This window comes from Psittacula echo (assembly GCF_963264785.1).
Source record: "Psittacula echo genome assembly, chromosome: 8".
Classification (NCBI taxonomy): Eukaryota; Metazoa; Chordata; class Aves; order Psittaciformes; family Psittacidae; genus Psittacula; species Psittacula echo.
This window is the reverse complement of record NC_137744.1, coordinates 8,749,277-8,871,172: the sequence shown is the minus strand read 5'-3', so window position 1 is coordinate 8,871,172 and position 121,896 is coordinate 8,749,277. Positions and strand designations below refer to the sequence as shown.

The 121,896-nt window shown below is 45.7% G+C and overlaps 1 protein-coding gene across 1 annotated transcript; it reads left to right on the top strand.

Annotated features, from left to right (window-relative positions):
- Nucleotides 1-1,608: 1,608 nt before the first annotated feature.
- On the top strand, nucleotides 1,609-119,714 carry LOC308224536 (vascular endothelial growth factor receptor kdr-like; the record flags this gene model as incomplete). Its single annotated transcript, XM_080624572.1, has 30 exons — nucleotides 1,609-1,672; nucleotides 34,334-34,430; nucleotides 38,218-38,429; nucleotides 48,970-49,097; nucleotides 52,863-53,022; nucleotides 54,411-54,547; nucleotides 55,922-56,081; nucleotides 56,848-56,965; nucleotides 58,673-58,848; nucleotides 69,779-69,929; nucleotides 73,389-73,494; nucleotides 81,794-81,902; nucleotides 88,817-89,110; nucleotides 91,060-91,206; nucleotides 92,794-92,919; nucleotides 93,030-93,136; nucleotides 94,312-94,447; nucleotides 95,772-95,876; nucleotides 98,186-98,302; nucleotides 100,493-100,581; nucleotides 101,203-101,368; nucleotides 101,911-102,008; nucleotides 102,909-103,031; nucleotides 103,140-103,251; nucleotides 106,903-107,002; nucleotides 107,585-107,690; nucleotides 109,340-109,464; nucleotides 109,708-109,786; nucleotides 112,756-112,850; nucleotides 119,510-119,714. 30 exons carry the CDS (start codon nucleotides 1,609-1,611, stop codon nucleotides 119,712-119,714), a joined length of 3,948 nt encoding a protein of 1,315 aa, XP_080480698.1.
- Between the last annotated feature and the right edge of the window lie 2,182 nt (nucleotides 119,715-121,896).

Genomic DNA, 121,896 nt, shown 5'->3' with positions numbered 1-121,896 from the left:
ATCAGGACAACTCCCAGGGCACCTGGCACCAATCAAGCCCCGTTTATGACCCTCACAGCTGGGGCTGCTCTGGCCCAAGAGGCACTTATGGCTGGAGCAGCTCTGAACCAGGAAAAGACTGAGTTCTCCCAGGGTACAGGAGAAAGGGGGAGCATGTGTGTCCCCCTGCCAAAACCACACAGTCCCCACCAACACGGGAGTGCTCCCTTCTGCTGAAATCATGCAAAGGCATGGACAGGCTGGAAGCCTGCACACATGGGTGGATCTGTCGACACCCAAATGCATGGAGATAATGCTCAGGTGACACAGAAGCAGCTGCTGTGAGAGATGAGGGAGGCAGCTGTGCTATGTAACACCATCAGGGCTGCCTGAAATAGCCCGTTCAAACAAGAAACTTTCTTTGTGCTCCAAGAAAAAGAGATGCCCAATAGTGGCTGCCACAAAAAGTACAGGGAGGACAGAGGTGGCATTCCAGCAGGATACACTGAGTGGCATAAAGGGAATCACAAAGTGCTAACCAACCAGGGGAGGGGGCATAAAGACAGCGCTCCTGCAAGAGAGCCTGATTCTCAGGTGGTGTCCCTCTGCACTCCCCTTCCCCTGGAGCCCTGAGAGCCCCAGAGAGATGCCACCACCCTGGCTACCTTTGGGACAAGCAGGGGCAGGACGGGGGGAAGGTGTTGCCACCTGATGCTCACTCAGCTCCAGCTGTGCAGGGACAGGCAATGCAGGCAAGCAGCGGGGAACAACTCGGCTCGTTTCTTTGCCCCATCCCAGGCAGCAGCAACAGGAAATCCAGGAGCTCTGTGAAATGACAGGGAGGGAGGGTGAAGTCCCCTTGCCTCGGCTCGTGACGTCTCTCCTTCCTCCCTTTTTTTCTTTCCTGTCCCTATAAAGTACCTCGGAATCGCATCAAACTTCCCAGCAAAAGCAAACCGAGCCCAGCGGGGCGGGGGGAGGCAGAGGAGAACACCTTAGGTGGGCATTGGCCATGCCCAAGCCCCGCTGGCTGCCGCCTGCCAGCCCCGGGCGCTGCGGGGTGGCCCCCGGCAGGTAGCCAGGAAGGGGGACGTGGGGCTGCCTCTCGTCCTGAAGTGGAGAGCTCTGCTCTTACTGTGATCCCGGCGGCACCTGCACCTCGCTGGAGGCACACAGCGAAGGGAAGGCTCTGCGAAACTCCCAAACTCCAGGCAAAGGACAGCTCGGAGCAGCGGCTCGCTGGCTGCGGAAGGAAAGTTTGTGCCAAACTTTTGTGGTGCTTTTGCTCTGCTTTTTAACCCCTCGGGTTACTCAGGCTGTGCACCACTGCCGCTGGCACCCCGGACATAGAGAAGGAGGAATAAAGTTATTGTGAAAGGGGACAGAAAAGGGTAAAACCTGCACCTCGGGAAGAAAGGAAACGAAATCCGCAGCCCAAGGATGAAGCGGTGAATGGAAAGAACGATTTAACTGGAATCAACAAGTGGGAACTCTTGCACGCCTCGTCCTTCCCCTCCCTTCCCGCTCCAGCGCGCAGCCCTCCACTAACTTGTTGCTGGAAAAGAAAACTCGTCCCGGGTTGCGGAGCTTTCCTCCCGCGCCTTCAAGGGAATACCGCAGCCACCGGCGATGCTGCCCGGCCCGAGCGCCGCCCTGGCCGTCTGCGCCCTTCAGGGGCTGCTCCTGGTGCACGGTAAGACCCGTTCACACGGTGCTTTCGCGGTTACCTCGGCGGTGACGGGGCGCTCCCCGCCCGCCGCCGGCACCGGCGCGGCCGCCCCGCTCCGTACCTCAGGGCGAGTGGCGCGCGGTGGACGCTAGGAGGCGCTCAGGAGCGGCGGGCAGGCGCGGGACCGCGCCCGGCGGGAGCGCTGATGGGGATGGACCGGCTCCGGGAGCGATGGGGATGAGGTGATGGGGCTGTGCGGCTGCAGCCCTCGCAGGAAGCGCCCACCTTTGATAGCGCAGTGCCTAACTCACTCCTCATGCAGCTCTGTCCCCTCCTCGGCCCAGGCGCTGGGTCAGGTTCCCGGTTCTCCAGCGCTCCTTCACCCCACTCCAAGTGCGCTGTGTCCCCCCGGAGTTACTCCCGGGTTTATATCTGAAAAAGCCAAGAGGCAGGTTAATGAGATTTAGAAGAGCTTTTCCATCTGCCGTATGAGTTTTGATTATCTCATTAAGCGTACGGATTTTGCTGGATTACCACGCTATTCATTCAGGACACTGCACATGGTGTAAGAGAGATGGTCTGTTATTTACTGGGGAATTCCTTATGACAGTAATGGTTATTTCTTTTACATATATATATATATATAGCGAATGTATTTCACAGCACCAGACTCTGGCTTCTTTAGCATATTATAATCTTCTTGTGGTTTAATATCAAGAGGATAGCTTCTGGAAACACTGTGAAGCATCACTGTTCTTGAGTTTCTTGCATTCATTCAGGGATTTAACGTACTCCTTCTGCAGAAAGGAATTGATTTGCAAGCACTCGCCCTTCTGAATTCCACATATCCCCTACAGTACCTTCCTCACGGTTACCTACAGAATAAAGAGCTAAGCCTGAGGTTGTGCTCCAAAGGGCTCTCATCCAGATTAAAAACTGAAGTAGTAAACAGTATGGGTAGAAAGGAGCTGCTCTACCAAAACCCTGGTAGAGGCGCCTGAGCTAACCCAGAGGAGACATACCACAGACTCTCATACCACACTGTGCAGACACCGGTACCCACACCTTGAGCTGCACCTGGAGCAGTGCGGGAAGCCCGTGCAGCCCTCGGAGAATTCCCATGGCATGCTCCATCTGCTGACACGTGCACGAGCAGCCAGCTGCACGCTGCATTCGGTTCAATGTCAGAGTAGCCTGGAAAAGCTTTCCACAGAAAGCATATTACCAGAAAGCCAGTGTAAATTCCACAAAGGTGTAAATCACTGCATGGTCACTTTCATGGATCACAGAGAGATAATGACAAGGAAGCGGGAGAGAGGAGGAAAAGTGTCTTGCCACAAGTGTTCCTGAGGCTCTGGGATGAAGCAGAGCACAGTGCAGTTAGAGGAGCTGGGTGAAAAGCCTGGCTGGAGATGCTGCCCACATTCCAGGGCTGAGTTGGATCCTCACTTCCCAGGTTACTTTCCTAATAATTTTAGTCCTAATAATTTTGGAATTTGGTCCAGATTAATTTTCCTATCAGTGCCAGGCACAGAGAAGGCAATGTCTGCATCCTGTGACAAGGAAAGGAAGGCAAGCACATCGCTAGCTGTCCCTGTAGGCAAAGGCTGATGATGGATTTGGAAGCAGTATTATGGATGTCAGACCTTTGTCCATCATTAGGAAAAGATAATATGTTAGCATAGTCTCAGTGTGCCCTAATTAGGCTGGAAGCCAAAGTGAAACAGGGTCAGGAAGTCAGAGGATTCTGGATAGCTCTGATATTATTGAGGTATTAACTCCTCAGCCACCCTTCCCTCAAAGTTCATCTCCAGCAATGAATTCGGCTATACTCCGTTTGACCTCCCAAGGCACAGATCTGTTCTGCAGGCTGTAGGTTAATCCTGCTCCGAGATCTTTGTGGCCAAAATTAGGCACAGTTGCACTGAAGAGCCTGACTGATTCGAAGCCAAACAATTTCTTCTGCAATGCAGATAGAAGATTTTACAAGTGAAGGACACTCAGTACCTGAGATGCTGTGGGAGGGCAGTGAGATGCAGGGGATCCATCCCCTCTTAGGACCTTGCAGGTCCCCAAAACTCTCTCAGCTCAAACCAAACCTCAGCACAGGAGTCTGAGTGTCCTTTCCTTCTGTAGTAGCAGCTGATTGCAACCTCTGCGTCCTTATGTTCTGCATGCTGCTCAGCGGCTGGCCAAGGCTGCCTAGGTGCACCAGGGATGCCAGAGGACAGAAGTTAACCATAGCCTTCAAATTCACCCAGATCAAAGGATGGTCTCCTTTAGAGAACTCCTGACTCTGTGCTTTCAGTCCTTGTAGGTATTTATCAGGGTGAAGAGACCTGCAAATATTATCCCAATAATTTCCTGCCTTGATATAAAACACAGCTTCAAAATCTTTTATGTGCCTTTAAATTTACCAAGACAGTTCCGCAATTATCATTACATTTCCACTTTCTTTTTGCTTATGACACAGCTTATGTTACTCCTTAGAGTAACAGTTAGGATCTTTCTTCTCAGAACTTATGATGTAGTAATTACTGTGCAGCCAGCACATATTTTGGGTATGGAGTGAGTTGGTTAAAAAGCAGCCCTTTAAACAATGATCTGCAAAGACTTTTATGCTAGCAACACCTTGTATCTTGCATCAAAAATTTAGTATCTTTTACCCCCTGATATTATCATTAAGAAGATTTTAATATATGAGCAATCCAAATAACTTTTCAGGTGTTGGGGTAAACTCAGTAATTTCAGTGATTTAATACTGGAAAATGAACAAGATTAAAGAATAGAACTTAGGTCCTGCCTGATCCCTTTGAAATTAAAGCATGTTTTAAATTGACTTCTTCTTTCAGTTTCCAATCTCTTCTACAAATAGAGTAGAAAGGGCAGTTTGCCTTGCTATCATACACATTTCACTTATACCATGTATCAGTAACTGAGTCAAAAGCTTCAGGAGCTCCAGCTTTCCCAGTTTGCCAGCCGGGATGCTCTCTGTGCTATCGCAGGGCTGGAGGCTCAATCGGTGCTGGGAGGCTGAGGACTGGCGAGCTGACAATCCTGGCTGTCCATCGGTTCTAGCAAACCAGAAATGTGTCTCCTAATTGGTGTTATTCCTAAACATTTGCTTTACTGTGGGAAAACGGTATAAAAGCAGAGAAGCCTTTTTTTCAGGCTGTGATATATGAGCCTCCTGCCTGAAGCTGCCACATTGGAAACCGACTGGAAATCTCTGCACTAATTCATCCATTTAAGGCAAGGAAAAAAATGTCAAGTATTTCTGAATACTCCCTGACTTCTGAAAAACAGCATTGTACCCAAAAGAATACTGCGAATACAAACCAGGCTGTCTGGGGAAGGTTGCTGTTATAACAACTTACAGTATATTCTTTAAACAATATTTATCTGCTCACATTTCCCCATAGGTCTGCTAATACATATCTAAGTGAGAGCAACAGGGTGCATTTTGAGTTCTCTCTGTCCTTTCATACATTCTTTGAACTGTTCACTTGATGATGAATTATTTGCACAAAGCAATAGCTCAATCAACTCCAGTTTGAAGTCATGGATCGAGTTGGGCTGAATATATAATACTTCTGTAGGTTTATGCACAAGGGCAAAAGGTTTCAAGTCACAAGAGATTTCTCAGGTGCAGTCAGTGATAGATGGTCTGTTTTTCCTATGTTTGCCTTCCCAACTGACAATGTGGTTTGAAGGAGGCTGAAGATGCCCTATGCCAGGTATGTTCAGAGATGAAACACGTCTTTTGCTCCCAAAGATGTGCAAAGTGTATGCAGGAAGAGTCACTTGACCAGCAGCACAGGAGGGGATGAAGAGAAGCTGCTTTCAGTTTACACTGCAGAACAGCAACAGCAAGCTGCAGTTTTTAACACTACACAGGAGATTGCCAGAAGGCAGTGTCTGACTTTCAGGGTGAGCATGAGAAGGACACTGAAGCTCAGCCCTGCCTGCTTCGTTTGATATTTCCTCTGCTCAGCCTTGCTCCACCTTCCTTTTCTTCTCCTAACCGGCCTGATGCCACTGGAATGGGAATTACAAGTGGAAGTAATTAAAAGATGTTTGGAGTGTCTAACCAACTGCTAGGAACAAAATAGATGTGTCCCTAGTGTTTTCCTTCAGACACCAGCTCAGATGACTGACAGGATATGAAGGCTTCTGAGTGCTAATCAAGACATTCCTGTGCATCCAATCCTCACCTTCAGGCACAGCATCTAAGTGTAGTCAGTCACATCGACCAAAAAAGCTGGCTACCTAAATAAGCTGGCATGAAATGTGTGCAATAGAGAGCTGATCTCCTCACCAAGTTAGACACTTCTTTCATTTTCTTTTTAAGGCCACAGAGAAAATAGTAGAAGCTGCCCAAATCCCCCAGCCAAGGTTATTATCTGGAAATGGCATTTAATATTAGCACATGCTTGAAGTTTGCTCCAGGGAGCACAACTTCAGCAGCAGAGAGCTTGCAATCAGCAGCAGCAAGGCAAGATTAGAACAACTCATGTGAAGCAAGGTTTTCTGTATGGCAGGTGTGACCTTAGAGCCTCGTCCATGAGCTGCTCCCTCAAGTGGGGAAGGAGGAAGGCTCAGAGAAGATAGGGAGTGTGATCTCATGGGGCTGTGATGAGCAAAACTGATGGCTGCCCACCTTGTTCAGACGTGGGGAGCCCCAGCTCACCTGCAACCAGATACTGACATACATTCAGCACTGAACTAGGCACATCTTGTGGCTGCTTTTACCAGCTGATCCTATCTCCTGCATTTGCCAATAACTGGAATACAAAAAGGAGAGAATCTCTTGGATCAGTCTGGTCCCCACCTCACAGAGGTCAGTCTGGTGTGAGGGTGTGTTCCTTTGCCATAGCCAAGACAGGACTTGAAGCAGTGCAGCCATCACTGGCATTGCACCTCATGTACTCCAGGGGCTGTCTCAGCTCCCTGCTTTCAAAGGCTCTGGAAATGTAAGCAGTGAATTCACAGTCTAAGGGAGCTGAGCCCTGTGCAAATGTTGTTAACTTCTGCATTAGGCTGTTACTAACACTGTAATACAAGTATGCACTCTGATGAATAGTAAGTCTGCAGACTGCTTTAGGAGGCAGTCCAACACTCTCATCTCCAAGTCCTTGGATTACTCTGTCTGTGCAGCACATACTTTTTGTCCCCACTACAATCCTACATCCCTCTCCTGCTCTCCTCCCCTTTCCTGGATGTCTCCTAAACTCCCCTCAGGCCTTGGGATTCCTTGAATTTTTACATTAGAAGAAGCCAAGAGGAATTCCTTAGCCCCTGCACAAGAGAGGTCTGCTCAGTCTCTTTTCCCTGTACCCAAATGATTTTGTCCTTTACAATTGTGCCTGATATGGCAAACCAAAGTGGGACTGCCTGAGATCTGCAGCTGAATCTCTTGTTTGCTGCCAGCAGATGCACCAAGTGTTCCTGCTGTACTGGATTTCACAAGAAGCAGTTCTGCAAGCCCTCCTCCCCAGTGTCTAGAAATGCAGAAGGAGCCACAGCTCATGTATGGGGGGTGTGTGACCAGTGGTCAGGGCTCTTGCTGTGGCTCTAAGCAGTAAAGCTTTTAGCACTGAGCAAGGGAAGAACCTCATCTAACCCTCTGAATGATGAAAGGCTGAACAAGGCAGTTTTCCTTTGTGCCCTGTCGGGAATGGTAAAAGCATATGGCCCTCAAGATTTCAGCATTCAGCCAAAAACTACACTCAGGCCCAGAATGTAAAGGAAATATATGGACCAGCCTTCTATTTTCAGATCACTTGCCTTTGTCTTCTGCATTTCCACATAGGTTTCCTTAGATCTTCCTGTGTTTTTCTGAACTGTGGGAACATGATTGCCAAGGAAGTAGAGAGGGGAGTTTGCAGCCCTGCTGGGATTGTTCTTGATTTGAGGGTCAAGGAAGCTTGACCTCCTCATTACCTGTTCCATTTTTTACAACATCACCACGAATCTAAACCACCTCAGCCAAAATGTTTGCTTCCTTAGAGCCCACAGCTCACAGGCTGCACACCTTGGATTCTTCCTACAGATACACTGGGGTCAGCTTGCAGGAAAAGCACCAACCACCATGGGGCTACTTTGCCTGCTCCTCTACAGCTGTGAGTAAACCAGGACTGCTCATAGGGACACACCACACAAATACACGTTGTAAAGCATTCATCCTGTTTGCTGTTAACTTGTATCTCATTAACTAAAATCAGTGCTGAATACAATGATTCAGGAGTTAAAGCAATTTCCTCCCCATCCTCAGAAGCCTGCAGTGAGTGATGTGAGTGGGGGGCCTCCCAGAACCCCAGTTCCCATCCTCAGTTCCCTCACTTTGGCCTTTGTAGCCATAACCATCATCACTCAAACTGATACCGAGCCTGGACTTCCCAGCCTTTTGGGTTGGGTTGTGCAGGGGTCAGTGTTTCAGACCTTCAGTGTGCAGATACCTACTACAGGGTGTGCTCCACGCAGGAGTTACAAAAGCTGTTTTTCCCCTCTGCTGCTTCACTTGCTCTTCCAGCTGCCTGAAGCCAGCTCCCTGCAGAGCCATCCCACATGTCCACACAGGAGCGTTTGGAAGCCCTTCGTGTGGGCAATCCTAATTACAATACGCCTCCATACAGGAAATGGCTGTTGAAAGAGATTGCCCAGAGCCCCTAACAGGAAAACTGTGTTTGAAAGGAGGGAAGTAAAGCACTGTGGATTATCAGTTGCAAACCTCAATCTCTGTCTTTCCTTGCAGACACAAATAAATCCCCCAGGTGCCTTCTTGTCCAGCATTGGGGCACTGAGTACATCCCCATCTCCCCTCAGGGAAGGGTACCCCCTCCATTCACTGCTCCTCCACTCTGAATTGATACCATAGTTGCTAAAGAGCTTCATGAGCATTCACTCCTTAAAAGCACAGGTACCGCTTTGCTCCTTAATCCATCAGGAACATCAGAAGAAATAATAATGTAGAGCCTAGGTATGGAGGGAAATGCTTTTCCCAGATCTCCTTCTGGATGCATATGAGGCAAGGAAGTGGCATCAGCTCTCGCTGCATGACACAGTGGGATGGAGCTGCACAACAAATCTGGCGAGTTTAAAGGGTTTTGTGTTACATTCACTGGAATCATTCTTTAATTGTAAACAATGATGTCACCCTGAGAACCTTTTAAACACAGTTTAAGCTCTGACATGGTGTGAAGCAGCATCAGCTAACCTTTTGGCCGGCCTCCTTCTTTTCTCTATGCATGGATGATGTCTGGATTACTTTCATTTCATGCTCCTGCACTTGGGACAAGCTTTCCTCTCAGTTACACAGGTTTAAAGCTGTCGCTTGGCTGAAGACAACAGCCTTTGAATTTCCCTTTGTGTGACAGAACATTTAGTTTATTATGGTTCTTGACACGTTTTGTGGTAGAATGAGAGTGAGAAAAGCAGTGCCTGAAAGCTGCTCTGTCGCTGCATGCTTTAGGAAGGTAGAGATTTTCGTCATCTTGCTGGAAAATCCGCATTTGTTTTAGAAGTGACAACTCACTGTGAGAACACAAAGTAACCTGCTTACGTTCCTGTGCTGAAGGAAAGCCAGTGTAGGCAAGAGAACAGGGCTTGGTCCAATAGGAATTACCTGAGAGAGTGATTAATCCCCAGAACCCTATGTCAGCAAGAGAGGAGCATGGGATGGGGAGGAGTTCCCCGGGGCAGAGCCTCCCCTGGCAATGATCTCGGTGCAGTCAGACCATCTCACCTTGCCAGAGTTGGGTGTTTCTCACAGCTCAGTGATGACTTCTCCAAGTATAATGATACCACAGGCTCTGGGAAAGTAAGACCCAGTTGTTACAGTGAAGCTACTAATAATCCTGTTAACAGTTTTATTACTTAATCGACTTAAACATCAGGTTCTGACTTAGTCCAGGCAGGAGATAAGCCAAGTCTTCATTGTGATGTATTGATAGGTTTGGAGCTGCTGTGGGGTTTCTAGGCTGTGCTCCCATTTGGACTGTTCTCTCAAGTTGCTTCATCCTCTGGGTCAATTTGGGCAATATAACCCTGCCCTGATGAGAGAGAAGTGTGGCTCAAACTAAAGACCCAGTAGGACATGACTGTTGAGATGAAGGAACAAGGTGAATTCAGGAAGGCGTCAGGCTGCTGAGCAGCAGATGTCAAAGGTTCCCCCCAGATTGCTCCAGACAGTGTTGCATCCTGCAGGAAACCTTGTCATTAAATTTGAGGGAGGATATACATAGGGCTGATTTCTTCTTAGGATTATGGAGCCAGGGGATTGTTCTGATCTATAGACTTCTCAATCAGAAGGACCGGTAGAGGTGGCCGTTTATATGCCCTGGCTTATTTCAGAAGAGTATTGTTAGACTGGGAAGAGGAGTTACAAAGACCCCCAAGAGAAAGTTGGGGTTTCACAGGATATTAATTGGACTGTGATCTTTATATAAAGGATAAAAGATTTGGTACAAATTACCCCTGTACTTTACCTGCTTTTACTGCTGTTTGCTTTGCATTTGAAATGTTATGTTCAAACCTACATGGTGAAATGCCATGATTAATTTAATAAATCATGAAGTAGATTGCCTTCTTCTGGTTGCTGAAGTTGATATCTATTTAATTTGTACATAACTGTGGTTCTTATATTGTTATTAAAAATAAATGACTAACCTCCTTTCCTAATGCACTTTCCTGCATGTCAGAGCTGGTACAATGTCATCTAGGGCAGGCATCCACAAACAGGCACCATGACATCCTGCAAGTCTGTGAGCGTAGACTAATGCTTCCAAGAGAAAGGCTCTACTTTTCCCCACCCAGCCATATGTGCACAATTTGGTTTAACCTTCTTCATGACAGTACCTTCAGCTTTCTGGAGAGTTTCTTACAGAAGGACAAAAGGAGAGGAAAGGAGATGGTTTAGTCTGAGTATAAATTTCCTGTGTCCTGCACTTGGGAGAAAATCAGGACAGGAAAGCTGAAAAGTCTGTGCTCCGAGTGGGATCAGTGGGAAAGCTAAAATGGAGCTAGTTTTGATTTCCATGGAGTGGACTTTGCAGAGCTGCATTCAAGCTCTTCCACTGTACACTATCACAGCGTCACTCTAATTTAAAATATTAATCTAGACTGTTAAATACTACATGGATGTGTGGCCTGGCACTAAGCAGTGCAACTGTGACGTTCTGCCTTTGTGACCAGGTAGGATCAGTTTGGCCAGAAGTATGAGACACAAAGCTGAAAGCATAAATCTCTTACCAGCATAAATCAGATCCATTTGCAAACACAGCTGGATCTGAAGGACCAGGGTCTGAAGGCCTCGCATCGCCTGTGCAGTACTGCAGTATGTCCTTTAGGGGCTGGTTTGCTGCATTAAAACAGCCACTACAGATGTGCAGAGAGGGCATAAAGGGATGTGCGTTCAAATACCAGCAGGGCTGTCACTACTTCTCCTCCAGTGGTTGCCTCTTTCCTGGTCACACCTAGTGCGACCACACCTTGTAAGTGATAAGGTACAAATCACGTTGTGAACGACCTTTTCCGGAACAAAAGACCAGGTGTACTCTTGAATCAGCCCAGTGCTGGACAATCTGCAGGAGGGAAATACTGAAGGCTTTATTCTGCATCTCTGGGATTGCTATTACAGGTTCCGGACATCTCTGACACAGGAGTTAAACTCTTCCTCTGTATTTTCTTCGCATCCTTGGAGCAACAGTGGTAGTTAATATTGATCATTAAAGCCATCACCATTATGGCTCAGGATAAACACCCTGATGAATCAGGTAGTTAATGCTGTGCACAGCCATTGTTTTGGGCTGCTGATTCTTTAATTCCCAGACCGACCAATACATCTGGTCTTGTTTGGTGTCACCACGCACAGTCTCCTCAAATTTAGAGCTAGGTTAACCAGACTTGAAATGGGATAGTAAAAGGCATTAAAGAGCATCATTAGGAGAGCCCAGAACAGCCTAAGTCCCATAGTTAACTTTCCTTCTTATCGGGAAAGACATTTCTGGTTATCTTGGTTGTGGGCTTGACATCTGCTGTAGTGAAAGCAAAGCAGTGACACTTGGGCATGGTGGGATCCCTTACCCTGATCTTGCAGTGTATATGATAAAGGAATTGAGAGGAATTCCCAGCACACATAGGGCAAAGGTCTCTCGTGCTCCTTCATTTAATGGTCGAAGCTTTGCTTTTAGTGTATTGTATTGCCAGCCTTTGAAAGGCTGTAGTTTTGTTTTGATTCTATATTGTTCTAAGTTAAATAGTAGGAAAAGAGAAATCTCTGCCACCATAACATTCTTATAGGTCTATTCATTATAGATCCCAAGAGGAAACTGAGAGTTCCCCTGGACAATGGCCTGATATACAAACGAGCATACATTAACTTTCTGTGGTTGTATAGTTCATTTGGGCTGCATTTCCTTTCCATTCTTAGGAACATGAATTCAGGCATCATTTGGTTTGATGTCTTCCTCTGCCTTGAACTGCTCTCTCGTTAGACATGCTGCACGTCGAGCAGCCTCTCTTTGAGCCCTGAAGTGAAGGTGCTTCAGCAGAGGTGATGATGCACTTAGGGATGTGTTTGGAGTTAGTGGTAGGGGCAGGACCCAAGGAGCCGAGGCCAGGTCTGTGGGGTGTCCTCTCAGCTGGATGGGGGTTGCTGGGGCAGCTGCTGTCCAGATGCTGTGCTCCAAAGCAGCAAGGACATCAGGTGGGTTGGACATAAGCCATGATGTTTAAGTAACTCAACTTCAGTCCCTTTTCCTTTGACAAACAACTTAGGGAGCTGGCTTGGGGCACATCTGCAATGGCTTTGGCAGCAGCAACTCCAGAAGAGGGGCTGCAGCAGGGTATGATACAGGAACACCCCTAATCTCTGTATAGGGAATGGCTGATGCAATTACAGCTGTGTTCACTCCACTGATTAACATGGACACTTTGCTCAGGACAACAGCTCAGCTGCTGCATGACCTGCACTCTTCAGTTTGTAGGTACCCATTCAGGTCTCCAGGCTTTGGGCACTTTGGCATTGCATTCCTCTCTGCAGTGCAGGTGTTTTCTGCTTTTGTGCCTCTCTGCTCCTCCTCTGTAAATCAGAGAGACTACCACTTCCTTCCTCCCTGGAGGGATGGGGTGATAGATGGTTTGAAAAGAAGCAGGAGCTCAGGAACTGCAGCAGATTTGCTTCATCCTTCACTTCCACCACCAGGGAAAAAGCCACTTGAAGTTATATGGAGGCATTTAAGGTTGCAAGCATCAGGACTGGGATACCGTGATAGGCATGGCCTGAACTGTCAAAAATGAATCTCTCCTGCTCCCCAGACAGACTGCTATAGAATCTGGGTTTGGCTGTTGCTCTTTTGCCCTGACATGTCACACTCTCACTCACTTTGCATGGGAACAGAGCCAAGCAGATGAAAAAGATTAAAGACTAAATCAGTCATTGTTACCCAGCCTTCTGTAAACAGCCCTGCACAGTCTGCACAGTGACGCCTGCTCCCCACACACTGCCTCTCCCATCCAAAAGGTGTGTCCTGTCCTACAGACTGCTGCCTGCTCTGGCTGGCTCCCAGGGCCTGCTCACATGGCTGGTACCACCAGTGAGGCTCAGGGCTTGCAAGGCTGCAGTTTTGCTTTCATTTCGTTTAATGCAGCAGATCCCTCAGTCTCTAAGCCCACACAGATGCAGCAGGTTGCTACTTCCCTCTGAGGAATAAAGCAGCATGCATACACACACATGCATAGGTGCAAGTGGATGCACCATCACTCCAACTGCAGCTGTATTTCAAAAAGCCTCTTGGTTTACATTCTGACTCTGTCTCCTGGCACAGACAAATTTGCAAAGCTAATTTTCAGCTCCTGTTTAATGGATTCCCCTGCTGAGTGTCTGTTACAGTTAAAGGATTCCAGATTGAGAGTTTGTTCTCATCTCCCCTGTGCACATCTATGTCGGAGGTACTTCTTGGAGAGCTGGTTAATGAGCCTGGAGTGCGACTGAGTGTTTGTGCTGAGGTTCAGGAGGAGTTTCCCCTCCTCCTTGGCTGAAGGCAGCCCTCACACCCTTATAGCTCATTTGTTTTTTCACTGCTTTCACCCCAGTAGAGATAAGGTGATTACAGATATCAGACTGCACAAGGGAATATTGCATTTAGCAAAGTTGAGAAGCAAAAGGAGAAACCCCCCTCACGAGGAGCTCACTTTTGGGGAGGAGGAAAGAGCTGCAGTTGAGCAGCAAGGTTCAAAATACACTGCTGTACTCTATTGCTTCCTTGCCCCCTGTGCCTGCCCCTCTGGCCATCCTCAGAGGAGAGGGCACCACTGTCCACACCAGACAGTCACTAGTGCCAGCTCCCTCCCGCTCCTGCAGAACCAAAGAGCCTTTCCCTGGATGACCCTGCAGCTCAGCACAGAACTCGGAGCCAATTTACTTGAGCTCTAATTCCTGCTGTGCTGCAGGCTTCCTGTATGACCTTAGGTAAGATACTTATCTTATCTGTCTTCACTTTCCAGCAGCAGTATATAATAGCAATTACTTACCAACCTGACAAACATGTTGCAAGGTTAAATCCCTTTGTAAGCCATCTTGCAACTAATCTTAGAAATGCAGACTGTTACGATTATTACCATCATTATTGTTATTGCTGTTTTGGTACTGTCCTTTCTCAGCCATGGATGTTTTGGTATGACATCTGCACCTCCCCAAACCTACAGCTAAGGTTTAAGTATCAGTTTCCACAAAAGATCTTCACCCCCAAAGGCCCTTAGAGGGTAGGCACAGCCATGCAGAAAACAGAGTATGAGTGAGACACACACATACAAACAAGATAACCCATTTCACGCATCTCTTCTCATACCTGGACACCAAACCTTGAGGTTTAAATAAATTAAAATAATACTTATTTTAATATTTGTTAAAGGACAAAAAGAGACACTGTTCCTCTTTGGAAAGCATTCTGGTCTTCCCAAGCAGCTGACCAGACAGATCTTTAAGTATTTAAGTAGACATCTCTGTCTCCAGCAGGCACAAAGACACCTGTGCTGGGGCATATTGGCAGGACAAAAGGAGTCTGGGGCATCAGGGTTGGACCTGGGCATGGTGCAGGGTTAAGCATATGGTTAGGATAGGGGTTAGGATTAGGAGAGAGAAACTCTCAAGGATTAGGATCAATGTGTGCTGGCCATGCCTAGCTGCTGAGGGAGAAGTCTGCCCCACAGAATGACTATCAGACACCTCTCAGTGCCAAAGACCAGGGATCAGATAGGTTTGTTTACCATCATCATGAATTCTGAATGCTACTTACCCTGTAGCAAAGTACATTGTGAAGCCAGCCTGGAAAGGCTTCTGAACATGTAGCACTCATTCAGCCACTGCTTTGGATATACACGACCAATAATCTGTCTCTTTTCAGGTGTAGTTAAGCCATCTAAAAAGGATCAAATGATGGAAGAGTTAGGAAGCTGATCCTGACATCAGGGCTAAGCCAGAATTACAATTGCTTCATCTCTTACGGAGTGGTTTCTCTCACTTAAAAGAGATCAACATAAATGAGTTTTCACTGGAATATGCTTTCCTGGCATTTAAATTAAGATGAAAATATATAGGTAAACCAAAATACCTGGGCACTATCAATTTTCATGGCTATTACTCTATTTGTCAGCTGGGGCAATCCATGTGCTGTGTGAACTGCAGTGCTAAGGGTACGGTATCTTTGTGCTTGAGAGGAACATATTCCCAAGCATGTTGTCTTTGGCATGGCCAATATTTGATCTGCCAGAGCCAACATTAATGAAAAATTCCTGAAAAATTCCACATTTCAACACAGCCCCACTCTGATGGGAATAACAATCTCTCCTGACCTCGTTCAAAAGCAGATAGCAAGCAGGATACAAAGGAGGGAGGGATTCCTGAACCCTGCTAACCAGGACTTTGGGTGCTTTGTGCTATGTTTGTGATGCCTGCCTGCCTTTGTAAGGGCTATCAGCAGTCGGGTTGTGTACTCTCCATAGTACTTGCATCCAAAATCAGCATTCCTTGGAATACACATGCATGCAGTCAGAAACACTGAGCTGGCGAAAGGAAGAACTGCCTCTAGTTTTGTTGCACAACAGTCTCATCTCTTTGAAACAGTGATGCAGTAACTGTATAATGGCAATGTATCTGTATGGAACTGAGTTTCCCTACTGGGACAATAACTGATTTAAGTCATGAGTCTTTTTGACACGGGGAGGGGTAAGAATATTTGTGATCATTACAGTCAACATTAGCCTGGATGATTTATAATATTTGGGCTTCTCTCCTCATTGCATTGGACAGTCTGGAAAACTAAACCAGTGGAGATGAGAAATAAAAGCCCAGTCACGAATAAGGTGGCCTTAAATCACTGTCACTGACTGCAAAGTGACAGAGCAGGGACATTTAAGGGACTAAGTTCACTCTGATTTGCGTGAATCGCATTCACACAGCTTGGCATTTCCCTTAGGAGTTCAGAGCATCCTGTACTTGTGTTGGAAGCAGGATAGCAGTAGAGGCTGACTGGCCTGTGGGCTGTGCCACAATGAAATCACTGACTTTGTGTTATATGCAGACATTGTGAACCAGAACACATAAGGCAATGGAAAATCAAGACTTACAACTAACAGGCATCCAAAGTCAGCTTATTACACACAGCCCCACACCTGACAAAGGGCAGGGCGAGCACTTGAATTTATTCCCCCCTGTTGTCAGTCTATGACAGCATCTACTATCAACAACTGTCTGTCATGCCCCAGAGACAGAGCATGCCTGACAGTGCTCAGATAAGAGCAGGTGCTGATTTGATGCTGTGATCCAGCACACAGACACAATGCTGTGGAAATGCTCCGCTTTCAGCCCCTGGAAGAACTTCTTTTGCCAAATTCTCCCCTCCTTTGGAGACTTTCTAAACGGCAGATGCAAGAGCACACGATGTTCCTCCTGCATAGATGGGATCTCTGATGTGCTCATGCTCTGAGCTGCTACCTTTATTTCAGTGTTAAGGGGATGCAAAGGAAGGGACAGGTTTGTGCCAATCACAGACTTGCCTAAATATTTATCTCTGCTAAAAACAGTTTAGTTTCTGGATTTAGCCCAGGGTTGATTCTGATGAGAGACATCACACACAATACACATGAATCAGGAACAGCACATCTGGCATTGCCTGTATGCTGGAGGAATATAAATAAAGGAGCCAGTAAACTCCAGCTGGCGAGTTATTTGTACCGCAACAAGGCTGTCAGCTTTCTAATCCCACCACCCAGAGAAAAGAGGGTGCCATGAATCACTTGGAGCTGCTCTGTGGTCCCCCCTCCTTGGCATGTGGCGTTCTTTTTGCATGAGAGGACTCAATAGTGAAGGGCCATAACCCCTTTCTGGAGCCTGGTTTGCCAGAGCAGCGAGCCAGGCCAGCAGTGCTGCCAACATTTAGAACGTTTCTGCACCACGATGATATCTTATTTTTGGAAGTATCTGACACAAATGTTCTTTTCCTGGAAAGATTCCTCCTCCTGCCCGCCTCCCCCGCCTCCCACACACTGCTGGGGCCAATATTTCTGTTGCAACTTTCTTGCTCCCAGTCGTTTCCTACAATAGATTCCCTCCCTTCTCTCCTGGAGCTGATGGTCCAGGTAGCACCCTGCACTGTTCTGCTGGCTTCAAGGAGGTAAAATCAGCGCTTGATGTAGCTGCCCATGGAGAGGCACCTTGGGATGCTGGTGGGCAACCCTGGAGGATTCTGGCTCATGCTATGGAAGGGCACAAGCATCATGGAGATGCTCTGTATGTGCCAGCCCTGGGAGGGTGTCTCAGAGAGACACAGGAGCCCCTAATCTTCTCCATAGTGTGAACAGAACACATTACAGTGCTGCAAGGCCTGGTGGGTGCAGGGAACATCGGAGCTCCAGATCCATGTGCATGGGGACACTTAAGTACATGCTGCCTCTCCCTCCTTTCCAACCCCTCATCCAAGGGGAGCACTGTCCTCAGAATTGATAGTGTCCATTACTGTCTTTAACTCCATTGCTCTGCAAACTGATGACAACCTTTAGTTGGGCAGAATTTGGCACGGAGACACGAACGGAAGCCTTGGACCTGGGGGTTACACACACTGCAGTGCCCAAAGAGCCACTTTAAACATCATCATGCAGAGCAGCCGTGGAGGGACATTTATCACATTACTTCCCTGATTAGCCAGGAACACCAATTTTAGGTACTGTAAAAACAGTGAAGGTCAAATTTACTATGGAGGGCAAAGCCCAGTGATTCATTTTTCCTTATTCCTTATAGTCCCTTTTCACCTTGAAGAACAAAAGGGCCTAAAGTCAGAGAACGTTTGTTCTTGAGTCTTGCCAAAGCCTCTTTGGCTTTTTTTAATAAACCATCATTAAAATCTGGGCCCACTGCCTTGACAAAAGAAAAGAATAGATTTGTGTACACTTAAGAAACGGGAAAGGGCCTGTGCGCCAGGCCTAGTCACAGATAAAGGAATTCCGGACATTATTCCTTGTGCTCCTAGGGGTTGTGACATGGGATTTCCTTTCAAAGCGGTAAATAGCCCCACAGTTGTTGTAGGACAGGGTGGGGTGATGGCTGCGTTCTTTAAAAGCAGGAGAGATGAAAGCACATCATGAGAAGGAAGCCAGGCTGGGTACAATGAACCCCTGTGAGCAGGGTGAGGGGGCACCTTCACCCCACCCACAGCACCAGCTCAAAGCTTTGCCCTCATGAGCTTCCCATGGTTTCCAGGTGCCACCAGCTGATCTCTGCCTTGGGAGCAGCAGCTCACGTCATGGGGAAAGAGATTTAATGCCTAAGAGGGAGCCAAGATCTAGGGGCTTGTCAGCACCTTACGTGTTCCTCCTGGATCTGCAGGAGAGTGATGGAACTGGTGGGGAAACAGGATTATCTGAGGGTAACTCCTGATGTTTCCTGCCAGCTCTCAAAGCCAGGCAGCTGCTCACTGTGCACTGTGGGACATGGACTGCTCGTCCTGGCCATGGGGTGGGAACAGAGAGGGTGACAGGGTGGGAGCTGTGAGCTTCAGGAGGAGCCTCACTGTGTTTTGAATTAGAGTTGAGGTCTTTTGTAATGCAAAGCACCTTTCTCCTTTGCTGAATTCTGCACAGGACTGGGGTGAGCAGTCTTTTCTTTTAAAAAGTGCTAAAGCTGCAGATTTTATCCTTTTCCATTTTAAATAGAAAATCATCCAATTTTGCACTTGGATTACTTCTGCTGGACTCTGCACTGAGGACTCACCAAAGCGCACTGAGTTTGCAGTGTTGGGTGAAGTTGGAGGGGAAGGAACGTGACTCGCTGGGTGAGGGAGAAAAGAACATCAAGCTGACTTTATATTTGGATCCAAATACAAAACCATTTCCTTTCATCCCTCTTCCTGTGGCTGTCCTGGGGGTCAGCAGAGACTGCAGATCCTAAACCTTACTGTTAAAGCAGGGCTTGATGAGAAGGGGAAAGAAGATTTGCATGATACTATTCTCCAAATCCTCAGGATTCAGGTCTCCAATAATAAATGTTCACTTAAGGAATCATCAGTGGAACAGATAAATTAGCATATTGCAGAAGTTTGCAGGTGGAAGAGTCCTACGTGAGCCTTCTTCCTGCCTCCTGTTTTATTGCTAGATATCTGAGTTACAGCTCCATAATCCTTCTACCATGTAACAACACACCCACAGATGTGTTTTCCCTTTAAACTACAATGAGAGGATAGGGAAGTACATGATAAAATTGTAAAATCCAGCTTGGAAACTTCATACAAAGTGGGAACGTCCAAGAAGTTGAACTGCTGCTTCCAGTGGAAGAGTCAGTTTGGATCTGCTGGGAAGGTTCTTATTCCACTAGTGAATAAGACACATGGGAAGGGTGAGAGATCGAAGTCACAGTTGCATTCAGTCCCTACTGCAACTCACTGGCTTAACAGATCGTGTCAGGAGGGTCCAAGTCCATGCAGGACACACAGAGGATTCTAACCAAGTTCAGAACTGGAGACTTCAAAGGAAAAATGACAACTTTTCCTTCTTTCTCTTTGCCTCCTTCCTAACATCCCCCATTTTTCTGAGAACCAGGGAAAAGAGAAAGTTCCTTGTTCACTGCAGCAATACAATAACTCTCCGGAATAACTGTGCGGCTGGTCTGAGCTCAGTGAATCATACAGAGAACTACTCAATCAGTAAAGAGGCCACGCTGAGCACTGCTCACTTACCACCATTCCAGGCTGCACAGGCGATGCTGCTGCCCTGTGTATCTGAGGAGATCAGGAGAAAAGCTGCCGGTGAACAGCAGTAAAACTGATCTAAATCAGGCCCTGGGATTGCACCTGTGCCATGGGGGCATGGGGCTGTGTGGCAGTCACACATCAGGAGAGTATCACTGCACTTGCATGACTTGGATCATGTTTTCCAAGCCCCATCACAGACTGTTGCATCATGCTTTTTTGATATCCTGGTACAATCACATCAAACCCCTTAAGATTAAGATTGCTCCGTCTCCCACAGTGTTCAAGGCCAGGTTGGATGGGGCTTGGAGCAACCTGGTCTAGTGGAAGGTGTCCCTGCCAGGACAGGGGGTTGGAACTGGATGAGCTTTAAGGTCCCTCCAACCCAAACCATTCTGTGACTCTAAGATAAACTCTATTTTCATGGCCAAAGGCAAAACAAACAAAACTCTCTGAAAAGTGAACACAGAGAACCCTTTAGAAGGGTTTTTAAAAAGCCAAACACATCTAATACTTGGTTTAGGGGCTTGTAATTCCAAAATAGCTCTAATACATGCTGAATACCAAAACTGATTCTCTGTCCTTCTTCCCAGCAGGGATGTGAGCTCATGAGAGTTTGTTCCCTCACAGTGGAAACTGCTCCTGAATTACGGTGCCATTTCCCAGTGTGATGATATCTATCTAGCACTGCAAGGTGCAGTCAGCCCGGGCTCAGAGGACTATTCCCACTGGAGAAATGTCCCTATCAACTCACCAGCTCTTGTGAAGAAGCAGTGCAGGATTAGTGCTCGACATGCAGCTCTTGTTACTCTCAAACAACGTTCTTTTTTCCTCCCAAAGCTGCTTCTATCCTATGACCTCGCACTGCAGCCCAAACGAAATGCCTCACAATTTTCCTAAATACTATCTTTATTCTTATGGCTCCTGTATGAACCACTGCTATGCAGTTAATGCTTTGCAGTTCTTTCTACCCTAAGACCTTTCAGCCAAGGGTTTACAATTTGGCATCTGAGGTCTCAGCCTGAAAATTCATCTTTGTTTTTGTACTCTCCCCAAGAGTCTGTTTTAAATTGATACAAACATTTCGATAGCTTAAGAGTGCAACAGAATGGTCAGATTCCCTTTCCAGCTGGAAAACAAGCGTGTTTCTCCAAGTCAAAGTCTGCCATGTGGCTGGCTGGACTAGTGGCTGGTCTCGGCTTGGCCATGCAGATCCAGGCATCTGTGTAGCCTTATGGCACATCCAGAGGAAAATAAACCCCACCTTTAGTTGTCTGTGCAATACTTGCCTTTTCAATGCATCTGTTTCTCTGCAGTGGTGCTTCTTCCCCCTCTTCCCCTGATATTCGCCATGCACAAATACCACCATACTCAGCAAGAGGCCCTAGGAACCTGCCGCTTTTCTTCAGCATGTGATGAAATCCCTCAGTGACACAGTTCACATCTGCCAGACCAAAATGCTGTACTAAAAACTACACTGACTGATCATGACAAGAGGGAGCAGAGCCCTGGAAGAAGCAAGCAGGAGGCCAGCAAATGCTTGCTCTACCTTGATAAGCTGTTGGCTCATTCTGCAGTGCCTCAGATCTGGATTTCATTACTGGGATTAGTTCTCTGAAATCTTAGGGCAGCAGATCCAGGCTGTGTGTGTGGAGTCAGGATGGGAAGGGACCTCATTAATTGCCTGTATGATTTGCATTATTCTTTCATCTCCTGCCTTAGTACTTTCCTCCTCCTGAATTCAAACAGGGTCATTTTTCTTTCTTAGTGACATAAAGTTTTCACTTGCTTTCATTCAGCACTCACTTAACTTTCACGATTCTCTTTTCTCTTAGTCATGTTCATACAGTTCTGTATTTCTTACTAGGGCTTCTGTTACAAGAGGGAGTCAAGAGAATGCTCCAAACCCAGGAGCTGCTTTCCTTGTGTAATTACTCTTCGAGTCATATTTAGTGATTTGTTAACTATCCAGCACAATAATCTTACTGTTCAAAGGGCAACTGCATGTTTTGCTGTCTATAGGAACTGCAATAAACTCTTGGGCTGAAGAGGTGAGCTATTTAGGGAAAGAAAACAGCAGTGAGCTTTTCAAACAGGGCTCTGCTCTGCTTGAAATCAACCGTGAAACCAGAACGGTCTCATTCTCCCTACCAGATGACACTGTGGCACAACTCTGCATAGAAAGTAGCCAGGTTAGATGCAGTTTTCTGGGAAAGGTTATCCAGCCAGGATGGTATTTCTGGTCATAACCCTACAATGCCATGATCTTGTCACTGAGCTGCATGCGTAGGATGCTGGAGACACCACGTTCCTTGGTGGAATCAAGCCTGTAAATCTGTGTCTCCCACTAATGGGGGCTGCCCTAAATATCTGGCTATTTTTAGATGAGTCTTTTTCTGGTGCTGCTTTTCATAATAAGGAAAACCTTTGAAGGATTTGTGCTTTATCCCTATGCACAACAGGAATTAAAATAAATAAATAGGTCTTAAATATTTAGACATGAAGAGAGAAGAATTTCCTGCCCAGCTTTTGCTGAGTGGCGTAGGTGGCTTTAATGAAAACCGGGTCCGCTCCTGGGTGCCCATCAGTGTTTTCTTTGCTTGGAAGTGACTGCAGTAAAGCACCTTTAAAAGCAGGACACTGCAAAGGAAATCTGCTGTTTCCAATGTCACTGTGCAGTCATCTCCCCCATGCAATAGTTTTTCCAGATGATGAACTGATCTGCTGCAACAGAAGATCTAGTAAAAGGCAGGGACACCTTCCACTAGAGCAGGTTGCTCCAAGCCCCTGTGTCCAACCTGGCCTTGAACACTGCCAGGGATGGGGCAGCCACAGCTTCTCTGGGCACCCTGGGCCAGCGCCTCAGCACCCTCACAGGGAAGAGCTTCTGCCTAAGAGCTCATCTCAGTCTCCCCTCTGGCAGGTTAAAGCCATTCCCCTTGTCCTGTCTGTACAGGCCCTTGTCCAAAGCCCCTCTCCACGTTTCTTGTTGGCCCCTTTAAGCACTGGAGCTGCTCTAAGGTCTCCCCTTAAGCCCTTTAGGTGTTTGACCCCCACAGAGCCCCTCAAAGTAACCCCTGAAGGATCTGGCTCTGAAAAAGCCAGCTCAGCCCTGGGCATCACACTTACAGTATCACCCACGGGCTGCCCCTTCCCTGGGCTTGTGGGAGACTGTGCCCAGACACCAGCAACTGCTTTTCCTCCATCCTCGGAAGGTTAAGTGAGCTGATGTGGGAACCTGCGGGGGACAGAGGAAGGGACTTGTGTCAACAGGCAGCCATGCTATGTAGACTTGATAAATATGTGCAGTGCTAATTCGAAGCAGATTCCTGCTTTGCCACAAGCAGAATTCCTCCAAACCCTGCCATCAAAAACATTATGTCACAGCTGCCTAACAAACAGGGGAGAAGTTGGGGTCGTCTCAGGGTAACAGTGCGGTGGAGGCTGTAAGGAAGTGATTGAAGCCCTGTTCCATGGCCTGATGGAGTTTGTCATTAAGAAGGATTTCACAAGTGATTTGCAGCCAATTCCCTGGGTCCGATTGGTACTTTCCAGCTTAATGCAAACCAGTGAGGAAACCAGCTTCCAGACCTAGTTCGGCCAAACTACCCAGGGAGGTTGCAGGCAAGAGATAACATAACATCGCCTGGGGCTGCGGAAATGTAACTGAAACTGGGACTGGGTTTGAAGGGGATAGTTAGGTTTTCGCTCCCCATCCCCAGCAAACAGCTTTTATCTTGTCTCCCAAAATAGCAACCTTCAAAATAAACAAAAAAGAGGAAACCCTCCTGAGACAGGCACACAGACAGAAGTGGAACACAGCTGATCGAAACCAGATTCCAGCATCCAGTCCAAAGTCAGTTTCAGCCCATTTCTTCTTAATGGGTAAAGTTAAGAAACTGAGAAAACAAAGTAATTACCCACCACGCAGATTTCACTGACACTAAGCTTACGCATTTCTGACACATTTTGATGATCAAATCCATCTCTGGTTAGTGTGGAGCATCCACTGCGTTGATCTCGGGAGGCTTTGGCTTATTTGCTTCTGGATTTGTAGCTCAAGAAAAATGATAAACCAAGGCTAACAGGGGTGGGCTTTTGTTCTGCTTCACTCTGATCATTCACCTTCCCCATTCTCCATCCCTCTCGTGGCCTTCCCTTGGCCGGCTCCTTCTGCAGGTCAGTGATTCATCACACAGGAGGACACAGATGTTCTTTACAAAGAAGTATTTCCAGGCAGGCTCATATTTTAACTAGAAAAGAAGGCTGGGGATGAGGAATGAGGAGGAAGTCACCACTGTGCAAAGGGATGGGGAATTGCCCAGTTTCCACCGGAGTTGGTATGATGCTGCCTATAGGACACAGCAGCACCCACAGGAGCAGGGCTGACTGCTGGATTCATACCGGCAAGGCTCCAAGCAGGAAACCTTGGAGCATGTGGCTGGAGACAAGAGGCCGTCTCTCTGAGCAGCTAATCCATAAGTATCTGGTGGGCAGTGGGCAGTCATGTTTGATGGCTACACTAGGATTTAGCTGTGGAGCATGTCCAGAGGTTGTTTTGCAAACCACCCTCTTATCATTCAGTAGAACCTCATCCAAATTCCTCTGTCAGCTCTTGTGTTTCCTAGAAAACAGTTGTCCTCTTCTGAGGTCTGGCTTGTGGACACTCCTGAGTCCAAAGCTGAGAACACCCACTGTGCTTTGAATCCCAGCAGTGCTGGGAAAGGGAAGAGACTTGTACCCCAGGTCAGGCCCAGGTAGGCTGTCTCAGCAAAACATCGTGGCCCCAGTACTGCCTAAATGTGGCAGCTGGAGCTCTAAGAGATTACTTCATATAGGTCACCAGCAAATGTTTTCTGAAGGACATCTCCTAACACATTATCAAATCTAATTTTAAATATTCCTAAAGATAGGGCTGGCATCATTGCTTCCTTTGGGAGATGAATGACACAGGCTGATCTAACTCAACCTTGGGAAGATTTTGGTTTCTTTCCCTAGACTCTTTACCAGTTGCAACAGAAAAAGCAGATAAACAGCTGCCCTTGGTATCAGCTCTCCCATTATTCCAGTATCAGATCTCCCATGATTCCAACCTCTCCAGTTAAACACTCCAATTTACAAAATCACTGTAGCATCTAAAGACCCATTACAGTGTGTGCTGTGCAAGAGAGGAGCATCACATCTATTGAAAGGGCTCTTGGTCTTCAGGTAAAATAGTGTGTCAAATAACCAGATCAGCAGCAAAAGGGATGGGGTTTAAACCAGGCTGACATTTTGCTTGAGATGCAGAAAACTGTCAGAACATGATGATATTGAGTCAAAATTGTCTATATAAGCATCTTTGATACCTGAGGTGTCAGAGTTAAGCTAAACACTCACAGAAGGGGGATAGAGATGAGCTCTTAGGCAGTTCTTCCTGTGAGGATGCTGAGGTGCTGGCACAGGGTGCCCAGAGAAGCTGTGGCTGCCCCATCCCTGGCAGTGTTCAAGGCCAGGTTGGACACAGGGGCTTGGAGCAACCTGCTCTAGTGGAAGGTGTCCCTGCCCCTGGCAGGGGGTTGGAACTGGATGAGCTTTAAGGTCCCTTCCAACACAAACCAGTCTGGGATTCTATGAAAACTGTGATCTGGTTGCATGTATTTAGTATCTTAACTGTTCCCTTCCTTAGGTTTGGGCTACTGATCATTGACTGAATATCATAGAACACAGAGAAAATGATACTCTAAAATAGTAACTTGCAACCCACAGCTTCTGCTAAAGCAGTCATTCCGTAACTTCTCACCCTTCTCTGGTCATTTTAACGTCTCTCTAGCGTATCCACCTCATACTCTTCCAAAGTCTTTTCCTTAGGATGCATTATCATCATATTTCATTGTCGAAGGAGTAAGCTGACACACAGCACAATAATTTAACTGACTCAGTGCTTTGAAATACTGTGCTGCTTGTTAAAATCACCTCATGTCACACACAGAGTGTCTGTGTTAATGCATGTTCTGGCTAGGAACTGAAATAGCCAGGCAAGGTGAACCGCAGTTATCACCCCCAACAGCTACGTAAATACACATCTACATGGAAAGTGGGATTGTACTTGGGGTTAATGCTGCGAGGGCTTCCATTTGTGTGGTATGGCCAGGTGAAATGGAATTTCCCAACTTCTCCTTTCCATTTCTTTGCTTTTCATTTACGTGAGTGCTACTTGCCAAACTCCGTGGTACCAAAGCTGCCATTCAGGAGCAGGTCAGACTGATCTGAATTATTACTATTGAAAGTTGTTTCATGATTACCCTACATGGATGATGGGGTAGATCAGCTCTATGGCTCTAACAGTCTGCTCCAGGTGCCTGCACAACCCAATACCACAACAGGCTTTCAACACGTGCGAAACCAGCATTATTTTAATGAATACTGGCAAAAACTCCATTTCACCATGGATGGCCGCTCCTGACAGCAACTTTTATGGAAACCTAAGGGAAATCCCTCCTCTGTATTGTTTTCTGCCAGCTTAAAGTCTGACCTCTACCGGCAGTCGGGATGAATTCTAAGTGGATGCATGGATGGGTATTGCCTGAACACTGAACCAAAGGCTACTTCTTGCCTATGGAAAAACCAACCTCACCACATCCTCCTTGCCTCCTGCCTTGCGAGTGGACCGACCTGTGTGCAGCTTTAATAGTCCCTCGGTGCCCTCCATGGGAAGTGCCACCATGGGACAGAACCACCAGATGTATTTACAGTCTGCCACAGAGTGCTCAGTAATGTTGTGATCAACAAGTAAAAAGATAAAATAGAATAAATTACCATTATTATATACACACAGAAAAGAAAATTGTGATGGCTACTGACATTTCAACAGGAAAAGATGAGACAGGCATAAAACTGTACAGAGGAGAAGACCTATTGAAAACCTTTCTACTATTGCTCTAACTTAAAAGAAGTCCATTATCTTTAACAAAACATCCAGCTGAAGAGCTTTACTCTTTATGTGCAGGCAGCCCCTTTATTCCAGGTTAAAAGTCCAAAGTCCAGTATAAATGTTAAAACTGGGTAGGAGCAAGAGAGACATCCCTTGTGCATCCACAGAGATTATTACTTGTGGTCCTGGCTCCTATCAAGTGAGACTTCAATAGTGACAGATCCATTCTGTGCACAAGAGCAGGCTGGGAATGGCTCTTGGAATAGAGTCAGCACAACAATTGCTTTCATTATTTGCAGCTGTACAAAACAAATCAGTTTGAGAGAAAGAGAGGTGCCAAATGTGATCCCATTGATGTGTGAGTGAACACAGAGATTGGTGCTGCGCCACGACACACATGAAGCCTGTGAATTACTGCTGTTGACTTTGCAGCCTTACATGTCACCCATGATAAATGAGCTACTTTGGTGATAGCTACTCAAAATAATGCAGTCATTTGGTTAAAAGAGTTTTAAAGCACTCTTTCCTTAGCATCCCAAACTTTGGGAGTTACTACTCACCGTGTCCAAACCATCTTGCACCGAGCAATTTTGATTAGATTAAAGGGAGCTGAATGCAGGGCTGGACAGGCTGCAATTATAACTTGATCCATGGGTCTACTGTCTGTAGCTATGAGCAACTGATATCCAGCTATCTATCCGTCAGTACACAGACAGGCTCCCAGGAGCTCACCTGTGGGGACAGTTCTGAGTTGACAGAGGAACACAGGGATGCATGGCAAGAACCTACTGAAGGCAGATGTACACAGCCTTTTACTACCTCATTTTCCTACCCAGTGCTCTGGAGAAAGGGGAGGAACCTTGTCTAGGTTCACTTCCAGATAAATGCTATATTATATCTGAAGACTGAGTAGCAGTTAGTCCTTATTTGTTGAGTCACAGAATCATAAGCTAAACAGAATTCCAGACTGGTTTGGGTTGGAAGGGACCTCAAAGCTCACCCAGTTCCAACCCCCTGTCACGGGCAGGGACACCTTCCACTAGAGCAGGTTGCTCCAAGCCCCTGTGTCCAACCTGGCCTTGAACACTGCCAGGGATGGGGCAGCCACAGCTTCTCTGGGCACCCTGGGCCAGCGCCTCAGCACCCTCACAGGGAAGAGCTTCTGCCTAAGAGCTCATCTCAGTCTCCCCTCTGGCAGGTTAAAGCCATTCCCCTTGTCCTGTCCCTACAGGCCCTTGTCCAAAGCCCCTCTCCAGGTTTCCTGTAGCCCCTTCAGGCACTGGAGCTGCTCTAAGGTCTCCCCTTCAGGAGCCTTCTCTTCTCCAGGCTGAACCAGCCCAGCTCTCTCAGCCTGGCTCCAGGGCAGAGCTGTTCCAGCCCTTAGAGCCCTCTGGGAGGCAGTGAAGGGCAGGATGAACGTGCTGTGCTGGGTGAGCCATGGGGCCAAGGCCACCAGCAGAGAGGTGCATCAGGCTTGCAGAGGGGCTGCTCCCCATGATGCCTCATCCTCAGACTCACGTGTGCCCCTGTTCCTGCTCTCACTTGGTGCCTTGACTGAGGAATGTGCCCTCTCCTCAGGATAGTCAAGTCAAGAAGAATGAAAGCTATGTCTGGAGCGCCTATGAAGTAATCCTGTCTGGGAATCATTGGAAATGCATCTGCAACCCTGAAGCATCCCTCAGGAGACCACGCTGGGGAGAGGCAAAGACAGTTTCATACCTCACATGTTTTGGTTTTTCCCCTGAAGTCCTTAGCACAGAGCGTGGTCTCTTTGTGTGTGTGTCTCATTCCCACTGGGTCTGCATGTTTGCTAAGCATGGAGATGTGCCAGGTCTTTTCTTTCCCAGAGGAATTGCCATAATCTGGATCAAGAAATAACAACATTCCCAGCCTTTTTTTTTCCATCGTCATGAGATTATTGCATTTCCTAAATACTTGAAACCCTGCTTGAGTGCATGGCAGATGATTGCAGATGTTGCCACCTCCTTTCCCAGATTTCATGTTTATTTTATGGCTGTAGATCGAAGTTCTCAACTTGTCATCCAGTTACAAAGCAAGGACGTGTCCCCTCACTCCATAACTCAGCATAAGCACAGGGTGGTGATATCTCTGTCATTCCTTAGGCCTCTACACTCTGCAGTGTCAGAGGGAAAACAATGGCTCTGATTAATGAGCTGCTGCTGCCAAAGACCAAACAGCTTTGACCTCGAGTTGCTTTCTGTGACCTCTTTCCATAAATCTGCAACTGATCCAGTGATCCGTATCATGGACAGCTGGGAAAGCACAGGGCAGGGGAGGTGCAGGGAGTTGCCTTTGGGCAGGTGTAGTGGAGCTCCAAGGGTTGGGGTTTGATCATAGAAACACCTGAGAACAACTCCTGTTGGTTGACCCAAGGGGTTGTAAGCACTGAGGTGGCCTTGCTGAAGGGTTTCTGCTGATTCCAGGAGGAAACCAGAGTGAGCCGGTGCCACTTCATCAGGAAGTGCTGATGCATCTATGGGTGAGGAAAAGCTTTGTGGGAACAAATCCCAAGAGCAGGGCCAACGCCTTATCTTATCTTTAAACACTTGCTCTACTGAGCAGTTGTTTTTGCTGTGCTGTGTTGATGTCTACTCCCCTGGAGACTAATGGTTTAATTTTTTGTTGTCACTGGTATCATTTACACCCATACTACTGTCTCTGGCTGAGCTACACAAGCTCCTATTTGTGACAGGCAGAGGAGAAGAAGGGCTGTGAACTGCTCCCCTTTCCCATGAGTCAGCTAAACAAATGCTGGTTTCTCTGGTTTGGAAAACAAGGGAAAACATGAAGCCTGCTGCTCTGCCAGCAGATACTCTTGGGTTAACACAAGCATTCGAATAGTCTGAAAGAATCTTAGCTGTCTCTCTGGATGAGATTGTGATTGCTCATTGAATGTTGGATGAACTCCTGCAGCTTCTGTAGAGATGGAAGCTCTGCCTCTGGCCTACATGTTGCTCGTTCTGTGCCCACACAGACCGTTTCCATTGCAGGACCACTCTGGGGATTCCTGCTTGTTTCTAGGTGGCTCACGAAGTGTCCTCAATGTACTGCCAGCAATGCACAAACCAGTTTTCAAATGTTGTGGTATGTGCCTCTTCCCCTCTCCTGCTAAAATCAGCTCTCAAACTCTGCCTTCCAGTCCTTTCTAATGGGACCTGATGTGTCCTACCATCCAGATCTATGCAGAAGAGTGACTTTACACACATGTATAGTCCCTGGAGTTCAACCATGTGCAAACAGCTATTTATGAGCCCAAGTCCCTGTGGAGTCAGTCTAACCTGCTTCATTCAGCTGTCAACACAGTCATCTTTGGTTTGCCTTGCAATTATTTCCTTGTCATCTGATGCAGAGGTCAGGTGCTCTTTGATACTGTTCCTTCAGCTTTCCCCTCCTCCATGCACTGCACTGCCCCAAAAGGGTATGTGGATCTCCTACTCAGATATCATACTGACGTTTGCACCTTCAATCTCACAAGCATTTGTAAGTGCTCCCTTGGGGATAGCCACTGGGTAGTTACAGTACCTGGAGGATGCTTGAAGGAAGACTGCTACAATAAGAAACAGAGATTAAAACCGGTTTTTATCTGTGTGCACTGATGGTCCCAGCATGAACAAACAACAATTCACTTAGTGTGGGAGGGATCTCCATCAGCCAAGTGAGATAGAGTTAGAAATCATCTGACAGAGAGGTGAGGGAGGTCACACATTACCCTCTGCCTGGGGACCCTCCCATGTTTAATGTTGGCTGTGCTGCTACATCAGATTATCCCAGGAAAAGCAGTTTTCAGTATACTTTTCTTCCCTGGACAATGTATCAGCCTTTCACATCTCGCTCCCAAGGATTTGTGTGGTTGTGCTGTGTTTGGGGTTTTCACTGCCAACAGCAGAATGTTAAAGTCCAAACTGAAGGTAAAAACAAACTCTCAGCAAAAGAAATAGTGCAGAGAGGCTCTGGACAGAAGGTCTGTCCTGACTTGGGGCTCTTTCTAGGGGCTGTCTTTAGCCTAGTGATGCTCTTAAGTCTTACTGTAGTCAACTTGTGTTAGCAACAAGTGAGGTCAGGAACCTCACATCAGGTGCTCTATGTCACTTCCCAGAGGGGCCTGGCTTTCTCCCTTGGTTTACAGAGGGGATGCTGTGTTAAGACCTGTTTGAAGCTCTGCACGAGGCAACTTAGACTGAACCATTCAAGAAGTTGCCCAGAGAAGCTGTGGCTGCCCCATCCCTGGCAGTGTTCAAGGCCAGGCTGGATGAGGCTTGGAGCAACCTGCTCTAGTGGAAGGTGTCTGGGCCCATGGCAGGGGGTTGGAACCGGATGAGCTTTAAAGTCCCTCTAACACAAAGCAGTTTGTGATCTAAGGACGGATACTGGTTCCTCACCCCAACCAGGCAGCAGTGTTAGCTTCACAGAAAAATGGCAGGGACAGCCATGGGACCAGAGCTGATTCCTAGGCCTTCACAATGGAAGCTGTCTGTTCCCCTGTAGGGCTTTGCAATGGTAATGACAAGGCTGGCATGAGTATTTGGGTTTAATGTTATGACCCCTGTAGCTGTAAAGCAGGCCCAGAATTATTTAGCAGAGAAAAGGAGAATGTTAGTTTAGGCCTGGACATTGTAATTGGAGATGTGCAATCAAAGCACATTATCTTCAGCAAGGGTGTGCACCACCAGGCATGGTACAGCATGCCTGCTCTCCTTACAGGAAGCTGTGTGCAGCATCCTAACGCCTTCCAAAAGCCATGAGCTCCTTAAATATATAAACCAAATATGAAAGTGGAGTAGATCCATTTCCTCACATCCAACATGCCCGAGGACAAAGACATCCTGTGCTTTGCCCCCCAAAAATGAAGTCTAGCTCTAAAGGGACCAGGGAAGGTTAAAAACATGAGGCATTGTCCTGCCAGTCCTGGCACTGAGGTGTCCTGATGCAGCCTCAGCCCAACCTTTTCCCTCACTCCTCTCCCAGTTTTGCCCTCAAACCTGATTTTTCCAGCCCTGCTATTCCAGAAAGGGCACAGGCTGTGTTTATATAAACCCTCTGTCACCTGGCAGCAGCCACCAAATGTGTGTGTGGCAGAGGCATTTCTCCTCCTGTCCTCCATGGGCTAGGAAAGCACTGAAATTACACTTTGCTTATTCTTTTCTTCAGCTCCCAAAGCCAAAATAAACTCTGGGAAAGAAGCAGCTCAGAAGAATAAACAGAATAATTGAAAAATACCTTTTCTTTCAGCAAAAAACAGTCTCAAATATTACAAACCCCAAGGACTGCATTTGCTCTCTGGTCCCAACAGCAGCTTAGGTCTGGTGCCAGCTCCCTAACCCTGCACTCCAGATCCCACCGACAGCATCACGCTTGCACAGGAGAGGTGACATTCAGGCCTGTGCAAAGGCCAGCTCGAGACACCAGCTAAGCCCCCCTGAGCCCTAAGAACAACTGCAGGCACAAGAGGAAAGAAAGAACGGATTATTTCAAACCCCAGGATTTTCCAAGTCAAAGAAATACCTGGCTGAAGCCACAGCGTGACCATCCCAGAGCAGAGCATGGTGGTGGCTATGTCTTGGGAGAGCCACCCAGGACCCAAACATGGCTCAGCCAGCAAATGACACTTGACAAACACAGACAAAGCCAGGTTTTGGATAGTTTTCGCAAGGCACAGGAGCTTAACAGGCTGAAATCCCTCAGCTCCATGAAATGACCTGAGCCAGAGCTCAGCCTATGCACAGTGAGAACGGTTGTTTCTAGAAACAGGAGGGGGCTTGGAGTACCTGCCTTATACTGTCTCCTCCTGTGGAATTTGGGGCTTTTCCTGTTGATTCTTTGCTAAATGTGATGCTGCAGCCTGCACGTCACCCTGAATGTGTTTAGGAATAATGGTACATCTTAGAAGAAAGGGGGACTGCAGGGCTGGAAGCCACTGTAATATTACATGTAATAGAAGTTCTAGGTAGGGCCATGCTAAACGATGTCACACTCATCCCCTGGAGGGGTTTGTGTTGTCCAGAGTCCAACTTCTTACTCTGCAAAGGACTTTACAGATACAGTCATGCAAAACTGGAGTGGGTGTCTCTGGTACTGAGGCAATGGCCAGGACTAGGTTAAAGTCTCAGCTAGAGGTCTACAGGAAGGGTCAGGATGCCTTCCAGGGGAGCCCATCACCGTGCTGTCTGCGCAGGAGCCCCTGAGGGAAGGATTCTGTGGTGCTGTGAGATTAGCTGGCCTCCCCTGAGTTACTGATGGGAATTTGAATGGCACACGGGAGAAGCCAGGCTCTCCAAGTGGGAGTGATTCACTCTCCATGCTGAGGGAATATGCCAGGCTAAGCGCATTTTACTTGAATTCAGCAAAAAAGAGATGAGAGCTGGGAGGTGGGAGGCAAGAAAATCACTGTTTCATCCAGTTGAAAAGTTAAACCCTAATGTTTCTCTTTTTGGTAGATATGTTACCTTCACTTTTCTGCTGAGAATAATGCCTCTGTTGTTATAAGCCCAGCTAAAGATTTCTGGCTTATCAAGTTCAAGGCAAAGGAGAAGATGGAGATTTGAGAAGCAGGAGGGGAAAGAAAACATATGGCTTTAATGCCAGAGCTTTGGAAATTGAGATACTTATCTAAGTCTGTTTTCTCCTTCCCTTGATTATGTTACTTTGAATTTGGACAAGGAATCAAGCCTGGCCAACTTCATCTCTGTTTCTTCTCAATTTCACTTTCTGACAATTCTATCATCGTGATGTACACTCAGATATGTGTGAGGACAGCTTCACATTCAAAGACATTTCTTGGGCCTGGAGATAATGATGAGAGAGACCTTTATCACTACTGTCATTAAAGACTGTTGTCATCAGAGACCTGACAAACCTTGTCACGCCAGCAGTGATGATGCGGTCCCAGACCCAGACGTGCAGATGTCCCTTGTACACCCGTGTTTGAGGGCCACACTGCCCTCAAAGCCAGCAGCTCCCTGTTTAGTTCACATGCAGCGTTTGTGGATGGTGCTCTGGAAAAGAGCAGGAGCTTGATTCACTTTTCATACAGCAGATGCTGCACAGTTGTGAGTCAGAGCCGCTCCCCAGAATTATTTTCTCTTCTCTACTCTTACTGATTAAAACATAATGTATGAGTTCTCCCATCAAATGATTTCCCAAAGACCTGGCTCCTTATGTCTTTCTATGGGGGTAAATCGTTTTGAAAGCAATCTGTTCTCCTCTGTCTGCAATAACTCAATTATAACCGATAGTAATAACTCCTCTATCCGCAATAACTCAGAAAGCCAGGTCTAAATAAAGAGAGAGAAAGACTATTGGCAAAAACGCAGGTGCTCAGTGTTAGAAAACAGATAAATAAAGGAAATTACAAACCAACCAAGGGGATCTCATGCTAACTCCACACTCAACTGAATTACATCAGCATAAACAATCACTGAGCTCCCAAATTAGGAACCATTTCCAAAACAGAAAGCTGCCTGTGCTGTATTGTGCCTGTTCTCATGTTCTGTCTCACGTCCTCTTTATTTGGGGCAGGTCTGGCTGAGGAAGAAGCTTTTGAGAAACCAACGCTAAGCATTGCCAAAGACCACATTGTCATCCTACCAGGAGACACCCTAAAGATAAAATGCAGGTAAGGATTGCTCCAGTGATGCTGGATTTCCTTTGTTGTACTGATTACCTCGGCACAGGACAGCTTCTGGGTAGGATGGATGCTGCATAGCCAGCTAGGGACCGGTGCTGTTCATGCATTTCTCCATGAGGAAGATTTGATGGGCTGTAATAGAGGAGGCAGGAAAGTCCCAGGTCAGCATTTGGCTTGGCCTGATTCTTCATGTTCTAAAAGGGGCCCAAGCAACATCCTAAGTCAGCACATGGGAAAGCTTATGGAAGGGGGATGTACCATGGTTAAGGACATGGCTGGGAAATCCTCGTCTGAGAATAGGTTCAGATTCAGCAACTCTGCAGCTCAAATCTTTCCTTCACTCCCTGTCCATAAGTAAATGACAAACAAGGTCACCAGGGCATGTCACTACCTCTTTACATATATAAATGAGCTTAAACTTCCTAACTTCAAATACCATCTAGCTTATGACAGTTAAATAAACAACAGTTAGTATGTGTGCATTCAAAGCCCTGACCTGTTTAAACATATCATTCCTGAAATCAAAGATAACCAAGACTAGTAAAAACCAGACTGCTGATATTGTAAATGATGGCAACTCCTCAGTTCTTGGCACAATGTGCAAAACCAACAAAGCAACAAGTAAAACTGTGGTAATGACGGGTGTTTACAGGGAGATGATCCTCTGGAAATGGGGGATATGGGGTTTGGACACAGCTAACTGGCAAATACAGAGTCAGAGCACTTTCTGCTGTGTCAGAACATATATTAACTTGCTTGGTCACAGAGAGGTCTCTGACTGGGGTGTGTGTAGGTGTCACTTGTTCTGAGTGTGACGGATCTGCTAAACCACTGTGAAAGGTGGGGCTTTAACTTCTTCCAAGCATGTAAGAGGGAAGGCTTAAGGCAATACAAACTGCCACAGCTGCTGTCACGCACACACATTATTTTACACCTTCTTGCAAAGTCCCCTTGACCGTAGCCACTACATGGATGGGTTCTTGCACTAGAAGTTACTGGAAACAGTAAGAAAAAGCAGAGGGAAGGTAAATCTAGGCTGTGGCTTATGCTAACACCTATGTCCCTTCTGATTTTTTGTCCTGTCTATTTAATTCATTGTTATAATGCAAGGTAAATCGACTCACACTGTATAAACCTGTGATGTCTTCTGGAGCATAAGGCAAGTTTCCTCCAATACCCCCAGCTAGCTGCATGGCTTGTGAGGTCAGAACAACCTGACAGTGGTAATTTTAGCTTGGCAAGCAGTAAGCATGATGGCAATAAAGCTTAAACAGTCCTTTAAAATCTAGATGCAGCACTTCATAAAACACATTACGTGGGCATGAGCTCGGTGTAGTGCTCCAGGCCAATTCCATCAATACTTTTTTCTCCATCCACTACCTTTTTAATCTATAGGAACATCCTGTTTTTCTCATACCACCAGATGAATAAATAGGTGAAGAAATTATTAGCATTCAATCCCAAACTGCTTTATGGATGCAAAGCCATAAATCCATATGACGAGTCTGAGAAGCAGAAAAGCATGCTGGCAGAGGCCTGGAGCACTTCACTGCCTTGACTCAGGTCATGCAAGAGCTGGGAATAGAAGAGAGAAGTATGATTTCTGCACTTGGGGTGCAAGATTCTCTGTACCAGGTCTTCTGTGGGTGTCTGTCATCCTGCCTCCTCTGGCATACTCACAGGTGAACTCTGGACTGGCCTGAAGGTTGCTCCAGAGCCCTTCATACTTCAGGGAGCATTAGGGCTGTGTGGAGGACAGCAGGAGACAGGAGGCCAAGCAGGTGACCCTATGGTTACTCTGTGTGAACATCCCTTCTCCCTTAAACTCCATTCATTTGAGGTTCTTGGCCAGGATTTCCTGATTTTTGGCAGCCTGGCCAAAGCTACTGCTGCAACTTCCTTTTGCCAGACTTGTGAAAATCCCGAAGCAATAGCCAAAGCCTTCATCTTCTACCAGGATAAAACAGGGGAGGAAAAAGTAGGCACATGTAAGGAAGCACAAGTGTGTGAAATCCCTGACCTGCTCCTCTGAGCCACTGGTGCAGGTTTCCAGCCCTGATGGACACCAGACTGGATGATGGCAAAGGGACAGGGACACGATGACAAGCTGGGAGTTGACTGCCTGAATTGTTCCATAGTCCGGGCCTGGAGTCCCATTTCTTGACCGAGGTGGTCATTACATCACTAATGACGCCAGTAAGGTAGGGAAAAGAACAGTGGGGAGGAACCTCTGCATCTAGGAATCATTCAGTGCTCTGAAGGACAGGAAGCTGCTGTGACGGATGAGGTGGGGTTGTCCAAGTCAACAGTGTATCCAAAAAGGAGGGTGAGGCTCTTCACCAGAGAGGATATTCACACTTTTCCCAGTGCTCTTGTTCAGTTCTGTGCTGGGAATAGCCGCAAGAGTTCAGGCCTATGTCCACATCATCTTCAGGAAGGCGACAAAAGGATGGGCAGAAATAGGAGCCAAGAGGATGTTTGTTTAAGTGTCACTGAATTTGCTGGCAAACGCGCTCCCTTATTGCACCTACTGCACCACGACAAAGCCACTGGCACAGGAAGAGCAGTTAGTTCTCAGCTAACTGGAAACTTCACACAGTCTGCTTGTTAGATGCGTTTGGTCCATGTGTCTACACCGGATTTCTCCCCGGCCACACTCAGCTGGGGAAATGCAGAGGTTCTTACTCCTTCCTCAGCTCAGCAAACGCGATAGGGTCAAAGGGAATTCACTGAGTGAGAAGGGGTGAGTCAAGTCCCTGCCCGCCTCCGCTATCACAGACAGAACTGCCTCCTAATGCTAACTTCTTTCCCAGAAAGATCCATGGACAATTACCCCCACACCACACCAGCTTCCACGCTGACCACCAACACCCAGTCTGCCACCAAAACCATCACCTTCACCTCACACACATGTACTAGTACATCACCAGAGCCCTCAAATGCAGCCCAAGCAGAAGAGAGCTCTGAGAGCTCCTACTGCCATGGTGTGAGTGGCCTCATGTTTCTAGTGCAACCAGGGCCTGTTACCAAGCCAACTTTGACCAGTTGAAAGCTCGCCCAAAGTCCTGCAATGGGTTATAAAAAGACCTTGCTTTTTGTTGGTGAACTATGCACAATTGCATTTGACATTTGCTGTGGTCACAGATAAGACAAGGAGGGTGGGTGAGGTGGTGCCTCAGCTGCCCTGCTTGATGTTCTGACTGCTGTGACAAGGTAAACTGGGGAAAAAAACGTGTCTTGAGCAGATATTCCAAGATCTGTAATGTGATTAGTTCCAGCCCCTTCACAGAAATCAACATTGAGACACTGCTGATTAAGCAGGAAAGGTGATGGGAAGTTACATAAATGTCCTCCTCTCTCCAGGCAGCCTTAGAATAAGAAAATATAAGTTAATTTAGCTCTTAAAATATGCAAAGCCCTCAGCTTGGAAGAAACATATAATTTTTTCTGGAGCTTTCTAATGTTTGAAGTGGCTAAAATATAGTGTTGTAAAAACAAACTCGTGCTCAGGAAGCATGAAAATGAAGTTTTCCTCCAGGACCGAGCTTGCTACAGTTCCCACAGACTACTTCAGGAATCTCCCTTGCTCTGGGGAAGAAGGGGGGGTGATCCACCTTCATTTCTGATGGGTAGAAGTGCAAACACCCAGCAGCCTCCATCATTCATCAGCAAATGGCGAGAGTAGGAACACTGGGAACCAGTAAGGGCCAGAAGGATGCCTAAGTTCTGTCTGAAGTCATGACTCCACCTTTAATCCTGGTGTGTTGTGTTACAGGGGAGCACCTTCCGTAAGCTGGCTGTTGAGGGGGGACCAGAAGGAAGACCCCCGGGTGCACGTCAGCAGCTGCCGCAACAGCACGAGGCAAAGCTGCAGCATGCTTGTGATGAGGAGAGTCACAGCCAACGACACCGGGTACTTCACCTGCGTCCACGATGACTCCCCCACGGATGAGGATCTCATGGCCAGGATTTATGTGTTTGTGAAAGGTAAGAATTTCACTCCGGGTTTTGCTACAGCTCTTCGCCAATACAAGCTGCGCTCAGGGTGGGATCTGTGCTAGGCAGAACAGCAACCCAGTCCAGGTGCTTCCACAAATCCCACCTCCCACTGACCCAGCACTGGCTTTGACATGTTGAAGAGGCTGGATATATTTGGATTTTCATGCCAGCTGGATTCACAGGGACACAGATGTGAGAACCAGAAATTACCTATCTCGTTCAATTCCAGGACTTGAAAACTAGACTGTCCCATCTAGTTTTGTGTTCCAAATAACTGATAACACTGATTTCTTTAAACCTCTTGTCCTTTTCTTTTACCTTTATGACTAAATTATTTTATTCTAAAGGGTTTTGTTATCTCAGTGCTTTTCCTAAGTTTCATCCTGAATACCCAAGTCCTCTCTCTTTCCATTCCTCCCCAGGCATGAAACTCCCCAACAACATTCTTTGTAATTCCTCTCTCCTACACATTTGTATGCAGCTTTGTCCCTCTGTGAGACACACTTAGCAAAGCTGGATGACTGCATTAGACATATTTTATTGTACAAAATGGCCCATTGCTCATTTTTGTTCTCTTTGAGCTGCCTCTGCCCCATGTGTCAGAATCACTGAGTTCAGATCAAATACCAAATGGAAGCAAAAACATCAGAGGAGCGTGGTCCTCTGTGGTTAGGTGAATAGATCATGTTGAACAGCCATTTCAGTAATAGTCTTGTTAGAAGAATGTTGCCCCAAAATGCTGGTAGTTTTTTTCAGTTCTACTTGACAAATGCATTACTAAACCACTGAATCATCTTGGATCTTCCAAGATGAAATTGTTGAGTAGTCAGATAAAGGAGCTGACTCCTAGTGTCGTGAATAGGGGATGACACTGGTGCTGAGTAGGCTCAGTAGTCAGTTCCCCACAAATACTCCTGAAAAGGAATGACTTCATTTTTCTAGTAAATGTGATTCTTTGATTCCTCTTCCTAAAACAAATGCTAGAGAGGCAGTGAGTTTGATACGATTGCAATAGTTCAGCAGACTTACACTTCCAGAAAACATGTACCTGCTGGGCAGCTCTGATAGCGCCATGATACTGGTAACGATGGTGACACCCTCTCAAGGTGTGACTTCCATCCCCAGGGGCCTGTGACCTGCCCACACAGCTAAACCAGGTGAGCAGCTGTTTGGTTCATGGGGGTGATATTTTCCTGTCTCTTTTTGCCTGCTGAAAACTGCCCCTTTCCACCCTCATCCTGCTTTCCCAGTGAGTCTTCCTCTTATCGGAAAGTACCTTTTTGGTGCTACTTGGTAGTTCCTGCAGTCATTTCTTTTTTAAATCCCTTTTTATTTCCTTTTTCTGGTTTTGTCCTGTTACTCTAAGCCCTGGTTGCTTCATCCACCCCAGTTCTTGTGCTGAGCTGTTTCCTTTTCTCATTACGCACTGCTCAGATGCCCCACATCTCATATTGTTAACTCAGCCCAGTGCCTATGCTGCAGGAAACAGTGCACTGAAAACTCCATTCTCTCTCCTGATTCATGCCCTGGCTGCCTACCCAGGCCTTCATCACTCTAAGGCAGGAACACATGCAGGAAATTTTATGGATCTTTTGGGACTGCCTGAGGATTTTCTCTAAGAAAACATCTCAGGTTATGAAACACTTGTCAGGGATGCACTTGGAAATGGCAGGATGTCCTCTGGCTTGAGCCTGCAGTGCCAAGGCTCCCCTGGAAAACAGCACTGCATGGCTCATCTCTCAATCACCCTTCAAGACTGGCCTTACTCAGATGCAAGTTCATTGTGTCATATGCCCTCCCTGCTTCAAAAGCTCTTACAGATTCATAGAATCAATCGTAGAATCATAGAACAGTCTGGGTTGGAAGAGACCTTAAAGCTCATCCAGTTCCAACCCCCTGTAATGGGTAGAGACATCTTCAACTAGATCAGCTTGCTCAGAACCACATCCAACCTGGCCTCCAGGGATGCTGCATCCATCACCCCTCTGGGCAACCTGTGCCAGGATTTCACCACCCTCACTGTAAAACATTTCTGCCTCACATTTAGCCTGAATCTCCCCTCATTTAGTTTAAAGCCATCACTCCTCATCCTATCGCAACAGGCCCTGATTAAAAGTCTCTCCCCATCTTTCTTATAGGCCCCTTTTAAGTACTGAAAGGCCACAGCTCGGCCTTCCTGGTCTTCTCCAGGCTGAACAACCCCAACTCTCTCAGTCTTTCCTCACAGGAGAGGTGCTCCATCTCTCTGATCGTTTCTGTGGCCCTCTTATGCTTTAAAAGTTACTGAAGGAGAAGTAGGTAGAAAACAAACCAGCTTGTACTACACATTCCATGGGTGAAGCAGAGCGAGAGGCAAGTCAGCAGGGTTCCCTTGCATCCAGGTCCTAGCTGTTCCAATCCCAAGCTGTTCCATCCCCAGGTGGATGCAAGTGCCTGCTGGGATCTGGCTGCCAGGCTAAGGAAGCTGCCTGGGCCCTGTGAAATGAAGCTATTTATACGTTGGCATGGACACTGCATTCAAGGCATGCTCTTCCATTCAACTTCTGTGTATGTTTGTTGAAAGCCAGTGGGCTCTTTCAGGGACAAGAAAGCTGCTCTTCACTCCACTTAACAATGTAGAGTTAATCAAGGCATTCAGAACCTACCTATGATTTTCTTCCCTATTTAAACATGCCTTCTTAAGGAAACTGCTCTGATGCCTGGACATCACTGAGAAACCCATCAGTTGTCTCCAAGCAAAGAAACTCTCAGTTCCCAGACTGCCAGACCAGGGTGAGGTCCAAAAGCCATCACATCAGACGTCTTGTGAGAGAGCAAGTGCTCAGCAGTGTGTTTATGAGCCTGAGCCAGATGGAGTGAGAAAATGTAGAGCCAGACCCTGAAGGCTGGAGATTCCTCTGAGGTTATGAGCCATTATTGCCAAAAAAGGAAGGGGAATGGTATTTTTTCCCTTCATTCCTGGCCTGCTGCTTGACACCGAAATGAGAACATGATTGTATCGGAAGCGCTGCTTATGGGCTATTATTTCCTTTGCTCGCTTCTGTTTTTACAGCCTCCCTGGTGGAGCTTCTAAGCTCTGTCAGGACCTGGCATTCAGCAGCTCTCCCTCCGGTGCAATTGAGCTGTGACCCTGCACATCAGCCCCATCATGAGGGACCCGAAGGTGGCTGGGTCAGCCTCCATGCACCAGCCATCTGGGGGGAGAGCTCAGGATCTAATCCTCAATAATTGTTCCTGGGGCTTTTTCTGCTTCCCACTGCAGCTGCAAGTCCCAAGGCTCATAATTAAAGAGCAAGACAACCCCCTTCTTCCACTGCCCATCTCCTTCCTGGAAATACAAAGCAGCTTTGGGCTGAACAGAACTACCTGGGTGGTTTTTAACTGCCTGGTTTAGCTTCACTGCAACTTGAGGGGATAATCTCTGCAGGGAAAGGCTGAATGGGAAGAGCAGGCAAGGAACTCTCTGGTGGCTGCTGTCAGAGCACAGGGGGAATGGTGGAAGCCCACCCTCCATCTGCAGAGTATCCTGTCTCTGCTGAGCCAGCTCTCCACCAGTGAAGTCAAGTCAGAAAGTCTTGTGTGGAAGGCACTTCCACCGCAAACTTTCCCAAGCCAGCTCACCAGTGTCATTTGCTTCTGGCTCTCTTCTGCAGTCACCCTTCCCTACCAAACAGATACCTCCCTGTGAGGAACATCTTCATCTACCTCAACCTTTGGGATCTCTGTCCAAAGGAAAGGGCAGGCTGTCTATTCTGTGTTAAAATACAGAAAGCCTCTCTGGAGTGTTTCCGAGGGCACACATAAAATCCAACGTGGCTTAGAGAAGGAGGCGAAAAAGACAAATCAAGGAAAGATTCACTCTGCCTTCCCAAAGGGCTCTCCCGGGCCCCAGCCTAGAGAGAAGTCGGGACTTGCAGCTCTCAGCTATTTGAAATATGTTATATCAGCCGAGCAACTGTCTTAAAGTATGATAGTCCTCAGGGTGTCTGCAGGAAGAGCTCTGCACCAGCTGAAAGGCTGCCTCAGCTTTTGCAGTGGTTTCCCCTTGCAGCCTTCAGCTCTATGCAGCAGTGAGGAATTTGCTATCCCTCTTTGTGCCACTCAGTCAATGCACCAGGAGGAAGGAGCATGAGCTCAATTCTATTTTGCTTCCTTCCATCAGCACAAGTCCCGTTAAGACCATTCTGAAGGAAAAGGGGGTGCATCCAAGCAACTTGTTCTGTTGGAGCATGCCTCTCTTGTATGCTCCCAGGGAGGGCTATGAGCTCTCCCAGCCATCCCCAGCGAAGGTTATGTGCTCTCCCTTGCTATTGCAAAGAATGAGGAGGAGAGGCGGTACAAGCGCTGCAGCAGGACAAAGTGTCACATCAACCACAGTCTCTTCTTTATCAAACTACAGCCCAGAGATGTGAAGCCCCATCTTCTTCATCCCTTCCCCACCAAGAGCAATCTAAAGAGGATGGAAGTACATGAAAGCACCCCTCACATGAGATCATGTTTTGGTTGTGATGTTCTTTGAAGCTGATTTCTGCCTCCTTAATTCTCTTGACAGTTCACAGAGATAATGTGAACGTGAGAAGCAGAATTGCAGGGCCAGGGTGACAGCCCTGACTTGGCTTTGGCTTGCCTTCCAGAAGATATTACCAGTGAGGACAGGGCTGGAGCTGCATTCCTTCTGTCTTTCACACTGGAGACACTGAGACAGCTACACTTGCTGCCAGACACTCAGCAAGCTGAGATAGGCAAATGCTGCACTGTCTGCTGGGTGCGGAGCCCACCAGATAAGGCCCCTGTCTCGCAGACTGATGGAAGCGTTTGGCACCATAACCTAGTTAACAGTGTTTAGGGACACAGGAGATGGAAACACAGGCTATGTCACTGTGCAGAACCCTCTCTGTTGCTCCACAAGTATTAGAGCTGGATCCAAGGGAAAAGAAAGATGTTTTCAATACTGAAACAAGACATTCAGTATCTTCAAATCATATCCTAGAGGGTCACTTGTAAGTGGAGGAGCCTTGTAAGATACGATGCTGAGTGAGCAGCGTAAGTTCCTGGCACTAAGTCAGTGACAGCACTTGACAGCCCAGCAGGAAGAGGTAACAATCCCCTTGCTCATTGATAAAGAATTCCTAAATGAAAGCCTGACAGCCAAAATCTCACACAATCTCTCCCACTTCTTCCTTCCCGTTTCATGTCCACTCAGTAAGTGCTAATGGCTGAGCCATACCCCAGCTCTGCAGCTGGGAGCAGCTAATGCAGGAGACCTGTTCTCAACGATGGGGCTGCAGGACTCTGTGTCTGCCTCAAATCTGGTGTTGTGGGGAGTCAGAACTTGTGAATTCTTCTGGTTCTGGGAACATAATTCCAGCCACAGGATGGAGATTTTCTTGTTTTCAATGACCCTTTCCATGTTGGCTCTTATTTGTTTGGTGGTTACTTTTTGCTTCCACACTTTCTGAAGTACCCCTTTTGAAAGTACTATTTTTCTCTACAAGCATTCCTGTGTTTCTAACAGGAATCTCCAGGGGAAGAATTTGACCAAACCAGAATGTTTCATGTTGACTCAGGATGGCTTCTGGGGGGTTGCAGTCACTTTTGTTTTGCCTAAAGAGAAAATACTTTGCTTTCTGTTCAACCTGAACATTCCAGCACCAATCCTTTGCCCTGACCTGCCACACTGTTAAAGTCCTTTCTTTGCAAAGATCCAGTTTCAAACCAAGTGACTTTACAGAAGTTACTCCTGTGCCTAGAAGAAGCTTTGGTCCATTGAGCAGACCAGGCAACTTCCTTGTAAAGCTTTCCAAAGCATCTCTTAGCTGCTAATGCTCCTGTTAGCGTAAAGAACAGATTATAAACCTCCTCTCAGTGCTTTTGACCTTGACGAAGGCAAACTTCATGGGGATTATGTCAAAACATGAATTTAAAGAACCTGTGAAACTCTGCCCAGGCCTCCCAGCTAAGGTAGGACTGAATGAAGAAAATAAATAGTGAGGGGGAGAGAATTATCTTTAGCAGGAACAAAACAGGAATTTCACAGACATGAACAGCCCTGGATGGCTGTCCTCAAAGGCCATTTTGTGCTTATCAGCTCTGTGGGCTGATGGAATAGTAGCTGAAGGGAGAGGTGATGTTATCTCCACGGCTTTAGATATGATACAAATATCAAGAGACAAATTGCTGTCACGGTGTATGAAACGTGAGCAGAAATGAAAAGCACCCAAAATCCTGTACAGAATCCTGCGTGTGCCTCAGGAGGATGTCTCCAACACACAGGCAGGTGCCAGGATGCTCTAAGGTAAAGATCTGCAGGAGTATGCGACATGCTGAGCTCCTGGGGTGCAGTGGTGAGGGCATTTAAGCCCCCCAGCATCCTCAGCTGGCAGGACAGGGCCACAAGCTCTCTGGAGAGTGGGATTCAAATGCCAAGTGAGCATGACATAATTCCAGCGCTCCGCCACTTCCTGTTGATAGTCACCTCTGCTCCAGATAGCACTGAACAGAAGGACCGATGTCACTGTCAGGGGAAAGGGTCCTGGATCAGTGTTCACGCACTGTCACTGTGGGGTCTGGGGAGGGAGCTATACGTTCCCCAGGCAGCTGCTATAATTACATCCCTGAGCTCACAGGAACCTTCCCCGAGCACATCTCAAGCAGCAATTTATCTCTTTTCCTAAACAGAAAGAGAATTTAAACACTGCTGTGGGTTGAAGGGCTTCACTGCCTGGAGGTGAACAATGTTCCTGCAGGCACTTGACCTCTGAGTTGCTTTGTGCTTGATACTGCTGCCTGGCTGTTCCCCATGGCTGGACCGCAGGCCCCTTCCACTCCACCATCCCGCTGCCTTTGCTTCCTTCACTTGGTGTTTGTGTTCCCTCTTGAGCCCTGCTGGGTAAACAGTAACACCCTGGCCCGGCTGCAGCTTCCTGCAAACTTCCACTGACCTGGAGAGCCAGCCAGCCAGTCTGAGACCAAAGGGAAGGGGCCTTTCCCTTGCCTTGGACCTGGTGCTGCAGCTGATAAACCCCCAGCGTGCTGCAGCTCTTGTCTTTCTTCACATGCAATGAGCTTTGCAGCTCACGGTAAATTATTCTCTTTATTTATCCTATGGGAACTGACGGGTGTTTCTTTATGGGTGAGATTCACAGGGCACGTTATTCCCCAGCTCAGGAGGAACAGATGTGCCAAGCTACAGGGAAAGACTCTATTTTCATCAAGTGTTTCTTTGCTGACCATTTGCCCCTTTAGAGTTCAGTGCTGGGAACTGAGAGAGGATGACACCTGCATTTCCCATGCCACAGCTCTCCACATTGCAGCACTTGAGTGCAATTGATTTCTGTCATCTGGAATTGGAGATCTTCCTTGAGGCTCAGGTTATTTTTAAGGAAAAGTAACACTGTCCCTTGTGTTCCAAGAAGTTCTGTCTCTGAGAGACTTTGCTACAGGCAGTTAACTGGTTGCTGATGAACTTGGGGTGGTGGATGTGTTTGGGAAGCTGACAGTGACACTCCTGATGTTCCAGCAGATCATTTTTCCATGCCCACAGCCTGAACTACTTGAGAGGTTCCTGATGGACTCAGTTTTTTGTCTGCACAAACCATAACGAAGGTATCAGCTGGCAGTTGATTAGCTCCCTATTCAGTACTTATTCTTTGTCATTTTGTTAAGATCCAAAGCTGAGCCACTTTCTATTTGCTTATCTCTTCAGGGAACAGCCTGGGAAGTGCTCAGTGTCTCCTTTCCAACCCCAGTGGGGCCGGTCGCTTGCTGCTGTTTACATGGGATTTAGAGCTGCTGGAGCAAAGCACACACAGGCTGCAGGGCCCACAGAGGCTGGCTCTGGGGCTTGTGTCCTGGTACTCTTTAGTTCTTGATGATATTAGGTTTTCTTTTGCACAGAGGATTCCAGTTAGGGATGAAAAAAAGCCTCCCTGACATACCCAGGGTAATACAGTGCTTGACCTCCACCTGCAACTGCCTTTTCCTCTGGTTCCAGGACCCCACTCCCCGATGGCCCAAGATGGTTAAGCTCTCATGTCAAAACTGTAGTAGTTTAGCACTGCAAGTAGATGCCATATTAGCATCTTCGCACTGGGAGCTGCTCCATACACTCACACAAGTATCCCACCCTGTTTAGGAGCTCCAGTACTGACACTGAATTAGGGAGAAAAGGAGGCCCTTGGCAGACAGAGAACTCTTCAGGCTAAAGCTATACACTGGATAAAGCACTGAGATAACACAAATGACAGCCATCTGCTCACTGCACAGGGCTCTAGGAAACCTCACTGTAGGAAAGGGAGGGACCCATAAAACACAAAACCTTTTCCTCCTCTTCAAAACAGCGAGAATAATGCCCTTGAGACCTGACATCCACTAGTGATCAACAATCAATAACAGCTGAAGGCAGCCTTTCCTTTCCCAACCCCATCTTTATAACCCCAGCCTGCCTTTTGCTGTTGTTAATCACACAGGGATTTATAAACACTGTCTAGATTCCACAGACTGATGCTAGAAGGCTAGATTTATATATTTTGGCTTCAGATTGTAGCTTATGATCTGGGACAGTGTAATTCTAGCTGCTGGCTACACATACAGCAATTAAGGTGCAGGCTGCTATTAAAATCAATTAGGAATGAAATACAGCTTCTGTAAATTCATGCTTCCCATTCTTCAGTTGTTTAATGGCACCATGATGAGTACCTGCCCTATTTATAGCTGGAAACAGATGATTTTTGGGTCTATGCTGAATCTGCACAGTTGGTCGAGGTCAGTGCTGGAGGTAGGGAGAGGTGATGGAGGAGAACAGGGTTAAGTCATTATTTCTTTTCCCTGAACAGGAAATATGTTTGAGAAATTGTATTCCCTTTGACTAAGACATTTCAATCACTGCATAGTTCAATATTTTCTGACATTTTAGGACTGTTTAACATTTGCTTAGCTGCTGCCTTGTGATTTATGTTACTTTTTAAACAAACAGTGCTGCTCTGAAATTCCCTCTAAAAAAGTACCGGCAGGAATAGTTTCAAATTCAGAGTTCCATCTTTCCAGCCAAAGCAATTAGTCAAAACCTGATCCAGATTTGTGAAGTTTGCTATCAAGAAGCTCCTTTCTTCACAGCAAGTTTCCTCTGGTCCTTATTCTTGTCCTGACCCGTGTGACATGGCACATCAGTTGTCCTAGATAGTTTATCACTAGCTAGAAATAGATACGAATACCGTTCCCCACACACTTATTTGCACTCTGCTTCTTGCAAAGACACAAAAATCTTCTTTCTCTGCTTTTTCCTATAATGAATAATCCAAGGATCAACTTCCAATAATCCAGGATCTTACTGATCTGGATTGAGTATAAATATTTCCTATGAGTTTTAGGGATTGGAACCAGCTACAGAGCTGTGGTCTGGAGACGAGGTTCCTCAGCTTAAGGCTTGATTAGGGTTCAATTTCCTCATAGCACATCCTTTTTGAAAGTACTATCACAATACTTCAGAGCATATTTTTGCAACCCTGATTGTTCACAAACCTGCACATGCCAGCTACTTCCCATGCTTTACGTGAACCCATTTCCAAAATGTAATTAAATGTCCCAAGCTAAGGATAAGCAGGTTGAGGTTATTGTCCAGGGAGCACATCCTTTCCTATCAGCAGTATAATCCAACCCAAAAGTGGCTGATGGCCTATACCCTGTGGTGCTGTTGGTATAGCATGGGCTGAAGGGTATTTGCCACTTTGTACCATAAGAATATCAGAGAATGCTTTCTAGAAGAATCTTGAAGGTTTTAGGATTTCATAAACATGATTTAAATTTTCTAATGACCTTCACTGTATTCACACAATGAAAAATCAGTGAAGAGCACTCAGGAGCTTTATCAACTTACACTACTTTGGATTTTGATGTATTTCTATTGTATATGTATGCACAGTCTGATTTATTGTGGCACAAATATGCATCCACATATATGCGGTCCCCAAGAGCGTGACCAGGTCCCTTCACTGTTGGGTTAAACACATCAGTCTTGCCTGGCTTTGTCTATCCTGGGTCTACAGCCCCTTTTTGCATGCCTTCTGCAGTACTCTGGAGATCCTCACTTACAGAAAGCAGCTTTTCAGTTGCTTTACATTTACTGCTGTAAACCCATTGTAGCAATTGCTGTGGAATTGAGGAGTGCTGCAGGGTGATACCACCTATGAAAGAAATTCAGAGCACTGGCGAAAGAACTAACTCCAGTGCCATGGAGACCTGTGCAGCCGATTTATGAACTTCATTTTTGCCGATGGAGAATAGATAAGAAAAGCAGATTTTATAAGATTACACCGGTAAAACAGGGTTAGAAATGGGGTATTCCCATTCTCGGCCATTAGCTATAATCCCTAGATGACACTGGCATTTGCAAAGAACCAAGATGTGACTGAGTGTCCTGTCACATGCCACATGAGCCTTCTACGGGCAGTTTGCCACTCCATTACCCTGCCCTTATGGTCACTGAGGAGTAAAGGAGCAGTTTTGCAAATCAGTGTTCTTTTCCCTGCAGACTACAGAAATCCATTTGTGGAGATTCACCCAGAACATCCCGAAATAATCTACATTGTAGATGCTAAGAAAACAGTTGTTGTCCCTTGCCGAGTCACCTCGCCAGATATCAAACCCAAGCTCACCCAGGTAAGTGAGTGTTGAAGAGAATCAGTTCAGAGGCTGGGCTGCCAGCACAGTGGGTAAAATACAAACTACAGTGGATGAAGCTGGCTACTGCCTTGCTATTGAGCTGTGTTATTGCTGTTGAGCTGTGTTATTGCTATTGAGCTGTGTTATTGCTGTTGAGCTGTGTTATTGCTATTCAGCTGTGTACACGGGTGTTCTGGGGGATAGGCTGAGTTTATCACATATTTATCTCATCTTGTGGCTTGACGTTCCTCCATAAATTGGCAAAGATAGGAATGCTCAGTCCTCCTTCAGAATTCTTAGTGTAATACCTGGCTATTTGCTATCCTCCTGAAAACTTCTCTCTTTTATACCTTGAACCTTCTCAGAGCTGTTTGCCCATTTTTGCTCGATTTCATAGATTTAAAGCAAGTTTCAGCCTTGGGAATAAATGGCTGCAGCATCCATCTCTTGGGCAGCAGTTCCAGCTGAATGTTAAGGTTACAGAACGGTCTATGGAGGCCAAGGCTGTTTTGTGTAATAAAAATGGAAATTGAAGGTCTGGAGCTTCCTCAATTGATGGAGGTCTGGTCACTCATTTGAGGGGCTTTAGAATTGATCTGTAGAGAAGCCTGCCACGGAGTGAGGAACAGAACATAGGTCTCCTGGCTCCCACCCTGGCTTTAGCTGATAGATGTGCCTTTCTGTTCCCCTGCTTGAGCTGTCCCAATGGGAACAAGAGCTCTGCCTCTGCCCCTTCTCCACAGGGAGTTCTGGAGGGGCTGGGAGATGAGGCTGTTCTGCTGGATGGAGTGTGCCAGCAGAGCACAGACAGATAGGCTGATGCACCTCTGCTCCTCTTAGCAGTTGGATGTCTTAGTTGTTAGACGTCTCCTTCTCCTGGGAGACAGTACATGAGATCATAGAGGCTTGAGAGAGTGCTCTGGCTCCTGCTGAGCCCCATGGCACATTTCCAGTAGACGTGCCGAGGGACAGCACTGGCCTCATGGCTTTAACAGAGCTCTGCTTAAAAGTTGTCAGTAGGGACTAAAAGGGGAGGAATAAGGCTCCTCTCCAGCTATAGCTTAGCCCTTTAGCCTGGATAAGTGTTATTACCTTCTCCTCCTTGGCTATAAATATAAAACATCCCCATCTTGTTTTAGCCTACTTCAATCAGATTCATTGCAGGGGTTCTGCTGCCAGCACAGTCACGTGAGCCTAAATGTGCCCCTGGACCCTGGACCAAGCAGACCTCCACATTTATTCCCTTATTTATAGGCAGCTCTGCTTGCCAGACAAATTCTCTCCTTGTAATGAGTTCAAACACAAACTTGAAGTCATAGAATCATATAGAATAGTTTGGGTTGGAAGCCACCTTCAAAGCTCATCTTGTCCAACCCCCTGCAATGAGCAGGGAGACCTTCAACTAGATCAGGTTGCCCAGAACCACATCCAGCCTGGCCCTGAATGTCTCCAGGGATGGTGCATCCACCACCTCTCTGGGCAACCTGTGCCAGTGTTTTACCACCCTTGTTGTAAAGAATTTCTTCTTCAAGTCCTTTACCTTGCTGCTAGCTGCTGCTGGAACGAAATCTCTGGGAAGCAGCGTTGGCTTCAGGAGCCACCAGCCCCGGGTCCATCTATGGAAAGTCAGCACTTGTTTCGCCCAGTCTGGGAATGTCATAGCACTGCGTGGAGCCAAGGTGGCGGCTTCCCGTGCGAAGAGGAAGTGGGGCGGGAGAGGGGTGGAGGTGAGGATGGGGGGGAACAGGGCGATCAGACGGATTTAGAACATCCTCTTCTTCCAAATTTAATCTGCAGCAGACAAGGCACTTCAAAGGGAGGAAGGCCACTGTGGTTTCCTTCGAGCACCATTGACGCTTATGGTTTGATTGTTTAAATATATATTTTTGCATATTTTATGAAGATGTTTCATGGTGGGTAGTGTTGAAAAGGGCCTCCTGAGCAGGGTTATTTTTGCCTTCCCCTTGCCATCAGGGAGCAGAGCTGCCAAACCATGAAGTTCAGCTTTATCACATTTTATTATTCTTGTAGAAAATGTACTTTTTTTCTCCCCTAAATGAGGTTCCTCGTGTTACCATTATACTTTAAAATCATCGCACTCTCTGGTCTTTAAATATGTATGGGGAAAGGTACCTCTTGCTAATACTAAACAGATCCCAACTAACTCTGCAGATCATCTGCGTTATTAATAAACCCTTGCTAAGAGACACAGTTCAAACTTCTAATGTTGCTTAACATGGTTTTAATTGTAGGCAAAAAAAGCCCTTTCAGCCCTGTCAGATCTGGTTAGTCACCGATGTGTTTTGACGTGCGTTTGCCACTTACAGCTTTGACCTTCATGGGTGTTAAAGCACGACTAAGCCTCAGGTCTCAGATCTCTTGCTGTAATTTCCCCGAGTTTCCCTAATGGTTCTGAGCAGAAATGCCACAGTTTGATTACTTCAAGAGTATTTACATGAAATCCATGTTTCCTATGACTGTCAGAAGAGAATTGCTTTTCCCAAAGAAAGCTCCTGTCTTGCTGTGCCTCCTCCTTCCCCCAGCAGCATCACCAGTCACTGTCCCACAGTCCTAATTCCTTTGTCTTCGGTCTGTGCTGGAAATGTAATAACAAGCAACCTAAATCAGTGCCAGCCTGTGTCTATATGAGGAGTATGAGCATCAGCTCTCAAAGCCTGAAGCTGAAATTTCTTTGGAACAGGAGTATTATTTAAATTGAATCCTATTTAAACTGCACTGCCATACAGGATGGGTGTTTATTTGCAGACAGGAAAATAAACTGCATGCTGCATAACAAGAAGAATAAAAGCAGAAGTGCCACATATTCTCATGTTCTTCCCTATGAGGGTGCTGAAGCGCTGGCACAGGGTGCCCAAAGAAGCTGTGGCTGCCCCATTCCTGGCAGTGTTCAAGGCCAGGTTGGACACAGGGGCTTGGAGCAACCTGCTCTAGTGGAAGGTGTCCCTGCCTGTGGCAGGGGGGTAGGAACTGGATGAGCTTTGAGGTCCCTTTCTTCCTCATAAGCAGAACTTATAGACACCATTTTTTCAGAACATTATAAGTATTTCTGAATTTAGGACCAAACATGTCTACGTTACTAAGTTTCCTTATTCCTGCATCCTGTGATTTCCACCTTAAGTCATCCAGGCTGCTTCCTTCTGTGCCTCCTGGATATCAATAGGCTGCTTTGAAAGAGCCTCACCCCTTTCTGTGCTATAGAGAGAACCTGATGACTAGCCATAGCCCATAGCTTGTAAGTGACTGCTGTCAGGTGAGTTAGGAACATGAATAGTTCTCTTTTTCATAAAGATTTTTAAAGTACTATGAGATCCCAGGAGAATATGTGGTAGCCACATGTAGCATTAGAAGCAGCAAATTTTGTTGTTAAGCACTTCCAGAAGGATTACTCAACAGAATTAATGTAAGATAGTTGTAATATTTTCCAGTAAAGAGATGAGGGACATGGTTCCTATAATGGGTAGCATGGTATTTTGCCTAAGATCTGAAAAGACTGGTGCTACTGAATCAAAGGCCCAGTTATGATGTCCAAGTTTTGGATTTCAAAGACAGTCCTACCTTAGGGAGGGCTTTTCTATTTGCTTATGTTGATGTTGCTTAAGATATGTGTGGAATGAGACCACCAACCACTCGGAAAGGTCAAACAGTCACCCTGCCTGCAAGGAAGAACAGCCTTGGCTGGTTGCCTCTGTGGTCTGAAGGGAAGGGGAATGTCTCACAAGCCTTCCATCTGTTCTCTTTCAGTATCCTTATTCTGTAGAGATGAACTTCAAGAGGATGGTGTGGGACCCAAAAAGAGGATTTGTCATCCCCTCTCATGCTTTCGTTTATTCTGGTGTCCTCACATGCACTGCAACAGTGAATGGAAGCGTGTTCACCTCCTACTACCTAGCACAGAGGTTGGGTGAGTGGCAGCCACACGCCAAGGAACCACCACAAGGTTTCTGTTTCATAGCTAAGCCCCTGGGTATTATTTCTTGGTTAGCCTCAATTCTATTTGATATAATTGGTATGGATCTGTAGGAAGTCCAAGCAAACTCATTCTTCCCCTTTTTCCTATGCATTCGAACTTGGATTTGATTCATTCCTGGGTTTGAAAACTGACCAAGCATTGAGGTGGTACAAACTAGGAGCTTATTCAACCCTCACCAAGGCTTTGTTTGCTTGGACTGAGCTGTATTTACATTAAAACAACTGCTGGTTTAGGAGAAACCAAACAGTAACTTTCTCTTTGCTCATTAAACACACAAGATCATGGTATAAAAAGCTCATTAAACTGCTAATTGAGACCTTTGCACTGTTTTATAATTCCTCGAGGTGATTTATTGTACCCTCTCCCTTGTATTTACAGCTGAGCTTAACTCAGAATTAAAACCTAAGTTTGAAGCAAGTAGACATGACAGTTTTGATTATTGGGAGTTTATATACAGCCCATTAGGATTTATTTTTCCTTTGTTTTTGATGTATGTTCTTTCTCTTCTCATATATTATATTTCTGACAGGGGAGGGTTTATAGTGACTTCATTCCCATTAGGTCATGGCATCCTTCTATACAATTAGCTCTCAGCTTTGAACAACAGGCTTGTAAATTTGAATGGCAGCCAAATAAATCCTGCAAATCTCTCTCTTTTTCTTCAGTACTGGAGTAATTATTTTTTAGTAGAATCATGAATGCAAAGCTACAAAGCCCATTAGATCATCCCTCTGTAGCCCAGAAGGACCTGGGCAATATCTTACTCTAGAGCATGTATAGTGGTCAGATGTTTGTTTAGTGTGGGCCATCATAAACTTGATGCAGGCTTATTTCAGAGTTGACCTATTTAAGGCATAAATAAATAGATTTGGGGATCCTATTCAGAAAGAAAAGGTTGCTGGTCATCAGAGGGCATGAGAAACATGTTTCATGTTTTACAGAGATGAATCCTCTCGCAGATAGGCAGATGATGAGGCACTCAAAAGGATGAGCTGGCTTTGAAAACCCTTTCGAGGATGGCTGTGGAGTGATGAATGAGGGTTGGAGCCAAACCTGGCACATGCAAAAGAAGTAATAATGAATTACTGAGTCCATGTGATCAGTTTGATTAGCTGGTATCAGGCATTTATACAACTGACCTCATGTTTGCATTGTGGGGGCATTTCCCACTATTTGCATAGAAACGAGACAAGAAGGTGAGATGTTTTGGAACCTGGGAAAGGAGCAGATGTTGGAGAGGCAGTTGGAGTGCAGATTCCATCTCAACTGTGATTGATACAGAGTGCTGAGTGGTGATAGCTTTGGGTTTTTCATTGCAGAGGGCAGAGTACAGAACCTGGCTCTGAAAGCAACTCCCAAGAAACTGCTGGTTGGAGAAACTCTCTATTTGGAATGCAGAGCAGAAACCTTCATCAACGGACGAATTGAGCTCATATGGACAAGTCCGAGTGGGAAAGTGAGTTGATGAAAACTGTATTCTGCTTTCACAGTCTCCCCTTACGCAAAAGGAAGATCTCTGCACAGGGTTGAGTAAACTACTTATTCTGAGATACATCCAACCACTTGTAAGCCTACAATTGATTGTATTTTTAGTTTGGATCAATCAAAAAGTTCTCTGACCATCTTGAACCCGCAAATTAAACTGCAAATCTCAGGCTAAATCTCAGCTCACAGTGGCAGCCATGAAGGTTCAAGCTGTCAGAGTGCTCATCCGTCCTGGTGTTTATTAAGTAGGAATAAGTGAAACAAAAGCCAAATGTGTCTGCTGAGATCTCCACCAAAGAATGACATTAAAATTCCGAGTGCAGGTTCCTGAGCTTTCTGTGGAATGTAATACAAAAACGCCAAATTGGAAGTAGAATCCTGCAAGAGACTGAGCATTTGCTTTGATGTACTGAAACCTTTCAGTTCTCCTAAGGAAAAACAGAGGGATGATGGAGTATTTTCCAAATCAGTTCATTTACCTGAGATACTACTCATGGTTCTGTTTGATGTTTAGAATTAAAATGATTGCTTGTTTTCTTTTTAGTGCAACAAAACATACATTTCAAAGCAGCATATAAGGCCTCTTGGGGAAGCGTAAAATGTGAATCCTAAAACTTGATTATTTTTGATTAATTTTGTTAACTTAAAGAATGATTCAGTTTTGGTGAAGAAGCTATAGGAAATACAACACAGAATTTATAGAGTACAAGCAATAAGGTGTTCCTGAAGTTTGTTTCTTGAACCCCGTATGATGGGAGTTGTTCTTGCACGAACCCTCCTTAAATTTCTAACATTATACTTGTGAAATTTCTTGGCCAAATCTCTGGGATCAAAAAATCCTCTCGGAAGCAATAATGCTTTCTAAAAGTCTTCAGGAATTTGCATTGGCACGTGCATGTCATAATATATTGTATTTCTGTCATAATATATTTCTTTGTGAAAATAGGAGTTCTTAAAGATAGAAAAATACTGACCGACCAAAAACCCCAAAACCTCACAAAACCCCAAAGCACAACCCTGACCTGACAATGCCAGCAGCAGTTTTGCACTGAGATCCCTGGGATGTGGTCCCTGAGAAGGGCTGACCCGTGACACATCCCTGTACTGACCTTCCTGGCCAGATTTCAGCAGTTCCACTCTGCTTCTCTCTCTTATTAGACTTGATAATGAAACCTCACACAAGGGCTCTTCCTGCTGGTCTGTCTTTCATATTATTTATTTCAGTGATGGGAGATATGATAATTTGGATATGAATCACTGCTTTTCTTTACTGTCAGACTTTGAAATGATGAGCAGAATAATCCACTTTATGCTGCTTTTTGACTCCTCTTTTTCTGATTTCCAGCACCCTTATCCTAGGAGAACCATCGACCAGAGTGGCATGGTGTATAAGGTTGGCAGTAGCCTGACAATTGAAAATATCACCATGCAAGACGGAGGCCTCTATGTGTGCAAAACATTCAACGTGACACGGCTGGAGGCCAATGTCACAGTTACAGTGTATGGTGAGTTCTGCAGCTGAACCAGAATACCCAAGAACCAAGCTTGTTAAGCTTAAAGAAGGGAGAATGGCAACTAGTTATCAATTAATCATCTATAATCTCTAATCAATCTGTGCAGGAGCAGCACCCAGCACTGTGTGTTCAAAGAGAGTTTAAGACTGAGATGTGACAGGGGAGATGAGCTCTTAGGCAGAAGCTCTTCCCTGTGAGGGTGCTGAGGCACTGGCACAGGGTGCCCAGAGAAGCTGTGGCTGCCCCATCCCTGGCAGTGTTCAAGGCCAGGTTGGACACAGGGGCTTGGAGCAACTTGCTCTAGTGGAAGGTGTCCCTGCCCATGGCAGGGGGTTGGAATGGATGAGCCTTAAGGTCCCTTCCAACCCAAACCAGTCTCGGATCCTCTATGATTCTATGACATGGGTTAACTGGGAGTTGAACTGTTTTGGAAAACCTGGTTGCTGATGCTCTGGAAACTTGGACCTGCTGCATTGGGTGAGAGGTACCTCAGGCACTGTACACACTGCTTGAGCAGCAATGCAGATGTGTATTCTTTGCTTTAAATATCAAGTCCTTCATTTGGAGACAGACCTTCTCTGGCTGTGGCTGAGCTTTGCAGGGCAACTGTGGTAACAGCTGGTGAGTCTGTTTCATTGTCTGCAGCTTCTGCAGGTCTCTATTGCTAAAACTCCAGGGCAGACACAACACAACTCAAAGATGTGAGCACTGTGTGGCACATCTCCATTACTGTCTTCCTGTTCATTTCTCTTTCCAGACAAACCTTTCATTACAGTTTCACATAAGAAAGGGCCTTACTACGAGATTACATCAGGACACAAGTCACTGAAACTGGCTGCAAAGGTGGATGCCTTTCCTCGCCCAACCGTCACCTGGTGAGTACCATCAACTTGAGCAAAATCAGGGATACCCGACCTTCCTTTGGACTCCTGTCTAGAGTAGATTTCAGTGTTGCTATCACACAGAGAAAGATGAGAACTCGGAATGCTCATAGCTGTGCTCTCACAGGTCAGCTATGGAGATTTGACTCCTTCCCATGTTGTCTTAGCTCTGTGAAGCTGGGTGAGCCATACTTCTTGCCCATGCTCTTTTTCTCTCCTGTCATGCAGAAAAGGTCCCTACAAGGAAAACGGGGTTTTCATTTACCCTGGACACAGAACTGTTTGGAAGATTCAAGTAGGAAGCTATTGGGGAAGGGTTGCCAGTCTGCAAGGAAGCAGTGGATAACAGAAAGCTGCAGGACACATTTTCAACATCAGAAATCGCTTCTTTTCGTGGCTTTTAAATAATGCTCTCCAACCCTGTACCACCAGCAATGTCAGATCCTTGCAGACAATGCAGTGAATCCTCCCAAGCAAACTAATGGCTCCACCAGGACTGTAATGGATCAGCTTAACAGGAAGGGGAACGTGTTATGGAAGTTGTGGCTGCCCCATCCCTGGCAGTGTTCAAGGCCAGGTTGGACGGGGCTTGGAGCAACCTGCTCTAGTGGAAGGTGTCCCTGACCGTGGCAGTCAGCAAAGGAATGCTCAGGGATGGGTTTGCTGCATGGTTTTAGCAGTGCAATAACATGTAATTCTCTAATACTCACTCACATCAGTGCAATCAGTGCTGCCAGGAGGTGTTTTTAAATGTTGCTGTTATTTAGGAGATGGAAATGTTTTTGTGAGTTGAAATGGGGTCTGTCCCCTCTCCTCTGCCAAGGCTTTGTTCCCAGAGCTCAGCGTGGAGCTGGTTGGGAGCTGCCTGGGACCACCAGAGCTGCCTTCCCTGCGTGTTCGAAGCCACGGCTGTTGATGTTGGAGCTCTCTCAGTACAGTTGTTTAAACGGCTGTAAAGGAGGTTTCCAGCATTCTCAAGCAGAAGGACTTGGTGCCTCAGCTTCTCCTTGCCCCAAGCCTAAAGCTCCATGTGTGGCAAAGTCCGGCCTATTCCATAATCATAACCCAAATCTGCATATTGGAAATGAATTCCTCACTGACCTTCCTATTGACTGTAAATTCTCCAGGTCACAGACTCTAGCTTTTACAGCAACATTGAAGGGTCACACATACATATGGGAAGACAATTTTGCCTAATCAATATATTGGTTTAAAACTGATGACATGAATTTTCACTAATCCAGGATTTCCTGCACTTAGCATTGCACATCCAGCATCATTTGAGGGCATCTAGGTGTACATTTCTGATCACAGTTGAGCACGTGAGAGGCACTGTTCATCCAGATCTATTAAAATGTTTTTTTCCTGTTTGCTGGATGAAGCCATCCCATAGCACTGCAGACACTACACAGTTTTAGTGTGGAAAGATAAAAGGAACAGATGTCCAGTTCAAGCAGTGGTCATACATCATAGAATCCCAGACTGGTTTGGGTTGGAAGGGACCTTAAAGCTCATCCAGTTCCAGCCCCCTGCCACAGGCAGGGCCACCTTCCACTAGAGCAGGTTGCTTCAAGCCTCGTCCAACCTTTGCTGTTTTGAAGGATGACTCTTTACTCCCCCTAATTTGGGCAACAGTTGGGTTTCCTGAGGGCTGACATGCACACAAGTATATGATGAGCTTTGATGGGACTTTCACAACAGGTACAAAGATGGCAAACTAATCAAGGACAATCACACGTGCTATGAGCCAGATCCACTCAAGTACAGACTGGGCATAAGAGACGTGAGACCAAAGCATGCTGGAAACTACACCATTGTCCTGAGCAATGCAAAGTATGGCCTCTACAAGAATCTCACCATGCAGCTGGTAGTGACAGGTAAGGACTCGATGTTTATAATGACTTCCACTAGGTTCTTCCTCATTTTTTGTGTGGTCCTACTTTACCTGACAATAGGAATGGGTGATGTCTGCCCATGTTTAGCTGAGAGGAGCTGATACAGCACTGTGCATAGATTACCATCTCACTTAGGAACCACTTGAGATCTACCTCATTTTACCACATGTTAAACCAAAGGCACAGAATGGAGAGCTGCTCTGAGGAGTTACTCTGAAACTAGGACACTTTTGTACCTCAGAAGCAGCACCTTTGTGCTGGGACAGGGTCTCCACGGAGGGAAGCAGAAATGGCTTGAAAGTGAACAGGACTTAAGTTTTAATAGGAGTCTGGGAGGAGATCTCCTAGTGAGGTCCAGAGCTAGGGGCATGGTTTCCCAAGAGAAGTGACAGAAGTTTTAGCCCATGAGATTAAGAACTAGCTTGGGCAAAGCACTGGAGAACATCTGCTGGGACAGGAAAGGTCCCAGCAGAGCTGACGGAAGGAACTAGATAAGCTGACCTGTCTTTTATGTCTATCCATCATCCTGTATGAAATACCTTCTAAGTCTGTATGTTATGTATCGTCATTTATCTGGTGGGAATGCTTGAGACACAGGTTCATCTTCACGGGAGTCTGGGGAAACCTGAAGTAAACTGTGCTGCGCACTGAGGCAGGTTCACTTTACATAGAGGAAAATAGATACTGGCATCACTTCTATGAATCTCCTTTGCTGGAATAATGGAAGGCAGAGCCACATTGTCTCTCTACACATCAACTGCCTCCTTTAATCCATTGAATTTGGCAACAGGGATCGAATCATGAAGCCAAGTAGGAGTTCAGCAAAAGTTCCCATTGCACTTCCCGAGGTCTACTCAGGCAGTGAGATAGATGAAGTTCTTGAGATAGGTTTGTTGTCCTTTCTGAGGTTAATCCCTTTCTCCTTACCCTCTTTACACCTAAAACTGTTTTCAGTTGTCCTGTTTTGTATGGTTACGTACTGGTGCACCACGTAACTTCCAGCACTGGTGTTTTTCTCATTTCACCTTTCAGAAATAATGCCTATCAAATGGAGAACTTGTCACTTAGGCACATTTGGCCTATTAAAAATGCTAAATAAGGTACAGCATCTTAAATCACCTTAAGCATCACATAAAGTAATGTGTGATTGAGGAGTGGAGGGAGCTGAGGACATGCTTATGGTCAGGTTCTGAGCTCAGCTGATGAGCAGGGCTGTGCTAAGCTGCAGGAGTTTGTTCACTTGAGATTGTTTCTCCATACAATGGTTCTGCCATCCTGTTAGGAGAACGGAAACGTTCAAAGGAAGAGAAAATTAAGAATGATAATAAACTATCTTGTCAAGGTAAATACTGGTGGTTTCATGCAAGAGAGAATGTTTACTTGAAGAGCAGCCATTCCCCAAATAGGCATATGAAAAACAAACAGACCTTGTTACTATCAGCAAGATGCTATTTCAGGATTAAAGCATCCCATGCTCTGAAGTACAGTATGAGCCTTTCATCTTTCCTGTATGTACAAGTATATAGTATTGTGTCTCTCACACAGTGCATGCCTAGCATGGTGCTCATGTTAACCTTTCTGAGAGATCAGCCTAACAAAGACTTCAAGCAGGAGTAAGTAGTGAGTTGCCAACCCACCATTTCTCAAGAGGCTGCAAAGTCCAGAAGCTGCAGGGATGGTACAGGCTGAAGGAGGTGTCGCATGGTGAAATAGAGGGGAAATAAGCAGCAAGTGCTTCTTTCGTGGTAATAGAAAGTCATCCTAGAAATGAGAGCAAGCAGAACAAATGAGAGCAAGCAAAGGGAAATACCTGCCAAAGAATGCCACTACTTTCAAGCCAAAGGCTGCAAACAATGTGGATATCTGCCTCAATCACAGACCGGCTGACACAAAGCACCCAGGAAACCTCTGGTGCCTCTGCCAGGCTCCTCTCTGCAGCACTAACCGGATACACTATGGAGCGCGCAGCCCAAGGAGGGGGTTGTTTCTGAGATGCATGTGCGTAGAGACAAAACCAGGCAAATTCTGCTGTTGAAGCTTATCCAACAGCAGCACACTGCCTTCTTGCTTTGCTTTCAGTTCGAGTAAAGGGACTGCTTTTTCAGAGCTGGACATCATCTGCTTTACTTTCAAAGCTCCAAGCTGAATGCAGATTTGTTTTCCCCTTAACTCCTCAACAACCAACTTGACACTTTATCTCCAGTCATCATGACTGATATCCTGGTATTGCACCTGAATAGATTAAATTGCTTGGAGTTTGAGCAGGCACTCAGGCATGGAAAAGGAGACCAAACACCCTTTCTAGCCATTTTAGGCAGGGATACCTAAGAGGAGGAGCCTGAGTCAGTTCAGCACCTGATCCTTATGAGTACATAACCAGGTACCAGCTCCCTAGTATTGAGGAGTAATACTTTTCCTTGAGTAACAGCATTGCTCCCCAAAAGCCAGGGCCAGTCTTTTAAATGTCAGAGCTGCATCTGTGCAGGTGAGCAAGTTCTCATCTCTACTATTAAAGAGAAGATGTAAAATTATTTAAATAAGACTTCTGAATGAGAAGATAAATGTCATTTGAATATGTTCTCCTTTTGCTGCAAGGGCACACTGCACTGAAGGAATGATAAGTAAGGATACAGCCCCCTCTCCTGTGAGTCCCTACAAAATAACACATTGCTGATATTCCTGAGCATCACAGAGTGCAACTGGCAGTGAGCGTGCTGTGACAAACCCATCAACTCTGAATCTGAACTCGGTCTAGAGGAGGTTTGAAGTTAATAGTGTTGTGAATTGTTGTTCACAAACACAGATTAAATAGCAGCAGGGCTCATTTGACAAATTGCAATGTATTAATTTTTGCAGTGTGTTTTCTTCCATAATAATGGCAGCAGAAGAGAACCCGTTAAGCAGTCTGAGAACAAGAGCAGAAGCCATCTGCTTGAGCGCTGCAGGTCAGGAGCTGTATGCAGTCCTGCAAGAGGACTCCTGATCTGCAAGAGGACCAGCACAAGGAAAGCTGCAGGCTTTCCTTGGAGTCACCTCCTGTATACTTCATTGGCAGCAATCAGAGTAGCTCTGACATAAAGCACGCACAGCCTGTGCAAGGTATTTCACTCCATGGCAATGAGTCAAATATTAGGAGCTATTTCCTCCCCCCCCAAGTTTGATAAGGCCATAAAATCAATGAGTATCTGCACAGTTCAGAGGGATCCATCGTCTCAGCTCCACAGAGGCAAGAAGGAGCAAAATGGGCAGATAATAGCAGTATGGGAATGACAGAAATGCCATTTCGAGGGGAGGACCTGGCTCCTGGATGCTTGGCCTGGGTGAGAACCATGTGGCTACTCAAAAATGTCTCTTTAAGAAGTGTTTTCTCTGTGCCTCTGGTCACCAGTGCTCCTGCTGCAGCTGGAATTTAATCCTGCAGGAGAACACATCTCCCTTGCGGAGTCACCTTGGCTCATGGTAGGACTCAAGTCCGCAGGAGGTAGCTGACTGCATTTTCCAAACACTCCTTCTTTACATATTTACACATCAAACAGTGACCAAGAAGCGGCGGTTGCCGTGGGCTTGTTTTGTTTGATTAAATTCTTATTGAGGAAAGCTTCAAGAAAATAATGTCCCCAAGAATTTGGAGGGGAAGGAGCAAGGAGCAAGGAACAATCGCAGCAAACAGCTGGTGGCTGCACATCTGAGCCAGCCAAGGAGGAGAAATGTGGGAGAAAAGAGTTATTCCAGGCTGGAGCGCAAAGCAGTTTCAGAACAAAACACAAACAAAACCCCCTCAAATCTATTTCTGGGCAAGCAGGCTGTGTTTCATTCTCACCCTTGTACAAGTCATCTGCATGGATCAGGGCTCCTGCTGAGCCCTTCTGGAGCAGTCAGCAGGCTCTGACCACCACGTTGTGAGTGGCGATTGTACTGAAGCAAAAGTTAATTCAAACATGGGGGGAACAACCTCCTGCAGCACTTTGCCTTTCTCTTGTGTCCCAAAGTTTCTCTCCTATACTCCCTTCCAGCTCTTCAAGCAAATATTGCTTTGGATTCCAGCTGCTCTATTCAATTGAAATTACTTTCCCTCGTGAAGTCCTTGATCCCAAAGCTCTTGTGTTGTATATATAAGAAACACAGCATTAAGTGCTAGAAACAGCCTGTGCCATGAGAAGCAGTAATTCACAGGCTCCTTATGAATTCCCTCTCTCCAGGGCAAGGACTGGAATAAAAGGGGTGCATGGAGAATTCACATGTGTTGCCCTGTGTTCCTTGTTAGGCCAGCGAGGTGACCACTTACACCTTGCTTTGTTATTGGGGAGAATCAGCTCCAGAGCACTTTGTGATGCACGTTGCCCTACTCTGCAGTCAGGCCAGCTCTTCATATTCGGGTTAAAATCAAAGGCAAACGGAGTTCTGTGCCTGACCTTCTTTGGCTTGCAAGGGATGACTTGATATCAAAGGAGTCTCCAGGGATCTCTATAAAAGTTGATAAATATGCAGTGATCCATATGAACAATAACCCATCACCTCAACCAGACCCAGAAACAGTCTGGAGAGGGAAATGAGCCTTTGGGATGAGGTTAATATATTTGTGCTATGCTGGTTCAGAGAAAAAGAGCTCTTGGAGTGATGGATCTCAATTAAAGCCAGTTGAAGCCAGATTCCCAGAGCCTTTTGGGCATGGAAGGGCCAATGAAACCTCTAGGGTGGACACTATTGCACTGTGAGAAACATAAATGCCTTTGGATTATTAGTGCAACTCAACTGATGTCTAGGTTAAAGGACTGAGCCAGATATGAGAAGCAGGACTCTATAAACGATCTACCTTCATCTTGCCTGCACGCATCTGTATCCCGCCAGGCCTGGTTTACTTTGTGTATCACATCCATCTCCTGCACAGCTCCTTGGGGGATGACCCAGTCAGGAAAAGTCAAAATAGAAAACCTAACTTTCCACCTCCTGGGCCAGCCAAACAAACTAGAAAGGTCTAAATAAAGCACAGGCTGTCTCCATCCAACCGCTGCTCCAGTGTGTTCCTCCCCAGGCCCATCGCTTTGCTCTCCTCATGGGCTGTGGCCAGTGCTTTGGGTGGACAGGACACACAGATGAGAAGGGCAAAGGCAAAGAGATACAGAGCTCCAGCCTATCCTTCAGGTCTTATTTACCAGACACAGGCTGCAGAGAAACAACTGTCTCCTCCTGGGGGATATATGAAAGCAAAGATGCAGCAGCACAAACAGACTGCAATGGGCCTCTCCAGCACACTACACTAGCAAATAAGGAAGACTTTTCTCAGCAACGTCATGCAAACCCTGCACACTTGCAGCTCCACAGTCCAGCCCCTGTGTGCTCCCAAGAGAGCCCCTGATGACAAAGGCAGATGAGCTATTTCCATGCTGTTGGAAGTAGCCAAAGTGATTTTTTGAAGAGGAAGGTGGGGTCCTGCTGGAGTGTGCCAGAACACTCCAGAGCATTCAGCTCACATCCCTGCAGAGCAGCAACCTCCCTCTGACAGCCCTTAAAACCAGAGGGCTGTGGGGAAGGCAGAGAAGGGCAGCATGTGGTTCCACACTGCCTCTTGGCCAACCCTGCAGGTAGAGGACCTGTTGGGTTTCTCTTCTGAAAAGCAGGCAAAGGAGGCAGAGACAGAAATCCTGGAGAAGTGCCTGCTCTGCTAGAAATTATCCCATTCATCATGATGCATTTGCTTGTGAACTCTGTTTACTAACAGGAAATGAGATGGTGGGAGACAGATGAGTGAAATCCCTGTTTCTTCCCCAAAGCTTGGCTGCATTGGGGTTGAATGACAAATCTGGGAAAGGTGGTAGAGGGCTGGAAAAGAGGTTTCTTCCTACAAGGTGAAGATGGGCACATCCAAAGTGACAGTACAAGGTCAGCAGAAGCAGCAGCCAGCTGCACTGCCATTTTAACAACATCATTCCCTGTAGGGTAGGCTGAGTGATTTCTCTTAATATCTGCTCATACAGTACCCAGCTGCATGGCTACTTGTCCTTCCACCTATTCCCTTCCACCCTGCTGGCATTCCCAGCCTGGAACAGCGGGTGACAATGGAGCAGCGGGGTGTGTGCACTAGAGATTAGGCAGGCGACCGATAATTGGTGCCTGTGATTCTATTCCTGGCCGTGGGATTGACTCCTGGGGAGATTCTGGCCACTCATTTCATGTTGGCATCTGCTTCCTCTGAGGTCCCATGGGGACAATGCTGTTCCCCCACTTCAGAGCCACCTTGTGAGCAGTGCTGCACAAAGTAGAACAGAATGGAACAACCTCTCCGGGCAGAATGAGCTGGGGTCAAACACAATGTTGTGTTCAGCTCGAAACAAAAGTTTTGGTTTCAGGTTAACTCATTTATTTTCTTTCTTTCTTTTAACAAAAGAAAGAAAAACATCCAAACCACCCAAACCACTGAGCTCACTCATAGAACACAGACAAAGTGGGTTTTGCTTTGGGGGAGATTTCATCCTCTTTTTCCCATACTGTTTGACCAATCCAAACTTAGGTCCTGTGTTTCCAATGTACCTTACAGAGTGTTCACCTAGCCCAACTTGCAGAGCTGATATTGCCATTAAGTACTGTACAAACATGAGATGAAAGACACTAAAGTGCAGATTCCTTTTGCTTTGGGGAAATAGAAGAGGCTAAATAGAAAACAAGTTGCCACTCTATCATAGTTTTCATGAAGCCTCATATCCAGCCAAGGACATAAGTTTGACTAAATGCTTCATTGGACCACTCTGTTATTTTAATGATGTGCTTAATGTGAAAAGATTTTTGAAACCCAGTTTAAAAGGTAGAGGGGAAGGTACATAAAGAGCAGGTCAGTCAGAGGGCATTAAAGTAAAGCAAAGTTCTCTAAGAAAGGCAGGGAAACTTTCCATGTGCTGTCCTCTATATTTGGATGCTCCTTTAGGGAACAAATGTGCAACCCCAGAATAACATCTGCAATGAATTTAGAGATAGGAGAGTCTCCTGCAGCAGAGGTAATGCCAGAGGGTAAATGTCCCAATCCCTCTGCATATTATTGGCTCCTAATGCCACAAACCAGAGATAACACTAGAAAGTGAGGTGAGATTTACATAATGCTGATCAATTTGAAATGTACAGTAAGCAAAACTGCTTTTTGATTGCATTTCACAGTGCAGCAGCAGCAAGGTCTTTAGTTATTCAGGTCAGCTCTCACACCAGCAATTGCACCTCTGCAAAGTGAGTCCGGGATACAATCACACTTCAAGCCAGAGAGGACAAAACCCCATTTATTTTGACACATTTAAAGCCATCTGAACATTGTGTGATCCAAATGCAGCCAGAGATGAGAAAGCTTTTAAGGTTTGTTTGGCTTCTGCTTGAGAAAACTCAGCCGGGATGGTGATGGTGGAGGGATGGATATGGAACTGAGGCAGGTCTGCATACAGGGGGATAGCAATGGATGCTTCAGGTCAAGAATGAGGTGTATTTAAAGATCACCTCTCCTGTAGCAGGCAGGATCAGTGGCTGGGCACAAGGCTCTACAGGAAGGTGTTTGGATTCATAGCCCAAGACTTCCCCACACCTAAACACCAGCAAAGATAAAGAGTTTGTGCATAATCCCCCGTGCTGCTTAGTAAACAAACATGAAAGAGAGAGCAAAGCACTGTCTGGAGGAGGGAGAGTGTTATCTGAGGAATACACTACTAGATGTACCTTAGATAATCACTGGCTTTAGGCTACAAACTTCTCAACACCCTAAGGGGGAGCCTTTTTGCTGTGGGACTGGTATGGATGCAAGCCCACTGAGCTGGATACCCAGCTATAGGCTGAGCAGATCTAAAAGGCCAGAACCCACCGCAGAAGGCAGTGAACTTGTTTCTGTCACTGATGAAGGCAACTTCTGTGAAGAGGACTTGGCCCAGAGGTGAGCAAAGTGAATGGAGAGGCTCCAGTTGCCTTCTGAGGGCATGGTTAGAGGTAAAATGGCCATGACAGTGCACAGAGATAGGATCACAGAATCACGGAATAGTCTGGGTTGAAGGGACCTTAAAGCTCATCCAGTTCCAACCCCCTGCCACAGGCAGGGACACCTTCCACCAGAGCAGGTTGCTCCAAGCCCCGTCCAACCTGGCCTGTGGAAGAAGGGATGGGGAGGCTTTCTTAGCCAGCCCCTCAACCACTCATAAATACCCTCATAAATAATAATTATTTCAATTGATGAATCATTTTGACTCATTTTAGGTCTCAAGTAATATTTAATAGTGCTGTGCAGTAAAGTAATTGTAGAATTAAGAATTCATTTGTCACTCGTGCATGTTCTTATTTGAATTAAGTTAAAATTATGGTTTCTTTTTTAGAAGGATAATTTGAATGACAGTCAGTGTGTTCATCACTTCACCGAGAGTATAGAAAAATCTAATACTAAAAGACTGTAATCAAACCTTGTCCCCTCTTCACACACACAAACCCACACAAACATAACTGTCTCCCTCCCCAAGTGCATAAAGCTTTGTTCTTAGAGCCCAGAAAAAACAACACTTGAGTAACCTTTCACATAACACTTGAGTAACCTTTCATACTGAACTTAGAGTCTCTTTCTCCAAGCAAAAATCAGGCTTTTGAGGTCAGCCCAGACATGCTGAACACAGGATTGGAGCCTGAAAAGAAAAATGTCCAAGATAATGAAAAATGTGCTTCTCTCTCCAGGGAGTTTTACAGAATTACTTTTATGATCAGAAATAATTTACTGATGGGAAATGAGATGCCAGTTAAGAGGAAATTCAACATTAGTCCCAGCAATTTGTCCTGTGAATTGCTCTCAAATCTCCAAGCACTCAATCAGTACGTTGCAGTACATTGCTTAACCCAAGCAATGCGGCGCAGGAAACCCTGTGTCCATCTTACAGATGGGGATGAGTTTGAGAGACCTGAAGTGCTCTCCAATCTACTCCCTTCCTCATCTTCTCCTTCATAAAAAGCCAACTCCTCTACCTGGGTGAAGGGACAAAGGAGTGGATCTCTGGAGCTTGACAGAACATCATCTGGAAGCAGACAGAGAAACAAGAGTCAACCAAAGGGGATCAAAAAGCGAAACAGAACACAAGAGCAAAGCCAAGCCAGGCCTGTCATTTGTGTTTTTCAAGTGAAATGTTAGTCAGGACCTAACAAGGGTTCTTTAAAGCAGCTGATGCTTTACTATTGGAGTATAGTAAACTACTAAGATACAGGAGTTAGGATATGGCTGAACCAACTGCAGTCAATACTCCTTCCGAGGGTTGGAGAAGGAAATGCTGATGTGTTTTCAAGCAATGATGAGGTCAGATCTTTCTGAGTCTGACCTGGCAGCCAGGAGAAATGGCAAGTGAGGATCCCACCAATACACAGGACCAGCCTGGTAGGTCCTCTTGTAGGAGCAGAGGGCTGGAAGGAAAAAAAAGCTCTTAAGAAAGAAGTGGGGAAGGGCTGAAGATTGATGAGGTGGGCAGTGGCTCATGGTTACAGACTGGGGGCCTCCCTGACAGCAGAAAAAATAAGTTAACCTGAAAAATAGAAATCTAATCTACATTCACTTCCCAACTTGTCAAAAGCCCTCAGTGCAAAGCAGCCCCACTTGGCTGCACAGAGGTGTCCATGGAGGGACTCCGACCAATAAATCTGTTTGATTTCCTGTTATGAGAAGCAGACAAAGAGATACGGCCAGGGATGGGCAGAGCTGTCTGCATAAGGGAAGAGCCTGTGCTTTCACCCCCAACTCAAACCCACCCTCGCTGAGGTTAGGAAAAGTTCAGTTCACTTTGGGGGTTTTTTAGCATTATTCCTCATCTTCGTGTGTTCCTGTGGGAGCTGGAAGGAGATGGGACAAAGCATTCCTTTCCTGCTGGCAACAAGCAGCCCTCAACGTGTCACACACAAGTTTGCTCTTGAGAGATTTCCAGTCCAAGGGTGTGATCTTGCAACCCCTCCAGATGTGAATAATGCAGTGACATTTCTAATGGTGAGAATTCCTTGGCATTACTCTACAAGTGTTTTCTCCCCACCACTTCTTTGCTTTCTTCACCCCTTCATCCAGTGTACAGGACACATAAATAGAAAAGGAAAGCAAAGTTTTCAGATCAAAAAAGACTGTTTTTTCCCAAAACCCCAGGGAGAACCTGCACAATGGTAACAGCACTGCAGAACCACAGCCATGTGGTAAGGTTCCTCTCACAAGGTGACATCATAAGTTGAAAGCTGTTTTGCCCACAGTCTGTAGACTAAGAGCCTGATCCTGCAGTCCCTGACCAATTGGTGTTTCATGGCGTAAGTTTTCCAGAAGGATAGCAGGTCAGTGACGACATCTGAAAGCAGTAAGGATGAATGTGGTATTTCAGAGTATTTTCTGAAACACAGTAACTAATACCCATTTTGAGGAGGGCCCCTTCCAGTGCCTAAAGAGGCTACAAGAAACCTGGAGAGGGGCTTTGGACAATGGCCTGTGGGGACAGGACAAGGGGAATGGCTTTAACCTGCCAGAGGGGAGATTGAGATGAGCTCTTAGGCAGAAGCTCTTCCCTGTGAGGGTGCTGAGGCGCTGGCACAGGGTGCCCAGAGAAGCTGTGGCTGCCCCATCCCTGGCAGTGTCCAAGGCCAGGTTGGATACAGGGCCCTTGAGCAACCTGCTCTAGTGGAAGGTGTCCCTGCCCGTGGCCAGGAGGTGGAACTGGATGAGCTTTAAGGTCCTTTCCAACCCAAACCAGTCTGGGGTTCTTTGTTTCTGCCAATGTATACTTTCAGTACTGCTGGTAATTCCCCTACAACTTCCCCTCACTTAATCACTGCTTTTGACCACAGCAAAATGTGTCAAAACCTTTAACAGAACCAGGACCATGACCATGACTATGGGTGTAAATCTGCTCATTTGCATTTATTTTTTTGTCTTCTTTCTTTCTTTCTTTAGAGAGGCCCAAAATCTATGAAAAGGAAACTGACTTTGATAAGATTGAGCGGGTGGAGTTAAGAAGCAAACACAAAATCCAGTGCACCGTAAGCGGGAATCCTGATCCGAAGATCGAGTGGAAGTGGCAGCCCTGCAGCCTCACAGACACGCTGTAAGTGGAAATTCCTATGGGCGAACATGGTGCAGAACAGTTTGGTAGTTTCAAGTCAGTTCTGCCTTACTTATCTTAGTTAAAAATCACACGCAGTGAATCCCCACCTCAAGATGTCAGGTGTTGGGAACCCAGCAGGCATTGAGTTGTGTGTGATCTTCTTGGAGTTACGAGTACCTTTGATATTATCAGAATTGTGTCAAATAAGTTTAAAGTGACTAAAGATCAGGCTTGAATTTTCTTTAACTTGACCAGCAATGTCCCTCTGATTTACCATGATCTTTTGTCATACCTCTGATGCAGCCTACGCAAGTTGACAAGGAAAAAACTAAATAGGTGCTTTCTGTGTATGGGTAACACCCTTTCTTCCCCTGCAAGAGCTATTGTCAGACAAACCTGCTGAAGGCTTGGCTTCAGTTAGGTGCCATATGGAATTTATGCTGCTTCCTAAGGGCTGTCTTCACCAGTGCACACTGAGCAGGGGCTCCTGTGGCAGCATCTGCGCTGCAGAAGCTGGAAGCAGTAACAAGGCCTTTACACCTCACTGAGGGCCCTTCCTGGCTCTAGTCTGGAGCAGCCTGAAGTGGAGATACAGAACTGGGTCAAAACTGTCAGAGAGGAGTGAGACAAGATAAACACAAGAAGCCTTTTGAGATTTGCGTTATTCAAGGAGACGTCTTCTTTGCTCCTGCTCTTATATGAGCAGGGTGATCTATACAGTGAGGTTTTGGCTGAGGTCTGAATGCTTCCTCTGGTACTCCCAGGGGACATGCAGGAGGCACATAAAACAATTCTGACTGCACTTCAACTCTTCCCTGTTAGTGAGCATGATAAAGTCAGGTTTTCCATCCATAAAAAGATGAAGGCAGGTCTAGGAAGCAGGGGAGAAAATTCCTGGATGGTTCGTCATTTTCTCAATGCTGTCAATGGCAAGCACGAGAGAGGCGAAAATCACAAGTTCCTTCCCCAGGGTCTCTGCTGCAGCAGTTGCAGTGATGTTGGGTGATCTAGTCTCAGGCTGGGTCTAAACCATGACCTTGTGCACTTCCACAAGGGAAATAGCCCATTGCCTCATTTAGGTAGTTACACAGCTCCTGCAGGAATAGAGCAGCAGAGAGCTGTAGGCTTAGGTAGGGTTGCTGGCATTGCAGCTCAGCAGAAGGCACAAGCTGCTGCTTCAGAGGTGTTCATTGAGAGCAGAATGGAAACATCATAAGGAAACCGGTTATGTATTCTGTAGGAAAGCCAAAGAGATTACCTGAAATCTCTTCCAGACCTTTCTGTGTAGGGAGAGGGAATTGGTCATGAATGCTGAATTAAGCCAGGTTTGAACAAGTGACCTGGTGGCAAAAGACCTTATATAACCCTTGTTCCAGCTCTCTGATCTTATCAATTTAAATACAATTGCAGAGTGGCGTCCACCTCTCCTGGCCTCCGGGGCAGCCTTATCTTTTTCCAGCAGAAGCTGTAGGAGGATTCCTGTGGGAAATGACACAGACCCCATTTCCTTCTGTTGTCTCACTTCCTCTCTCTCTCTCTTTCTCTCTCCCTCCTCAGTAGGGCACGTTGAATCCCAGAACACTATCATTGTTCCTTAGAGCTGTGATGTGATTTGCTTCCTCTGAATTTTTTCCCTTCATCCTCAAGGCAGAACTGTGCCTTGCAGGAAGTCACTCAAGACATCTTTTAATTAGGCTCTTTGGAGAGCTATAAACCCTGCCTTGACCCAGGGTGTCGCCCATGTGCCTTGTGTGGACTTGGCAAAGGCACGGCTGATTTATGGAGCAGTTTTCTGCAGCATCAGCCCTTGGTCATCATGTATAAAAGTCCCTATTAATTTTAACTCCTATCATCTTAATCTGCTATGGTGGGCTCAGAGGTTGCTGGGACCAGCCACGGGAAGTGCAGGACCTCTGCTCAGGCAGAAGACACTTTCCTGCTGTGCACCATTATAACTTCTGCAAGGTGCAATTGCAGCTGGTTGTGGAACTAAACTCATTTTGACTTGACTAACTTGCGATCCCATAGTCACAGTTTGTAACCCCTTGCCATGCTGGACTGGAGCTGAGAGGAAAAAGCCTCAAGTTGTGCCAGGGGAGGTTTAGATGAGATATTAGCAAACATTTCTCCGCCAAAAGGGTTGTCAAGCTCTGGAACAGGCTGCCCAGGGCAGTGATGGAGTCACCATCCCCGGAGGTGTTTAGAAGATGTGTGGATGTGGTACTGAGGGACATGGTTTAGTGGTGACCTCGGCAGTGCTGGGTTCCTGGACTCAGGATCTTAAAGGTCTCTTCCAACTATTACACGATTCTGTGGTTCTATGAACTGTCAACTTCAAAATGAAAGCCCTCCTCGAGCTGCAGAGCTGGCAGCACCCTCAGCCAGGAGCACTGCTGAAGCCTGTGTGCTTTCAAGCTAAGCTGGCCTGTGCCTCTGCCATTTATTCCAAGGGTTGTAGTTAAAGAAGACAAAAGCCTTTTGCTTTGGATGGTGCAGTCACACCTTTTCTGCATGACGTGCTACATACACTGCTCTGCCCACAATCCAGAAATGAAGACTGATCACAGACAGACAGATGGCTGTCTGCTGGGGAATATGCAATAGCAAAGGAGCCTCCTGCTATCATTATCCCAGTATTTATCCATTCTACTCCCTCAGCCTGCACTTCACGTTGGAAAGCTGAGCAGACACAGTGACATTCACGTCCCCACAGTTCTGACTGACTGGCATTTTGAATCCTGAAATGCACTGCAAGTGCTAAGAGAGCACTTCCAAAGCCACAACTGTGCTGAGCTGGAGCGAAACTCCTATCAGCCCCATTAAACCCACAGGATTTCATTAGCTGCCCACTGTTTGCTGTCCTCAGTCTCCAGGAACTTGGGTGTTTCCTTGCTGGTTACGTACTGATCTTGGTCCATCTCTATCGAGGTGCTTCATAAGGAAATTTGAAATGTGATGAAGGAATGCAGCAGTTTCACAGAGGTCACAACCTCCAGCAGCAATAGCTTTTAGGAGGTTTAAGACCTAAGACTTGGGGGCCTACAAGGATGCTGGAGAGGGACTCTTCACTAGGGACTGTAGTGATAGAACAAGGGGTAATGGGTTCAAACTTAAACAAATGAAGTTTAGATTGGATATAAGGAAGAAATTCTTTACTGTGAGGGTGGTGAGGCACTGGAATGGGTTGCCCAGGGAAGTTGTGAATGCTCCATCCCTGGCGGTGTTCAAGGCCAGGTTGGACAGAGCCTTGGGTGACGTGGTTTAGTGTGAGGTGTCCCTGCCCATGGCAGGGGGGTTGGAACTGGATGACCTTAAGGTCCTTTCCAACTCTAACTATTCTATGATTCTATGATTCTATGACTATTGTCTAAGAATGACATCCTCTGTCTTTAATGATAACACAGGGTTATCTGCTGTGACTTGGGTTCTTGAACTCCACCTTTGCTTTTCTACCCCCAGATGCATCCCCGAAGGACAAAAAATGGTGGTTCATGAGAACACGGTCGTAGGCAACAAGATCAGAAGCATTGAGAACATAACCCTGAAGCATGGGGACAAAAGAAAGGTATGTGTCTGGTGGAAGCTTGAGCCATGATGTCATGGAATAGCAGAGGGGACGCTGCGCTCACACGGAGCTCTCCCGCACTTCCCAAGCTGCTGAGGGTTGTTGGCATGCTTCACATTCCACAGCCCTGGGATCATTCTCAGATCCCTGCTGTTTACAAATGCCAGGATTCTGGCAATGATGTCACATGCCCTGGTTAAAACTCTCCAAAGATTTTTGGGTCAAAACCCTCTCTTGTCTCCCTCAGTCTTGAGAAAGTGTAATGGTGGTGCAGTGCAAGAGGGGTCCTGTGAAGTGTACACAACTGATAAGGACCATGCGTTCATTAAAATGCTTCGCATTAGAGAGCACTTGGTGCTGCCTGGCCTTGCCTACTCTCCAGCAGCAGGAGTTCAACAGCTGTGGAATTTAAGATGCCTACAATGGCCTCATTTGCAGAGCCTGGAGTTGTCAATGTTTCTTTACCCATCTGGGTTGCCAACCATGTTACCAATACAATGAAGGTGGGAAGATCTCCTTCTTTCTACACTTCCCTACCTGCTTCCCCTTCCAAAGAGCACTGGGAGCACACTTCCTGCATGGACTGCAATGATCCCAGCCATGGATTATTTGTTAATGCCTCCCAGGTATCTGTGGCGATAGTGAGTTGAGGCCAAGTTGGATGGGGCTTGGAGCAACCTGCTCTAATGGAAGCTGTCCCTGCCTGTGGCAGGGGTTGGAACTGGATGAGCTTTAAGGTCCCTTCCAACACAAACCAGTCTGGGATTCTCTTGATTCTGTGATAATCCTTGAGAAATTGCTGCATCTGATTCACAGACTTCTGCCATGTATTGGAGAAGATGCTGTGGTCTGGCTCAGACAGTTGTTTTATCCCTCTTGGTCTTATAGAGGTTTGTGGCTTTAGGAGTGGTTTTGAGGTGGATGTTCAGATAGTTTAGTGCCTATTTCTGCAAGGTGCTGAATGCTGCAGCTTGCATACTAGTATATCTTTAAGCATATGATAATTCTTGGGCTACTCCCATGCTTAAAGTTAAGCACAAAGCTTAAGTGCTCTTCTGGATTGGGTCCAGTCTAAATCAGCATCTGGCAGGATCAGTGCCTTAAGCATCTGCTCTTTCTCATGGAGCTTTCCAGCTCTGAACATAATCTAAACCAGAGCTTGGAAAACATGGAGGTTGGGCTGGGAAGAAGAAAATCACTGTTCACATTTCATTGCTGAGCTTTCCCCTTGCTAGAAGATATTTATAAATTGGACCTATTTATATGGCATAGTGCCCCTTAAGCTCTGGTTTTAATGTATTCTCCAAGAGTATTAGAAGCACCTCCTACAAAGTGCTAATGACTTGTAAAAAAGGGAGGTTGGTGACATGTACCTACAGACTTTCTTCTGGTTGCTGCATGTGCTGGCAAGAGTTTTGTGGCTCTCATGACTACTGTGACTACTGTTTCTTTCCATACACGCAGTCTGTCTAAATCTGGTGTCCAGGAGCTTAGCTTGTATCTGATGATCAGTCTTAAAGTTATGTTAGTGCCCATATAAAAGTGCAGGGTTTCACAAACTGCTGTGACTCAGAAGCTGTCTGTTGGGACAGTGAGACACCTCCACCACACAAAATCAGAATCTTTGGTTTATGCGTATGTACAGCACTCACATTTCCTGCTTTATCAACTTTGCTGAGGCAAATATGCAACTGGGTGGAAGTTTAGTCTGGTAGTGGACTTGAGATTTGGCTGCAGTCTCTGAATGAGGTGTTTTATGAGTGCCACATTGCTCCTGGATCCAGTGGGGCACTCCAAACATCCTCAGTCTGTATTAGTGCATCATTAAGGACTTCCCAGCTTTGCCCTATCACCTATTTTCCCTAGAAAGAAAAGATGCAGCAATCTCCAGGTACAGCAATCAGAGGGGACACAGAGCTCCACTCCCACAGGGGAGTCCTCAGCACCCACGCACAGCTCAGTCCTGACACCTTCATGTCCTGCCTGCAAAACATGGCAGACACCAGAGTGCCTGGAGAAGGGGTGTGCAACTCTGTGATGGAAATGAGGACCGTGAGGGAACCTCAGCACAAAGACCCCAAAGCTGCTCCTAGAAGGGCTCCTCTTGTTCTCTAAAAGCTTTGCTGCTGCTCACACCTTGGGTACCACAAGCGGCCAGAGGCTGCTCCTTGCCATGCCCTGCACAGCCATCTCTGCTGTCTGTAGGCTCCAGGCATTCTGCAGCATTCATTTGTCAGATATGTTCAAAAGCTCAGCCTACAACCCTTTACCTTGAGCTTTCACATATTTCATTACTAAAATTTCATAAAAGTACTGCTTTACAAGCTACGTAATTGTACAATTTATGGTATCTTCATTATTTCCATCTCCTGCTGATCCACTGGTTGAAAAAACATTCTGAGGTGTTTTCTAATAACTTTTATGTCCTGATTCAGATTTATTCAAATTAATAAGACTAGACTTTATGCATCTCAGGTTTCAGCACTCTGTCTCCCTGCTTACATTAGCAGGCAGTTCCTCTCCTTCCCCTTTTCTGAAGTCCAAGGCTATCTGGGTTAAGTCTTTAGTCTTTAGATAATAGAATATAATTCAGAAAGAGACACTGATGAAAACTCATAGTCTTCAGCCTTCTCCTTGTGTTTTATCAGTCGTTATTCCCACCACAAATGGAATAGACAGGAAACAGCCCAATCCATTCCCACCATGTCCTAGCAAGTAATTCATCTGCATTGACTAGCCAGATGAAATAATAAAGATGTTGGAGTCTGAGCGTGGCTTTTATTGACTGTGGAATGAAGCTGGGATTAGCTGAGATGGGTTATTTTTCCTGTGTGGGTTGAGCCTGCCCAGTGATAGCTGGAGCCTCAGAGCAGAAGGTGGAATTTACCTTGTCTCCAAGATTTCTCAGCATCCTTACAGTTCGCCCTTGCAGAACTGTAGCAGTACATGCTGGTCCACTGACCTAGCTAAAAATGCATTAACTTTATAGAGCTGCTGAGAATATGGGAACAATCCATCAGAGGGAACAATCCATCAGATCCAGAGCCTTGCTCCAAAGCCAGCTTGCAGGGCAGCAAGCATGGATTTTTCCAGCAGACCACTGATGCTTGATGTGATCTTTAGACATCTATTTGACAAAAGTGGCATATAAACCTGAGAGGTCCCTTGCCATCTGCACCATAATGATTATTCCACTATTCTTCCACAGATAGAGAAGTGAATTTCACCCTCTCCTGTATTCTTAAGGCTGAGTCTAATTCCCAAGGAAAAGCATGTGGTTATCATCAACGTTATGATGTACTTCACTGAGGTTTTGGTCAAATAGTGGTTGAGGCAATTGCATTGTGCTAGTTTTAATTTTCCTGGTGGTTTTGAGTCAATATTGAACCTTTCCCTTTGTGATTTAAACTCCTGTGTAGCTACATCTAAAGACTACTTCTTAACACCAGATGAAACACCCCTGATTGCTTGAACTGCCTCAATTTCCTCTTTGAGTTGCAAGGAGCTAGGGTGCTAATTTATTTTCTTCCCTGTTAGTAAATGGGAGATACCAGTCTGAGCTTGGGAGAATGGAACATAGCAGAAAAGGACAGAAATCCATAACCCCTCAAGAAAATTGCCCCTAAAATGCCTGGTTTAAACCTCAGGAGCAAAAGGAGGAGATTGGAGTAGTGGGATGCGTTTAAGTGTGTGAGCATCTCAGTAGAGCTGTTTAAATTGTCCCCCTGGGTGGGAGCATGTCCTAGGAAGCTCCCATGGGCCTTGTCATGTTAGTCTCTGGCAGGGGAAAGGATGGCCAGAGAGCTATTGGTCCATCCGTACTAGAAATGTGTACCAGTTCCTCCAGTATTCCATTTCCTGCCCCGTACGGCATCTTTCCTGATCACACAGCACTACCATCCGCTCTGCTGTTCTCCATGAGGAAAGCAAGGATTGTTCTCATTTTACAGGGAGAGAAACACCCACTGCCAGAGATGAGAGCAAACCCTCCAAGTTCCCACTCAACTCCCAGACTTCTCTTATCGCTTGTTCTCAGTCCATCCTTTAGCATGTTTTGAATGAATGAACTAAGCTCATGGATCAGAATTGTCAGGCTATAAAAATAAGTGTTATGCTGTGCCATTCAAGTAGATGGATTGGGAGCTAGCTGAGTATTCTCTTTGCGGGGTCTCTGGTGAAGTTCCTGTAATTCCACCTCCTCCCCAGCTCTGGCAGAGTTACACAGCTGAGAAGTTTCCCACCCACATCTTCTACTCCTCATCCTCACCCACACAGAGCTAACGAAGTGCAAGAGAGAACTGTTAACTAAAGCTGTTGGAGAGGGGGATTAGACAAAGCAAAGAGAAAGCAAGAAATAACAAGATATATTAATTCATGCTGGCTCCAGCTTAAAAAGTCTTGCTGCTCTGTCCTTACTACAAGATGTCTTCAAACACTCATGGTACATGGCTGTGGAATGTTTTTTGGCTGCTTTTAAAATGGCTTTTTTTTATCACTTCAGGAACATTACAGTGCAAGACATACGGACTGTATTGAACTGTTCTGTTACAAGTTTTCCCAGCAGCAATGTCTAGTTACTTGTCATAGCTGTTCCTCAGAGATCAGTCATTTTATTTCTTTTCTCACAGAGTCTTAAACTTCATGTATTCTTTTATAGTAATTATTTATTAGCTAATCATCCCCTCTTCAGGCTCGCAATATTGGGTGGCCTTTAGGTTAAGCAATAGGAAATGGAGCCCCTTACATCCAAATTCAACCCAGGCAATCAAAACCAGCCCAAAGGATGTTTGTCGAACTCTCAGGACCCTGCTCTAGCTCCACAGATCTTCCTAGTGGAATATATCATCCAGTTCCAACTCCCTGTCATGGGCAGGGACACCTTCCACTAGAGCAGGTTGCTCCAAGCCCCTGTGTCCAACCTGGCCTTGAACACTGCCAGGGATGGGGCAGCCACAGCTTCTCTGGGCACCCTGTGCCAGCGCCTCAGCACCCTCACAGGGAAGAGCTTCTGCCTAAGGGCTCATCTCAATCTCCCCTCTGGCAGGTTTAAGCCATTCCCCTTGTCCTGTCCCAACAGGCCCTTGTCCAAAGCCCTTCTCCAGGTTTCCTGTACCCCTTTAGGCACTGGAGCTGCTCTAAGGTCTCCCTTTAAGGAGCCTTCTCTTCTCCAGGCTGACCCAGCCCAGCTCTCTCAGCCTGGCTGCAGAGCAGAGCTGCTCCAGCCCTCGCAGCATCTCCGTGGCCTCCTCTGGACTCACTCCAACAAGTCTCAAACTTTTCTATCCTGGCTCTGATTCCAGGAATGGAAAACACTTTGCCAGGTGCATGGACTAAGAACACAAAGTAGATCAGCCTTTCTGAATTTTTTCCTCTCTATCCTACAGGTCCCCAATCGCTGGGACTGTGCCACTCCACAGAGAGAGAACTCTGTGAACATTTGTCACTGTTATGAATGGGAACAGATTCCTGTGTTTGGTTGCTTGAGTTCGAACCATTTTCGCATTCAACTACTTTTTGCAGACTTGAAATGGCTGCACTGAAATTATGGGGATGGCATTTAAGGAAACAATATCCTTTTCCCTACCAGCCAGATGCTTCAAAAGCAAATACCACTGCTAGATTCCTAAAGGTTTCCTTCAGGTTCCTTTTGGAACAAAACTATGCAGTCTTGTAGAGGGAAGAAGGACTTGGGTACCCTTTGGTATATCATGTTAATGTTCCAAAGCATCACACTGTTGAGGACTAAACCAGGATTAGATTTGTTTGGCAACTAAGAACTTTATGCAAGATGCTGGAAAGATAACTGGCTTCCCATCTCGGGGATTTACACAGGAGCACACAGCTACAGTGAGAAGCTGATGCATAATGATTTCAAGGGATTTATCTTATTACAAGAAAATCACTTGAAATCCTTATTTCCAGTTCTGAAATCACATCTATTTCTCTGCTGGATGAGGCTGGTCTAAAGTCACATTTTGGAAGACTCTGGGTGGTGCTAGTTATAAGACAAGGCAGTTAAAGTGTGTTATCTTTTGTGCTCAGGTGTGTAGCAAAGTGGTATCCAAGTGCATAACAGTGATTTGGAGCACTCAGACAAGAAAATTACTTTCTCTCTTTTCCTCAGTCATTTTTTCCCAAGAGTTTGTCCTCAGATTGTTCCCCACCATCATTTTAACATCTTTCACCTTCACAGGCAGACACAAGTGGGATTAGCTAAGATGACATCTCTGTAGAGCTATTTGCTCTGGTTTTCCCCCACTGCCATGTCAGACCTTTCCTGGGTTATGCAGTTGGAGACACTGGCATCTCTGTGTGTCCAAAAGCATGTGTGTGTGTGCACTCACAACTGGGCCACCAAATGCACCTTAAGGCACTGCATCAGTTTTTAGAAGAGTCACAGTGTCAGCCCCAATACTTTGGCCATATTCCAGCATGGATAATTACATTCCCTGTACAAGTTTAACCGGCTCTACAGTATTTCCTTCAAATTCCCATCTAGAGCTGTCACTCCACAAGACTAATAGCCATTAAATAGCTGTCCAAATTTATCCCCTTCTGTCCTCAGCATGTACATTTACATTGGCTTTTTCTACTCCCAAATATACAATTCTAAGACCAGTAATCATGAGAAGAAAGATGCTGGTCCTGATGCAGCAGTAATTCAAAAGGCAGGGGCAGTGCTCTCAACATGTGCTTTGTAATAACCTGTGGCATTAGGCCCACTGCAACAGGAATAGAAAGAGGAGGAGGAGCAGACGGGTTCTCTGGGTGATTTTATCTCCAAGTTCGAGCTATTTTCACATCATAAAGAAGTCAGAAGTGTACAGCTCTTTCTTTGGTGGACACCAGAGGGAGCTGGGTCCTGTTTTCACCCCCAAATTGTCCCTATTCTCAGCTAATTTCTGGTGCCCATGAAAAGTAGATATTTTTCCACTTACCTGTTATTCTGCTGAAAATGTTCCCCATTAGAATGTAAAATGCACATGGGATCAAAACCTTTGAAACTCATTTCCCTACCAGATTTAAAGTGCCAAAGCTCAGCAAATCTTAAATAACTCTCTGAAAATACATCCTGCACAGCTACAGACACATTCATGGTGCAGGTTTATGAGGAGAAAAGGAATGTCTTGTGTGAGTTTAGTTTAGGATATTAAAAAGAAAGTCCAGAGATGCCTTTGTGCACTTCAAAGCACTCTCTGTAGATAAGGACAAAGGGCCAGAGGGTGTTTTAAGTTCTGATTCTCTAAGTCCTCAGAGAGGATGGCAAAGAAAGTGGTATTTGTTCCAAATGTGAGGGCTCAGAGTTCCTCAGGTGAATGGCTGCAGGGGAAGCAAAGTAATCTTGCCAGAACATCCCTATGTTGGTGGGTTAGACCCTGCTTTCTTGCCAGCAGCCCAAAGGAAGCACTAGAAATAATTAAAGCCATGACCTGTGGAAAGTCCTCCATCAGCTTGAGATGTTGCATGATGACAGGGACAGGGGAGTGCTGGCTCCTCTTTAAGAAGGTCCTAGACAAAAGCAAGGCTGAGGATGTTTGAGGAGCACAAGTTCTTAAGGATCTGTTTGAGTTCAGCCCCTCAAATAACTGAACCACTTCATTTCGCTATGTGGTAAAGCTTAGAACAAGAGCTCCTTCCTTCTCCTTCACAACCCTCCCTTCCCTTCTGCATCTGCCAAGTGTCATAGCACAGGCAGCTTCTCCAGAGCTTCCTTACTTACCACGCAAGCTCTGGGGAAGGGTTATGGGAACAAGGGGCTTCTAAGCACAATTTATAAGAGTTAGCTAGGGCCCAATGGGACCACATCGCTCCCTCCTTTCGCAGGGGTTACAGCAAAGCAAAATCCTTTATACCACATCCCTAGGAATGACCTGCTTCCCATGCAGATGTGGTGTCCTGTTACCCATGGAAACCACAACTGAGAAGCAGAAAAGAACATAAGATAGATGTGGGGCTGCATTTCCAGTGGAGATGAATCTTCCAGGTCCTTCACTCCAGCTTTTTGCTTATGCTGTCACACAAAACCTTCAGTGGTGTGTCACAGGGAAGCTCTGTTTTTCACATGGGGGACAGGAAGAAAAGAATGGGAAGGTTTAGGGATGAGAAAGGAAGATAATTAACTGGGCTGAGGTGATGTGAGATGAGAGACTAAAACCCTTATGGAAGCACTCGCCTGTGAGCTTCACTTACTACTAGAAACTACTTTGTCAATTGTTTTTCTACCATAAAACATACAAATACTCTCCAGCCTCTCTGTAAAGCCTCCAGTACACCCAAAGCCTTTTCTCTGTGCTTGCAGATTGTGAGCACACTGACTATGGAAAACAGCAGTGCATCAGGAATCTATTACTGTGTGGCTTCAAACAAGATCGGAGAAGAAGAGAGGAGCATCGAGTTCTATGTCTCAGGTAAGCAACACAGGAGGCACTACACAAAAACTAGATGCTGATGATCTGATTTACCTGAAGGTCTCATGTGGCTGGTGAGTGCTCATTAAAACTGCTGCATGCTGTGTTCCTGGAGCACTCCCAGGCTCTTCACCACACATGAGGCTGGATCCTGGGACCTGGGTCAGTGCACAGAAGAGTTTGACATGTCCAGCATCAGACTTGATGCCTCCTTTGCCCTTTTCAAGCTGCAGATGCAGGCCCTGAGTCTTGCTGTTTGTGTTTTAAAGCACCACGCATGACATCTGAGCACTGTCCTCATGAGACCTCCAGCAAAAGCGAAGTCTTTTGTAGGCTTCCAGAGGCCTGAAGCCTCTCCCTGACTCAGGAGAGCACTTGGTGTCTCTGATTCAGTCAGCAGACACAGCAAAGGTGAGCAAGGCCAATACTGAGACCTAATCCAGGGCTGATATCACTGTGAGCTGTTGTGACATTGGATCCCTGCCTCAGCAATTAGCCTTTGCAATGCCCTTTAAGGAGGGAGGAGGTGGACATGCTATTTCTCCAAAGAACACAAATCCAAACAAATATCTGCTTAACCTTTCAACACAAAAATTCTTTAGTAGTGAGATCAAGACCTACAATAATGCTTTTAGGAGAGATGGGAGTTTAAAAAGAGAAAAGAGTCCAGGGAGAGCCTTGTTCAAGTGCTTAAGCAGAACAAACTGAATCATTTCTGTGCTCACTTTCTGGATGAGTGCATGTTGGCTCTTAGAATTTGCATCAAAATAACAAGTTTTAGAACAAAGAGTGCCGAAGTGTCTTGGAAGGTAAATGTCTCATTCTCACTCCTTGGTTTCTTCTCCATGAAACAAGTTCTGAGGACAAACAAAGCTCTCTCCTGTCATGCTCTGCACTCCTCTGCCTCTCTTGTGTCCTGTGTTGGTTGACCCAATTGCTCTAAAGTAATTGAGCACATTTCAAACACAGGCTGGTTCCCAAAGAAGGGCTCACCAAACATTGTTCCCATTCCTGTTGCACAGAAGTGCCAATATGAAAATGTCACCCAATGATAATGAAGCTGGTACCATATGGGGGAAAGATTTCACCTCCATTTACAGCTTCTTTCACAGAATCACAGAGTGGTTTGGGTTGGAAGGGACCTTAAAGCTCATCCAGTTCCAACTCCAGCCACGGGCAGGGACACCTTCCACTACAGCAGGTTACTCCAAGCCCCATCCAACCTGGCCTTGAACACTGCTTTAAGGAGACAGAAGAGGGTTAAAGCTTCCAAAAGACATTTTCCAAAGCCCTAACTCTTATTTACTTACAAAAACACCCTTCAAGGTGCACATTTGGGAGATACAGCTCAGACACAAGAGGTCCTTAAGGTGTCCAAGGCAGGCTGAAGACCAGCTATGAATTTTACACTTCACCACCTCCAGATGTTGAGTGTTCACGTGAGTTTGCTGCTGCTCTGAATTGTGCCAGCTGCTGCGTTTGGATGGGTTACCCAAAGCTGTATGTTCCCAAGCTATTCCCAGGACTTCGCAACACTTGGTGAATAAAACCAATGCTGCAGCAACTAAATAAGCACCTCACTTATGCACATTCAAAGGGTTAGATCCATCCAGATATCGTTCACAACTGTTTTATTTTCGTGCTGAAGATATGTAGCATTTTTCCCCCACAGTGAGTTAATACTTCAGATTTGTTATTTTAAGCTCAATCTAGCTATGTTTTGAGACCCAATTGCTTTAATCATAGAATTCTGATGATGAAGGAAATGAATCACTGGACAAAATTACTGACAGTGGTTATGGTGGAAATGTTTCCACCAAAACAGACCAGAAGGTGAACAAGGCTTGGCAAGACAGAGCTATTCTTGCCTGTGAAGAAAAGACTGTCAGTCTGTGCCATTCTAGGGAAGAGGCAGATGCTGAACGAGCATGACAGACTTATAAAAGTGCTGTGTTTAAAAATAGTGGTGTTTGTGGATTAGAAAGAAATGCAATCTTTCTAAATGTGGCCTTTTTGATTCTAAAGTAGGTTGTGATGCAGGGGAAAATAGCAGTAGAGTGACCTGCTACTGGGTTCCTTTATGTGATGGTCCTCTGCTGAGTAATGCATGCTGCATCAATGAGCGGCCAGGCTGCTGTAAAAGCTGCTGCTCCAGGTCTGCCTTCTGAGTGGGAAACAAGCAATTGTCTTCTGCTGGGTGCACCTGGAGGAGGCAAAGTGACCACTGGGTTACTCTCACCAGGCGCTTCCTCCGCTCTCAGTGTTGGAGGGACATGGAGGGAGTGTTTGTGAGGTACCAAACAGCAGAATGCTCTCTGCAGGCCACTTTACAGCTGCTGGTTAAATGTATGCAGGATGAAGCTGGAAGCTGAGATAAAGGCTGAGTTGGAACCTGAGAGCACACAAACAACGTGTGGGCTTTTGGGACAATGTCTAGCAAATGTCTGCAGCACTTCACAGAGCTCTGTTCTCTGCCAAGCAGCTGCTGGCTGTGGGACTCCACAGCTAATGCAGCAATTGGTGGATTTGAAAGACCTGATCTCCCATTATCGCCTACCAGCAGACAAGCTGGTGGATCCTGAGCTGCTTTCAAATGTCCTGGATGAACTGGGCTCAATGAACCTCTCCCTGGTAAGAAATCTGAAGGTGACACAGAGTTAACTTCTCTTTTTCCCTCGAAACCTGTTCCACTAAGTCAGGGTTGAATATTTGGTCAGGACACAGCAGAGAGACACAGGGAAACTCCATAGATGCTGTCTGGGCTGCACCTGCTTTCTGGGACATGCCTTGCTTCAGCCTGGTGTTCTCATCTCAGAAACATGTATTTATCCCAGTGGGATAATGTCAACAGCCATTTTGTTCTTCCAGTGCAGAGCCCCCACACAAACTCCCACGGACACCACAAATAGCACTGGGGTCTATTTTTAAACCATTCCTTTGCCAGCAGAATTCATTTCAGCGAAGGGTCAGCAGGGTTTGAGATCACGCTCAAACCAAACCATATAAGGGGTCCAACATGATGAGAAATCTTATCATCCAGCCCTGAAGCCTTTCTGAGCTCCTTCTGCAGATGTCCTGACTGTCAGTGTCCCACTGAAGCTCTCCTAAAGCCCTTCATGGCACCAGGAACTCCCATGGCAGTGCAGTAGCAGTGTTATTCACTCTGCCCTGGCCTAACTCTTATTCATAGAATCATAAGGGATCACAGAGTGGTTTAGGCTGGAAAGGACCTTAAAGCTCATCCAGTTCCAACCCCCTGGCACAGGCAGGGACACCTTCCACTGGAGCAGCTTGCTCCAAGCCCCTGTGTCCAACCTGGCCTTGAACACTGCCAGGGATGGGGCAGCCACAGCTTCTCTGGGCACCCTGTGCCAGCGCCTCAGCACCCTCACAGGGAAGAATTCCAGTGGTGGTTTTGTTTTGTGTAAATCCTCATTACTGTTCCTTGTGGGAAGCAAAACCTGTCTCTGGCCTTTTCTGCACACCGCAGTCTTGAGAGGACTGCCCCCATCTAAGGCAGATGACATTTTGTCACAGCCATCAGCTGCTCAGAACTGCCTTACATCAGTGCCCACCACCCACTAACATACCAAAGGACACTCCCGTCAGACTGCAACCTTCCCAGTGCAGTGTAAAGCTGACCTGATGTCTCCTGGAGGTATTCTCTACCATGAACAAGTATAATTTACCTTCTAATCTCCGGCCTGCACCTTGGAAAGGGCAACTATATATTACTGTAGGTCCACAGTAAATCAAATTATAGCCTTTGTATGACTGTACTGCATACGACAAAATGGGATCCCACCCAGATGAAACCTCTGAATGTTCCTGGGATATAAATGAATTATGATAAGAATAACAAATTATAACAAAAGCCTTTTTCATGGGCTTATCTGATTGCAAAAACTACTCTGTAAAACGGAGTTAAAGACTTCTACCCAAAAGAAAGTGTTATACTTCAAACACGAGATAAAAATCAGCTCTTAGATACCAGAACAATGCAGGAACAGGGCTGTTGTACAACTGCTTGCCACTCTCAATTTGCTTACTCCTGACGTGTTCAGAGGCTTTATGAAAAGCTCTGTGCTGTCTCCAATGGTAGGGCTCACCCTTTCTTCTTCTCACCTTCCCTACATGCACAGGCCTGATGGCAAGCCCCCATCCTGCCAGGCCCAGGGATGGGATTTGGGAAGGAGCAGAAGTTTTGAGTTACAGCGATTATTGTGCCAAGCACAGGAAATTAAAAACAATTAATTCCTTGTAAATACAAATGGAGCCAGACTTTCTTTTGATTTATGCTGACTTCTTACCTTCCCCCAGTGGCTTATTTCCCTATTCTGCTCTGGAATCCCGCACGGCTGAGATTCGCGGCTACTATGCTGTAATACAATATGAAAGACAAATGTTTGGTGACTGCTGATAAAAGCAAAAAGGCCCCATGGTGCATTCTTTTAGCTAGCTTATTAGGAGGCTTATAAAACACTGTATCTGTTCAGAGAGAGGAAGTTAATCACTGCTCAGGTTCAAGATTGTGTAAGCAAAGTAGTTGAAGAGATGAACTGACTTCTAATGTGCTTTGAAAGCTGCAGCTACTCCCCAGATAATCTGGGTAGGAGGAGAAAAGAGAGGAGAGCAGGAGAGACTTCTTTTTTCTCACTCTTTTCCTTCCACTGTAATGAAAATCAATGAATATTCTATTGGAGCTGGAAGAGCTTCTTGAAAGGCTACAAGATGGAAGAGAATGGCACAGGTTCCAGCTAAAAATATTCAGAATGCTAAATAAAAAATGTCAGTAGAAGGAATGAAAGGAAAAACAAGGCAGCCCTCTGCTCCCGGAATGTGAAGTTGGTCAAACACCCTCTGCACTGATGCCACACACAAGCTGTCCCCAGAGATGCAGCATTTCCCCTGCAGGACAAATGAGGCTGCAGGAGCTGGAAGCAGAAATTCACCAGCAGAAAAAGCTTCCTGAGAGGCAGAAGCAGGGGCAAATGGGGCTGCCAGCTCCACTGCTTACAGCCAAAGGGTGGCTTGCCCTGAGACCTGCAGGGGTTCACTGGGCTTTACCCAGAGTGATGTGACCAGACTCCTACCCACTGCTTTACCAGGAATTCCTTTGTGCTTCCACTGAGACCCAGCACGCCAGATCAGAGAATGCAGGGTGGAGGGGATCTCAGGAGGTCTCCCACACTTACTGAAGGACTGAGCTAACTACAGATCCATCTGCCTTAGCACTGTAACTTCTGCTGGAGCAAGTAGCAAATGCTTAAGAGGGGAAGCTAAGAAAAAGGTACATTATGAGGGTGCTTCTTCCCTATTTTGGTCTCACAGGTTGAGAGGAGATGCTGAGATGCTGCACGTGCCACATCCCGTGTTTTCTCTTTAATTCTTCCTGTTTAAAGAAGCTCTGCTGGCCTCAGACTTCTGCCCCTTTATGATAAGCATCATCTTGACATCTTGGAACCACAGGACATCTGTTGTGAGGAATGGATGTACCACACAAGTCAGTTTGAGCATACAGCTAGCACTAAGCAAGAGAACAACTGAGCCTAACAAAACACTGCATAAAGTAAACTGAAATTCCATGAAAAGAAAAATAAGTTTCCACAGCTGTGGCCTGAGGGGTCTCTTCCCTTTTTGGATCTTTCATAAAGCATTTCTGATGCCAGTCTTTTAAAAACCATGAAGCAAAGCTCATTGGTTCTATTCCAGATGACTTGTGAAGAAGACAGACTTTTAATCATATCTGAAAGCTCCTTCAGGGCTCTCTATTTTATATAATCTATGTTTTGTTATAAGACAGATCAGTTATTACAACAGCTTTGCTATTTATGCTCAACTGTAGCTTCAGCAGAACTTCCTGCAAGAGTTTGCAGTGTGAGCCCCTGGCCAGATTCCAGCTCCCATGTGGAATTTGTCCAATTGCAAGTGCAGTGCATTCTGCTCCCCTTGAACTTCTGTCCTTCTCAAAGTACCATCCGTTTCATCCCAACTTGAGAAAGCATCTTACTAACAGCTCGGTATTGAAGCAGTGATCTATCAGATCTATTGCAAACACTGTCCATGTTCAGAAGGTCCAGAGCAAGTCTCCCACCCTGCACTATGCCTGGTAAAATTCATTAGGGGTTCCTGAGGACTCTCAGCTGCTTGAAAATCCTGGCCAGAAGAATAACTCCAGGTCACTGTGGTTCTCAATGCACTTTCAGTCAAGTCTACTGGGTGGACAGATGATGGAAACTAGCAGAATAAAAAGGGAAAAGAATATCTTTCAGTCACAACTCAATTGTGGGTCTCTGGTGGCTAATGCAGTGATAGGACTGTGTCTGTAGGCCAGGCTCTGGGTAGATGGGACTCATGCCTCAAAGTATGTCTCTGCTAAATATAAAGGCCTCAACATCTTACATGTCCCTGGATCAGTTAATCCATTCAGTGATCAGGTAAGTATCCACCAAGGCACATGAGATGAAAATAAATCTTGGCATAGTTGGAGTAAGAGAGAATTGGGAAGATTGTTCAGTGGTGAAGAGAAAAGAGTGCTACTTCTGCGAAATGGGAACAGGTTTCTTTATTCTTATGCAATTATACCTTCAAGCACTGATTGCAGATAGAAAGGGAAGAGCTCACGAACACATTTGTCTACCTGGATAGAAATCTCTCTTGATTAAACTCTCATAGACCATTAACTGCTTCTATTTATAATCTTTCAATTCATTACTTGAAAATGTAATGATTACACTACTGAGGGCTGGACTACCACAGGTCAGCCCTGGGATGTGAGAGGTACCTGATGCACACAAGTCCCATTAAAACTGGCTCATTCCATGACTGCTGGTCTTTGACATTTGACCATCAGGTTGCAACCAGGGATGTCCTCAGTTGTGGCATGATTGTAAAGATGTTTTTTGCCCTTCCAGATGTGCCATTCGGGTTGCAAACCGCCCCACAAGTGACAACCATCGTGGGGAACAATGTCCGGCTGACCTGCCGGGCCTCCAAGTACATCTACAGCCACCTGGGCTGGTATTCCCCCTCCTCGGAGGCGGCTCCCGCTGACTCACTCATCAGGAACACCAACAACTATTCCATTTCTTTGACACTGGTCATCACTAACGTCACCAAGGAACAGAGTGGCCTCTACAGATGCAGAGCCCAGAACCAGCACAACAGCACCGACACGCTGGAACAGCACACTCAGCTCCTTGTCAGAGGTACGTCCTGCCAGTGGAAGGTGGCAATGGGATGTGGTGGGGTTCTGCTGCATCTGCTGCTCCCTTTGATGCCTTTCAAACATGCATGTGGATTCACACATATTACTCATCCAGCCACTGCTGGGTTTGTACAAAAGATTTCCCTTACACATAAAGGTGAATTCAGCTGCATTTTATCTTCCTAACGCCATGCTGGGTGCAGATGTAGTGTTGATGCAAGAGGAAAGCATCCCCCACCACATTACTAACAGCACAACTCTATCACTTGGGACTGGCACCCCAGTATGACTTTGGTGGAAGATTCCACCCACTTGCAGGTGCCAGACACCAAAACAGATTTGAACCCAGCATATTTAATCACAAATGTCACTGGCCAAGTATATAATAAGTGACAGGTACCATTTAGTCTGGGTAACTGGGAAGCACTTCATTGTCATAACAATATTTTCTTACTTATATCCACCCCCCCAACTCTTTTATTTTCATAAACCCAGTAACACTACAGGTCCTGAAGCGTATTTCTTTAGCTATGTAACTATAAGGGGCAGGACACAGTAGAACTCACTGAGAATCAGTGAAGTTTCTTCTGCTTCATAGGGAAGAGAGTGAGTGGCTCTAAGCCTCCTAAGCCTCCTCAGAGGAACAAGTGCTGCTGGAATGGGTGAATTTATTGGGTATCTTCCAACAGTGAAGAAAATCCCAAAGCACAGAACTGGAGTGGAACTGCAATGAGCAGCAGCAAGCCAGGGAGCAGGAGACAGAGTCCATCAGAAGCTGCATTTTCAGACAGTGATTTTCAAATTTGCTTCTCCACTTACCTCAATGGCTAATGAAGCACTGAAAGGACAGCTATGCTGCCACAAGCACTTGTCACTTGGGTGTAAACCAGGCTGTGCTGTGCTGGCTTTGTCCCTGTTGAAGCGCAGGAGCACATTTCCCATCCCGTCTCCTGCCCTGTGCATCCCACACCACTCTGGCACAGGGGGAGATGCTCACCTAGAGCACAGCTCTGATACCTGAGTGGGTAGGAAATGGGATGAGTACCTGCCTCTTCCTGAGGTGTGGAGGAAGGGAAGCATCTCCCCTGGTGTTACAGAGGGCTGGGGCTTGGCTTGGTCCATGCTCTGACAGGAGGCACTGCGCTTCCTCTGCTCTCTGCATTCAGGCAATTCACTTTTCTCTCCCCGGGCAGATATTTTTACTCATTTAGTCGAAATTCCACCTACACAGACACCTCCACGTGATGGCTATGGGAAAAACACAGCTGAGCTGGGAATACATCCATGGTAGAACTGGAACCTTGATCACATTCCTCTGAGGATTACTGGGGTCTGTTATTTGTCTGGCACATCAGAGAGGCAATTCTGCTGGAAAACATGTACGGAAATGCCCTTCCACCCCAGCCCTCCTTCCTCTATGCAAAGACGGTCTTTTAAATGTACTAACACCCACCAGCTACTATCCTTATTGCAGGTTTTATGTGGTTTTATGCTGTGCTTGTGATTTTATTCACTGCTTTCCTGTACCTTTTGTAAATGAACGGAACATGGAGGTTAATGTGCTTTGTAGTAAGCAGGTAACTGCACTCATGCCAGAGGACACAGAATCCTTAGAACTGTTTCCTCTTTGCCTCCTCCTCTCTTTTTTTTTGTATTCACTTTGCATTGGCTCTACCCACTCACTGTCCTCTGTTCTTTTCAGGGGATGAGAAACTCAAGGAGGTTCGAGCTGAATCTGAATCTAAGCTTAGTCAGTTTGGAAACAGACCAAATACACTCACCCACTCCTCCCATAATCTTCTAGGGGCTTTTTGCCACCCCTCATCAACCAAATCTTTGCCACTTCCAGCCCAGAGAGGCCACGTCCGAGGCTAAAGGAGAGGAGATGGCAGAGCTGAGGGAGGTGCCTCCTCAAACCTCACCATGCCCTGTTTTCCCTTGTCACTGTAGCAAAGGCAGCACCGTACGTGATACAGAACCTCACAGACCTGGAGGTTAACATCAGTGGCAAGATCATTCTGGAGTGCAAAGTCGGTGGGACACCAGAACCTCAGATCACGTGGAGGAAGAATGGCTACCCCATTTCAGCAGCATCAGGTGAGGCTTGCTCCCCAAGCACACTGATACTGTACATAACATAGGATAATGGACTTGCAAACATAGGACCTACAACTCTGTGGCTACTCTGAGCACGACTGAGTCAGGACCACGTACCCAACCTCAGAAAACACACACACAAATCCAAACCTATCAGACCACTGCAGCAGTCTCCAACTTGGACTTTGAAGTCAAAGCTGCCAGTGGTTGCAACCCACTATGTGCTTATGCAGGTTGCCTTCTGCAGCATTCATGTCTGCAGTCAGCTAGGTAGTGTGCACACATTAGCATGGCATTAGTACATCAAGGAGTACAGTGTGCTGCTCTTCAGTCTTCTCTGTGACAACCACTTGTGTACAAAACCAAGATGCAGAGTGTACCTGCTTGCTAGGTGCGTCCAAAAACACAAGCCTAGACTGTCAGATCAGAATGTATGGGTGCAGCACCCACCAGCCAGCCCAGGGCATCCCATGGCATGTTACACATCCTGTCCTTGTCTCCTATGGCACAGTGATGAGAAGGGGCTCCCAGCTCAGCTCGTAGAGGGCAGGATAATGAGAATGGACTCCCTTACCTGAGCCTCAGCTCTCTGTCCTGAGATTTCCTATAAATCATAGAGAATCTCATGTCATCAGCTGCTCTTGTGACTTTAATTTTGCATCTTGGACTAGGTAGGAAGTCTCGGATCATCCATAATTCACATCAGGCTGTTCTGAGAGAAACTCTTTATATAGCTACTGAAATTCTATAAATAATTCTGGAGGGACAAGCATGTAACTCATCCAACCAATGGAAACATAAATAAAATATTGGGAAAAAACACCTCGGGGTAAGTATTTCAGCACAGAGCATGGCGACTGCTGTGCAGTACTCTTGTTAACAACAGGATTCATGGGCAGAACACCCAGAAACTCAAAATGTCCTTTCCGTTTGGATTCAAAGCCTGACCTGCTTCGCTATTTCTGCCCCAAATATCTCTGTTTCAAGATGATCTCTCAGTTTTGTGCCATAAATGAGGAAAAATTAAATGTGGAAATGAATGAGGCAAATTAAATGTAGAAAAGCCTCACATAGGTCACATCCAGTCAAACTCCACCTCTAGCCCTGGCTCCCTGTGAATACAGGACTTCACACAGTGATTTTTCCCGGGATGCGCATAACCTGATTTCTGTGTTCCACACGTTAGTATTTCCATAACTTCCTACAGCCCTCCAAGACACTGCCTCTCTCCAATAATTTCACCGAGTTCCCTTCATTCCCACTGCATCTTGTTGCTATCAGAAACCCTATCTTCCCATCACTTCCCTAGAAGCTTTCTCAGGCTCTTTGCTCATAACAAACTAACAGCCACATTTGCTGTTGGTTAAATGATCCCCGAGGGATTTACACAGGGTATTGAGGAGAAAAAAGTGTCAGTGAAAGGCAGCTGCCTGACCACAATGAGGAGCACAGCATTCAAATACCTCCTGACAACAGCACGTACCAGGCCTGCTTGGATGGGAGCTGACTTTCAGTTCCCGGTCTCCTAAAAGCATTTGTAGGCACGTAAGTTACTGTGATAATAGTGACTGCAATCCCTTCCAACAGGAATTTCCATGGAAAATAACACCCTGGTCATTGAGCGAGTGAAAAAGGATGATGAAGGGCTCTATGAATGCAAAGCATCCAATGACATGGGCCAGGACAGCACGACAGCCTTCATTAAGATACAAGGTGAGGTCTAAGTTAAGGTGAAACACATGGATTGTGTTGGAAGGAAGAGAACTATGTCTCAGTCATGGACTTTGGCTGCATTTAGATTTGGTTGTACATTTAACCTACAGGTTCTGAGGAGAAATCCAACATTGAAGTTATCATTTTGGTCTGCACTGGTCTGGCTGCTACTCTCTTCTGGCTTCTTCTGACTCTCTTCATTCGGAAGTTGAGAAAAGTAAGAGAGGCTCCATACTGCAAAAAGGGGTTGGGACTGGGCTTCACATGAAGCATCAGGGTTTGGGGATGAGTGGTTGGGACAGATGGTGGAAAAACTGTGCAAAATGTTCCTGTAAAAGTTTCAGTCCCAGATTTCTGCTGACAGTCCTTTGAGTTCTCAAGAGATCACTCACACTTGTGAGATTCCTACCACTTCCACGGTACCATTAAACCAGGCTCCTCCCTCCTTAGGAGCCAAACTGGCTTGCAAGATTAGGAAATGAAAACCAAATCTGAAATCCCCTAAAATGAGGGTTTGAGTTCAGCACTTGTCTATGAAACATGGGTATTAAAGGGGGTCCTGTTTTAAGAAAGATCCTGGGATGTTTGCTCTAGAAATGAGCTCAAACCACACTTATTTTGTCTCCAAGTCGCTATTCTTTCACCCCCCTTTTATGGCCCAAAAAAAGTAAAGTTCCAAGGAATTTAGGTCTGGTTTTCCTAAAACAAACAGCAAACAGAAAAGTAACCACAGCCTCTGCTCTGTAACTCACCAAAACACAGTCCCAGTGTTGATCCCCAATACTTGAGTAAAACTTTCCCTTCTATTGCAAATACAGTGATTAAATTCATGTTTTCCCCCTTGACCTCAGTTTAACAGAGTTGTGACAACAGTGAATTTCCTATTACACTTTGCCCTGTACAAGTGTGCTCACAGGACCCACCAAGTCACAACTTCTCACTGTAAGTAGCAGCTTTCACCAGCTTTTGATCCATTTTAAATGGTAAGAAGCAATAGCCATGAAGTAGGTAACAATGGAGAATCAAGACTGATTCTCACCAACACAATGAAAATACCCGAACGCTCCCTAGTGCACCAGGAAGTGCAGTTCCCATAGGAAAACACTGATTTCCTTTAACAGCTACAGGTAGAAGGCAGTGACAGATTTTGTGTCCTCAGGCTGTTTACCACCATCAATCAGTGACTCTTCCCAACACCCATGAGTGGCAGACATACATAAACATATATTTCTCAGGCATAAAGATAAGAGAGGCAGGAAGCTGAAGTGATGCATTCATGGTTTGCAATACATTTCAGAGCTAAGCCTGGAATTCAGGATGCTCCCAGCCAGCAACTCTCTCCCATTAGAACTGCAGGGTAAATAGTGTAATTTCTCCCCTCCCTGTTTCTAGCCTGATGCCACAGATATTAAAACAGGATACCTGTCAATTATAATGGATCCAGAGGAAATGCCTCTTGACGAACAGTGCGACCGTCTTCCCTATGACAGCAGTAAATGGGAGTTCCCAAGAGACAGACTGCGGCTGGGTGAGTGCTTGGGGGATTATTACTGTGAAGAGTGATGGTTTCTAAGGCTCCCCCATTTCAATGGATCTGTTGGATAACCCGGGAAGCAGCCTATCAGTTAGTGCCCATGTATTACTGTCCTGGGGGACTGGCAGTGAGTCACAGGATTCAGGATCATCCTTAATGGGGGAGGAAACAAGGGATTTGGTAAGAAAGCAAAGATGCTGTCACTTTCAAAATAGCTAATACCTCCTTTTCTTCCTTGGGGAAGTGAAGCCAAACTCTTGGCAGGGAAGGAAGGTACCTCCAGGTACTGTTCCTGCCAAAAGTATGGCTTCACATCCATACAGGAAAAGGGAAAGAGCAGTCAATCTGAAAGGTGACAGCCTTCCAGTGAATTTTGTTCTGAAGGAGTCTATCAATTCACCAAACAATCAATTCCTTACCCATCATTTGAACTTGGCTTTGAGTTGTAAAAGACCTACCATGAAGAAATGAAGCAAGTTTCATTCAACAGCTCAGCTCACAGGATGATGGCGCAAGCAGATGTAAAAAGCAGGTTGTGTTTGTATAGACAAACACCAACATCTGTGTGCAATGATGAGTGTAGGGAATCTATCTGTATTTGTGTGTGCTCTTGGTGCTTTAGCTGGAAAACATGGAACGAGGAGAAAGAGACAAAAATAACAAAAACTGAGATGATGGTGGGACATAGGGTCAAACTAGAACCAAAAACCTGACCGTGATGCCCCATGTACTCTGCTGCATTTTGGGGCAGAGCCCTCAGAGCACACTGGGTAACACAGGCATGAAGCTTTAAATGAAAGGGAAAATAAAGAAAGATTATCATCTTCCATTCCATTTGGTATAGCTTTTATGTCAAATAAATGTCAATAAGTGAAGGGCTAAAGGGTTCTGACAGCGTGAATGGCTTAGCTGGCCACCTCTCCAGACTGTGATTTACAAGAGATGAAGGTTCCACAATTCTATGTTTAACCCAAACTCTGACTTTCCTGGCCTTCAGGATGACTACACGTAATGTTTTTACCCTTAAGCCACATATATGTATTCAGCCTTGCCTTCAGCTGAATGCAGATTGATTTATTCTACTCTGTTCTATCACGTACTGTATTGCATTAAAGCCATATGGATATAAATCACACTGGTTATATCCATATGCTGCAAATATGTGATACAGGCTTCTGTTGACTATCGGTCTATGTCTACGTTGTGCCTGGGCACTGGAGCCTTGTGTGTCTTGCAGAGCTGAGAATGCATGATTCCCTCTTATCTGATGCAGACTGTCAAGTCCCCCTTAGCTCACTCTTGACTCTTGCTTCTCTAGGTAAAACACTGGGTCATGGTGCTTTTGGGAAGGTGGTGGAAGCGTCTGCTTTTGGCATTGATAAATCTTCAACCTGCAAAACAGTTGCCGTAAAAATGCTTAAAGGTACATATATCCCTCTGAGATTCACCCGAAATTCCTCAGGGAACCTGTGAGCAATGAGGTTTCCAGTTCTAGCTCCAAACTAGTCCCAAGTTCCTTGTGTTCAGGAGGGAGTGGGTTTGTCATGGGGGAGCAATTAGTCATTATACAGTGGATGTTAAGGTGTAGGAAACGACGAGCGGGCTCCATGCTGTGCAGCTCATTAAATCTTGTATTCCTAGAGGAGGCAAACAGCAGCTTCCAGGTCTGTGGGGTGAGGAGGGAAACAGATTACAGAATGTAATTACATTAGACAGTCTGCAATTGGATCCAAGCCTTCGATCACAGCCCTTCCAGATGTAGAACAGTTCAAGGGGTTGGAAAAAGCAATGCCAAGGGAGTGAATTAGAGACACTTGCTTGCAATTATTGAAATTAAGGAAAGCTTTTACCATTCCACGGTGGGGAATGAGGGAACCTGGAGACTTCTCTTTCCTGTAATATTTACATACAAAGCCTCTGCAGAGAGCTAATGAATAAAAGCATCAGCCCTACACTGCCTCACAGGTTGGAGGTTCTTAACTGTTCACTTGGATGTTTTCAGAGGTACAATGCATGCTCACATGGAGCTTTTCACAGCCACATGGCTCTGCATTGCTGCTGCATGACAGTATTAACCCTGCAATACCATGATTCATGAACCTCTCTCATGGAAATTGGCTTCTGTTGCTGGCTGCCTCCTGGGGCTCTGCTACCTCCCATCTCTCTCAAAGCTCAAACCCATTCATTCACCACCTGTCTGGACCTCCTCCGAATGTGGTCCTTCTCCTCTGCATTAGTCAGTGGATCTTCAGATCATCTTCTCTCCTGCTGCGGTTTCTTCTGTTCCATGCCCATCTCCAGATCCCTGAAATATCCTAGAAGCCCCTGATCCAGACACTCCCTTCTCCATCCAAAACTTGCTGCCATGGATAGCTCAGGGGTTTCATTCACTTCCACACTGTGCTTCCCAACTGATCCTCGTGTCAGCTCTACCATCCTGCACATATCCAACAAACTGTTTGACAGTTCCGTCATCATTTTACACCTTCCTCCCCGAGCTGAGGCAGCAGCCTCCTGCTGTAATCCGTGCCTCCCAACTAACATGCCCATAATTCATCACATTCGTGGATAAAGATTCTCTAGTGTGAGTCAATGCATTCAGGAAAGAAAGAAGAGGCTCTGGAGATGTCCGCACTTCTGTAATTCCAGCACTATCTGTCACTTCCATGAAGCAGGCTGGTATAGTTCTGGGGTGAAGGCTAAAAGTTAATGTGCAAGATTATCTGAAACTCTTCCAGAGGCTGTCCTGTCTGGATTTTGCCAGGCATGTTCCAGCTCATGCCAGGGTAAATCAGGAGTAAAACCACCCATGTACACACCCAGCTGCAAACACTGTGGGCTTGGAGTAGCTCCTTCTTTCTGACACAATTTGGTGAAGGATGTGTTTATGGAGAAGTCTACAAACACAGAAAGAGGTTATATTTGTCACACATGATGCAAAGGCAAAACCAGAGGAAACAGGACACAGCCCTTTTGTTAAAATACATCAGGAAAGCTTTGGAATAAGGCGGAGGAAACAAGGCAGCATCTGAACAATGTCCTGGTCTTAGGGTGTCTTCCTTAGCTTTGGCAGCCAAAGAGAATGAAACTACAGTATCACCGGCTGACCACTGTCACGTTCAGGGTTCACACACAAATATGGGCCCTTCTGCTTTGCTGGGAAATGTATTTCTCGGGTGGATGAGATCTCCCATGGTGAGGGCTCAGTAATGCTGTACAATTTGCAGTACATTTTGGGACCCAACTTACAGATGTGTTGGATTCCTCCATCCCCTGCAGTGGAGAGTTGCTCACTACTGTGGCAAAACATATTCTGAGGTATTGTAAAGAAGTAATAGTAGACTGCACATCACCCTTAGAGATGGAGGAACACATTCTGTGTGCTGTTGCTGCTTGAAGAGGTTGGTGGTTCCTTTGCCGAGCTTGCAGAATTCAGTCCTTGCAAAGGCTCTCTGGTATCTCATCTGGGGGGAGGGTTCTCCTACAGGACAGCCACACTCCATAACCCATGCCACAGAAAGGAAGAGTCACCCAGAAGATAAAGTGTAACTCCACTTCATAAAGGTCAACAGACAATGAAAGGGATGAACTATGATCTGTTTGAGAGTCTGAAAGCAAAGATACTGCAAGGAACCAGGGTGGGTTTTGTTCCCAAGTGTAAACAGGATTTGGCTGTGTCCTGTTCAAAATATCCTGTTGTGTAAAGATGATTTTTTTCCTGTTTATCTTAAGCAGAATGTGCAACTACTAACGAATGCAAGGCTTTAATGTCTGAACTGAAGATCCTCATCCACATAGGCCATCACCTGAATGTAGTTAACCTGCTGGGAGCTTGTACCAAGGCTGGAGGTGAGAAGTCCTCAGTAAATAAGCAGCAAAGAAACACTTTGCAGCTACAATGGTGTTTGGATGTATCTGTGGTGGAGTCCGACTCTCATGCACATCCAGTTAACACAAGCATGAACATTTCTACCCCTATGCTCATAGGAGAGCTTCTGCTACTGCAGAATATGGCCCCATCTCATCAATGGGTTTGGAGCATCTTCTTCCAGTGGTGTCACTTCTCTGTTTTCCTTTTCTCTGTCCTTTGTAAACTTGCTCACAAAATGGATTATGGGCTGAAGGTAGGCAGCATCCTTAATGGCAGTTTGGTCCCCAATTCCTCCAAATCAGGCACTAAGGATCGTTTCAAAGGTTCTTCTCCCTCTTCTCTTCAGCCTTATCAGGAGGATGCACCAGGCTGAGCACACACTTACTTTAGGCCTCCTCCTTCCCCAAGCACTTCACTCTTGCTGGGCAGACGCAGGCGTTTCTTGTGCAGTAGACAGGAAACCTGAAGCAGACCAAAGCTGACTGCAGCAACAGCAAGGGCTGCCAAGGGGCTGAGCTGACACCACTGGCTCTACATCATACAAAGAATCTGCTGCAAAGTGCAGAATTAAACAAAGGGCTCCATAAATCTTGGACCTTTGTCACTAAAACATCTCTTCCCATACTGCCATACAAAGCATCCTTGTCTCTTATTATACTGTGCTTTAACTTCAGGGTAACAACTCTCAAAGATGCCTCTTTACTGCTTACAGTGAACCTTCTAACAATTCCCAAAGGACAAATTTAGGAGAGCTGAGGAAAACCAAACCAAACCAAAAAAAACAACAGAGTAAAAGAAATGAAGGGGAAAGAGTGAGAGAGCTGGTGCACACATCTGCTGTCATCTGAGACTCCAAAGCTATCATTTTTCGAAAGAACTTCCCAAACTTCACCAGTTACAGTGGAAAAAAGGAAACCTCAGTGAGGTAGATGTGGTGGGATGCCAGGAAAGAGATCTTCCCTCCAGCAGGATACTCCCAGCTCCTCAGGAGCAGTCAGCAACCAGCAACCACAGATGTTGCTGTATCCTGGGAGCCGTGGAGGGGGAACTCACAGGAGCTGCTGTAGCACTGCAGAGCCCATGGGAAGATGGCCAGCCTTAGGAGGAGAGTTTGAACATTAGGATGCACAAGCAAGTAGCCTTTGCTTGGGACTGTGAGTGGAGGGGAAGTAGCATTATGAATGCTGGTGATTCTTCTCTCCTGTCAAGTCAATGAAGTAGCTTAATACAAGGAGGTGCCTAAAATGTGGCAGCATTACTAAGAGGTCAATAGTTCTTAACCAAAGTTAAGTACTCAATGTATTATCAGCAAGCAATTGGTTATGATTGCTACAATTCACCATCTCCCTTTCACTGAACAATCTGCTTCCGAACAGTACTCATCATCCAGCCTCAGAAAGGCTGCAGCAACCAGAATCTCTAAGTTCACTCTTCCCTCCTCGACCCCTCTGCTCCTCCTCAGAGCCCTGCTCTCAGCCTTTTCACTCAGTATGTACTCCTCAAACCAGACAAGGGGCAGGCTGCAGCACAAGCACTTCTGACAGAGCCAGGCAGAAGCACTGCTCAGCTGCCTCCTTCCCAACAGCCAAGTGCAGCTCTCAGCACTTTCCTCCTTTCAAGTTCACACTCCTCAGTCTGAGGCACAGACCTTCCAGACAGAGAAAGTTTTCTGGACGTGGAAGTCTGGCTGCTTAGGATTGATAGTAATACATGTTTATATGCATTCTAGTCCCACTGTTTCACTTTATCTTACATGTGATGGTTATAAAGCACAGTGATTACGCTAAAGGTATAGAATGCAGCTTCTCCCTTGCCTAATAGAACACGCCAAAACATAAAAGCATCTTAAACACATGCATAGTTTGATAAAAGCAGCAATTGCACTGAACTCTACAGCAGTTTGCACAGAAATGAGAAAGGAAGATATTGATAGGACTTCTCAGGCTTTTCCACTGTTACCACCTAATGGGGAAAACTGAGCTCTGTATTCCCCTCCTCTCTGTACCCACTACTGACTGTGTGCTTCTGCAGTGTCACTTCTCTGTTTCCAGATTTACTCCTCTGTATAATAGGAGTGACAGCGTTTACTTACTTCGAAGAGGAGGCTAAGACAGTATTAAGTGCTTTGCAGTGCTTCAAATCTCATTTGACTTTCACTGTCTTTTTAGGTCCTTTGATGGTCATAGTCGAATATTGCAAATATGGAAATCTGTCCAACTATCTCAGAGGGAAACGAGGAGATTTCATTGCATACAAGGTAAAAGCCCGGCAGGATTCTCATGGTCACAAGGCAGAGGGTTGACAATCACTGACCACAACTTGGATTCTTTTCCACATTGGCACTGAGACAGTTTGGCATTTAGATAGGCACTTGATTGCCTCACCACATTTCAATTTGCATGAGCAAGAAAAGGAGCCCTTTTTCCCTATAGGATCTCCTTCACGTCCTCTTCTTTCCTAGCACCTCCTAAGGAATTAGCTGCAAATACCCAAGCACTCCAGTGCATTTGTGAGACAGCGGGAATTACTTGTGAGATACTACCCAGCACAAAGGGAGCAACAGTATCATAGTGAAAAACTGGTATTAACTGAACTAGGAAAAGATGAACCCTCCCCAAAAATTACAGTATCTCTCTACTGATCTATCAGTCTCCCCCAGCAGCTTCCTGCTAATTTTATGGTGGAATATTGCTAGAGGTAACACGGAGGGTTCTGTATTGATAAATGGGAAACCAGGCTTCATTAGCTGTGCTATTCAAGAAACATCACATTCAAACCTGTTTTGAGCTCATCTTCAGAGGACACAGTCTCCCTGTGCCACTGAATCCCCAGGCACTGCTTCATCCAAAGCTAAAAATCAGGTTTATACCATTTCCAGTCACAGGAAAACTCTGACCAAGCAGAGAAAAGTCTGGATGAGTCCAACAGTGATTTGACTGAACTGATCAAGAGGCGCCTGGAGAGCGTAGCCAGCACAGGAAGCTCTGCCAGCTCTGGGTTTATTGAAGATAAGAGCTACAGCGATTCAGAAGATGATGAAGAAGGTAAAAGAAACCTCCTTCATGCCAGGTCTTTTATTGTAAAGATTTCTGTTGCTTGGCTCGTACCACCCACAGCCCCACACTTTACAAGCCTGTGCACAGCTTGGCTTGTCCCTGAAATCACAAATCCTTTCTCTTGCCTGTGCCCCGCTCCAGCTTTCTCACAAAAGGAGATTTGCAATGATGTGTGCATATAAAAGCTGCTCCTGCTGTGTAAGAGGAGTAATAGCAGTATTTTACCAGATCTGTGGGGCCAGTCTGTCCCCCGTCCCATCACTCACTCACTATAAATAGTTTCCCTCACTTTTATCCCCAGACGTTGTTTTCCCTGTAACTGAATTACATGATTAATGTTGGATGGAACTTTTTTGATCATCTGACCTCCTGCCTCTAGGTCAGTGGTTTCTAAACCAGAGCTGTAATGGAGAACTCATGCAACAACACTCAGCTGCAGGGCTGGGCTCGCCAGCGTGCAAGTGGCACCCATGCCTAGGAAGGGTGGAGCTGGTGCTCCAGTGTTTTGCTCTATCTGTGATCTCTTGTAGATGCTGAGGATCTGTACAAGCGGCCCCTGACTTTGGAGGATCTGATCTGCTACAGCTTCCAAGTGGCCAAAGGCATGGAGTTTCTCGCCTCTCGAAAAGTGAGCTCACTAGAACGTCAGGGCTGACCTTCTTTCACAGGGCCATGAGTATCTGATAAGAGGAAATCCAAATATACTCTTGTGCCTGAGTGATCTGCCTTTTGCTCTTATATTAAAGTGTTGGAGATCACATTCCTCTGGTGGTTAAGCAATAAGTAGCACTGAAGGAGTTGTGAAGGAACATCCATCATGTTCTTGGCTGCAAGGACTGGCATTTGTAACATGAGAGTTTAGACAGAAGGAGTGTGTACAGATCCTAAGACAATTCGTGGAACTGTCTCATAAATAAATGCAGAAAAGGCTTCTCATAAAGATCCTTCTGGTATGGCCAACAAAGAAACTACTGAAAAATGAAGAGGGAGTAGCCAGCTACTTATTTAGCTTGTCAGCAGCGTTGGAGCCTTTTGGACACAAAAAGAAGTATGTTTGTAGCCTGTAGGGTGCCTGCTTTTCAAGTAGATTGAATGCAACACACAGGCCAACGTATGCACAACACTGAGCACTTGCACCTACTGCCCAGCTCCCAGGGCAGCAGAGGCAGAGCCACACACACACTCATGGCACTGCATTTGCAAATGGACCTGCAGTTGCTATTTGACCTCTCCCAAATTTCCCACAGAAGAATTAGCTGGAGAATGGCCCTTCCTTTAGCTCACCGTACTGTGAAGGTTATTTCACATAGGAAATGATCTGTGACACTTGGTTTGTCTCCTCAGTCATTGTCTCTTCTGCACATGACAGTACATTTCAGCACTTTCCCACAGATGGTTTCCTTCTGTAACCTGTTCACACCGGAATTTCATTTATCTTTCCATTTCCCAAGCAGGTCTCATGCTTCCTGCTCTAGCTCTCCTTGTCCAGGCAGAGCCTCTGGTCTCACTTGTCCTCATTCCTTTGCAGTGCATCCATCGGGATTTGGCAGCAAGGAACATCCTTCTTTCAGAGAACAACGTGGTTAAGATCTGTGACTTCGGGCTAGCCAGGGATATTTATAAAGACCCCGACTATGTGCGGAAAGGAGATGTAAGTGGAAGAAACTTCAAATGCTCACCTTGGGGGTTTATTCCTCCTGGGCTTGGGCAGATCAGTCACAACAGGTCTGGCAATGCGTTGTGTCCTTTGCATTCCCAGGCCAGGCTCCCACTCAAATGGATGGCTCCAGAAGCTATTTTTGACAAAATCTACACGACACAGAGCGATGTGTGGTCTTTTGGAGTGCTGCTCTGGGAAATATTTTCTCTAGGTAAGAGTGGTTTAAAACCCATTTTCCACCTTAACTTATGGCTCTATTGCTAAGAGAAGCTTTTAACGAAAGGTGATAACGTGGTGTCGTGTTTCTACTTCACTTGGTGCAAGTGCACAGTGCAGATCAGGTGTAAAATACAGACATGGAACTGAGGTCAGTGAGAACCCCTCCTGGCAACACTAGTAAATACTGGGGAGGGGGAACAAAACATAATCCAGACCCTGGACCCACCATCTGTAATAACTGAAAGCATCAGAGCACAGAGCTAACCAACAATCTGCTGCTTGGGACTGAAATACTCCTGTGACAGCAATGAAGAAGTTTCCCTGTCAAACTGTATTTTTAAGCAGCCCAAACTGCTTCAGGGATCCACACAGCTCCATGGTTGCAGAGGATTATGCCACTGGTGACACAGTGGCAGCCCCTGGAACACAAGGGGGTTTGTCCACATGACACTCCATCCCAGCTTGATTATCTTCCCCTCAAAATCTAAGTAAGATTGTCTAAGTAAGAACAATGTATTGGCAGCAGCAGCCAACAGATTGATAGCAGAACCAGTGCTAGACTCTGTGTAAGTCATTCTGGCAGAGAGGTGGTAGAAGGGGCTCTTTTGGCTGTATCATTTACAAGCTAGAAGGAGTACTAATGGCGTTCTGTATGCACTAGACATTTCACCTCACGGTGCTGTTGGAAATCTCAGCCTCATTGACATCTGGTTACTGTCCAGCAGATAAAGCCCTGAACCTGAGACACGCAGTCTTGCAGACAGTCGGACTTTGCTGCTCTCACATTCACTTTGCAGAGTGGCAAATGCTGTTTTCCTGAGGGAATTTAGGAATGTCAGATCTGGCTTTCTAATCAGCTCTCAGAGACAAAAGAAAACAAGCACCATTGTCAGCTTAAGCAGATGAGTTTTAAAGTGAACTCTCTAATCTTCTGCTATCTCTGATTCATGGATCAGTTGAAACTGAGCTCTAGATGCCGAGTCCACATCTGGATGCGAAGTCTGGAGCTGTTTCTAGCCTAAACTTTATTTGGGGCTGGCTGCAAAGATCCCAACCTGATTTCAGTCCAAGTCTCTGATTTGGACCTTTCTCTAGTTCGTATCAGCATGCAAAAGAAGAGAGTTCACACTCAAATGGTTGACACAAGTGGCAGCTATCACCTTCTCCAGCCTTCAGCCCTGTTATTTAGAGTCCTGTTGTTTGGCTGCACCACCTCCATGGCTCTGTAACAGCATCACCTGCTGAGTGTCTTGGAACACCACAGAAGGATGAGGCTCCAGAAGCACGGGCAATGCCCCAGTTCCAATAGATTATTCCAGCAGATATATTAGCATTAGCATGCAGAGACACACTCAGAGGGGACAGCCTCTCCACTGAGCATCTCCAAGGAACCAAATGAACTCAATACTGATCCTGGCAAGGACCACTGCAAAGGGCAAACTGGTTGTATTATTCCCAAAGGTCCTGACAGGGCTTAACAGATGTGAACTTAGGGTCATTTGGCCTTTAGTACTGAAGACTAAAAATTAAAATTAAATTTTAATTTAATTTAATGCAATTTAATTTAAAAATTAAAACACAGTCACTTAAATTAATCTCTAACTTTTTAAATGCAATTTATCTGGTTTAATTTTAGATAGTCTCCTTGCTTAATGGAGGTGCTTACTTGGAGCAATAGACTGTCCTCTTCTGAATTCAGAGGAATCTACTACATTTCTCTACAGAGCCAGCCCCTGCTCTCACTATGACACAGATCCCAAACTACTTTCCTCAACCCATGGCACAGATTCAAAGCAGTCCTCTTGGCTAAGAGGGTTTTCATACAGCTCACCCAGGCATGCCTGTGGCTTGGCACTACTCACATCTGCAGCTCTCCTGATAAATATTTAATTAAGGATTTGTGTCACTGATTGAATTCTCTTATATAAAAGTTTTACAGATCATTGGGAGCCAAGGGATGGAAGTTATTTGTCATTGCTGCAGGGTATGTTTGGGCTCCCATCTGCAAGTGCTGCTTTTTACTGGGTCCCACGCACTCAGCACCCTCTAAAAAAGGAACAAGGACTGACTGGTAAAATGCACTTTAGATCAGCCATGGGTCCTTTCAGGGTCAGAAGATGAATGAAGCAGGATGGCTGCTTCCAGAAGGGCTGGCAGAATGTATCCATTATGGCGATGCACAGGGAAATCAGGACTTGAGAGACTGTTAATTTGCATTGAGCTTTGTGTTATTAAAATGGGCTGAACACAACTCAGGTCGGGTAATGGCAGCAATGTTTAATACATCTTGAGATCACTTACATGGTGTATTACAGAGTGTCAGTGTCTCCTGCAATTTGAATGTGCACTGTTCGCAAAGCAATCAAGAGATAATTCTGCAAACAAGCACTGCCTGGTAGCATAACATCAGCATCTTATTATCCTCCTAAAATAAAACCAAGATCAAAAGAGTGCTACCATACCCAGTGTGTGCCACAGCTTGGAGCATTTTGGAAGAGATTTCCCCTAAGGAAAATATCATGTGTGGACCTTGTCACATGCTGGAGCCTCAGCATCCCAAGTCCAAGTTATTAGGCTTATCACATAGTCCCCTTGGTCACAGTGTAACTCTGGGAAACGGACACCACAGGTTTTATCCATCTACTTATTCAGAGAGATCCTGTGAGCTGACAGAAGCCTGTTTTGAGATCTTTGGCTAAGGGGTGATGCCATGTGAGCAGAACATTTAATTACCAGGGTATTATGATCATAATGACAGGCCAAAGGCAAAACTAGGAAGGAAAATCAAGATATAAAACAGAAATGATGCTACTGACTATTTCCAACCTACATAACTCCAGGAAACACTCTTAATACTGTCACCTGGTACTTGCACTTCAAGGGAATTCCGATGTTCTGTGCCTAAGTGTCCCTGAGCTTTGAACATCAGCAGAGCCTATCTGCTGTGGGGAGATGTCCTCTTAGGAGGTTGCCAGGATCTTTGCTCCCCAGTGCACAGCTCTGCAGATTGAGCGGTCAGATTCACAGAGTAGAATAACTCTGGCACCAGCCACACTTTGGCACCCTCTTCACTGCTTTACTCCAACAGATTTCTGCTGTTCTTGTGCCCCCAAGTGCACAGCACAGGATGGTGTTTCCAAACAGGAGGGAAAAAATGCAGGAATTTTATAGATGGTAACTCATACACAGATTCCTCGAGGGCTGGATACAGATCCAGATTCCATTCAATCCCCAGTGTTAAGACTTGATTCAATTCTTCCCAAATTCACCATCCAGCCTCTAGGTTGCCAATATGTGCAAATATTGTACAAGAAAGATCACAACCTTCAATGCACACACACTTTTATACAAGTCATTCCTCTGAAGACAACCATTCCCACCGGGAAGGGAAATAACTCTCACTCCTTCACTTGATGACTGCTAGGCCAATTTGTGTGCAAGTTAATAGAATACTCTCAATCCCTTTACAGCAGTCTACATCTCAAAAGCAATTACAGTTGCTATGAACTGTCCTCTCAGGTTTCACACTAACAATTGAGTGGCCCAAAAATAAGCAGCAAAAATAACTGATGAGTGTTGATGCCACTGGACTGGGAAACAGGGATTGTGCCATTCTGGAGCTCCTCCTCATTTCTCCCCCCAGGTGCCTCACCATACCCTGGAGTGCAGATAGATGAGGACTTCTGCCGACGGCTCAAAGAAGGCACCCGGATGAGATCTCCAGAGTACTCCACTCCAGAAGTGTAAGAGCTCCTGCTTTTGTACTGAGAGCTGACTCGTGTCACTTAAGTGTTACACAAGAGACTCTACTGAGGTGTGGAGGGGAAGGAGACTTCAGGAGATGACAGCTATGTATTTTGCACTTTGTTTTCAGTAAACGTTGTAGTTGTGCATGTCTTGGGTGTCCTGATGCCACAGATGAATGCTAAAGACAGACTGAGTCAGCTTGACCTTTGCTGACCAGATTAAAAGATCTCCCCACATCAGTTGCAGCTCATGAATCTCAGGTCAGGAGACTGCTGTGTTGGCCTTGATTTCCAATTGTGTGACAGAAACTAGGCACCCATAACTATGACTTATTTCAGCAATATCAATGGGGCCCAGAAGTCAAATTCTAAGTTATGTGACACAAAAAGCCTTCAGGCTCAGCTGAGACAGGACGACAGAAGGAAAAAGCATCCCACATGGGAACTAGAACAGAATTCCAACGTGGAGATTTGAACCTGTCTTAATCCAAAACAATGACCAAGACAAGCAAGAATGAAACAGTTTGGAAGCAAAGCTCCTGTCCTTTTCCTCCCTTAATACCTGTGGTTTTTATCTAGCTACCAGACAATGCTGGATTGTTGGCATGGCGTTCCCACTGAGAGACCTACTTTCACTGAGCTTGTGGAGCGCTTAGGAGACCTTCTGCAAGCCAATGTCCAGCAGGTACAGTGGTACAAACTGTTCCTCAACAAATGCCTACCTATGGGGATGGGGGAGAAGGGCAAGGTATGTGCATTCCTGTGCACACGTAAGGACTATGTTGAGCAGCAGTATTAGATTTGCCCTCATAACAGGAAAACGGCTACTGGGATGAGTAAAGAAAACGTTAACTATTCGAAGGGGATTAGAGTTCAAAACTAGATGTTTACCCATCCATAATAAGCAGAAACTTACAGTAATTAAAAAAAGGCTCAGTTGCCCCTCAGAGGAACAACAGGGCTTTATCTCACAAACAGCTTTAATTGCATTCCAGCACAGTGAACTGCTGTGGTGGGCTGACCCGGGCTGGATGCCAGGCACCCACCAAGCTGCTTTATCGCTGCTCTCCTCAGCTGGACAGGGGAAAGGAAATAGAACAAAAGGCTCCTGGGCTGGGATAAGGCCAGGGAGATCACCTGGCAATTACTATCATGGGCAAAACAGATTCAGCTTGGGGAAATCAGCTTCATTTATTACTAATCAAATCAAAGCAGGATAATGAGAAAGAAAACCTTATCCTAAAATACCTTCCCCTTACCCCTTCCCGCTTCCCAGGCTCAACTTCACCCCTGATTTCTCTACCTCCTCCCCTGAGCACTGCAGGGGATGGGGAATGGGAATGGCTCCATCGGACATGGGGGAAGCTTCTGGCAGCTTCTCAGCCATCCGTGTAGCCCCCCTGCTATCCAAACCTGGCCACACAAACCCCATACAACTGCCAGTAGCTGGTCTGAACTTTATGTCTCATTTTCTGAGCCTATGCTCACCCGTGCTCTTCGGAGCTTTAAAACAATGCAGTTTAAAGCTCAGAAAGTCAATTAGAGAACTATAAATTCATAACAGTTAAATTAGTTGTTTTCTTCTTCAGTAAAAACACCCAGAGCCATTATGTAGCAATTTAATTTAAGAAGAAATCAAACACTCTCCTCCAGCTCCTGCCAGTTTGTAAACATGTTCAGTGAAGCTGAGTTGAAAAGGACCCAGTTTGCAATATGAGGAGCTTGTGAGTTTTCTCCTTTAACCAAAGGAAATGAAGGAGACAAAAATCCTGATAAGGGAATAGGGCCCTTCACTGCCTCTTAAAATTAAGAAAAGAGAAAAATCAAGCAAAGGCAAATTTGGACAAATAGTTTTTAGGACTTGAAGGGAGAGCAGTTTCTGCAGGTTACTGCAGGAGTGTAATGACAATGCAGAGCTTAACAAGATGTGCAGCACCAACTCCTTGTAAGGACAAGAAACTAAACCCTCTAAGGCTGCCATTTGAAGGACTGGCTCTTCCTAAACTGCAGCTCCTTAAGTTGAACATAAGCAAAAGGTCTATACAAAGGTCTATTCCAAAATCTGTTAAGAGTTGTATCGGCCACAGGGCTTTTGCGGCTTCGTGCTGCTCCCTCCCTTCTCCCAAACACATTGGATTTACATATCCCTGAGAATGGTCCCTTGGAATTCCCAAAGAACAGGGGAATGCAGTGACAATATCGTGGAATCACAGAATGGTTTGGGTTGGAACGGACTTCATTGTAAAGCTCTACAGAATACAGTAACCTTATATATCTGAGATGCAGTACAAATGACCTTTATCAGCTTTATGTTCTCTTATGTTAACTATATAGGATGGTAAAGACTATATCCCACTGAACATCACCTTGTGTCCTGACGGAGAATCTAACCCCAAAACTTGCCCTGTGGAAGAAAACTTGAACAACTGTGTTAATCGCTGGAGTGCAGTGGAAACTGGGTAAGGAAAATGTATTCAGGGGTGGGAGGGAAGGAAGATTTCACAGAGGTGGGCTCTGTTTGGGGTCCTCTCTCAGTATGGCTGTTGTAAAGGAGCTGGGCAGCCAAATGTGTGAGGACATTGTTCCTTCGTTACAAGAGATGAAAAAAGGAAGCTGGGCTGTGCTGGGGTGTTAACTGAGCTACTCACTGGTGCAGCATCTGCTCAGGTTTCATGCTGACCCCTCCACTCTCTTGCTTTCAGTAACAACAGCGAGAAGCGACCACTGAGTGTGAAGACGTTTGATGAGGTGCTAGTAGAAAAGGAGAAAGTGATGCATGAGGTGAGTGAGGTGACTGCATCCTTCTGAACTGGGTTCACAGATCGCTTCTCACCAGCACCACGAGCACTTTCAAGCTTTTGAAATCTGTTCGGTAAGAAAAGGCCTAACATCAAGAAGAAGATTTAGCCTGAGCATCTCACACATAGGTCTGTGTGACAACAAAAAGGGACCTGCATTTAGCTTAATAAATAAAGAGAAGCTCATTCATGATGATCTGGCTTTGATCAGGCTAAGGGCTTTATATTACATATTTCAATTGTTTTTTCCACCGTAAGAAAATGACAGCTCATTGAAATGGAGCCTTTGGAAGGAAATGTGTCCAGAACACATTCTGGCTGCCTGAGACAGCCAATCACTTGGTGCTGGTGAGGGTGTTCAGTTCTGGATAGTCAAAACCAAGATTTGAGTTCCTGCTCAACTTGATTGACACAAAGGGCTTTTCCTCGCCCTAAGTGAATGCATTTATTGCTAGTTCAATGGCACTGCAAGGTGAGAGTGTGGTGAAAGGTTTCATTTTCATTTCAGTGGAAAACAAAAGCTTGTTTTGTTACAGAATAATGGTTCTGCTTTTGACTTCCTTTGAAATTACAGGTTCCAAGGGTGGGAGGTGGCAGATCAAAGTTTAAGGAGGAGGCATGAAGAGGAAAAGGGCAAGCATCAGATGGGTAGGAGCAGTAAAAGGAGAGAAGGATGTATGCAGTTTACAGAAACAAGCTGGTCTGTCCCCTCTGCTCCAGCTAAACCATTCCTCAGGCCAGCTCTCTTGGGAAGGACCAAACATCCATATTTCAAGTCCCTGACAAATACAGTGTATTTCTCACCTGTTCTCCTGTATTTTGCCAGATGTAATTCCTGTGCCTTTATCAGTGCATCTTAGGGATTAGAAGGCTTAGAATTTGCTCTGACTCCTGCAACTTTCCACTTGCAGGATAAAAATCTGTCCCTCTGAATCACACAAAGACATTTACTAGATAGATCTGGCATCAGTAAGAGATAACTGCTGCCAGCATGAGCACTACTTTCCTAAATGCCTCCTGTTCGTGCCATTTTAAAGTAAGTCCTAATACATTAAGAGATCAGAAATAAATGTGATATTTCAATGAGGATCTTCTAAAGCAAAATGACGGTGTGATCTGCTTTTGGACAAAGTGTGCACACTTGGCTTACTAAAATTATCCTAAATATCAAGACATTAATGCTGATGAGATCTTTATTCCAATTAGTTGCCCAGGAACTCTTAAAAGTGCTCCACCACCTCCCTGCAATTGTGCTGCTTAAATGGAGTCTCTGTTGATATTCTTGTAGCAATTCTTCTGTAAGCAAAATGCAAAGCAGCTGGGGTTTTGACAGACCTAATCCATTTAGGACTTGACTTTATGCTTTGAAAATCAGTTTCTAGACTGATCTGACTAGCGACTGATATATTACCAAAGCATTTATAAAAAGGCTTTGGCTTTTTATTTATTGTTGTCTGGAACTGTTTTTTTTCTATTATATAAAACTGGTTGTATTTTCAATACATTTGCCTGATAAAATAAGACTAAATATTGGAGTCTTTTGCCCTCTTGGTTTTGACTGACAGGCAGACATGCGACTTTCCAGCATCAGAGAATCACAGAATAGTCAGGGTTGGACAGGACATTAAGCTCATCCAGTTCCAACCCCCTGCCACGGGCAGGGACACCTCCCAGTAAACCATGTCACCCAAGGCTCTGTCCAACCTGGCCTTGAACACTGCCAGGGATGGGGCATTTACTACTCTCCTGTGCCAGCACCTCACCCCCCTCACAGTAAAGAACTTCCTTATATCTAACCTGAACTTTCCCTGTCTAAGTCTGAACCCATCACCCCCCGTCCACAAAATGTTTCAAATGCAAAAGAACCCCCCAGAACTTTTGATGCTTTTAAATCACTTAACACAAGGGCTGTGCATGTCTGGGAACCTGTGGAGCGCCCAGCACAGTGACAGCTTGATCTTAATTGCAACCTGGAGACTCAGCTTTAAGTGCAGCTGAATCACAGCCTCAGTTTTAAACCAAATCAAGACAGTTTAGTTGGACATCTCATAAAAAATCCATAACCAAAGTACAATGAGCTTTTTAGGGTACAGATCTTTGCAGAACACTTGAATTTACCTAAAGGACACTGAACTGCCACTTCTTTAACATTTCAAAGTTTCTAATAGCGTATTTATAGTAAGTATTTTTCTGAGAGGAGCCAGCATTACTGGATATGCCCTTTATGAATTCCTGTCTATTCATATACCAGCTTTCCTACCTCGATGGTATCCATATGTCATGCTTGATATCAATTTCAAGTTTGAAAATGTCAAACTATTTTGTGATACGTTCACTTTAAAGGGTGCTCTTTCAAAATACAGATCAAAAACTTGATCATCACAAAACCAAGGCAGATGTTCTCAGGCTAAACATCATTAGCAGGAAAAGCTGGATAAGAACTGATCATACAGATGCTGAATAATCTGAAGAATGGGCTTAATGTCATATACCAGTGAGACATCGCTATGTGCTAAACTCTTTACTGAACAGCACAGAATTGAGAGTTTTGATGTGAACATTTGTCCTCTGGGTTGCTAGTTGGAATCTTGTGATCACACAGAATAGCTGGTAGCTCTTACATCAGTAAGCAGTGTCAGTATCCAACACAAAGCAAAACATCTACAGACTTGCTGGCAATAACCAGAGAGACAGGGATCCCCAACCTCTACAGCCCACAGTGAAGGAGAAGCTGGATTCTCCTGCCCTTGCTCTGTCTGCTCTGTAGCTGCAGACAGTTGTATAAGGTCAAACTCTACCAACTTGCCTAAAAGCAGCATCATCACTTCCCTCTACTGAATTTAATGTGTTCAGTCTGACTCTTCTCCCACAGAACCATTTCTAATGTAAAAGCCTCTGTGCTGTCACTATCCCTTGGGGCTCTGCTGATGCTCTCTTCCTTTTGCCCCTCAGGAGTCAGACAGTGGGATGGTGTTGACGTCAGATGAGATAAAAAGCCCAAAGAGGCTGGAAATCCGCTCCTGGCCCTACGGGATCATGGCTCTAGCGTGAGTACTTTAGGCTACTTCTTTTGAAGACAGTTTCTTATTCAGGAAAATGCTTCTTTGTTTCTGATGCTGAAGTTGGATGATGGAGTTTTCTCTGTAATCTGTTGATGAGATTTCTGTTAGTTTCCTCTGTATTAAACTCAGTGATCTTTCTCACCAGAGTTTGTTCTACATCACGTCACCATTTTTTTACATTAAAAGAAATGATAGATGAGAAAAAGCTAGTGCAATTTCTGCAGAGTATGGGAGAGTTCACATGAGAGCGCACAGCCAGAACCAAAGGGAACTTCAGAGGGGATAACACCCTCACTCAGAGAGAAAAGCAACATTCAAGGAGTTTGCAGCATCTTTTCAGGCCTTAAACCTATAAACTCCTGGATGTTTGAAGGCAGGAGAGAAATAGAAAGTGGGAAAGGGAAAACATTACCTAAGGAAGGCCAGAGAGCCTGGCAGCACTACCAGGGAGCACTCAAATGCTATAGATTCCGTAGGACAGGAGTGTGACCTCAGGAATAACATTGTTCAGCAGTAGTTCTGCTGCAGCACTGTCCCAGTGTTGTACTCGTTGGGGGATCAGCACAGATCCGGACATGGTTCCATGGTTTTATCCTGTGCACATGCTGAGGATTTCTGCCCAGCACCTTGCATTGCTATGGAGACCAAACGGCACCAGCTCTACGAAAAGGAGCTCAAATGTCAGAACTGCATTACTGTGACACTTCACCTGGACTGATTCACCTCTCAATCTGCATGATGGCACGCTGACACAGACCTACCACAGACACACACCGACACAGAGCATCCCAACAGGATTTATCCTCCTAACGATTTCTGTCAGTCACCTCTGACTGCTGTTTCCTTACTGCATCTCTCCTGTTTGGATAAATAGTTGGCAGAGGAAGGTTCTCTCTCCCCATTCCAGGCTTTCTGCTGAAAACCAACATCCAGCCAGATGCAGAAGCACAGGAATTCCATAACAGCTTGTTTTTTCGAGACTTCCAGGAAAACCTCCTGCAGTGCTCTCAGCCCACTGGGATGAACGTGAAGTACCACGGCTCAGCTGGCTCAGAGCATCCCTGCCTGACCCACACAGCTGGGGCTCTCCCAGTTACAGGCCACACTTCCACAGGGATTCCATTCATTGCAAGAGACCTAATACATTCTGTGCCAGCCACACCACGAAGGACCATCTTAACAGAGCTCTGCTAGAAAAGCAAAGCCTGCAGCAAGTGGAGTTTGTTATCTCCTTATTCCCAGGACCCCAAGTCCCATTGAACAGACAGAGGTGTGCTTTTCCTTGGCCACAGCCTTCAATGAGTGGTTCAGGTCCAGCTGAGATAGCTATCTGATCTGCTGCTTTTTTGCTTTTTAATCTTACAGACTATCATTGGCCCCAAACATACTTTTAATGTGGTGGCAGAGCATCCTGATGCCCTTCCATTTGGGAACATGACACCCCTTGGCACTTGTGCACCGCTAACTTTTACAAACAAGCCTCAAAAGCCTATAGAATAGTCCAGGAGAGGTCAGAAGGGAGTGCTGGTTTAATAGAGGAGATAAAGTCACCCTTGTTAATTGTGTATCTCTACCAAAAACATTTACCCTGGATCCTTTTCAAACAGCCTTTCTTTCCTAAAACAAAACTGTTCAAAGCTTAGCATGTTTTCTAAAGCAGGGTGGCTGCATTTATGATTTCTGCCCAAACCCTTGCTGTTTATTTATCTTGCATTCATTTCTCTGTGGAGTTTAAAATTTGCCAACACTACGCCCCACGGAGTGTCAGTGTCAAGAGTTTAGTGGAGATGAATTTGATACTCTGGGCCTGGCACCACTGTTGCACTGGACTAACCATTTCTGAGCTTTAAGCATTTTAGGCTGCTGAAAGTCACAACAATTGTTGTAGTGAGAGACAGAAAGATTGACTGGGATAATGACACTGGAGTCAGCATTCAGGGAAGCACATTCAAATCAGAGGGGATTTAATGATGGGGTGACTCTGGTGTCAGGTCGCATCTCAGAATATTAACAGAGTACTGCCAAGCACTGCCTTAAAATGCTCCCAGAGACTCTATAATCAAGTTACTGCTTAAGATTATAATAGGTTTGGTATCAGCTCAGTTGTCCTCCCTCCCTCCCTCTCCCTTCTCCCCCCTAAAGCAATTATCCTGAGCTGCTCTGAAATAACTTCCCCAGTTCTGGCCAAGTCCCATGGCACCAGCTGACAGGCTCAGCTGATACGCTCTGGGCTGTGGATGCGGCATCCAGACCCCATCACTGAGGCCTCTGCCAAAGCCAAAGTCAGTAATATTGGAATAAGCTGATTTTGCTCAGGAGCATCAGGCATTCGTGTCCATTGCAAGGTGCCCAACAGAAACATGTTTGCTCCCCAGCAGGACTTGGTTTCAGAAGGTTTTTGTTCTGTGATGAACACATTGAGTTTGCACATGTACTTACTGTTGTGTCACGCAGCACCTTGCACTATGACCTTACTTGAGCTCTCCGAAATAGAAGTAACTTTGAATGAGTAACTACTCAGGAGTTATGTAAGCCACTTCTAGGATTATACTATATGCTTAGAGTGGAAAGGACTACAAGGAGAGTGTGAAAGGCTGCGGTCCCCAGCCTGGTTTTGATGGCAGCGCTTTTCATCTCACTGAGGCACTGAAGGGACAGGTGACCCACTTTGCCCCATGCCAGGGGACACACACTCACTGAGTGACTGGCTTTGGCCTGTTGGAACTTTATGTTAGCTGAGCTTTGCATTAGAAGCGTTTCAAAACAGTGAATTCTTGACTCCAGCCCCCTGAGCTCTCTGTGCCAGCAGACTACTGATGCACTGATACTGCCTGGGAGGAAGCCAGGATTTAATTCCTACAGCACAGCACCCCATCTACAACATATTAAAGCAAACTGTGAATCAGTCATAACTATCAGGAGGAAAAATAACCCTTTTATTTCTTTCATTGTAGACAAATTTAAAAATATTAATCATCTTACTCTGTGCCTCATTAAACACCTATGAAAGCTGCAGCAAAGCCCTGGAGCTCCTACACATTATTAGGAGCAGACAAACTGCTCCACTTGGCAATGCTCAGCCCAATTCTTCATTTTTCCCTAAACAGAGCCTCTGGACAAGGCCTGGAATTCTACGTGGAATCACAGAATCCCAGACTGGTTTGTGCTGGAAGGGACATTAAAGTTTATCCAGTTCCAAACCCCTGCCACGGGCAGAGACACCTTCCACTAGAGCAGGTTGCTCCAAGCCCCATCCAACCTGGCCTTGAACACTGCCAGGGATGGGGCAAGTGTGGACACAGCTGTCTCCTTGTTTTTCCTATTGAGGGCATCTTACTGCAAAGCAGTAAGAGCTGCTCCACAGCACTGGGAATAAGCGCTACACTTGGCACTCCAGTCCCTCACTGAAAGGGTGATTTTCTTACAGTCATCTCTCTTTCTCCACGTTCCTCTTCAAGTCATTGACCCTGAGATTCAGGCTAATAGAAACTGGCTCCCTCTCACATAAAATCAACAGCTCCAGTAATGATTTCCCAGATCTCAGTGGTTTTCTACCTCTAATCAAAACTCCTGGTTCATACAGTAGGATGAAGAAGTCTCATTAGGTCATCTGGGCCTTCAGCTATCACAGGATTATCCTGTGGTATCTTCTAACCAGCTCTGACACCTCTCCAGAAAACTTAAAAAAGACTGGAAGATTACTTAATATTCAGGCTAAGATTCTCTTCATTTAGTTTAACTCCTTGACTTTTCAGCTTCATCTGACATAGCACAGTAAAAATGGGAACTGTTAACAGCCCTCACTACCCACAGTACCACACTGAACCACACTCGTTCAAGCTTGTGTCCAAGACCTCCTAGCTGTATTGTGTCCCCACACAGACACAAACACAGTGGCAGTGATCAGATTCTCATCTTTCCCTCTATCCTGCCCCAAACGTACATATTCTTGCAAGGACAAATGAGTTTTCAGGTTGGTTGTTGTCCAAAATAATGACCAGTTTGGGTCAGTGAATAGCTGAATGTCACAGTACTCACATTCTTGATGTTCAGTATTGTGCCGTGCTGAGAAAACCAACAGCCACTGGTATTCTCTGTGGGACTGGGCTGAGAAACTCATGGTTATGAGCAGATTTATCAAAACTGAACATCTCCTTTATCACCTCCTGCAGCCGCAGTACTCACAAGTCAGGCAGAGGCAAATCAGTAAAGGAACACCTTTTGGGGCAGTGGAGAAGCACTGAAGCAAGCCATGGCCTGTTTTTAATGAAATTAGTTAATTACACAACCACTATGAACTTTTGGAGCTGCATAATTGTGTGATTAATCACATCGAATGCCCTCAGTCAGAGAGTGTTTATCAGTGGGGTTCAGGGAGAATTCTTCTCTCTTATATGTGGTACAATTGGCTCAGAGCATAGAGGTTTGCTTCGCTCTGGAGCATCAAGTGCTGGCCTCCAGCACAGACTAGGCTCGTGCCTGATTCAGTGTGGCAGTGTCTAGGTAGCAAATGAGATTTCAAGGACAGACAGAAAAGGGATGCTGCAGTCTCATTTTCCAATATACAGTCCAAGCGTATATACATTTCTCTGCTGAGCATGAACAGAGTAGACTGAAGTACCAGTAATATAGAGCATTGAAGGGAAAAATGCAAGGACCCCTGAATAGCTTTAATTTAGGAAATGCATTTAGATGAAAGGAATAGTTCTGGCAGTTAATTGCATTTTGGTCTGCCATGAGCTAATGACAAAACTTGATTCTGACCTAACTCATCAGCTTTCTGTCTTTAGAGCAAATATTAGATGTCAACATTTAAGAATCCTTCTTCAAACACCAGCCTTATTTCAGGGATAGGCAGTTATTCCCAAATATCCAGTCCCCTGACCTACAGGGGCAGAGACCTAACAGGAACACTTGCTGGGAGTCTAGATGGGTCTGAACATTTCCCATTGTGCGGCCAACCTAAACCCTAATAACACTTCTCCTTCCCCAGCACCCTGAGATATGCAGGCTGGGGGCCAAGTTAAACAGATATTTTCAAGCTCCTCAGTCTCCACTAACAACTTTAATACCTGGCAAATGCAAAGCCAGAGCATGCATGGAATTGTCTGACACGAGTCAATAGAACTGAGCAACAAAAAGAAAAATACATAAATAAACAGTGAATCAGAGCTGTGGTTCATTTGCTCGTGCCAGGGAAGAATTTATCTACAGAGAAACTGTGTGTGTATAGAAAGGGAGAGCTGCCAAATGTACAGTCTACAGAAGAAGTTCCCACTCCCATTTTTCTCTGGATGAAGAGAGAGAGTTTAAATGTGAAAGCAAAGCAGAATGTGCCACATCTGTGATGCAGTTCTCTTCCCCTTCCTCCAACTGCTGTATCTGTCTCTTAGCTATTGTTTGGTTTCCTGGAGCAGGAACTGGCTTTGCTTTCTTTCTAAAGCACCACACTCTGAATACACCATCAAGTGCTGGGGAATTAAGCACTGCAGCAGTACAAATAAAATCAGTGTAATGAATTATACAACTATCTGACAAAGTGCTGATTGATCAGATTAGGCTGGGGTCATTAGAACATGTATGAAATACACATAAAGCGCCTGATTTTAAACTCTCCCAGGTGCACTGTAAGTCACTGAACTGAGACATGAGGTCTGCCACCATCAGCCCGTAAGTGAGGCTGGTTCCAAAGAGATACTTGTTAAAAGTGTCCTGAGCAAACTGGAGAAGCTCAAAAGCCATTCTCACATTGGCATCCTCGAGAACCAGCCTTAAACTACCCACTGTCCAGATCTCTTCCAATGAATTCCTCTGATGGAAGAAACCAGGCTTAACAGAACAGTACTTTTAGGCAGTCTATGACAGAAAGTACCTTTTTTTGTCTCCACAACACTTGCTGCTCCTCAAGGTCACCTTCTGATACAAATCCCCTCCAGGCTTCTCCTACTTTTAACACTGAGGTTGCTCCATGGGATGGAAGTTGCTGCTCTCCCACTGCCTTCATCACCTATAATAAGGGAAGACAGCAGAAAATGAAAGCTGGCTCTGTAACAGCATCAGTCACAGGCCAGCAGCTGGGATGCTGGAAAGTGCTGCCCTCTGCTACTGTACTGCTCAGTGATGTTAAAGGGATAGAGAATATAAGAGATTTTGCCCTACCCTGCAAGAGAGTGTTCAACACACTCTTGCTTTCGGTATCATTTTAAATTAGAGTCTGCCATAGATGATTTCATCCTTTATTATACTTAAAGAAAAGTCATAGCCTTCAGTTCTGCTTTCAGAAAAGTCAAATTTCTACTGACCTGTGTCAGAACAATGACAGAGAATATCAGTGTATGTACAGGACAGGTGCATTTATATCTAAGATATGTATGTAGGGCACTGGAATGTGGTAAGCTAAACAGACAGGGCAACAGGACTTCTGGATTTACTCTTAAAGCTACTTTCACAACACTGAGTTATTTGAATTACCTAATTCAGTTCCCTTATTCATCTGTAAAATGTCACTGTCTTACAGGATGCTGCAAATGTAACTTGAAATGCTTCATATATTTATTTTTAATAATAATTTTGACCATAAATTACACATAGAGACAAAACCTTATGGAGACGGGGTCCATATATCTACTGTTTGTTCCCAACAGGAGGAGAGCTGTTAGCAAGAGCAAAGAATCCATTTTATCTGACCACGAGGCTGTCAAATACCAGCCAGCAGTGCAGGTAGAAGAGGACACCATGGACTTCACACTGGAAGACTCTGTTCTCCTCCCTATGGATCCAAACCTGGAATGCCACAGCCCACCTCCAGATTACAATTCTGTCGTTCACTACTCGGCCCCTCCAGTGTAACCAGCCCAATTCAGGGCATCTTGCTCCTCACTTGTATTGGATTCTTTCATGCCTCCATGCCTGGATAGAGAGGCTGGGTAAAACCTGGAGGGAAATCTGACAGAACAATGGTTCACATGTTTCTTCTGGCACGTCTCTGATGTGAAGAGAAACATGTTAAGAGCATCTTCTTTCCTATCTTCAAAGGCCTGTTGCAACATACGCATCAAATTAACATTCTATCAGAATCATAAGAGGAGCTGTAACCCAGAACTGCTTCTGCTCCTTCCTGCCCTAGCTGGGACTGCTCACTGGCATCTGCACATTTACAAGTTCCTTCATTCACATTTTACTCCATAAGAGTCACCAAGAGTCATGTCAAGCCTGTGGTGAAAACCAGACTCACCCTCCTGGTCCTGCACACTTCCTGCAGGGATTGTTTCATACGATGCTGTAAAGGATCAAAGGAAAACAACAGCCAGGTTTGGGAGAAAATCCAAACCTGAAGCATCTTCCTTGACTTGGGATCTCAGCTTCTGGAAATGTTACTGAAATATTTTGAAATCCCAAATACTTTGGTTATAATTTGTGATTTAATGATTTCCATTGCTTATAGGATGCACACCTGAAAATGCTATGGCACTGCGAAAGCAGACAGCACCCATGTACCAAGAAGGAGGCTGGTCTTCTGGGCCATCAGGGAATACAATGTGGTTAAATCTGTTTCCCGGTGTTTTCTCCTTGTTCAAATAGCAATTTATTTAGCATATATGCAATAGGGCACCTTGATGGAGATGCATGTGTAATGATTGCAAGGCAAAATCACTGCCTTAAGAAAGAACCTTCTTAAGCTTAAATAGACAGAATTTCCCATGGAACATGCACGTCTCTGCGTGAATGTGCATATGCATGAGTGCACAGACACCCTTGGCACCAGCAGGGCAGCAGCATTTTTGTTTCCTTTCTGCACACACGCTATTTACTAAAAAAACAAATTAAATTTTTAAAAAAGGGATTTCCTTTGGATTCTGTGGCATATCCCAACAGTGTGGCCCTGGGAATGCCAGCCCATGCTAAACTGCAAGCCTTGGTCCCATGCAGACCCCATGCATACTCACAACTACTTCAAAAATAAGCAGATAACCCTTGTCATTTAAATCACAACACAAGCAAAGTTGACTTTAGAAGTCGAGGAAGGGAAGAAGTTTCTAGGTTGGAAGCAAAGATGGAGAGATGCTCATCGACAGTCACAGCTATAACCTCCTAAGCCATAAACCCAGATCTATAAAGGACTCTGTACAGTTTCTTCCAAGGTCTTTGCAGCCTTTTTCTTTTCTTCTTATATTTGACACTGTTTTGACTTCTTCAGAGAAAAAGAATTTCTCTTCATTATTCCAAACTACAGGAAAAAAAACCCCAACACTTGCAGAACAATTCTGTTCCCTTGGCAAAGAGAAGACTTCTGGATGATGGGTTACAGTTGGCTACACTGAAGTAAACACAAACAAGCCTCAGGTATTATCAAATGGGGAAGCAAATCTCCAAACCCCATTCCATGTTAACTGTGAACACTACAGCACCTGAAGTAGGGGTCCTTGGACACTGCACTTCTCCTGCTCCTTACCTTCAGAAAATACGTATTAAGGAAATCACTCGCAGTAACTCACTTGTTCATAGTGGACCTGCTCTGTACTTGCTTTATGGTCATTTTTGCACTTCTTTGTATTTCAGTACCTATGTATTAGTAGAATTGGTTGTGTAACAGAAGAAACTACTGGGAAGGAATTTACGTGATGAACCCCACTGAGCTCACTGGATCAGGTTTTCATCAAGCAGGAACTGAACTATCTATAGCTCTGATCAAAGAATCAATCACTTCCTTTGGGAATAATTTAATCATATGGCAAAAAGCAAAGAGGTGCAGACAGTTTGTCTGGCTCTATTGGTAATGGCAGCAGTGTGAGAGGGTTTGTTATTGTGCCTTCTTCTGCAGAAGAAGAAAATGACAACATCTAAAAACCTTCACTTATAAACTTTAAACTAAGTACATACAGGGAAAAACCCTGCAAGTATGCTCTATGTTTGGAAAAGGAATGGGAAACACTGCTGGGTGAATGGTCTGCTTCTGAGACTGTAAGAGTAAGTGTCATCTCTCCACTTCATCAAGGATGGACGGTAGATGCTTCTCTAAGACCAGAACACG